The sequence below is a fragment of the Enhydra lutris genome, unplaced genomic scaffold (assembly GCF_002288905.1).
Source record: "Enhydra lutris kenyoni isolate GAN:26980312 unplaced genomic scaffold, ASM228890v2 scaffoldscaffold6, whole genome shotgun sequence".
Classification (NCBI taxonomy): domain Eukaryota; kingdom Metazoa; phylum Chordata; class Mammalia; order Carnivora; family Mustelidae; genus Enhydra; species Enhydra lutris.
In genome coordinates, this window is record NW_019154090.1 from 23,826,236 (window position 1) to 23,969,726 (window position 143,491).

Here is a 143,491-nt window from a genome sequence, read left to right on the forward strand (position 1 = left end):
CATGCTCCACTGCAAATTTATTATCAGGGCTGGTGGACACCCAGATCTTAATTCATCCAAACTCTTCATCTGATAGTGGAGAAACGGAGGCAGAGAGGTCAAGGCATCTGCTTAAAATCATACAACAGCAGAGTCATCTACTGACCCTGGTCAGGGCGGGGGGAGCTTAGTATTCTGGGATCCTGGTCTGGGCCCGAGAGCTGTGAAAAGAGGCCGTAGGCACCATTCTAGGGGTAATCCTGGAGTCTCATTTCCAATTAGAGAGTGCCACTGCTGGACAGACACGGAAGTCTGCACATACACATGAAGGCATCCACGTACAAACATACACACATGCACACACGAGCTCGCTCCCATGGAGTTAACAGATGCCCGTGCCTATCCAATCCCTGCTCAGATAGAAGCACCTGCCCGACTTCATGGGCTCCAGGACTGGAGGTCAAGAGGCCAACCTATTCCTGTCTGGGCCTGAGGCTTGCCCTCACCAAACCCTGGGGGCTCCCCAATGGCTTGGGGCCCCCCACTTCAAAAGGCAGAGATGAGTCAGCCTGGGTGTGTCCTTCACGAGAACTTGAGTGTACTTGAAGGTGTGAGTCTTCTGGAGAACCGCCTCACCTCTGGTCTCTCCCCCTTTCCCCTCTCAGGTAGAGGGCAAGGCTGAGGCAAAAACCAGTGGGTAGTTTGGAATCTGAGTCAAAACCCAGAGCCCTGATCACTCTAGAAACACAGCCTTCCCCCATCCCCCACTAGCCCCAGAACTACAGTTAAATGAAAATATTAATTGTGATACCATAGGGATTTCTATGGGCCAGGTACTATTCAAAGTCCTTACCCCTGTTGATAATTAACTTAATCCTCACAACAACCCTCTCATGTAGATAATATTATTCTTTCCATTTTACTGGTGAAGAAACAGAGACAGACAGGGGAAAAAGAATTTAATTGGTAAAGCCAGCTAGGGTAGACATAATTCCCCAATTCCCCACCAACAGACTGGCCTATACCTTAACCAGAGGCCATACCCCCAGAATTTCTATTCAGAGAGATTTGTTATTCAACTCAGAGGTGTTTAAGTTGAGGGTGTGTGTGTGTGTGTGTGTGTGTGTGTGTGTGTGTGTGTGAACACCACGAAAAAACCTTGGCCGGATTATGAGTAAATTCGAATTTCAATCCTGGGTCTATCCTGGGCTTACTGCCTGGAGCCCTGGGTGAGTCAGTTTTCCCACCTGCAGAGTGGCTGGCTCCATGCTTCCTAAAGGTTGCCTCCAGTCCCTCCCTTCAGATGGCCATTTGTGTGTGTCTGTCCTCCCTGGAGGAGGGGATAATCAGGACAGGATTCATTTCAGGAATAGGAGGCAGGTGACAGGAAGTGAAGTCCACCTGCCCAAAGTGTGAGGATGGGGTGGTGACTTTGGGGTCCCTTGGGTGTGTTTGAGTGTGGACAAATACCCAAGTAAGCTGCTCAGGTGCCCTACATGAATTCCCACATTTAGAACTTTTGAGGGAAATGGTTGCATGCCTCCAACTTTGAGGCTGGGAAGGAGAAAGTAGACAGTTGGGTTCCCTCCTGCTGAGGCAGCCTTTCTTCTAGAAGCAGATGGGCCCCCTTCAGCTCAGACCACTGCCCTTTTCTGCTCCCAACTCTTCCTTGGCTCCCTTCCATCTGGACCAAGCCATGCTCTCATGGTATCTGGTACCCAGTAAACATTCAGTAAGTACTGACTTGACGGGTGAGTACAGCTGCCCTTACCAGCTCATTTAGCCTTCTCTGTCACCACACACACAAACACACACACACACACACACACACACACACACACCCTATGCAAATGACCTACTCTGAATCACCACCAGCTTTCCTGCTTCCAGGATTTTGTTCTTGCAGTTTCCTTGGCCTAGGGACCCCTCCTTCTCCCCCAACTGAATCTCCTTGGGTCAAGACCCTCTCTATTCTTCGGGATTAATATAATTAGCAGCTTATATTTATTGAGTATTTACTGTATGCCTGTAACTCTCCAAGAGGGACACTGTTGTTATCCCCATTTTCCAGATGAGGAAATTGAGTCTCAGACTCCTGAGGCCCAAGATCCTGTTTCTGTATATGCAACTGTGTATAGAAATATTCTAAGTACATATATGTACACACAATAATAAACAGCATAAAAATTATAAAGCCTATGTGTGAAAAATAGCATTTTTTTCCCTATCATAAAATCATTTTCTTGAGTAGGAAACACTCCTGTGTTGGCCTTGAAGGAGCAAACCACCATGTTGTGGAGACGGTCACAGGACAAGGACCCAAGAGGGGCCTCTCAAAGCTGAGAGTGTCCCCTGAATAACAGATAGCAAGAAAATGGGGGTCTCGGGGCACTTGGGTGGCTCGATGGGTTAAAGCCTCTGCCTTCAGCTCAGGTCTTGATCCCAGGGTCCTGGTATCAAGCCCTGCATCAGGCTCTCTGCTCAGCAGGGAGCCTGCTTCCCTTCCTCTCTCTCTGCCTGCCTCTCTGTCTACTTGTAATCTCTGTCTGTCAAATAAATAAATAAAATCTTTAAAAAAAAAAAAAAAGAAAATGGGGTACAAGACAGTGAATTCTGGCAGCAACCTGAGGGAGCCTGGAAGCCAAGCTTTGTCTGTTTGAGCCTTCAGATAAGGACTGCCTGGACTTCTGACTTACAGAACTGTAGCTAATACATGGGTGTTGTGTTGAGGCCCTGTGTTTGTGGAGGTTCGTAACACAACTATAGAAGACTGCTACATGTCTTGAAAAGATTTTTTGCCTGAAAGTTAAAAGGTAGCTTGAGTTACTAATCTTACACTAGTACATTTTGGTTTGGTGCAAATATTTTTGCGAAACTCATAATGTTATAAATGGGGGGAAATAATTTTTTCTTTTGGGCGCCTGGGTGGCTCAGTGGGTTAAGCCTCTGCCTTCGGCTCAGGTCATGATCTCAGGGTCCTGGGATCGAGTCCTGCATCGGGCTCTCTGCTAGGCAGGGAGCCTGCTTCCTCCTCTCTCTCTCTCTCTGCCTGCCTCTCTGCCTACTTGTGATCTCTCTCTGTCAAATGAATAAATAAATTCTTTAAAAAAAATAATAATTTTTTTCTTTCTTTTTTATAAAGATTTTATTTATTTATTTATTTGATAGAGCAAGAGTAAAAGCGAGAACGAGAAAGAGAGAGAGCAAGCACAAGCAGGGGGAGCAGCAGAGGGAGAGGGAGAAGCAGCCTCCCCACTGAGCAAGAGAGCTGAACATAGGGCACATAGGGCTCGACCCCAGGACCCCAGGATCACAATCTGAGCCAAAGGCAGATTCTTAACTGACTAAGCCACCCAGTACCCAGGCACCCCTCTATCTTTTTTTTTTTTTTTTTTTGGTCAAAGTCATGTAGTTGAAATCAAGTAACTTGAATTTGTGGGACGAAACTCCAGGGTGTGTATCAGCCAAATGACACTTCTTCTATGAAGCTTTCCAAGATCTCTTTGGAAAGAAGTAACCTCTCCTTGCTCAGAACCCCCAAAACACATTGTCTGCCTGTCTCTTAGAGCATTACATACTTTCTAAATCACCACATTCAGGAATACCTAGTTAGTCTCTCTAAGTGACAGACACCTTTTCTATACTTTATACTTGAGAATCTCCTTCACTGTAAACAGAAGAGAGAGAGGGATTCAAGGAAGCCCGCTGGGAAGAGAGGGCATCTAAGGTAGGCTTTGAAGGATGAGTAGAAGCCTGCCTTGGGGCAAATGGGTTGAATGGCCTGGAATATGATTTCAAATTAGGAGCCCGGCACCCTTGTCTTGACTCTGCTTCTGACTTGCTATGTAACTTTGGGTAACTCTCTGTCCCTCTGTGGGACTCTGTACAATGGAGCTTTAATGGGGGAATTCTTTTGCCTACTCACTAGTTTTTTTTTTGCCCTGGCTTTCTAGTGAGAGTTTTATCTTGTCTGATTGCTTTCTTTTGAGATGGGATAACAGGATGACAGAGACTGGAGGGAAAGGTGGGAAGGAAAAAGAAAAGCAAGGCTTTTGGAAAGGGGAGGGGGTACAGTTTTTGATGGAAGTGACAACTTTGGTGAATGAGTGAGAGGCAGCAGTGTTCCCTGAGAGGATTAGCAAGAACACAGGGGACTCTAAAGATGTAGATGTGGATTGGAGACCCTTTGATGTCTTTAAAGAACTATAAGTAAGTATCATTTTTAAATTACTTTTGGGAGGGATGCCTGGGTGGCTCAGTTGGTTAAGCGGCTGCCTTCAGCTCAGGTCATGATGCCAACGTCCTGGGATTGAGTCCCACATCAGGCTCCTTGCTCCGTGGGGAGCCTGCTTCTCCCTCTGCCTGCCACTCTGCCTGTACTCACTCTCTCTGACAAATAACTAAAATCTTTAAAAAAATTACTTTTGGGAGTTGAACTATAGTTCTTAGACTTAATATGTTTTAATTAATTTCTGAATAGTATAAAATGCATTAAATTCAAAAGCCCAGAGAATAAAAGGATATAGGTTTCCTTCCCATTTCTGCCCCCAGCACCCTTCAATCAACTTCTGCTCTCCAGGGGTGACTGCTGTTACCAGATTCTTGTGTGAACTGTCAGATATATTCTTTACATATACGTATGTATATGTGTATACATACGTATATGTATATATGACCTCCCCATTTTGAACACAAATGATAGGGTACTGTGGATACTGTTCCGAAATGTGCCTTTTTTTTTTTTTAACTCAACAATATAATGTGGAGATCATTCCCTAGTAGTACATACAGAGCTGCCTCCTTGTTTGCTAATAGCTGCATAGTATTACATTGTAACAAAGTAGGGGTAGCTTGAAGTTGTCCATTCAGTACCCTGTAGCTGAATATTTACCTTGTTTTCAAACATTTGTCCTTTACACTGCAGTTCTTGAATATGACATTGAAGGCTAAGCCTGAGCCATGTAGGGCCCTGGGATTTATTGGGGCCATGGGGGTATTTGGGCTCAATGGTATCTTTGAAATATACTGACTCATTCTCCGCCTCAAGCTCTTCCCACCACACTTTCTCTTGGTTCTACCCACCCTACCCACTGGGCCCAGGTGGCAGCCTCAGCCCTTCACCATGACCTGCTCTCTGAAGTCCTCACAACCCCTTCCACTCCATAAAATCTTCTGGCTCGATTCCTTTGATTCTAGCCAAGAGTCGACCACCAGGAGCTTTGGGCAGAAAAGCCCGGGATAGAGACTCTAAATAGACTATAAATATTTATTAATCGATTCCTGAACTTGCCTGTGGCCTCCCTGCTTATTTTCTATCTGCTTGTCTGATTTTCTGTGAATTTTGCTCTCCCTTTCTGCCAAAGGAATTGTCTGGGTCTCTGTGGGGGTGAGAGGTGGGGCAGGACCTTACTTGTGAGCCTTAAAAAAAAAAAGAGTGCCGCCTTGTGGGAGAAGAAGCCCTTCCACCTTGAATGGAGGTGCGTGGAATGGTTATTTATTTATTATTTTAAAAAATATGGGGCGCCTGGGTGGCTCAGTGGGTTAAGTCGCTGCCTTCGGCCCAGGTCATGATCTCAGGGTCCTGGGATCGAGCCCCGCATCGGGCTCTCTGCTCAGCAGGAAGCCTGCTTCCTCCTCTCTCTCTACCTGCCTCTCTGCCTGCTTGTGATCTCTCTCTGTCAAATAAATAAATAAAATCTTTAAAAAAATATATATATATATTTTATTTATTTGACACAGAGAGGTCACAAGTAGGCAGAGAGGCAGGCAGAGAGAGAGAGGAGGAGGAAGCGGGCACCCTGCCAAGCAGAGAGTCCTATGCAGGACTCGATCCCAGGACCCTGAGATCACGACCTGAGTCAAAGGCAGAGGCTTAACCCACTGAGCCACCCAGGCACCGTGGAAGGGTTATTTAGAGATCATCTAGTGTAGTAAGTTTACAGATGAGGAAACAAGCACGGATGAGGGAGAAGTGCTTACCCCGGGTAATGGAATGAGCAAGTCGAAGGGACACAGGACAGACGCTTGAGCCTTCTTCTTCCAGTTCTTACCTCCTCACCCCCTTCTCCAAGACTTCAAACTCTGCCAACCTTTACTCTCCCAAAATCTAGTATATAAAGGTAACAGAATCGTGGTATATTGTACAATGGACGACTACTCGGCAATAGAAAGGAGTAAACTGTAACACCTGCAAAAAATACGGAAGAGCCTTGAACTAGGATGCTGAACAGTTGAAACCAGATGCCAATGAGGACATATGATTCCATTAGCACTAACTTCTAGAACTGGCAAAAGTAGTATTTTTAATATATACTGACAGAAAGCAGATCAGTAGTTACATGTGCAACTACTACATGGAAGGACTGACTGCAAGGGGGAGCAAAGGAACTTTCTGGAGTGGTAGAAGTGTGCTGCCTTTTGACTGTGGGAGTAGTTACATGGTTTCAAAATTCATTACACCTCAAGGAAGCTGGTTTGAAAAGAAAAAAAAAAGAAGTAACATTGAAACAGACTTACTCAATTTATTTAAGAAAATACAGGGGCGCCTGGGTAGCTCAGTTGGTTAAGGCAATGCTTTCAGCTCAGGTCGTGATCCTGGAGTCCCAGCATCAGGCTCCCTGCTCAGCAGGGAATCTGCTTCTCCCTCTGACCCTCTCCCCTCTCATGCTCTCTCTCTCTCTCTCTCTCAAGTAAATAAATAAAATCTTTATTTAAGAAAATACAAATGTGGGGCGCCTGGGTGGCTCAGTGGGTTAAAGCCTCTGCCTATGGCTCAGGTCATGATCTCAGGGTTCTGGGATCCAGCCCCGCATCAGGCTCTCTGCTCAGCGGGGAGCCTTCTTCCCCGCCCCCTCTGCCTGTCTCTCTGCCTACTTGTGATCTCTCTCTCTCTCTCTCTATCAAATAAATAAAATCTTTTAAAAAAGAAAATACAGGGGCGCCTGGGTGGCTCAGTGGGTTAAGCCGCTGCCTTCGGCTCAGGTCATGATCTCAGGTCCCTGGGATCGAGTCCCGCGTCGGGCTCTCTGCTCAGCAGGGAGCCTGCTTCCCTCTCTCTCCCTCCCTCTCTCTGCCTGCCTCTCCATCTACTTGTGATCTCTCTCTGTCAAATAAATAAATAAAATCTTTAAAAAAAAATAAAAAAGAAAATACAAATGTGACCGCTGACCTACATGCACAAAATCAACATTGACCAACTCATTTGAGATGGGCCAATATAGCCACTGGTAACTCTCAGGCTGGATATTTCAATCTTTGACATGAAGTTGTTACAGATTTTGGTCAGAACATCATTTTCCTTAGACTTGTGTTCAAGAACTTGTTGTCTCATAATAATCATTCTTGACTTGGGATAGATTTTATTTATTATTATTATTTTTTTAAAAGACTATTTATTTGACAGAGAGAGAAATCACAAGTAGGCAGAGAGGCAGGCAGATAGAGAGGGAGAAGCAGGATCCCTGCTGAGCAGAGAGCCCAATGCGGGGCTGGATCCCAAGACCCTGAGGTCATGACCTGAGCTGATTTAACCCACTGAGCCACCCAGGAGCCCCAAGACGTGGGATAGATTTTAAAAAGCTAGTGACTAGGGTCACCTGGGTGGCTCAGTTGGTTAAGCTGTGGCCTTGGACTCAGGTCATGATCTCTGGGGCTTGGGGTCCTGGGATCAAGCCCCAGGTTGGGCTCCCTGCTCAGCCAGGAGTCTGCTCCTCCCTCTTCCTTTGTCCCTCTGCCTCTCTCCCCCACTCATGCTCTCTCTCTCTCTCTCTCTTTCTCCCTCTTAAACAAATAAATAAAATCTTAAAAGAAAAAAGAAAAAGAAAAAGCTAGTGACTAATACCTCTTTGCTCTATATCTGGGTGATTTATTGGCTCGACAGATTTAATTTTTCTTTTCTTTTTTTAAAAAGATTTTATTTATTTATTTGACACAGAGAGAGAGATATATATATCACAAGTAGGGAGAGAGGCAGGCAGAGAGAGAGGGGGAAGCAGACTCCCTGCCGAGCAGGGAGCCTGATGCGGGGCTCAATCCCAGGACCTGAGTTGAAGGCAGAGGCTTAACCCACTGAGCCACCCGGGCGCCCCAGATTTAATTTTTTTCTTGCAGTGCCTTCAAAGCTTTTCAGTTCTGTCTTCAAGAAAGAAAAACTACTTGTACAAGTAATAACAATCATGGCTAACATTTATTGACTGTTAATGTTCCTGGTGGTAATCTAAAATTTTTTCATGTAATCTTTCTTTTATTTCTTTAAAGAAAGTCTGCATTTTATTTTATTTTTTGTTTTTTTTTATTTTAATTAATTTATTTTTTTAAGGAGGGAGGTGGGGGAAGGGGCCAAGGGAGAGGGAGACAGAGAATCTCAAGCAGATTCTCTATACAATGCTGGGCCCGTTGTGAGCCCAATACTTCCCAATCCATCCCAGGACCCTGAGATCGTAACCTGAGCTGGAATCAAGAGTCTGCTGCCCAAATGACTGAGCCACCTGGGTACCCTGAGCCTATCTAGCTCTTAAGCACTATATGGCATTGACAATCAACATGACTCAAGAGTGATAGCGAAGCCCTTTTGCCTCAGATTCCCTTCCTCACTGGTACCAGAAATGCCACCATTATCACTTCTTCCCTCACAGTTAAGCATTGCCCTCTTTAGATGCCTCCTAAAATACAACTAGTTGGGGTGCCTGGGTGGCTCAATCTGTTAAGTGTCTGGTTTTTTATCTCAGCTCAGGTCTTGATCTCAGGGTCATGAGTTCAAGCCCCACATTGGGCTCCATGCTGCACATGGAACCTACTTAAAAAAAGCAAAAAACAAAAAACCTAAAGCTAGTTAAGAGAGCAGGAACTAAATCCCTACACATCTGATCAAATCGGTTTTTCACTGCACGGTCCACTGAGTGGACTGAAAGAGAAACACAGATTGAGAGGTGGGGAATGAAGGGGCAGGACGTTGAAGGGGATGAACAGAGAGGTAAGAGGTTGGAGCCAGATGTCCCAATTTTCCCGGGCTGGCCCTGCTCGACCTCAGATCAGTGGGGCCCTCTGGAAATACAACCCTATGGCCAACTAGCTCTGGTTCTCAGCCCAGAACTCTAGAGACAGGGAGCCAAGTGGGTGAGAGGTGACAGGAGAGGCTCTTTGGAAATGATGCTGTGAGTAGCTCAGGTGCCTTCTTAAGAGCCCAGGTATCCTTAGGGAAAGGCAGGCGGGACAAAGGGCATGACATGAATCCTTTTCTGAGAAGGAGAGTCAACCTTAATCTTTGGCCTTGGGGTGGTTGTCTTCTATCCACTTGAAGTCCATTTTTTAAAATTACAATGTAGGGGCACCTGGGTGGCTCAGGGGATTAAAGCCTCTGCCTTCAGCTCAGGTCATGATCCCAGGATACTGGGGTCGAGCCCCGCATCAGGTTCTCTGCTCATCAGGGAGCCTGCTTCTGCCTCTCTCTCTGCCTGCCTCTCTGCCTACTTGTGATCTCTGTCTGTCAAATAAATAAATAAAATATATTTTTTAAAAAATAAATAAATAAATAAAATCTTAAAAAAATAAAATAAAATTACAATGTATTTTAAATGATGTAGCAAGTTACATAAATACTGTATAAAATCCAAATTTTGTAATTAAAAAAATTATAAATATAAAATTCAAACAATCAAGATAAAGTCAAGGTCCCCTGACCATCTCTTGTGTAATTCAAGAGACCTTCCACCATGCCCCTAATTTGGAGTAAAACCTTTCTTTCTCTTACACAACATGTATATATACATATAGGAAATGTTTTGTTTCATAGGGCTTGTATTACTTCTGGTTTTAGAATTATGCTTTACATTTTTTGTTTACTTACTTAATTATAGGGACATAGTTCAAAATTCCAAAGGTTCAATAGGGAATACAGTGAAAAGCAGGTGTCCTTCCTTCCCTTGTTCCCAACCATCTGGTCTCCTCCCTGGAGGCAACCACCAATTCTAGTTTCCTGTTATTCCTTCCAGAGGCACTCTATGCAGTTAAAATTCAATGCATATATATATATATATAAAAACACACACACAAGTACATATATTACATTATATATGTATTATATTACATAATGTGTATATGTGTATATATAATGTTATATATAATTGTGTGTAGACACATATATTACATTATATATTGTATATTATATTTAATATATTGATATATATACATGTATTTTTCACACAAATGGAGACACTGTTCTGCACCTTTTTTCACCTTAAAGTATATCTTGCAGGCCTTTCCTTATCAGTATGGAGAGCGGCCTCATTCTTTCTTACCCATGCATAGTATCCCATTGTATGTATACCTGATATTTCTCTAGTCCCCTATGGAAAGTAAGGTTGTTCTCAATATTTTATTATTACAAACAATGATGCAATTGATATTTTTATCCATTACTTTGCATATTTGTTTGTAAGATGAATATTCTTTTGAGAGAGAGAAAGATAGCAAGCACATAATGAGGGGAGAAGAGGGGCAGAGGGAGAGGGAGAGAATTCCAAGCAGACTCTCCATCGAGCATGGAGCCTGATGTGGGGCTCAATCTCATGACCCTGAGATCATGACCCTAGCCAAAATCAAGAGTCAGATGCCCAACCAATTTGGCCACTCAGATGCCCCGAGATGGATATCTACTACTGAGGATTAGTAAGGTGAGGTTATTTTAGAAGTTTAACTAGTACTTTAAGTGTTGATTGATATGACCAAATAGCTCCCAGGATGTACTGATTTTTACAGCTTATAGGTTTGTTTTTTCATTTCTACATAAATATATTATATACTCGGTCCTTAACACTCACATTTTTCACTCAGCAATATGATTTGGAGTTCTACCTATACAAATGCACATAGACAAATAGACCTACCTCATTAAAAAAATACTATCTTACTGTTTCCTGTTGTATGGCTTTAGATAGCTTATTTAATTGTAGATAGCTTATCGATGGATGTTTTGATGGTTTTCAGGTTTTGCTGCCACAAACAATGCTACAATGACTATTCTTGTGTGAATAAAAATGGATTCAGAGAAATGACTTGTAAGACTGATAGCTACACATATTTTGAATTTCAATAGATGCTGACAAATTTTTCTCCCAAAAATGTGCCTGTTTAGATTTCCACCAATGTTGTGTGAGAGCTTTAGATTTACATCTAGAAGTAGCCTATGTGCTTCTTCCTGAATCAAAGCTTAAAGTCCCAGTTTAAGGGTTCACTGGGATCCTAAGGGATGGTCGCTGGGATCATCCAGGCCCTGAGCTCCCCTCCACAGTATGTGAGTGGACAAGCTGAGTGTTGGGAAGGATGAACACAGACTAGGGTCAGTCTATCCCCCCATGAGCCAGCTGGTCACCCAGGTAACACAACCCTCTCCAAGGAAAAGACAAGGCTACTTTGGGAGGGAGTGAGCTCCTCATCACTAGAAGTGTCCAAGTGGAGGTTTGGTATCAACAAATGCTTTGAGAATTTATTCTGTGCCAAATTTGGGGCTGGGTGTCTTGACTCAGAGATGTGTCAGACCCATTTCCTGCCTTCCCAGAGCTTGATAATCATGGAGAAAATACACAAGTAAACCGTGATAATTCTGTCTACTAAGTATTTAGCTGGACTTCCTTTTCTGACAATATCTGGTACTTCCTGCTACATAAAACATGGAAATGCCAGAAACAAAAACAACAAACATCCTTTTAAATGCACAAGTGAACCTGCAAAAGTTCAGGTTTTAACAGATCTTTGGGGAGATGAAGACTTGGATTTACATGAAGTTTGGGTTTAGAACTGAGACACTTTGAGTGCTACACTCACAGTGAAAGATTAGACTAGAAGAAAACAAACTTCTGACTACTAGCAAAGGAGATAAAAAGATATGCGTCCATCTTGACCTGGTCTTTGGGTGGGGGAAAGAAACTATCTCTCAAGAATTTGAAACCACATGCCTGCTCTCAGTGAGTCTGGGGCTCATATTTATATCACTTGCATGGCTGGGAATCCCCAATGCTGAGAAATTAACATAAAAGGAGACCTACTCCAAAACCATCTCTCAGATATCTAATAGAAAGAAATGGAAATCCTCTTTGGATCTCTCCCACACCCAATTGCAGGCTACACAGAATTCCTATATATAAAGTCCTTCCAAATACTAGCTAATAATCCACAAGGAAGCAATCCACCATGAGTAAGATCCAGTAGACACAACAAATCAGACTGCCAAAAACTTCAGGTACCAGAATTATCAGATAGTGATTATTAAGTGCAGCTTAAAGACAGCTGTTAAGTGCTTTGGGACTATAGGAAAAGAACTGACTCCCAGATACAACCAAACTAACCAAAATGAACAGGAACACATGAGACAATTATCCTTGCCCTCAGACTGAAACCCATTTGGCACTAGCATAGATATTTGGAGTTTAAAGTGGCCTTATCTAGTTTGACACAAATGTCTGAGTATCAATAAGTAGAACCTGGGCTGGAAATAAAGATCTGAGAGTCACCAAAATATAAGTGGCAGTTAAAGCCACTTATATTTTTAGGAAAATTTTAAAAAAGATTTTACTTATATATTTTTCAGAGAGAGAGAGAACAAACAGAGGGAGAAGTAAGCTCCCATCTGAACAAGGAGCCCAATGTGGAACTCGACCCCAGGACCATGAGATGATGACCTGAACTGAAGGCGGATGCTTAACCAACTGAGCCACCCAGGTATCCCTGGTTAAGAACTTTTGATTACAGGTACCTAAAGACCCAGCTCAAATTGGATTAAACTAGAAAAGAAATTGGTTGTATTGTTTAGCTATAATTGCCTTCAGGCAAGGCTTGATCCAGTGTCTCAAATAATGGAACTAAGATCCAGTCTTTTCTGATTTTTCCAAAACACTTCCTAGGAGTTGGCTTAATTCTTGACAGGCTCTCTCTTTGTGACCACATGCTAGTGTAGGGAAATGGCTCTGCCTTGGCCCCTGGTGACCTCGCATGTATTCATTCACATAGGCCACACGGGCAAAAGTTTAAAAAGCTTATCTGAGTCTTGGCAGACTGTGACCTTCCCGGAAGATGAGAGGATGTGAGGCTTGTAAGACAGGCCATCTTCTACTTGCTTCCCTCTCTCCCCTGGAAGACTATCATGAGACAGTTTTCTCACCACTTCCCAGGTTCTGAGGAGCTATTGGAACTTTCTGCCCCACCCTACTCAGAAGGGAGCCGTAGAATATACAACTTGTTAATTGCAGTCTAGAACTGGCTCCTTGACAACAGGATGCCCACAACTTGTGTTGTAATTGCCCAGCTTCTTTTGATTCAGTGTCATCCTTTTTGGTGTGTGGAACAAAGATCATTGGGAGCTGGCTGTTCTTGCTGTGTATGTGAGTAATGAACTAGTTAAATTGAAAAGTGGCTCATTGTATCTTTACCACTAGAATTAGTTAGGCCTTGGCATTTGCCTTGGCCTTATCTTGTCTTGTCTTGTACCTATAAACTGCCAGCTGCTTCTAGGTCTGGGTGCTTCCAAGCGCAAACCTGGCAGGAAAGAAAATTCCCATTTCCCTAAAGGGCTCAATGCAAAATTTCAGAATTGAAGGGTTTTGTTGTTGATGTTGTTGTTTTGTTTGTTTGTTTGTTTGTTGTTGTTGTTGTTGTTGTTTTAGCTCTTATTGACCCGATTTGGGTCATATGCTCATCCCTGAGCCAATCACTGTGGCTAGGGATTTGGAATGTGTTGGTTAGTTCGAGCCATTGAGAGCCCAACCCTGGAAATGAGGTTGAGGTCAATCCCATTCAAACTACATGGCTGAGAATTCAGGGTCCTGTTAGGAGAGGAGAAAGGAGAGGTGGAATGGAGGCCAAGAAGCAAAGCCCGCTATCCCTGTTTGCTTTGCCAGCCCAGGGAAGTCAGGAAGGGCACAAGGGGTCTGAATGCATAGTTGTGGAGGGTATGGCTCCAGAGGCGGGAGATAGATTCTGAAACAGGAAGCTGAGCAAGAGGAAACCGATCTTTAGCCCTAAGGCTGCAGGTCTAGTTTATATCTTGGTCTTGTTTTCCTAACAGGATGGCTTTTGCAACAGTGGGCATTTGTGGGTAGGGGACAGAAAGGAAATTGAGAGAGCTGAAGACACAGAGTCCCAGAAATCTGTCTTCAGGGCATTATGAAGGCCAGATTTCTAATTCCTTTTGGGTCCTTACAACACTTGGGGGCAACGGTTGAAGACGGAGCTGGTGTGGGTCTCCTTTTAGGTCTTACCAGACATCCCATCCAGGAACAAGAGGCAGCTGGTATAGGAGACAGGCGATGAGTACCCCAGTTTCTGGACCCAGTGCCACCACCACTGACTTGCTATGTGATCCTGGGGCAGGAGCTGCTCCTCTCTGAGACTTAGTTTCTCAGTCTGTACAATGAACTAGATCAGGCCTTTCCTACTTTTTCAATCTTAAGGATGCCTTCAGTTACTTTTCCCTACATGCCACTGCCTTCCATTCACCCTATTTATGAGTTGTTATTATTCATTTTTAAGTTTTTATATAGTTTGTTTTCTGATGAAATATCTACACAAACATAAGCAAATCAGTGCTGTATCTTTAACTCTTCTTTTTGTTTTTATAACAATTCTGTTTTGTTTTTTGTTTTTTTTTTCCCACTCCATTCTTATGTGTCTTCTGCTGACTTTCCTGAGTTCTTTCCTTCTCATCCAGGGCGTATCTTGCAAATCTCTGTTTGGGTTGATTTCTCTTTGCATGATCCAAGGAATTATAAATTTAATCAAACTCTGTTTTGCTAGTGCCAAAATGGGTTTCAGTCTGAGGGCAAGGATAATTGTCTCATGTGTTCCTGTACATTTTGGTTAGTTTTTCTCGAATTTCTGGCTTAGGTAATATTTCCTTCCTAGGGTAATGGACCTCTGTGACCATTTGTTCCTGCGGGAACAGTTAAGATGTCGTGAATGTCCTTGCCTTGTTGGTTATGTCTGTCATACATAATAGTGGCTGCTCATCAGGCCACCAGGAAGGAGAAAGTCCTCAGTCATGTTTAGATATTTTATATACTTGTTGATCTGAGATTGTTGCTCTACATTTCTGTCCCTCAAATTTGTGTTAATGAAAGCCTCATTGAACTGTCCTTCAGACTTTCTCAAGAGCCAGGGTCAGAGTGCCAGGGACAAGTTAGGGAGGGATTTAGGAAATGATTGATCATTTCCTAATACCTCTTGAATCCATTATCTTCTTTTGCCTGTTGGATGGCAGCACTCTCACTGGTCTCCTTGCTACCACCTTGACTTCTTCCAATCCATTCTTCACTCAGTGGCCAGAGGGGAATTTTAATTGCGATCACATTTCAATTCTACTTGAAACCCCATATCCAACTTAGCCTCATGGTTCACAAAGGCCATTTGACCCTTGCATATTTTTCTAGTCTCACCTCTTGCTCATTTTACTCCACACTGGCCTCCTGTATTGCAAACCCAATCCCCTCCTCCCCATACACACCATTTACCATTGTCAGTTCTCTTCTCATCTTTTAGGTCTCTGCTTAAATATTACTTCCTTGAACAGGCTTTTCTTGACTACCTCATCTAGTCAATAGTAGGTCCTCTGTTACTCATTGTCATTGGTCCTCGTCTGTTGCCCTCATAGGTCTAATCATACCCTCTAATTATTTTGTCTGACTGCTTCTATTTTGTATGACTCCCTGCCAGACTATAAACTCCAATACAGGTAGGATTGTGTCTTTCTCACCACCATTTGCCTTTTTCTTCCCATTCAGCATCCAATCACCTTTTGCCTTCACTCGAATGATCTCACCCAGCTGCCTTCAGGGTGTCCTGTCCTAAGACAAACAGTAAATTCATCATCTGAATTCTCACAGATCCTTTTCTCTTGCTGTCCTACACACAGCCAAGAGGCAGGTATGGGACCTAATCTTAATCCACCTCATGTTCTTTCTAAGAACATTGAATCTTAAATGACGCAATGCAAGACCTTAAAAACTAGTTAACGTTCACTCATACCACTGGTGGTACCTAGTTGACCTGAAAGGTGTCTCCTGCTACCTGGACCCTGTGTTGTTTACCTCGGTTTGACCATTCCGAGTCTGGTTCCCTAGTCTTCTCTTTGGTCCTGTGAGCTCCCACAAAGCCTCCTAGTTAACATCGTTAGTGTTGAAGATGGCCAGAATAGTTTGCTGTTTGGAATAAAATAAATGTATTGTATAGACTGTATCTTCACAGACTAGCACAGGACCTGGCAAAGGTAGGTGTTCAATAAATGTACCCAAGTGTGTGGCTTAAAGCTGGTTGCTTAATATCACAGAGCCTCGATTTCTTCCTCCTGTCCACATATCATCTGGGATCTCTGGGCAGAAATCATCTTGCTTGCTCCTTTATTGTCTCCTTCCTTTCAAGTCTCTATCCCTCCTTCTCAGCTACAACAACAAAACAACTCAACCCAACTCAACCCAAATTCCTCTCATTTTCTCAGGAAGAGCCACTTAACCACAATGTCTGGGCCTGATATTCGGATCCTGGTTATGTTGTTTACTAGCTGTGTGACCTTAAACAAATTAATAAACTTCCTTTGCCTCAGTTTCCTCATGTGCAGGTGATGATGGGAAATTACAGTAGCTGTAATAGTACATAGAGATAATGAGATAAAACATGTGAAACACTTAAAACGATGCTTAGCACACAGTAAGCACTGAATACTTGGTAGCTATTATTAGTATTTTCCTTTTTTTAAGATTTTATTTATTTATTTGAGAGAGACAGCATGAGGAGGGGGAGGGGCTTAGGGAGAGGGGGAAACAGGCTCCGTGCTGAGCAGGAAATCCAACTCAGGGCTTGATCCTGGGACCCTAGCTGAAGGTAGATGCTTAACCAAATGAGCCACTATTTTCATCTTTTTGTTGCATAAGCGACTGGATACCTATACCTTCAGGGTAATGTGCTTTGAAGTACAGTTCCTGAACCACCAGCATCAGAATACACTGGAGAGATGAACAGTGCAGGTTCCTGGGCTCCTTCTTGGACTTAGCAAATCACAGTTTTTAGGGCCGAACTAGGAAATTTACATTTGAAAAATATATCTCCCAAATGATTGCTCATTTTAAAAAAAGATATTGAGACATAACACACATGCAATAAAATTCACCCATTTAACGTGTATGACTCAGTGGTTTTGGTATATTTATAGAATGATACAATCTGACTTTAGAACATTTTCTACATCCTGAAAAGAAATCCTGTACTCATTAGCAGTCATTTCCTATTCTCTATCCCCTCAACCACCCCAACCTTAGACAACCACTAGTCTGCTTTCTGTCTTTATAGATTTATCTATTCTGGAAATTTCACATAAATTGAATTATATAATATGTGATCTTTTGTGTTTGGCTTATTTTAGCATGTTTTCAGGGTTCATCTATGTTGTAACATGTATCAACACTTTTTTTTTTTTTTTACTAAGGTATAGTTCACTGAATAGATAGATGTTTTCGGGGTTCATCTATGTTGTAACATGTATCAACACTTTTTTTTTTTTTACTAAGGTATAGTTCATTGAATAGATAGAGCACATTTTGTTTATCCATTCATAACAAACAGAATGGATATTTGTCTTGTTTCCACTTTTTAGGTATTATGAATAATAACTATGAACAAGCAATGGACAGTCATGTACAAGTTTTTGCGTGGATATATGTTTCATTTCTCTTGGATGTTAACTAGGAGTTGAATTGCTGGGCCACATGGGAACTCTAGGTTTAACATTTTGAGGAACTACCAAACCATTTCCAAAGTGGCTACTTTTACATTCCCACCAGGAGGGTTCCAATTTCTCTGCTTCCTTATCAATACTTGTTATTATCTGCCTTTCGTTATGGCCACCCCCATGGGTAAGAAGTAATATCTCATTGTGGTTTTGATTTGTATTTCCCTGATGACTAATAATGTTGGGCATCTTTTCACATCTTTATTGGCCATTTGTGTCTCTTTTTGGAGCTATGTCTTTTCCGACCCTTTGCCTATTTTTTTAAGCTTTTATTTTGAAGTAATCTCTACACCCAACCTGGGGTTCAAACTTACAACTCTGAGGTCAAGACTCACATGCTCCACTGACCAGGCACCCCAACCTTTGCCCATTTTTAGAATTTATTTATTTATGAGAGAGGGAGAGAGTCTGTGCGCACACATGAGCAGGTGTAAGGGCAGAAGGAAAGAGAAAAATCCTCAAGCAGACTCTCCCTGAGCACAGAACCTGACTCAGGGCTCTATCCCAGGACTCTGAGATCATGACCCAAGTGGAAATCAAGAGTCAGCCACTCTGGGGCGCCTGCATGGCTCAGTGGGTTAAAGCCTCTGCCTTCTGCTCAGGTTATGATCCCTGGGATTGAGCCCTGCATCAGGCTTTCTGCTCAGCGGGGAGCCTGCTTCCCCTCCCCCTCTCCCTGCCTGCCTCTCTGCCCACTTGTGATCTCCGTGTGTCAAATAAATAAATTAATTAATTTTAAAAAAAAAGAAAGAAAGAGTCAGCCGCTCAACTAACTGAACCACGTTAAGTGTCCTCTTCCATCCATTTTTAATTGGATTCTTTATCTTCTATTATTGAGTTATAAAAGTTCTTCATATATTCTGAATGAAAGTCCCTAATCAGATATGTGATTTGGAGATATTTTCTCCCATTCTGTGGGTTGTCTTTTTACTTCTTGATGGTTTCCTTTGGAGCACAAGTTTTTAATTTTGAAGAGACCCAATTTCTTTCTTTCTTTCTTTTGTTGTCTGTGCATTTGGTGTTGAATCTAAAAAACCTTGCCCAACTCAAGGTCATGGAGATTCACTCCTGGTTTTCTTCTAGGTGTCTCAGAGTTTTAGGTCTAATATTTAAGTCTATGATCCATGCAAACTCATATTTAGGAAGCACTAGTTTGGGTCTACCTATAATGGTTTTTCCCAAACACAATCCTCACCCTAAGAAGAATTTTTAAAAAAATATTCATCATAGCTTTATTCACAATGGCTAAAACCTAGAAACTTCACAAATATCCATTAATTGGTGAATGTACAGACAGGATATATCCATACAGAGGAATACAACTTAGCAATAAAAAAGCCCGAACTGGTGATAAACGTAGTAATCTGGATAGATTTAAGAATCCTTATGCTGCACAAAGGAATGTAGGCATTAAAGAGTTCCTTTAACGTTGTTAAAAATGTTAGCCCACCTATAGTGCCGGTGGTTGCCTGGGCTGAGGGTGGAGGTAGAGAGGTACTGCAAGGGGACCCAAGGGAAGTTGTGAGATAGTGGAAATGTGCTGTGTCTTGAATGGAGCAGTAGTTTCATTTGTATGTACATCTGTGAAAATGCATTTAATTGTACAGCTTATTTTTTTTTTTTTTTCGAGAAAGCACTTAGACTGCATCCCCTCCCGCTTACTCCTCCAAAGGAGGAGAAGAATGATCATCGATGGCAATTGGTCCTTGTGGAAACAACACCTAAAGGCAGCTTCAAGCTCAGGAGAGAACACTGCACCTCCTCCTTCTCCTCATGGCCTAAGGGGAATTTTTAAGCCTTCTGTTAGGATGATGTAAACAATAATGAAACAGTTAATGAATGTATATCAAGCACATGGTATGTGCTAACCATTTTATGTTGCATAATCTTGTTCAATCTTCATTATGTAGTTTGTGTTAGAATCACCTCCACTTTTCATGATGTAATAGCTTCACTCTATGATGTAATACATGGATCTCCTTTTATGTAAAAGAGGAAGCAATCTTTAGGAAGGAAGGCGATGTGGACTAAATAAGTTCATGTGTGTTAGAAGTACAGCACAGTGTTTGGCAGAACAGGGCTCAAAGGATGAGAGCGCCTCTTCCTATTCCTTCATGATTGCCTGTCCCACTGCAGACCTACCCCTCCCATTGGTCAAGAAAGCTATCAGCTCCAAGGCTCATTTTTGTATTCTCCTAGAATCCTGATCCCCCTTTTCCTTGTCTCATTATGATTTATGATCTTACTTTTATTTGTGTTATTCTTAAGACTATCACATCTCTTCAACTACTCTTCAAGTCTCACAAAGGCAGGAGGGCAGTTTTGTCACTTCAATATTCCCCAATACCCAATATATAGCCAGGGGATATAGTGATTTTTTTTTTTTTTTTTTTTTTGAAAGAGAGACAGTGAGAGAGAGCATGAGAGGGGAGAAGGTCAGAAGGAGAAGCAGACTCCTTGTGGAGCTGGGAGCCCAATGCGGGACTCAATTCAGGGACTCTGGGATCATGACCTGAGCCAAAGGCAGCCACTTAACCAACTGAGCCACACATGCACCTGACATAGTGATCTTTTAAAAAATATACACTTGGGGCGCCTGGGTGGCTCAGTGGGTTAAGCCGCTGCCTTTGGCTCGGGTCGTGATCTCAGGGTCCTGGGATTGAGCCTCGCGTCGGGCTCTCTGCTCAGCGGGGAGCCTGCTTCCTCCTCTCTCTCTGCCTGCCTCTCTGCCTGCTTGTGATCTCTCTCTGTCAAATAAATAAATAAAATCTTTAAAAAAAAATAAAAAATAAAAAATATACACTTGACTACACCACTTTAAGCACCATTGGAAGTTTAAAATCCTCCAATGGTACGTGGATTACACTTTGAATAAAGTCGAAATTCCCAGCCATGGCAAACAGGTCCCTACCTGATTGGCGACTATCTGCTTCTCCACCCACACCTTCTACTACTCTCTCCACTTGGAACATACTTGTTTTCTTTCCCAAACACATCTTTCTGTTTCCTGAATCAGAGTCTGTTTCTTCCATTTGTCAGCTCTGATTAGTTTCTCACCCTTTGGGTCTCAGCTCAAATGTCACCTCTTCCCAGAGCCTTCCCTGACGGCCCTGTCCAGTGTTACCAACACACTTCTACCAAGTTATGCTTTTTAAAAAGATTTATTTATTTGAGAGAGTGAGTGAGCACACCAGTGGGAGGTGGGGTAGAGGGAGAGGAAGAAGCAGACTCCCCGCTGAGCAGGGAGCCCAAGATAGGGTTGCATCCCAAGACCCAAGGATCACAACCTGAAGGGAAGACAGCCACTTACCAATTGAGCCCCCCACCAAGTTATTCTTTTTTTTTATTTTTTTAAAGATTTTATTCATCTATTTGAAGGACAGAGATCACAAGTAGGCAGAGAGGCACACACAGAGGGAGAGGAAGGGAAGCAGGCTCCCTGCCAAGCAGAGAGCCTGACGTGGGGCTCGATCCCAGGACCCTGGGATCATGACCTGAGCCAAAGGCAGAGGCTTTAACCCACTGAGCCACCCAGGCGCCCCGTCCACCAAGTTATTCTTGATCATACAAACTGTTTCATCTTATTCACAGATCTGAAATTTCCTTCTATATTTTATTTTATTTTTTAAAAAGATTTTATTTATTTATTTGACACAGATAGAGAGAGATCACAAGTAGGCAGAGAGGCAGGCAGAGAGAGAGGAGAAAGCAGGCTCCCTGCTGAGCAGAGAGCCCAATGTGGGGCTCCATCCCAGGACCCTGAGATCATGACCTGAGCTGAAGGCAGAGGCTTTACCCACTGAGCCACCCAGGCGCCCCCTTCTATATTTTATTTGATATTAATTTGATATTATTATAGCTAACACTTAAGCACTCACAATAAGCACTTTTCATACATTAATTAAGTGGTGTGTTACTTAAAGCTTATCAATGATCTCTCCAAAGTCCAAAACTTTGATTTGTAGTGCTTATTAATTTCTGTGTGTAAACACTCTCCTCGGAGAGGGTTTTTAAGCTACCAACCTGAAGTTCCTGAACACCAGTTTGGGAACTAAGGGGCAGTAGCACACCATTATACAGCATGTGCCACAGTATATTACTAGTGATAAGTAACCTCAAGAGCACAAATAAAAAATGTAGTAAAATAAGAAGTAATGAGTTTTTAGTATTTATTACCTTTAGTATTGTAAGTCTATATAATTTAATTCTTGATAATTATGTTAAAAAGCAACTAGCAAAATTTCTAAGCATTCCTTAATCGGTTCTAGTGACTCCATAGGGACCCGCAGGCTAACAATCAGCATATTTTTCAGATGAAGTACCTGAGGCACAGAACACAGAAAAGTTAAGCAACTCGTTCAAGGCTGCAGAGCAAATAAACCTATCTACTCCTCCAAAATATATCTTCAGAACCCAATATAGTGCCTGGCATACAAGTGGTGTTCATTAAACAAGTGTAGAATACATAAGTGAATAAAAGGAGGGGCGCCTGGGTGGCCCAGTGGGTAATGTGTCTGTCTGCCTTCTGCTCAGGTCATGATTCCAGACTCCTGGGATCCAGCCCCATGTCCGGCTCTCTGCTCAGTGGGAGCCTGCTTCTTCCTCTCCCTGCCACTCCCCCTGCTTACTCTCTCTGTCAAATAAATAAATAAAATCTTAAAAAAAAAAAAAAAAAACAAACTTTAAAAACATAAAAGGGAAACATCCGAACATTAAAAGCATTTACACAACTGCTCGCTTCCGCAGCACATTTACTTTAAAAAAAAAAAGGCATTTCCACAAGAGTAATATTAACAACTCTTCAAAACTTGCTCATTATCTTAGGAAGATAACGCCTTCACTGGTCTACTTCCCACAGCACCCAGGGCTTTTACAGTACACCTGCGATCTTAGGAGACGTTGCCCAACCTTACGCTGGGAGCTTGAGACGCCCCGCTCTACGTCGTCCCGCCCCCATCTCGCAGCAAGGCTTCCTGGGAGCGGTAGTCCCCACTCTGGGTGTTCCAGCGGCAGCCGCAAGGCGCGCTTAGCCGCGGAACTACAGAAGGTGGCGCACAGGTCGCGAGACTTTTCCGCCTCGCGTTTCCCTCCCGCCTGCGCGCCCGCCCCAGGTATCATGGCGGCTCCCTTGGCTCTGGTGCTGGTGGTGGCCGTGACCGTGCGGGCGGCCTTGTTCCGCTCCAGTCTGGCCGAGTTCATTTCCGAACGGGTGGAGGTGGTGTCCCCACTGAGCTCTTGGAAGAGAGGTGAGGCCACTGGCTAGAGTAGGTGGCCAGGCTCCGCCTGTGCTCTCCTGGCCTCAGTGAATGGGAGGCGGGGGCAGTGGCCTCAAGCTCAAGATTCTAAGGGAACTGACCCGTTCTGGCGACGTCGGAGAGGGCGGGAGGGCGGGGCCTGAGGGCGGGGCTGCCAGAGGGAGGGGTCGTGGGACTGTGGGGCGAGCTTTGGGCCTTAGGGGCAGGCACACCTGAGCTTTGGGGAGCTGAGGGGGTGTGTCCCCCTCTGGTCCGGAGCAGAGGGGCGTGGTCTGAGGAAGGCTAGGTTTAAGAAAAGGGAATGGTCAATGGAGTGGGATTTGCCGAGGGGTTTGGGATTTGATGAGGGACCGCATGTGGTGCTCCCGGGGGTATGGTATGGTGTGTGAAGGGGGCCCCCAAGTGAGGGGAACAATCTTGCCTAAGCGAGTAGAGTGTGTGACTGTGCTTAGACTCCTGTTTTCAGTTTGGAACTTGCAGTGCAGCATTTCTTACTGTTTCTTAAGTTCTTCCTCAGGCGCAATTTTCTACGAGCGCCTCCAATGAGATAGAGTTTGTGCTGAAGGATCCACAGACTAGTAGGGGAGACAGTTGTAATCCTTTTTGAAAAATGTTCTTCCTTTGTACATCCAGTTCCTTGACTGGAGTTTCAGCTGTGAAGAAAATGCCCCTCTCCTTTTCCAGTTTCCTGAGGATGTGGGCTCTGAGCTAACTGTTGAATGTAGAATTTGGAAAGGGAGATTAGAGAAAGGAGAGTTCCAGGTAGCAGAAGGTAAACAGGATCAAGAAAATGTTGAAGAGTGTGAAATGTACAAAATGGGGTAGTAATGGGGTATGGGTTAGGGACAGAATTTAAAGATTTTTTAAAAAACTTTTTTACTGAAGTACAATATACGTACAATGCACATATAGTAAGTGTAGGGCTCAATGAATTTTTACAAACTGTGTATACTCATGTAGTCAGCATCCAGATCGAGAAACAGAACATTACAGAAGTGACAGCACCCCAGAAATACTGTTTGTGTCCTTGAGCTTTGTAGTTTAAAAAAAAATTTTTTTTTAAGATTATTTATTTATTTATTTATTTGACAGACAGAGATCACAAGTAGACAGAGAAGCAGGCAGAGAGAAAGGGAAGCAGGCTCCCTGCTGAACAGAGAGCCCGATGTGGGGCTTGATCCCAGGACTCTGAGATCATGACCTGAGCTGAAGGCAGAGGCTTATCCCATTGAGCCCCCCAGCCACCACCCCCCCCCCCCCCGCCAAATTCTTTTTAAAGATTTATTTATTTGACAGAAAGTGCTTGCAAGCAGGCACAGGGAAAGGGAGAAGCAGTCTCCCCTCTGAGCAGGGAGCCGGGTGCAGGGCTCGATTCCAGGACCCCGGAATCATGACCTGAGCTGAAGGCAGGCACTTAATGACTGAACCACTCAGGCGCTCCTTTTTAATTTTTTTTTTAAGATTTTATTTATTTATTTGAGAGTGAGTGAGAGAGAGCATGGGCAGGGGAAGGAGCAGAGAGAGAGGGAGAAGTAGACTCCCCTCTGAGCAGGGAGCCCAACTGCAGGCCATTCCAGGACTGCAGGATCATGACCTGAGCCAAAGGCAGACGCTTAATTGACTGAGCCACCCAAGCACCCATATCCTTGAACTTTAAATACTAGAGTTTTATTCCATAGACATTTTTGAATGGGGGAATGGGATAATGAATGGTTGTTTTATGAATAATTCAAACTTAGGTTTCTAAAAATACTGTATATTAAAGACTGTGGTAAGCCTCTTTTATCCTCCAGTTATTCTCTGTGTTAGATGGTGTTCTTTCCCCCATTTTACAGATGAGGAAACTGAAATTTGGAGAAGTTAAGTAATATGCCCAGGTTTTCCAGTTGACAAATGGTAATAAAGGTAGTAGTAATTCTTCTGTGTGATGGTGAGAGCTTAGATTTGATAATCCTTGAATATAATGTGTGCATATAATAATTTGTTGAACAAACTAAATTGTTTGTGTTGAAGCCACTTGGTTCCTGCTTTCTTCTAGATACCAGAAGCCCCAGGGCAATATTAGGCCCTCCTTCCTCTGTTCTCTTAGCACTTTATACATACCTCTATTGAGAGCATTTCTCACTTTTTATCGTAATTATTTGTTTATATCTGGTTTCTCCACTGTACTGTGAGTTCCTTGAGAGCCAGAACTGTTTTATTCATTCCTGAATCCTTTGTGCCTGGCATAGAATAGTTGCATCATTACTTTTGAACAAATCCTGAAGAAAAGAAAAGATAAGCTCTGGTTGCATATAGGATGGACAGGGTGAAGGGTCTCAAGATGAGGCAATGTAGTATGGTGATTAAGAGCACAGGGTCTGCAGTCTTTTTTTTTTTTTTTCTTAAGTAGGCTCCATGCCCAGTGTGGAGTCCAACACAGAGTTTGAACTCAACACCCTGAGATCAAAACCTGAGCTAAGATCAAGAGTTGGACACCTAACTACTGAGTCACCCCGGTGCCCCAGGTCTGGGATCTTTAAAAGGGTTTAAATCTTTTCTTCCTTTGCCATTTACATTGGTGTGATCCCCAACATCAGTTTTCTCATCTGGAAAACAGGAAGTTATAATATGTACCCTGTTAAATGAGATAATCCATGTTGAAGCTCTTAGCACGATCTTGAAAGCCAAAATAGCTAATTCTAGGAATTTGAATTTAAATAATAGAACAGTTGTGATATTGACTGAAATAGGTGAGTCAGAAAGGACATCAGTAAGTGTTTGATGTGTGTATGAGGTTTAGTATGATATTCAAAGGTTTAGGTCTGGAGCTTGGGGCCAGTGTCAGAGCTAGAGAGAGATTTGGTAGAAACCCATCTGAATCTGATTGGCTCAGGATAATTGTTTGTCCTGTTTTAAACAGGAATAGTGGGTAGAGGGATGGTACAACATCTGTAAGTATCACTTATCTTCAGAGTATACTTTAAGATGGGATATTTTAAAAAGCAAGTGATTGAATTTAACCCTAAAAGGCAGACATTGAAAAAATATTGATGTAGGAGCCCTTCTGGTTTCACATGACACTCATTCATTCATTTCACATGAGTTTTTTGAGTACCCAGTTGTTTGGGTGAAGGGCTGTGGATCCAAGTAGATTTTGGTTGGCAGACTGATTTTTGTTTTCCTAAGAGAAATAGAGTGCGTGCATTAGTGGAGGTGGGGAGGGGCAGAGGGAAAGGAGAGAGAGAATCTTAAGCAGGCTCCACACCTAGTGTAGAGTTGAGCTTGGGGCTTGATCTCATGACCCTGAGATCATGACCTGGCCCAAAATCAAGAGTGGGATGCTTAACTGACTGGGCCACCCAGGTGCCCCTCATGGACTGATTTTTTTTTTTTTTTAAGATTTTATTTATTTATTTGACACAAAGAGAGAGACCACAAATAGGCAGAGAGGCAGGCAGAGGGAGAGGGGGAAGCAGGCTCATTGCTGAGCAGAGAGTCTGACATGGGGCTCCATCCCAGGACCCTGAGATTATGACCTGAGCTGAAGGCAGAGGCTTAACCCACTGAGCCACCCAGGTGCCCTGATCTAAGCATTCTAGATATGTTTAAGAACTATTTTAATCACCACAATGACCCTAAGCTGTAAATGGCCCTGCATGTGAATACCCTATTTTATAGATGAGAAAATGGAAGCACAGAGAGATTAAGTCACATAGTGTTTAATGTGAATAACTTGAATAACTGGCAGTCTTTAGACATTGCTGTTCCACCAGAGTTTACTCTATACCATCTTGTATAGTAATCTGTTGGAAATACTTTTGGAACTTTTTTTTTTTTTTTTAAATCATATTTTGGTCTTTCTTCAGCCTTGACCTAGTGATTAGGAATCAGTATAGGCTTAGCCTTGTGAGTTCAGGGTAGATCCAAAGCCATTAACTCTTATTTAGAAACCTACCTCCAGTGTAGCCATGAGGGTCAGGGTCAGGGTCAGGAAGAACACTTCTGATAGCACTACTTAAAAAAAAAAAAAAAAAATCAAACCTCTATTGTTGAAATGGAGAATTAGTAAACCACACACAATAGTGTGTTACAGACTGAATTATTAGAAGGCAAACACTTTTGTACCCATCATTCAAATCAAGAATCAGAACTTTGCTACTTACTCCAAAAGCCTTCTATATGCCCCATCCCAGTCACAGCCCCCCCCTTCATTAAGTAACTGTTATCCTGACTTTTATATTATAGTCATGACATCTTTACATTCTTTTCATTTTATTGCTCAAATAAGTGTCCCTAGTTACTATAGCTTAGTCTTGCCCTGAAACAAAAATTTTTATATATGTTTTAAGTCTCCTTTAACCATTAAGGTTCCCATCCATGCCATCCTTTTCTTACCTGTTAAAGAACCCAGACTGTTTGACCTGTAGTTCCCTATAGTTTGTGTTTGACTGATTGTATATTCATGGTACAGTTTATCATGTTCTTGCATCCTCTGTATTTCCTGCAAGTTGGCAGCTGGATCCAGAGACTGGATACCGCTACTTTTTTTTTTTTTTTTTTTTAGCCTGTTACTTGAGATAATTTTAGAATTACAAAACATTTGCAAAGATAGTACAGAAAGATCCATAAACCAGCTTCCTATAATGTTTACATGCTGCATAATCATGGTACAGTGTTTAAGACTAAGAGAATAACATTGTTCTAATACCACTGAACAAGCTGTAATTGTTCAGAGTTTACCATTTTTCCTACTGTTCTTTTTTGTTCCAGCATCTGATTCAGGATGCCATATTGTCTTTAGTGTTGTGTTTCCTCATTCTTCTCCCATCGGTGAGAGTTCCTCAGCTTTTCCTTATCTTTTATGACCTTGACACTTCTGAAACATACTGGCCAGGTATTTTGTAGAATGTCCCCCAACTTGGGTTTATCTCATGTTTTCTCTTAGTTAGATTGAGATCACAGATTTTGGAGAAGAATCCCATTGAAGTGATGTGATCCTCTCAATGTATTGGATTGGGGGTATATCATATTGCAATTTCTTATTACTGGTGATGTTATCCTTAATCCCTTGATTATGATAGTATCTGCCTGATTTCTCCATTGTAAAATTACTCTCCCTTTTTAATCTGTAAATATTTGGGGGCGGTATGTAGGGGTTCTGTAAATATCTTGTTTCTCTTTAAGTTTTTGCCCACTGCTTTTTGCACTTATGGGTTGATCTGCCTGCACCAGTCATCACTGTGGTGTTCTAATGGTGACTTTTCTATTTCCCTCATTCCTTCTTCATTTATGAGTTGAAATTCTTCTGCAAGAAAGAGTTGTCCCTTCTTCCATATTTATTCAGTCATTTAGTTTATATCTGTATGGATTCATAGGTATTTATTTTATTTTCTGGATTATAATCTATATTATCTTTATTTTAATGCTCAAATTGTTCCATCTTTGGCTATTGGGACACTTTCTGCAACCACAAGATGCTTTCTTTAGGCTTAGCTTTTATTTTCCGTTGTTTAGCCATGGAATGGAATGGAATGGAATGGAATGGAATGGAATGGAATGGAAGAAGTGGAATCAACCACTTCTCCAAGAAGCCCTGGTTTCTTTTATGGGAGAATGTTACTTAGAAAGCAAGAGGTGGATGCTAGGTGTGTTCATTGCTATGGGAATGACACTGTATCTTGGACCTTCTGGACTAGAAATATAAGGATACCACTTCTTTTGAACAAGCTGAATGCATGTCCTTCTTGACATTATGGGAAGCTCAAAGACGTTTGTCTTATGCTAGATGATATGCTTTTATGATCACCCATAGGAAGAGTATATCAAGGTAACTAAGACTTTTTGCTTCATGGGATTTGTCAGTTAAGAGTTGAGACACTTTATTGGGGTGCCTGGCTGGCTCAGTCAGTAGTAGAACATGAGAACTCTTGATCTTGGGGTTGTAAGTTCAAGCCCCATGTTGGGTGTAGAGATTATTTAAAATAAAATCTTAAAAAGTTGAGACACTTCATTAAAAAAAAACAAACCCTTATATTTTAGACTGGTTGGCAATAATTAGTTTTTGTGGTCAACTATTCTGAAATATTAGTTGTTAGATAAGAATCCCATGAAGCAGAAATTTTATTCAATTTCTCTGCACTTTTCACAGGTGTTATTTTACGGGTACTTTAAGAAGAATAGCTTAAAGCTATGGGTTCTTTGTGTTGTTGTTTATTGAGTGTTTTGGTTTTTTCCCCAAACAGATATTTTATGAAACCTATTTTAAAATTTTTCCCAATAAAATATTATCAGGACTTTGTTATATATGTTAGAATTGGGGGGCCCTGGTTATTCTTTTATGCATGAGTAGGTTCACTTTTATATTCTAGAGGGTTTTATTACTCTGTAACTCAGATGTTCCCAATGTACCGTGGACCATGCCAAAGTTTTCAATTATGTGCACCAAAATAAGGACATTATGAAAAGTTTATTATAAAGATCATTGTATTCAGGTGAAAATATTTTGAGTTTATTCTCTTCCTTTAATGTTTAATTTAATGTTATAGATGGTGGTAGTAAATGGCAGGGGTTTCTTAAAAAATGTTTTTACATGAAGTTGACTCTTCCCTCGGATCAATTAAGTAATATGAGATCATATTTAATCATCAAGATAGTAGAGCTGCATTCCAAGTACTTGCCAGAGAACACATTAACAAATTTGCAGGTGTACAATATCCAGCAAAAGCATATCTGAGAGAAGTTACATTTTAGACAATTGCCTGAAAAGTATACAGTCTGTTCTTCTAGCTACATACAGAAGAATCTGTTCCCTCTGGATTAAACCAGTGGAGAGTGATGTCCCTGGATAGCATCTTGCTGGTCCTCTGTTGAGTTGCTTTTACTGCTCTGTGGTGGGATGCCTTTGGGTTAAGTGGGGATTTATCCTGTGAAGTGGCCTGATGAATCATGTCCTTGGGTCTCCAGTAAAGCTGTTAGTGAAGGGTTTAATAGTTGTGTTACACAGCAACCTCTTTATGTGGCTCCTTGGGGGAAGTTTCTTTTTGGTCCTAATATAAGGACCAGTTATAGCTGTCTTGAGCAATGGAGTTTGTTTTATTTTACAGCCCATATGAACTGTGTAACTGATTAAATTTCCTTCTAGGGAGGGTCCATAAAGTTTAAAGCCATAATTAAGGCCCACTCACTATAAATACATAGGTTTTTTGGAACAGGCTTTGTAACTTTGATTTTACCTATCATTGAATAGCTAATTCAATCACAGGTTTCAAAAATCAAAGGTGCAAAAGGCTATATGATTAAAAGGCACCTTTCCATACCACTTTTTTTTTAAAGATTTTATTTATTTATTTGACAGACAGAGATCACAAGTAGGCAGAGAGGCAGGCAGAGAGAGAGGGAGAAGCAGGCTCCCCGCTGAGCAGAGAGCCCGACATGGGGCTCGATCCCAGGACCTTGAGATCATGACCCGAGCTGAAGGCAGAGGCCCTAACCCACTGAGCCACCCAGGCGCCCCACCATATGACTTTCTTAGAACCATCCAGTTGTGTTCCCTGGAAGGACCAGTTTCTTATTATATCAGTTTCTTATGCGTACTTCTGAGATATTTTAGGCATATATAAGCTCATACATTTTGCAGGTTTTTGTGTGTCTATTTTATATTTTTTCTTATCCTTCATTCAGTTTCTTTTAAAATTAATTTTCCTATTTCTTTCTAATAATTATGAAATAATGCACATTGCTAGTGATTCAGAAAATGAAGAAAAGGTAAACCACACATCTTCTGTAATCTTATCAACAGAGATGATCGCTGTATTTTTTTTAAGATTTTATTTATTTGTCAGAGAGAAAGAGCACAAGCAGGAGGAGTGGCAGGCAGAGGGAAAGGGAGAAGCAGGCACTGAGCAAGGAGCCAGTTGTGGGACTCAACCTGATCCAAAGGTAGACGCTTAACCGACTGAGCCACTTATATTTTTAAATTTTTATTTATTTTATTTAATGTCTGAATTTATGTTTATGTGGAGGCATTTCTCACTGAATACATATTTTCTCTCAATTAAATGGGTTAATGCTTATAAATATTTAAAATAAAATTCAATCATATTGACATGCTATGTTATGTCCTGCTTTTCATTTAAGAGTATTTCATGGACATCTTTCTTTTCATAAATGAATATCTGTAAGGTACTTTTTAATTTTAACTCTTAATTTTGCGATAGTTTTAGATTTTCAAAAAGTTACAAAAATAGTACAGAGAATTCCTGTTTACCCTTCCCTTAGCTTCTTCTAATGTTAACACCCTGTATAACCATAGTACACTGACCTAAACCAGAAGATTAACATTCATGCAGTACTAATAACTAATCTATTATTAGAATTTTATTAGTTGGACTACTAATGTCTTTTTTATGGTCCAAGATTCAGTCCATGATCCCACACTGCATTCAGTTTTTATGTATCCTTAGTCTCTTCCAATCTGGGACACTTCCTCAGACTTAATATTTCCTTCCTTTCCTTTTCCTTCCTTCCTTCCTTCCTTTTTCCCTCCCTCCCTCCCCCTTTCTCTCTTTCTTTCTTCCTTTCGTTCTGATCTTTCAGTTCTTTCTTTCTTTCTAGAACACACACACACACACACACACACACACACAAGCCGAGGAGGGAGGGACAGAGAATCTCAAATAGACTCCCTGCTGAGCACAGAGTTGGCCTGGAGCTCCATCCCAGGACCCTGAGATCCTGACCTGAGCCAAAATCAAGAGACAGGCTCTCAACCGACTGAGCCACCCAGGCTCCCCTTGATATTTTTAAAGAGCACTAGCCGGTTATTTTGTCTCGATTTGGGTTTGCCTAGTGTTTTCTTATGATTAGATTGAAGTTATGCTTTTTTGGCAAGGATATTAATATTTTTGGCATAAGGACCACAGAAGTGTTTTTATCCCCATCTCAGTGAATCATTTCAGGAGCTACTTAATGTTAATAGTGTGAACTGTTCAACATATTGCTGATGGTACCAACTTTGGTCATACGATTAAGGTAGTGAAGGCTAAGTTTGTCCACATAAAATTATTTTTCCCCTTGCAAATACGGTTTCTAATCATATTTTTACTCTCTGATCTTAGTATCCCTTGACAATCTTGTCTTTCACCACTATTATTGTGGGGTCTGCCAAGTGGTGATTTTCTATTTCCGTCTTTCCTTCAACATTTGATACTTAACAGATCTCTGTGAGGAAGAGCTTTCTTTTCTCTTCCACTTATTTATTTATATGACAGTATGATTTTTAACTGTAACGTCTTTCTATCTATGTATCTACATGTACACATATATACATATCATAATTCATTTAGGTGGATATTAATGGACATTGGGATTATTTTTTAGTACTTTGAGCACTGTGATGAACATATAGTTATTTCCCTAGGCTAAATTGCTGTATGAACAATCATTTCCACGTCAAAAGACACATACTTAAAAAGTACATATTTCCCTGTAGATAAGCTAATACCTATGCCACTCAAGTAGCACTTGAGAGTGACTACCTACTTCCCCACACTAGGGACAGCATTTCTCACCAGCTTCTAATTTGTTGTCGTATTTTGGGGAATGGGGCAAGAGATACAAAAATGGAACACATTTTAGAGTGGGTGGAAATCACAAGGAAATCAGAGAAAGCTCACAGTTTAACAGAAAACCTCTTCCTGAGAGTTGCCCCACAGTGGAAAGGGTTGCTCTGTATGGAAGAAAGTTCTGAATCATCTGAAGTGTTCAAATCAAGATTTAAAGCCACTTGCTGGAGATGAGGTAAAGGGGGTTGGACAAACTGAGGCCTTTCTTGTTTCTGGGAGTATCTAACACTTTGGTCTCTGGCCATCTGCATATGTCTCTGAAGTAAGAGTGAACTTGGATGTCTTACTTTTCAGTGGTTGAAGGCCTCTCACTGTTGGACTTGGGAGTGTCTCCGTATTCTGGAGCAGTATTTCATGAAGTAAGTGTTCTTGTTTTCTTTTCTGAGTACTAAGAGTAGTTTGTAGTCTTAAATACCAAAGCCTAACCTCTGTTTTGTACAAACATTTGAACAGATCTATTTTTGAAAATCATATTTAGAAACAGACCTTTTTTAGATGTCCTCTGCATAAGAAGGAGATTTCACAATGGCAATGGAAATGATCCAGATTAAGATTGTAATTTGGGGAAGCAGATGAGACTTCTGTAGAAGATACTATTTTTATTGGCAAATAAATTGTAAACAGTTCCCAGCCCACAAATAAGTTGTATGCTAATGGTCATGTAATTGGTTCTTTGGAACATGCTTTCCCATGAAAACTATGTTAGCAATGCTGGTTTCTTAGAAAGCCCACCAAAGCCTGTTTAACCCATAACGTTGATTCTTAAAATAGTGAAATCCTTCTTAGGTCACCGTCATCCCTTGCTTGGGTTCCTGCAACCACTTCCTGACAACTCTTTCTCCATTCAGTCTTGCTCCTTTACTCTTTATTCTGCAGCCAGACTCATCTTTCTGAAATGGAAATCTGATACTGTCACTGTCCTGTTTCGAACCTTTGCTCACCACTGAACTCAGGATAAAACCCAAACACCCTACAGGGCATACAAAGCCATGTGGGCCCTGCTTACATGAACCACATTTCCTTCTGCTCTCCTCTCCCCATTACTGTTGGTTATAGCATTTTAAAGTAGAAGTCTTCTATTTGAATTCTTAACCCCTCATTTTTACAGTTGTCTCCTTCATACCTACTTCGAGAACAGTTGTTTCTTTTTCTTTCTCTTTCTTTCTTTCTTTCTTTGGTTCTTCTATCTAGTTTTTTAAAAGCATTCAGCTTGGTTCTCATGGAGATAACAACTGGCTTTTGCATTCATATTTCATTAGTTTTTATTACTATCTAGTTGAACCACAATAATAAGAATGACTAGCAGAAACAGGGACAATTTAAGACTCTTAAGAAGCACACAAACGAGTTACTGGGAACAGATGTGTGTGGGCATATAAAAGCATAGCACACTAGCCATGAGGGCTGTGTCTAGCCGTCCGTGGGCAGTATGTTTTCTAGACAGATAAGGAACCCCCTGAGAGAGTTCTCACATATTTTCATTACGCTACAACACTATATTCTCTCTTACCTATGTGTTTTTGCTCATTTTATTGTTTCTTTATGGAGGGCTATTTATGCAGGGCTGTTTTTCTCTCTTTTTGTGGTTGGCTTTACTATTTAGATATTACCTTAGATTTTACCTTCCTCTAAAAGCCATTCCTTGTCACCTTAAACCAATTAGATGTTCTTCCTGAACATCTTCTAAAGCATCTTGTGCTTATCCTTCTAATGGCTCATATAATACTCTTGAAATTTCTTCTGTACTTGTTTTACCTATTATATGTTCCTCAGAACAAGTACTGGTACCTTTTCATTAAGTATTCCTAGTGCCTAGCTCTATATCTACAAATGTATTCCAATCCCTTCCTTCCTTCTCTCTTTTAATAAAGATTTGTTAAGTACATACCAAATGCCAGCTACCCTGCTAGGTGCTTGGGATACAAAACAAGGCACAGTCCTTGGCTTCATGGTACTTATTTCTGAGAGTGACAAACAGTAAGTTAGTAAAAAGGAAGCAGATTTCGGAGCAAAGAATATTACCAGGGGTAAAGACGGTTATTTCATAGTGATAAAGGGGTTGATTCATCGAGAGAACATAACAGTCCTAATGTTTCTGCACCCAATAACAGACTTTCAGAGTACATGAAGACTGACAGACTATAAGGAGAAACAGACAAATCCATAGTTAGAGATTTCAATATCCCTCTCAAGGACTGATGTGATAAGCAGACACAAAATCAACAAGAATGTAGAAGCCATGAATAGGATGTCAACCAGCTTGATCTCATTGGCATTTATAAAATATTCTATCCAACAGCAACAAAGTACATAATCTTTTCAAGTGTATATGGAACATCTGCAAGATAGACCATATTCTGGGTCAGACAACAAGGCCCAATAAATTTAAAAGGATTGAAGTCATACAAAGTATATTCTCTGACCACAATGGAATTAAATAAAAAATTAATACCAGAAAGATGTCTGGAAAATCCCCAAATATTTGGAAACTAAGTAACATGCTCCTTAATGACTCATGGATCAAAGAAGAAATCAGAAGGGAAATTAGGCAGTATATTGAATTGAATGAAAATGAAAACACAACCTATCAAAATATGTGGGATGTCACTAAGCAGTACTTGGGGGAAATGCGTAGTCCTAAAATGCCTATATTGGAAAAGAAAAAAGCTCTCAAATCAATGACCCCTGTTTCTACCTTACGAAACTAGAAGAAGAAGATAAATTTACCTCAAGGTAAACAGAATAAAAGAAATAAGATCTGAGTGGAAACAAATTAAACAGAAAACAGAAAAACAATAGTGAAAAACACTGAAACACAGCTGGTTCTTTGGGATGAACAGTAAAATTGGTAAACATTTGGGAATGGGGATATATTCAGTATCTTGGTTGATAGTTTCATGGGTATATACATAGGTCAAAACTTATCAAATTATGTACTTTAAATATGTGAAGTTTATTTTATACTAATTATACTTCCATAAAACTAAAGTTAAGGAAAAGTGGGATTTCAGTTAAATGATAAGTAAGTACATGTAGAAAAATAAAACTGGGTAAAGGGATAAAGAGTGATGGTCATGTGTGTGTCAGTATTTTAGATAGTGTGTTCAAGGAAGGCGCTCCAAGGAAGTAAAATCTGAATAAGCGATCTAAATGAAGCTAGCAGGCCAGATAAGATGGTGCTGATTTGGGAATGTGGTTGGCGTTTGTGAGTTGGATAAATTCTGCCTTGCTAAGGCAGAATGAGCAAAGAGGAAAATATTGAAGACAAGATGTGAGAAGTTAGGAGTCAGATTATATAGCAGTTTTTATAGACATGGTTAAGAGTTCAGATTATCTATCTATCTGTCTATCTATCATTTATCTATTTTTAGTATAATTATTTTTAATGTCTAGAATTTAAAATATGAGGGCAAGAGCTTCCTCCCAGACTCAAGTTTATAAAAGCTCAATTGGCTGGTGAGGCCATTTGGGATACTTCTTATTTAATTTGGTTTCTAGGAAAACTGCATTAAAGTCCTCAGTGGTCATTTGATCAAATGGAATTATGTTCTTCATTTTCTCCAGCTCTCTTATATTCCTCAGACCTGATGAGAGACAAAAACTGAGCACGACTTTTCACATCTTTTTTCTTCAGCATCCTGGCACAGGGAACTGCAGGGCATTAAACTTCTCAAAGTCATTTGCCAAGCCAGCCTTTACCACATTGGCCTTGTGTAAGTCCAGTCAATAGCAGGTAGATTCTTAGGTAGAGTAGCTAGCTTGATGGTAAGGGCCTCTTTCCAGGACTTTAGGGAGTTAGCAGTGGCCATTTGGTCTTGGGGTATGATCTCCCAAAGGATTACTGAGTAAATGCCTTTTATTTTTATTTATTTGTTTATAATATATAATTCTATTAATAAAATTTATAATTTAAATAAAATATATTTATAATTTACTTATAATTTTTATTTATTTATAATATATATTTATAATTTATAAATATAAAAATTTATAATTTTTAAAGATTTTAAGTAATCTCTGCATCCAGTGTGGGGCTTGAACTCACAACCCCAAGATCAAGAGTCGCATGCTCTACCGAGTGAACCGCGCCCCTAAATGCCTATTAGAGCAAGTTTTTGCTCAGCCATTTTGAGATCCTTCATCAGCTCTGGTGGCCCATAGTAGCAAGTGGATTTTGTTTTTACTAAGCTGAGAAAAATGGAGACTTTTAAGCCAGGAGAGAAGTGATTATACTTATTTTACATTTAATAAATACTGCTGTGAATACTGCGAGGGGAATTGACTGTGGGGGCAAGAGGTGAAGAAGGGAAGATGATTAAGAAGGATGCTTATGCATTAGTCTAAGCAAGATGATGTTGGCTTGGAACTAGTGTGGTTAACAACAAAGATGGTGAAAAATGATTAGAATCTTTAAAAAAGTAATTAGATTCTAGTAATACTTTTAGGAGTAGACTTATTAATAGATTTGATATGAGGTATGAAGGCGAGAGAGGATTCCAAGATATGATTCAAGGATAGCAGGTTTTTAATCCTGAGCAACTGAGTGAATGGTGGTATTATTTTGTGAAATGAGTTACTGAGGGAGGAGTGGGTTTTAGTGGGGCCGGAAATAAGAGTTCAGATTTCACCATATTAAGTTTAAAGACATCCAAATGACAATGTTAAGGTAACTGGCTATACAAATGTGTAACTCAAGAAGAGAGGTTCAGGCTGGAGATATAAAATTGGGAACTGTCAGCCTATAGATGATACTTGAAAATGGGCTTGATGTGATCACCTGGTGTGATAGCCAGCCTCCAGGATGGCCCCACAAAATATCTACCTCCAGGTATTCACACTTGATGTAGTCCTCTCTCACATTGTATCAGAGTTGGCCTATGTGACCAGTAAAATATGGCAGAAATCATGGTATGTCACTTCCTAGGTTAGGTTATAAAAGACCCTGTGGCTTAATCTTGGACTTTGTCTATCTTGAAAAGTCAGAGAATAGACAACCTTTATGAGAAGTGTGGTTCTAAAGAAGGGCAGAGAAATGGTATAGTAGCTAAAAGCAGTTGTATAGTAAAGACGTATTATTTTTTCTTATTTTTTTCAAAGATTTTATTTATTTAGGAGAGAGAGAGAGCATGAGATGGGAAAGGGTCAGAGGGAGAAGCAGACTCCCTGCTGAGCAGGGAGCCCGATGCAGGACTCGATCCTTTGATGCCGGGATCATGACCTGAGCTGATGGCCATTGTTTAACCAGCGGAGCCACCCAGGTGCCCTAATTTTTTCTTATTTTTTAAAAAGATATTTATTTGAGAGAGAGCAAGAGCACATAGGAGCGGGGGGAGAAGGGGCAGAATGAGAGGGAGAAGGAGACCCTCTACTGAGCAAGGAGCCCAATATGGGGCTTGATCCCAGGACTGGGAATCATGACTCGAGCTGAAGGCAGATAGATGCCCAATTGACTGAGTCACCTAGGTGCCCTGTAAAGACGTTTTATTTTTATTTTTTTAAGATTTTTATTTATTTATTTGACACAGAGAGAGCACAAGTAGGCAGAGAGGCAGGCAGAGGAGAGGGGGGAAGTGGGCTCCCTGCCGAGCAGAGAGCCCGGTACAGGGCTTGATCCCAGGACCCCAAGATCATGACCCAAGCTGAAGGCCGAGGCTTAACACACTGAGCCACCCAGTTGCCCCCATAAAGACGTTTTAAATATAAGAATCTGCCTATATTTAACACAGCATTGTTTATAATAGCCACGATATGGGAGCAACCCAAGTATCCAGTGATAGATGAATGGATGTGTGCACACCCACACCCACACCCACACCCACCCACACATACAGTGGAATATTATTCAGCCATAAAAAAAGAGATCTTGGCATTTGAAACAACAACATGGATGGATCTAGAGAGCACTGTGCTAAGTGAAATAAGTCAGAGAAAGACCGTTACCATATGATTTCACTTATATGTGGAATCTAAAAAAACAAAGCAGGGGGTTCCTAGGTTGCTTGGTTGGTTAAGTGTCTGACTCTTGATCTCAGGGTCGTGGATTCAAGCCCTGTGTTGGGGTCCATGGTGGGTGTGGAGCCTACTTAAAATACATACATACATACATAAATACTGCTGGAGGGGAGATGGGGTAACTGGGTGATGGACATCAAGGAGGGCACATGATGTTATGAGCACTGCATGTTATATGCAACTCATGAATCACTAAATTCTGCCCCTGAAACTAATAATACACTATATGTTAGCTAAATTGAATTTAAATAAAATTTTTTTAAAAAAGAAGTAACGTGTTACAACTCTTAAAACTTAATAAAATAAAATAATAAAATAGCAAAAAAATATGAGACTCTGCATACTTGGTTGCTGTTGGGAATAATCCTGTGGATAGAGAAGTTGATGATGTAAGAAAGAGGATAATTGAATGAGCAGTGTCTTTGAGGGGGCAAGAACAAATGGGTTACGGTTCACAAGGGGAGAATTTGACTTCAGGTAAGAAGAAAGGAAGTCCATCCATTGTTAATAGGCAATAGAGAATGTAGGTACAGATACAGGAAGTTGGTTACCTGGGTAGTGGGAAAATAAGGTGATTCTCATTTAATTGCTTCTTTTCTCAGTGAAATAAGAAATGAGGTTTTCAGATGAAAGTGAGAAGCGGGAAGGAAATTTGGAGGTTAAGGATGGGAAGATGTGAAATAGTCCTTTCAGAAGGAATATGTCAAATGAATGAATGGAAGAGCCATATCTAGCCCTTTAACCATTATTTAAAATGCTTCTGTGAGGAAATGCATTCTTAGCTGCAGTGAGGGAGTCCAGAATGCATTCTTACTCCTCACCAGTGTGTGTGTGTGTGTGTGTGTGTGTGTGTGTGTGTGTGTGTGTGTGTAAGTCTCAGTGTAAGTAAAGAGGGATAATGGCAGGAGTTAGTATTTTCCAGCTACAAGAAGCCGTGGTAAGTCTCTATACCTGTGTAAGACAAACGCTTTAGGACTGAGCAGTTGCTTCCCCCAAACACAGTGGAGGTGACCTCACAGTCAGAATCCTTTGCTCCTTTCTTGCATATGGGTTAATTCGCTTTTAAGCTCAATGTTCATAAATCCAGAGCAATCTATATTTCCACACAATTTCTTTGAGAATAAAACTTAAAGAAATCAAATTATGTCAAGCCAAGTGAAAACACTTAGGAAGAGGAAGTTCATCGTTGCTTTGTATTTTTTTCTTTATAAGTCTTCAGCAGATTTTATTATCTAGTTCTTAGGGAAATGTAAAAGTGGAGAAGAAAAATCTGCACAGGAGAGAAAAAGAGAATTAGGCAACCACTTTAGATTTTATGACTACCTTCAGCAGACGTTTCTGTTTTCTTTGGTTAGCCAAGTACTGATCGTAAAATTGTGAGTTCATTCATATTTGCCCTATCCTGACTGGGAACGGTCACCCACATGGAAACATGAAGACAAATTATATTCACTGTATATTATCTATAATATTATGATACACAATTTAACTACTATGTACATGTTAGCTTATTATGGAAACCAGCCCATTTGCTGATAGGCTTTTTGAGAACTATGCGTTCTGTCATTTCTGAGACCTACTTAGTGCCATTCTAAACTATCTGAAGCATCAAAACACTTTGAAAGCAGGCCATTGGTAATATAAGTATTAAGTTACTACTTCTTACTGACAAAGATAAAAGCAAAAAAGAATCCACTAGTAGAGAGTTGTAGAAGGTTTAATTCTTTTAGAACTTTGAAAGGCAAAGTTGATGCCCTGTTTTGAAAACAGGTGGTAAAAAGTTGGTCTCAGGTAGCTAATATATTAGGATTACTGTATGTATGTTAGGCACTGTGCTAAGCACTTCGTGCCCATTACCATTTATTCCTCCCAAGAACCTTGTGAAATAGATCACTATTCTTTTTTTTTTTTTTTTAATTTTATTTATTTATTTGACAGAGTGAGAGGGACAAAGAGCAGGGGGAGTGAGAGAGGGAGAGGGAGAAGCAAGCTCTTCCGAGGACCCTGGGATCACAACCTGAGTTGAAAGCAGATGCTTAACCAACTGAGCCACCCAGGCACCCCAATAGGTCACTATTATTTTATAGCTGAGAACACTAAGGTTTAGAGAGAAAAGGTACACAGGTGGAACTGGTTTGAAATCCGAGTTTGAACCCAAAGCCTTGTTCTTTCTACCACACCAGCTTGCTGTCCCTAAAAAGCCTGTTCGTGACCTCTGCAATATTATAGAACACATTTTTGCATGTGGTTGGGAGTTGGGGAAAGGTCTCCCAAGTCACCAGCAAGGGTTCACTAAAACCAAGTCATGCACTATCTTTCTGATTCTGCTGGATTGGTGAACTGGCTTATAGTAACAAACCAACCCTCCTTCCAGGACAGCTAGGAAAGAAGGATGAATAGGAAAAAACATCTGTTTGATGGTGTTGGAAAGTATCAAGATAGCCAGGATTGAGGGATTGAGGTCCCAGAGAGGAAGGTACAATTTGAGGCTGACCATCTAAGCTGCTTTCTCCGTAATGGATTTATCAATTTTATCAATGTATTAATTTCTCTGCTGAGAGCAGAGAAAGAGAGTAGAAGTGGGCTGTTAAGAGGCTAAGGAGCTAAGCAGAGCTATTGGCAGTCTCATAGTGCTAGAGAAATACAAATTCAAGTGCATGGCCAACCAAGGTGGCAGGGCCCTGGTAAAGGTTTTGGCTTCTGGTGGGTCCTTTGAAGGACTACACTGAAGGAAGGGTAGACCACATATAGACCAGTCTTACAAAAAACTAAATTCAGCTTAATTAGCTAAACTCTAATTAGATTAAAGTGATGTAATTCTATTCTAATTGCTTTCCAGAAGTTTAAAGAAATCCTTTCTGAAAGAAAAAGAAAAAAAAAATCCTTTCTGGAGGAAAATACCTCATGCAGAACCTCTACAAATTTCCCTTTACAATGTCCACCATTCATTCAAAAGTTACCAAGCATAGTAAAAGACAGGAAAAAATAGACACTAAAGATTCACAGGTGATTCAGATATTGGAGTTATCAAACTTGGACTCTAAGATAACAGTGGTCAGTGATTAATATGCATAAAAAAATAAGTGACAAGGTCAAGAATTTCTCCAGGGAGGGTGCTTGGGTGGCTTAGTGGGTTGAGCCTCTGCCTTCAGCTCGGGTCATGATCTCAGGGTTGTGGGATCAAGGCCCACATTGGGCTCTCTGCTCAGTGGGAAGCCTGCTTCCCCTCCCCCCTCTGCCTGCCTCTCTGCCTACTTTTGATCTCTCTTTGTCAAATAAGTAAAAATAAAAATCTTTAAAAAAAAATTTCTCCAAGGAACTGGAATATATAATAATGAATCAAATGGAAATTCTAGAACTGGAAAACATAACAGCAAATTAAAAATGTAATAGGCAAATTTAACAGCAAATTAAACAAAGCTAAAGAGAGGATTTATGATCTAGAAGATAGATCTGTAGAGAATTCCTAGACTAAAGTTCGGAGACAAAAGGATAGAAAACAGGAAAAAAAAGAAGAGGTCTATGAGATATAGTAAAAAGATTTAACATACAATATAAATGAAGTTCCAGCGCACCTGGGTGGCTCAGTTGGTTGAGTTGACTGCCTTCAGCTCTGGTCATGATCCTGGAGTCCCAGGATCCAGTCATGCATCAGGCTGCCTGCTCAGCAGGGAGTCTGCTTCTCCCTCCTACCCTCCCCCCTCTCATGCTCTCCCTCTCATTCTCTCTCTCAAATAAATAAGTAAAATCTTTAAAATGAAATGAAATAAAACAAAAGAAGTTCCAGAATGGGAGAAGAGACAGAATGAGGCAGAAACAATATTTGAAGAGATTAGTTACTGAAATTTTTTTTTCAGAATTTATGAAATATATCAATTCAAGAAGCTCTATAAACCCAAGCAGGATAAATTCAAAGAAAAACATACATTTTAATAAAACTGCTCAATATCAAAGACAGATTACAGATTACAAACAGCCAAAGGGGATATTATCTCTCAGAGATGAAGGTAAAGACATTTCCAAGCAAATTAAAATTGATAGAATTTGTTGCCAGCATTTAAAAAATTATAAAAAGGCAGGATTATGGTTCTCAACAGCATCATGGAATATAAGAAGGAATAAGTAATAGTGAAAAAGGTAGATATGTGAGTAAATTAAATAAATATTAACTGTATAAAATAATAATACCTTATGGGTTTAAAATGCATGTAGAATTAAAGCTGTAGCATGAATAACAGAAAATGCTGGGAGTAGCTATATGGAATTAAAGTATTCAAAGGTCTGGGGCGCCTGGGTGGCTCAGTGGGTTAAAGCCTCTGCCTTTGGCTCAGGTCATGATCCCAGGGTCCTGGGATCGAGCCCCACATCGGGCTCTCTGCTCAGCAGGGAGCCTGCTTCCCCCTCTCTCTGTCTCTGCCTACTTGTGATCTCTGTCTGTGAAATAAATAAATAAAATCTTAAAAAAAAAAAGTATTCAAAGGTCCTTAATAATCTAGAAAGTAGTAAAAGATGTAATTTATATTATATGCTAATTAAAGTCAAAGACCTATTCCATAATTTCCATAATCACTGAAAGAATAGTAGCTAAGTGTATAACCAACAAACCAGTAGAGGAGAAAATAGAATAATAAAAAATAATGAGGAAGCAAGCAAGAAAGAGAAAAATGGGACAAATGGAAAATAGAATAGTAAGATGGTAAACTTAAACATAAATACATCATTAATTACACTAAATGTAAATAGACTATAAAGTCAACTAAAAGATAACAGTTGTCAGATTAGGTTAAAGAAAAGCAGGGTTGCCTGGGTGGGTCAGTTGGTTAAGCATCTGCCTTTGGCTCAGGTCCTCATCCCAGGGCCCTGGGATTGAGCCCCACATCGGGCTCTCTGCTGAGCAGGGATCCTGCTTCTCCCTTCCCTGCTCCCTCTGTTTGTCCCCTCTCTTTCTCTGTCAAATAAAGACTTAAACAAAAAAAATAAAAAAAAAAAAAAGTGGGGCATCTGGGTGGCTCCGTCGGTTAAGCAGCCAACTCTGGATTGCTGCTCAGGTCTGATCTTAGGGTGGTGGGATGGAGCCCTATGTCAGGCTCTGTGCTCAGCAGGGAGTAGGAGCCTGCTTGAAATTCCCTTCCTTTCTTTTTGCCCCTTCCCCTGCTTGTGTGTACACTCTGTCTCTAGAATGAATAAATACATTAAAAAAAAGAAAAGGAAAGTAATTATATGCTGCTTTTAAGAAACACATCTTACATATGAGGATGCAGAAAAAAGTAAAACCTAAAAATATAGAACAAGTTTTATTGAGCAAACATTAACACAAAGAAGCTGATGTAGCTCTACTGACATCAGAAAAAGAACACTTTAAGGCAAGAAACTGTGAAAGAAATTTAATCTATAGGGGCACCTGGGTGGCTCAGTTGGTTGAGCAACTGCCTTTGACTCAGGTCATGATCCTGGGGTCCTGGGTTTGAGTCCCACATCAGGTTCCCCCTGCTCTGTGGGGAGCCTGCTTCTCCTTCTCCCTCTGCCTGCCACTCCTCCTGCTTGTGCTTTCTCTCTCTCTGTCAAATAAATAAATAAAAATCTTAAAAAAAAATTTAATCTGTAATTAAAGTCGTCTCTTAAAGAAAACCCATGCCACGATGACTTCACAGTGAGCACATTTTCCCAAATATTTGAGGAGGCAATAACACTAATGATATAAAACATCTCAGAGGACAAAAGGCGGGAAAACATTTCCCTATTTATTTTATGATTTCAGCAATCTTAGTCCTCTGTGGCGTTCCCCTTGGCTATTCTGTATGGCTTAGAACTAAAGTTTACCTCATACCTTTAATGTGTTCCTCAACAGATATTTAGCCCATGTCATATTTTGTTCTCTTTACTCAGCTCAGATAGGCCCCATGGCAAAAAATGATCCAGTGACACTGAATTATTCTCCCCCAAATATACTGGCCAACTAGCATAGAACAGTATTCCAGAAAAGAAAGAGATTTTTGCTGAGAGATTAGCTTCTTCCCCATTCCCTACACTGGAAACTGATAACAGTAAGATTTAAGTTAATTTGTTTGTTTGCTTGTTTTTCTCCTACAGACTCCATTAATAATATACCTCTTTCATTTCCTGATTGACTATGCTGAATTGGTATTTATGGTAAGTAACCTTCCACATAAAGTCAATACATATATACCTTTAGAGTCTTTTATCTTGTTTTTAAGAAAAAATATCTTATAGGAGCTTAGGAGTTTCTGAGAGTATAAAAGCAAAGCCCTATCCTTAATTTGAATTCCATACTGTGGATAATACTGTATAATCCACAATACTGTGATACTATTATGGAAATATAGGGAGTAAGTAGTCTCTGACATTTGACCAATTCCAATTCCTTATACTTGGTTTCTGGACTGTGTATTCTCAAACTGTGTAGCGCCAAGATTCTGTGATTGGTTTTAATTGTGGTGCCAGTGTAGAGGGCATCCTGAATTTCCTAAGCATTCTACCAAGAGATTCCATGCAGTGGACATAGGCCTGATGAGACTCTCAGGGGCAGTAACCTTCAAACTTGAGATGACAGGGCTGTTTTGCGAGAAAGTAATTTGAAACACTTGCCTATGTCAGGTTGAAAATCTGGGTCAAGTAGGAGGCCCACTGAAGTCTTCCTTAATCATTATAATGACTCCTGTTTCCTGAGGATTTACTTCATGCTAGGCACTTGACAGACATCAGGCCTGCAAAGCATTGGGTGTTACTCCTGTTTTACAGAAAACTTAAGTAACTTGTAATTAAAGAACAGATGTGGTCCACCAGGCTAACATAAATCTTGGTGGGTGCCAGTCCTCAGGGATTTCCAGTCAAATCTCCCTGTAGGGCTTTACCTTTGGATAGTCAAAGTGAGAGTTGAGGTTCTGCCTGACTGTAAGAGTTCATTACCGAACAGTCCACCACTATCCCAAAGCTCTAGGCCCTGGCAGCATTCCATCCCTCCTACACTATTATTTCTCTTTCTCTTGATAGATCACTGATGCACTCACCGCCATTGCTCTGTATTTTGCAATCCAGGACTTCAATAAAGTTGTGGTAAGTAGTCAGCGGGGGAGACAGAACTGGTGTTTTTGGTAGTCTTCTGGTCTCTGTTACTACAAAGAATCAGAGGTCATGTATTTAAGGATCCAACTGTTTAAAAATACTAAGAAGTGGGAGAAGCTACTGGCCTGTGAAGCCAGCCCTGGAATGGTCAAACCCGAACCAACAAGACAGCTTTATTAATAGATACAAAAGGGTTAATTTAATCTGTGTAGCTTAATATCCACCTGTGCAAGTTTAGACTTTCTTTCTTTTTTTTTTTTTAAAGATTTTATTTATTTATTTGACAGATGGAGATTACAAGTAGGCAGAGAGGCAGGCAGAGAGAGAGAGAGGGAAGCAGGCTCCCTGCCGAGCAGAGAACCCGATGCGAGGCTCGATCCCAGGACCCTGGGATCATGACCTGAGCCGAAAGCAGAGACTCTAACTCACTGAGCCACCCAGGCGCCCAAATTCAGACTTTCTGGAGCAGAGCTAAACTACAATTATTAACGAGGATCCTTAAAAATCTTCCTTTCATGAATACAGATTTTAACTGTTATGCCTATTGGAGGTAAAATTGGATTCCCAACGTAGATTCTGTTTCCCTGCAGAGAGCAATCTTATTTGGAAAATTTATTTTTTATTTTTTATTTTTTTAAAGATTTTATTTATTTATTTGACAGAGGTCACAAGTAGGCAGAGAGGCAGGCAGAGAGAGAGAGAGAAATAGGCTCCCTGCTGAGCAGAGAGCCCGATTCGAGGCTTGATCCCAGGACCCTGAGATCATGACCTGAGCCGAAGGCAGAGGCTTTAACCCACTGAGCCACCCAGGCACTCCGTTGTTTGGAAAATTTAGCATGTAGTAAATGCCTGTAGAAAGTATTGATGTAAACTTAGTCTTAATCCCTATGCAGTAGCCAAGGGGAATGGTATATTGTGACCATTTCCATTTTCCTAGGTTCTAAAAGCGTTAACAGATTAGCCATATGCACTATCCATGTAGTTATTTTAAAAATTGGCTGCAGTCCTCCATGACTGGCTGGGAGCCACTGAGAGGATTTAGACCCGAGGGAGAGGAGGACACATCCTTTTTGTGTTGTCTGTTTATCCTTCATTTTCACTTCTGTTACTTGGTAATAGAACCAGAAGGAGCAGTTTGCCTTTCTGTGGCACTGGTCATGAGTAATAAAGCTGTTGAATTCTAGAATTATGGACCTCAAAGAGATTTATAAGATACCTAGGTTGGGAATTTTTAACTTGGGGTCCATTTATAGGCTTAATAGGCCTATAAAACCCTTGAATTGGGGCACTTGGCTGCCTTAGTTGGTAGAGCTTATGACTGTTCATATGAGGGTTGTGAGTTCAAGCCCCACAGTGGGTGTAGAAATTAGTTAAAAAAAAAACAACCCTGCATTTTAGAGAATTATCACTGAGACCCAGGGAGTGTACATCTTAAATCAGCAGAGCATTTGGGATAACATTTATAAACCTGAGAGCATTATGCTAACCGAAGTCAGACCAAGACAAATATTGTGTGATCTTATTTACATGTGGAATCTTAAAAAGTCAACTTGGGGGTGCGTGGGTGCACAGATGGTTAAGTGTCTGGCTCCTAGTTTCTGCTTAGGTCCTGATCTCAGGCTCATGAGATCAAGTTTTGTGTCAGCACATGCTCAGTTCGGAGTCTGCTAAAGACTCTCTCTTCCTATGCCCTCCCCTGCCCACTCACATGCATGTGTGCTCCCTCTCTCTCTAAAATAAATAAATAGGGCGCCTGGATGGCTCAGTGGGTTAAGCCTCTGCCTTCGGCTCAGGTCATGATCCCAGGGTCCTGGGATCGAGTCCTGCGTCGGGCTCTCTGCTCCGCAGGGAGCCTGCTTCCTCCTCTCTCTGCCTGCCTCTCTGCCTACTTGTGATCTCTGTCTGTCAAATAAATAAATAAAATCTTTAAAAAAAAAAATCTTTAAAAAAAAAAAGTCACACCAGGGAACCCGATTGGCTTGGTTGGTAAAGCATGCGACTCCTGATCTTGGGGAAGTGAGTTCAAGTCCCACATTGGGCAGGAAGCTTACTTTAAAATAAATAAATAAGTCAAACTCAAAGAAACAGACACTGTACATTGGTGGTACATTGGCGGTTGCCAGGCCGGCGGGGGGTGTGCATTTGGGAGTAGGGGATATGGGAAGATGTTGGTCAAAGGGTACAAACTTCTAGTTGTAAGATGAGTAAGTTCTAGATATCTAATGTACAGCATGGTGAATATAGTTACTATTGTATACTTGAAAGTTGCTAAAAGAGTATGTCTTGGGGGTGCCTGGGTGGCTCAAGTCAGTTAAGTGTCTGCCTTGGCTCGGGTCATGGTCTCCTCACAAGCTGAGGCATGCAGAGATAAATTAGCTCCACCCTGAAGATTTTTTTTTCTTTAGGATTTTATTTATTTGACAGAGAGAGAGAGAGAGAGACAGCAAGAGAGGGAACACAAGCAGGGGGAGGTGGGAGAGGGAGAAGCAGGCTTCCCACTTAGCAGGGAGCTTGATTCGGGGCTCAATTCCAGGCCCCTGGGATCATGACCTGAGCCCAAGGCAGACACTTAATGACTGAGCCACCCAGATGCCCCAAGATTTTTTTATTTTTAGTTTTTTTTTAGAGATTTTATTTATTTATTTGACAGAGATCACAAGCAGGCAGAGAGGCAGGCAGAGAGAGAGGAGGAAGCAGGCTCCTTGCTGAGCAGAGAGCCCGATGTGGGACTCGATCCCAGGACCCTGAGATCATGACCTGAGCCAAAGGCAGAGGCTTAACCCACTGAACCACCCAGGCACCCCAATTTTTTTTTAATTCAAAAATTTCTATTGAAATATAACATACATACACATATTGAAATATAACAAGCATCTGTGTATAAGGTGATTAATGATCACGGAGACAGTGCAGCCAGGTAATTACCTTTTAGGCCACTTTTAACCTCTCCTATGGTAGCTTTAAATCTCATCATTGTCAAGGCTGCTGAATATATCTAGAAATATTTATCTTTGGATTTTAAATTGTACTCCTTAACCTCATTTATTGTTATACTTTTAATATTTTCTTGGTGTGTGTGTGTGTGTGTTCACTTTTCCTTAGACTTTTAGCCATTTTTTGTCTCTGACTGGATCCAGGAGGGGGTTTTTTAAAAGGAATTTTTGTTATTCTTCAAGGAGCTGAGTCAATATTGGGCCTGTGAGGCCAGGCATAATGGGGGCTTTGCTGGTGAGACTGGGGGGAGACAAAAAGAGATGTAGCAGAGAATCTGGGAAATGCTGACCCGACTGCCCTCACCTGCAGACTCTCCTTTTATAAAATCTCCCTGTTTCAAACTATTTTGGAAGAGTGGGGTGACAAGGAAGTACTTTTCTTTGGTCGTTGGCACAGTGTCACCTCTGCGTAGGCTCTGCACGTGCTTGTTGAGCTGCCCCCCTCTCCTTCTGTAGTCCTGCTGACTGGCTTCCAGCTTGCGGAATAGGTCTGTCTTTCCACCTGTCCTCTGGCTGCTCCTGGGTCAACCCCTGTTTCCTCTCAGTAACCTTCTTTGTGGGTCTCGGCCCACACAGGTGGCCGCCTTTTTGCAGGAACTCTAGGACCCTTAGGTAGCTGGGCCGGGCCTCCTTCCGCAACCACTGCTGCAGCTGACCTCACTAAGTGCTTTATCTGCCAAGCCAGCCCCTCTGATAAAAAAGCACCTTACTTTATATATTGTCTTTTTAATTACACAACCCCACCTGTGAATGGTAGCCTGACTCTTACGAATGATAATTCCCTGCTGTCTAACCTGAACTCTCAGAGATGATCAAAGGAGGTTTTTGAAGTTGGTTCATGTTTTCTGATTAAGCCTCTATTTAAATCTGTGCAAGAAGTCTGGGCTTACCTGTATTCCTGTGATAACTCCTCAATTTTCTTTTGAACTGAAAGATCGATCTTTAACATTTCTAAAAAACTTTTCCATTAAAGAAAATTCTGAAATACCTAAGACATGCAAAAATAGGTAAAGAATAATACCTACTGTGAACTTATGTCAGGTTCAAAAATAAAACATTAGGGGCGCCTGGGTGGCTCAGCGGGTTAAGCCGCTGCCTTCGGCTCGGGTCATGATCTCAGGGTCCTGGGATCGAGCCCCGCATCGGGCTCTCTGCTCAGCGGGGAGCCTGCTTCCTCCTCTCTCTCTGCCTGCCTCTCTGCCTGCTTGTGATCTCTCTCTGTCAAATAAATAAATAAAATCTTAAAAAAAAAATAAAAAAAATAAAACATTACATGGAGCATGTGGGTGGCTCATTTGGTTGAGTGTCCAACTCTTGGTTTCAGCTCAGGTCATGATCTTGGGGTTGTGGGATAGAGCTCTGTGTAGGGCTCTGCGCTCAGTGGGGAGTCTGCTTGAGATTCTCTCCCTCTCCCTCTGCCCCTCCCCCACTCATGTTTGCACACTGTCTCTCAAATAAATAAATAAATAAATAAAATATTACACTTGTACTCACCTCTGCAATTTTCATCTCTTTATTCTCCCTCTCACCAGTTACCACTGTTGTGGATTTAGTGTTTATTGTTATCCCACGTGGCCTTAACTTTTGCTGTTTGTATAGATCCTAAATAACATGTAGTATTATTTTGCATGCTTTGAACCTTGTATGGATGGTACAATGCCATATGTATTCTGTACATGCCTTTTTCATTATTAAATCTTCTGTCACGCACAGAGAGTGAAGCCCTTGCTCATTTAGCTCCTCAGCAATACACTGTTTTATCATTGGTTGCAGCATTGATTTTATACTCTTGAAATAAGATTCTCTGACCATTAAATCAGCAAAGCTATCCATTTTGGGTTCAGAGGCTTTTTCCGCCTATAGTCTGACCCGTGTGTGCTTATAGGGTTGCCTAACTTTTTTTCATTCTGTAGCACACCCATGAATTTGTTGGGACACACAGGAGAAGGCAAGAGCTTTCCACCCCCATCTCACTCCCTCTAGACTCTCTAGCTGCCCAGCCACACCCAGCCCTCCTACTTCTCTTCATCCTGGCCATTCACCACTTCCTCTGTGGAAGACAAAAACTTGAAACAGGAGAGCTTAGAAGAAAACCTAGGGTACTGTGACATTCAGGGGATCATTTCATTTTGTATGAAAATATTTCACTTTGCTGATGGAATTTTGGAGTCCTTAGGCCACTCATGATAACTTTTTTTTTTTTTTTTTAAGATTTTATTGGAGAGAGAGCACAAGCAGGGGGAAGGGCAGAAGGAGAGGGAAAAGAGACTCCCTGCTGAGCAGGAGGCCTTGATCCCAGAACCCTGGGGTCTTGACTTGAGCCGAAGGCAGATGCTTCACACACTGAGCCACCCAGGAGCCCCAGTGATAACCATTCAGAATGGCCGAGAACATTGCTTTGCCACTCATTCATTCAGCCATTCAATAGATGTTTACTGTTTGCTCACTGTACCAGGTCCTGGCAAATAAACATTGTCCCTGCCCTCATGGAACTCATAGTCTAATGAGGGAGACAGATATTAGTCACATAAATAAGAAAGTTGTAACCATGAGCAGTGCTGTGAAAGAAGGTGTTATAGGGAGATTTCACTGGAGGGGGTGGTGAGTGTGCCTTCCTGAGGAAGAAATGATTTAACAGAGATTTAAAGGCGATGTGAGAGCTAAGTAGGGAAAGAGAATAGGTTGTCCCAGGTCAAATCAAAGGCCTGGGAGCACAACAGTTAAGGCATGTTCATGGTGCTGGAACCCAGGGAGTGAGAGCTGAGGGGACAGGTGGGTGTGAGGTAAGCCTGGACAGGTAGGGCCATGTGGGCCACAGAAGGACTGCTGTCTTCATTCTAAAAGCAATGGGAAGTAATATGTTTTGCCATTTCTTTTTGCCAGTTTAAAAAGCAGAAACTCCTCCTTGAATTAGACCAGTATGCTCCAGATGTGGCCGAACTCATCCGAACCCCGATGGAAATGCGTTACATCCCTCTGAAAGTGGCCCTGTTGTAAGTATTCTTTCACAAAACAGGGCTCAGTGCCAATGAACGCAAGGAAAATCTGATGAGACTTTCTCATGTTGTTTGTTGTATTTTTGGAGATTTGCAGTCTTAGTCATCAAGTACTTGCTGTGGTTCTGTTGCACAACTGGGGTCCTGGCCAGCAAAGGAGACAGAGCCATTCTGTTTCTGTTGGGACAAAGCCTCACACAGGGACATGCACAATCAACCCTTCACAAATGCTTTTTCACTCTATGCTGATCTGGGCTCCAGCCTACTTGTAACCAGTGTTTCCAAAAAAAAAAAAAAAAAAGTTCTTTAATTGTATATTTGGATTGAATAAAATTCTGATCTTTACATGGCCATTATTTTGAGCAGGTTGAGTAGTTCATGTACACTATAAGTCCCACATTTGTAGTTTAGAAAACTAGAGCCAAACAGACCCATCCCAGCTGGGAGACCAGTGTGGGAGAGTGGAACTTACCGAAGCTCTGTAAGAGATTTCTCTGAAAGTGCTCTGGGCTGCCAGTAAATTTAATTCTGTCAGGTTATTCCCGTTTATATTCTGGAGATAGGCAAATCTGAATGATTATTTAGTCAAACTAATAGTCATTGAATATTAATAATATACTGGCTTTGAGGGATACACCATAAACAAGACAGACAGGTTTCTTCATGGAAAAACCTGACCTTGGAACTTCAGAATTAGAAGGGGCCTTGTGAGGACAGTTTATTCAACCCTCTGCTTTGTGTTGAATCTCCTGTTCAGTATTCCATATAGGTGGCCAAGCAGCTGCTTCTCGAACATCCACCTGCTGTTTAGAAATGACCTTTTTCCTCCTCTCCTACCAAACAACTTACATATCTATGTATTTCAGAAATATTAGCAGGAACTGCCTAATAGAATCAGAGGTTTAGCAACATTATGAGTCCCTTATGGATTCATATATCTCTTGGGGATTCTTTTATAATAGTAGCAGCCATTTCTTTAAAGGTTGTGTAATAGGCCTATCTGTGGTTGTTGAAAAAAAACACCAACAATTTTGGGCCTTTGGCTTTAGAACTGCTAATCTTACAGCCCTGGGAGGTATTGGATTTAAGGTCTTTATTGGTGAATAATAATTATAATCTGTCCCTGAGACGCTGGTATGTTTCTTCCTATCTAACAATCAGAATTATGTAACTGGTCTCCCTTTTCACTCTGTCTGCCAGGAAACTCAGAGCCACATTTGAAGCTGATTATCACAGTGCTGTAGAAGACCCATTTGGTCTTTTTTTCCCTTGGCCCTTATTTTTTTTCTGTTTACATTTTTCCTGGTCTTGCTTTTTTATTTCTATTTTTATTTTGCTATTAGTTTTTATTATCTGTTCTTATTTGAGCTTCCTCAAATCTTTTGTGGAAGCAGGATAGAAATAAATAAAATAATCATTCATTATGACTATATAAAATTTCCCTAATCAGCATTTTAAATTCATTTCTCAGTCCATTCCTTTCCATTTCCAGCAGAGACTAGGTTTTTCAGCTTAATTCCTTCCCAGGGGAAGTTCAAGGTGTCCTGTCTTGAAGTTTTGTGGCAACCAGCTTATTGAATTCAGCAGATACTTACCCTCTCCTTGGGGCCTGACTTGGTGGATACAGCTTGACCACCAAGAGGGATAACCCCAAGCTGCTCTGACCTCTTGGTGGAAAGGGGGAGGGATAGCCTGCATCAGAGCTTAGGAGCCTGATTGAGGAAAAATTACTTCCCTGGTTTTCAAAGACAACTGTAGCCATTCCTAAAAATATATGACTCTGTGGGAATTGCTAAAATTTTATCATTTATGAGATCTGAAGTAATAAAAAGAACATAAGCTTTCGAGCCAGAAAGTCCTGATTTTGAATGTATTGATTAGCTTGTAAAACCTTGAGCAAGTTTCTTAACCACTGAGTCTCAGGTTCTCCATTGGAGGAATAATGGAGTTGCTAGCTTACTGGATCTCTATGATGATCTTCCACGTAGCACAGAATAGGCAGTGGATGTTCAATGTGTTATACTCATTGGTCCCAAGCCCATTTTATTCTCTTTTACTTAACTCATTTCTAAGAAGTTGCCTTCCCTTGAGTTCAGTTTTAGTAAATCTCTTGAATCCTGGCCTGTGGTGACCAGGACTCCCTGGTGCTCTGACTGAGATTACTAATACCAACATTGTATGTTTTTCCCCAGCTACCTCTTAAATCCCTACACGGTCTTGTCTTGTGTTGCCAAGTCTACCTGTGCTATCAACAACACCCTCATTGCTTTCTTCATTTTGACCACGATAAAAGGTAAGGCCTCAAAGGAAAGCGCAAATCTCAGTCCCTGGTTTGTGTAGGGTTTTGTAATATTACTGCTGTGGATTTTTTTTTTTTTAAACAATCCAATGTTTAAGAATTTTTTTTTAATTATACAAGTAATACGAGATTGTTATAGGAAATTTAGATAAGCTCAGAGAAAAAACTTAAAAGATGCTGAAATTCTACTACTCAGAGAGATATTGTTAACACAGATGGAAAAAATAAACAATGGGATGCCTGCTTGGCAGTCAGAAGAGCATGAGACACTTGATCTTGGGGTTGGGAGTTCAAGCCCCGAGTTGGTATAGAGATTATTTAAAAAAAAAAAAAAAAAGTTAAACAAACAAACAGAAAATCTGGGAAAAGGGTTATGAGAATAGCAGCCCTCTGACTCTCTTCCCATTCCTAGTTCAACCCGAAAGAACTACTTCTGGTGTTTGCTGGTATTTACTTCTATATATATATATATTTTTTTTTAAATATTTTATTTATTTATTTGACAGACAGAGATCACAAGTAGGCAGAGAGAGAAGAAGCAGGCTTCCTGCTGAGCAGAGAGCCCAATGCAGGGCTCGATCCCAGGACCCTGGGATCATGACCTGAGCCGAAGGCAGGGGCTTTAACCCACTGAGCCACCCAAGCGCCCTACTTCTGTATATATTTTTTTAAGATTTTATTTATTTATTTGAGAGAGAGAGATAGTGAGAGAAAGCACAAGCAGAGGGGAGGGGAAGAAGGAGAGGGAGAAGCAGGCTTCCCACTGAGCAGGAAGCCTGATGTGGGGCTCGATCCCTGTACCCTGGGATCATGACCTGCGCCAAAGGCAGACACTTACTAACTGAGCCACCCAGGCTCTCCTACTTTGATGTTTCTTTTTTTTTTTTTTTAAATAACTTTAAAATTTTTTATTAACATACAATGTATGTTAGCCCCAGGGGTACAGGTACTTTGATATTTCTAAGTAAGAGCTCATATTGCTGTTTCCTGAATTATAAATATTAGACATTATTTATTGCACTCCCCTAATGGGAGATAAAGATTCAGCTCTTTTTTATTATCATTTCCCCTTCGCCTAATTTTCTTAGAGTAGTTATATCACAGGTTTGATTAATCAGTAGTCAGTACCTATAGTTTATGATACTGTATGTATTGTTCATTGTTGGGCAAAGTAATAACTATGATTACTTTCTCTTGTATAACCTTTTCTTTTTCCGGGGGTTAATAATTAATCTTTTTTTTTTTTTTTTTTTTTTTTTTTTTTTAAAAAATTTTTTTTTTTTTTTTTTTTTTTAGTCTTTTTGTAACAATCCCCTTTCCCCCCACAGTTGTTCTGGTAAACTATCAAGTGTCGAACAGTTTTTTTTTTGTTTTTTTTTTTAATATATTTTTAAAATTTATTTATTTGACAGAGAGAGAGAGATCACAAGCAGGCAGAGAGGCAGGCAGAGAGAGAGGGAGCAGAGAGCCCAACTTGGAGCTCGATCCTAGGACCCTGGGATCATGACCTGAGCTAAGGCAGAGGCCCAACCCACTGAGCCACCCAGGCGCCCCTAGTGCCAAACAGTTTTTAAAAAAAAATGTTTAAATACATCAAAGAGTCTTTCAATTCCATTATTTTTCTGAAGACCTCTCACACATCCACCATCATGCCCCAGTCTACCCTGGTTGTTTTCTGGGCCTACTGGGATTTCCCTTTATAATTCTTTTGTATCATTTCCTTTCTTTCCTGGATTCCTTCTCTCCTTTGATTTTTTTCTCTGTTTTGCTAAGGTATTTCCTCTAGTAGTTTCCAATAAAACAGTGTATGAGGAGCGCCTGGCTGGCTCCCTCAGCAGAGCTTGCGACTCTTGATCCTGGGGTTGTAAGTTTGTCCCCCATGTTGGGTGTAGAGATGACTTAAAAATAAAAATCTTTTTAAAAAAGGGAGGGTGGTGTATGAGATACATACTTTGAGTTATTCTTTTTTTTTTCTGAAAACAGGTTTTATTCACCTCCCTACAGTAACCAATAACCACACTATGAGTTAGGTTTCTTTACTACGGTTTCCTTACTAGGTTTCTAACTATGTCACCTAAAATAAAAAACCGTTAGTAATCCAAGTTATCAGTTGTGGTCTTACTGGAAATTCTTAACCATATATTTGTCTCAACAAGTTTTGTTTCTGTTTTTTAAGTGAGGAATTGTCTTAGTCACTGCAGTTCTAAAACAAAGTAATGAAAAGCACAGCTAGTGCAAGCAAGTGTAAACCCAGTTGAAAAAAAATACTTTGGTTCTTCAGGAAAAAAATTAGCAAAGCAAAAAAAAAAAAAAAGTTTCTTTTAACAGTTCTGTTCACTTTCATAGCTGTAATCTAAAATATTCATTACAGGATAAAAATTACTCCAGAAGAACCAAACCACGTAGCAATAAATGAACATGCATGAAAGAATTTGTGAAATCAACAGATCTGGAAGAAAAACTAGAGTTAAAATGCTAAGTAGAACAAATTGGTCTTTAAAATGATCAGTTCCTTTCCTTTAAAAAAAATTACTGAGTCTACCGAGAAAATACAAAAACATAAGGCTGTAAGTAAATCATAGTTGTGTTTAGGCTCTTACAGTGCAGGTTATCCTCAAGGCCACATACATCCTGCTTCACTGCTACTTGCACTCTGCTGGGTTTTGGTCCTTCTTTGAGTCATAGTCTGGATTGTTTTCCTCATCTCCTTCTTCTTCCCCTTCCTCATCTGCTTCTTTACCTTCTTCATCATAATCATCATCTTCAGTAGCTTCTCCGGTAAAGTAAAACACTAATCTTGGGATTATACGCTCATGTAAAAAGTGACCAATTTCAAAGTCTGCAGCAAGGATAGCTTCAGCGTTATCATCCAGATCTCCGCTCTCAGGAACTTCAGGAGGGGCAAAAAAATTAAAGAAAAAGTCATTGGAAACTGTTTTGGATATAGTACGAACCGTCACAAATCCCTCGTGTTTCTGCTTCTCCTTCATGGTTTTCACAGTGACATTCATTCCTTTTTTCCAATCTATCTGACACCCTGTACAGCCCTTAATTTCTGGTCCATCAAAAGAAAAGGGATCAGAATCATCTGGTTCTGACCCCATCCTATATGTCTTTGTCAGCACTGCATTTGTGAAATATTCACTGGGTTCAAAGTGAAATTCTAAGACAAAACTCATGGGCTGGCCAGCATCTGAGAACTTCACTTTAATATCTTTCAACTGCTTCAAAATAGGTTCATCATGTTCCTGAACCATATCACTGAGCAAGTCAATGTTCTTAAACACAGTTAACCAGAATCCAGAAATTCCCTTGGGGTCTTCTTTTTCTTCATCCTTTTTCTCATCTTCAATCTTGGCTTTTTCTTTCAGCTCCTCCGAAATTTCATCCTCCTCATCTGGTTTCCATTCACATTCTTCTTTCGTAGGTTCCAAAATTGCATTAATTCTCTCAGATCACTTATCAAATAGAGGCTGAGAGAGAACAGCATACTTTCTTTCAAGATCATGAACTTCCTCATATAATTTGGCTTCTACCTGTGCACATTTAATTTGAAGATTTTTGAGAGCTTTCATTCGTCTTTTAGATACCCTAGGCAAACTTTCAATGTATCCTGTTGGTGTTTCTACCAGACCATCAAGTCTTTCTTTCTTTTTTTTTTTTTTTTTAAGATTTTATTTATCTATTTGACAGACAGAGATCACAAGTAGGCAGAGAGGCAGGCAGAGAGAGAAGGGAAGCAGGCTCCCTACTTAGCAGAGAGCCCAATGTGGGGCTCAATCCCAGGACCCTGGGATCATGACCAATCATGACCTGAGCCGAAGGCAGGGGCTTTAACCCACTGAGCCACCCAGGCGCCCCCCCACCATCAAGTCTTTCTTGAAGGGCTGCAAGAATCTGAGGATTTTGCATCATCTGAACAGTCAAGTGACATGCTTTGATTTTTGTTTCTTCACCAATTTCTTCTTCTACTTCTTCAACATCATCCAAATCTTGATCAAGTTCAGACTGTTCTTTGTTGTCAATGTCTGCTATGTTGTTAAGAACTCCAAATATCGGTGGCTAGCATGGGGAGCCAGGTGGTCCTATTTTCAGTTATTCTCTGTCTGAAAAATGTCTTTATTCTAGTTTAGCACCAAATTAATAGTTGGGGCAAGGGATAGAATTCTAGACTGGAAAACTTTTCCTTCAGAATTTTGAAGGCATCATTTCACTGTCTTCTAGTATCCTGGTTGCTATTTAAGCAGTTTGATGCCATTATGTGTAATCTAATGTTTTCTGAAAGATTTAGAATCTTCTTTTTATCCTCAGTGTTTTGAAATTTTATGATGCCATGTCTTGACATGGATCTTTTTCCATTTATTATCCTGGGCCCCTGATAGGCCCTTTCAGTTTAGACACCAGTGTCCTTTAGTTATGGAAGGTATTGTTTTACTATTTTTCAATTCTGTCCTCTCTGTTTTCTCTGTCCTCTTGTTTGGGACATCTGTTGGATATTGGCCTTTCTTGACTCATCTAATTTGCATATTTTATTTTCAGTGGACTTTATCTTTTGCTGACTTCCTCTTCCTTTTGGTGGGACACTACTATGTTTTTATCTTCCAACTCTTCTACTGAATTTTAAAAGTTTTAAAATTTTATATGTATATATATTTTAATCTGTTTTTATATTTTTACGTTTATTTTTTAAGTAAATTCTACATCCAATGTGGAGCTCAAACTCATGACCCCACAATCAAGAGTCGCATGTGCTATGGACTGAACCAGCCCTGCACCCTTGATTTTTTAATTATATTTTGAAGTTCTTTCTTCATCTCCAGTTGTTTCTTTGAAACATCCTATTATTATCTTATCACCACAATATCCTCTTTTTTTTTTTTAAGATTTATTTATCTATTTGACAGACAGAGATCACAAGTAGGCAGAGAGGCAGGTAGAGAGAGAGGGGGAAGCAGGCTCCCCGCTGAGCAGAGAGCCCAATGTGGGGCTCGATCCCAGGACCCTGGGATCATGGCCTGACTGAGTCACCCAGGCACCCCCACAATATCCTCTTTATCATTTCTACAAATAGTCCCTTTGTCTTCCTTGTCTCCCCACCACCACCTTTTTTGTTTCCTGTTTGATTTGAGGTCTGTCTTTCACATGGGAGGGGATTCTCTCTCTCTCTCTCTTTTTTTTTTTTTTTTAAGATTTTATTTATTTGACAGAGAGAGATCACAAATAGGCAGAGAAGCAGGCAGAGAGAGAGGGGGAAGCAGGCTCCCTGCTGAGCAGAGAGCCTGATGCGGGGCTCGATCCCAGGACCCTGGGATCATGACCTGAGCCGAAAGCAGGGGCTTTAACCCACTGAGCCACCCAGGCGCCCGGGTTTTCTCTTATTTATAATGACCCTTGGCTGTCTGTCTTTTATTTAAAACTGGCACTAACGTGTTGATTTGAGACGCTGTGAATGAGCAGAATCAGTCTCACTATAAGGAGATCAGGCAGTGGGCTGGCCTTTTTTCTTGGAGGTAACCCTAATTGTCATCATTTATAGGTTTTCTTTTTCTCTGAAATGATTTAGTTTTTCCAAAGAGGAATCCTCCAGCGTCTTGCCTAAGGATAACCAAGATGGAGTTTTGGCGGGGTAGGGGGCTCATGTGACCAATTGCTAGAGTTGAGAGAGCAGGAATGGGGGATGTGGCTGATTACAATAGAGTTTATGTAATCTCATTACTCTTCACCTTAGCCCATTACTGTGCTTAGTATCTTCTAGATCTGTGCCTCTTTAGTGGGTGTTCTCCAGAGCTGTAGTGTCGGGGGGTGAAGTAGTAGATGGAAAGTTGAGGTATGTAGGGATTGTCCCTTGGCTGCACATAGATGAGATATGACCTGGGGTTCTGATTGGTCTGTATATAAACTTTGAGATTGATTTTCATCGCTGTACCCCCACTTTCCATAGTACCTGATACCTTCAAGATGCTGAATTTCTTACAAACTCTAGGGGGTGAGTTGGCCTGTTTTTTAATGCTACTCCTCTCTGCAGGCCATTAAACTATAATTTCTTCCATTTTGCTCAGTCATTTATCCCTCTTCTACCTGCTTTATGTTTCCACTATTGCATTAAACCTTATTTTGCTATAATCTCCTCTGCTTTGTTGTTTAAGACAAGTTTTATTCCTTTATTATCATGTTAGTGAGGTTTTTGGAGGGAGAGAGGGTATGCCTGTGATCAGTCTGCTGGCTTTAACAGGAAATCTGTTGGCATTTGGGGTATGGATTTCCAGATTTTTTCCCCTCATTTTTCTTTAAGACTTTTAAATACTGTTATTAATCAGCCGTTGCCACAAGAATGTTATTTAACAAACTACTCTAAGACGCAGTGGCTTAAAACAATAATAAGTCTTTACTTGATTCATATATCTGTAAGTCCGCTAGGCATCAGCTGATCTCGGTTAGACTTGTCTAGGCAGTTTCTTGGTTTCACTGGAGCTCATTCATCCATCAGTGGCTGGCTATAGTTGGCTCATCTAGGCTGGGCTCTTCTCCACATGCCTGTCATCCTCCTGGACCAGGGGACTAAACTAGGCATGGTCTTCTCATAGTGATAACTGAGGCACAACGATGAATAAGACTTACCAGGATGCGCTTCTTAAGTTTCTGGTTGCATCACACATCCACCCATGGATCAAAACAACACATGGCAGAGCTTGTGGTGGAGACTTCCATCCTGTCCACCATGGGAAACGCAAAGTCATGTGACAAAGAGCCGGGAGGGTGGAGAATTGGGGTCAACAATATAATCCACACATATATCAGTAAACATCTAGCCATGTTTAATACCTGCATACTATTCATTATATGGATGAAATGTTTAGAAATTCTTTAACCAAATTCTACTGTTAAATACTTAGCTAGTTTTTCAGTTTTCAGCTATTTAAATAATACAACAATTTTCTGTTATGTAGTAATTTCCACACCCATGTGGAAATTATTTTCTTACAGAAATACAGATTATTTCTTATAGAAATATAGTTGTTTTCTTACAGTGAAATCCTAGCAATAGAATTATTGTATCACTGGGTATGTACCTTCTTCAGGATTTCTGAAATTTGTTGCTAAATTGGCTCAAGACTTTTACCAATTTATGCTCCCGTAACAAGTGTATATGAGAGTCTTTATTTTGCTACCCTGTTGCTGAATAATTTGCACACTCTGGAAATAGAAAATCAAAAGTTATACATAGGACCTTTTACTTAGAGTTTACATTTTTTACATTTTTACATTTTCCTTTCTAAGGCGGCATGGGAATGACTTCATTCCCAACAAGGTCTTCCTAACACATTGTTTAAAAAAAATCCGCTGCGAACTGGATGCTGTCGCAGCGCCTGCGGTAGCGCCACTGGTTGCTACGGTAGGCCGACGACTGGAAGCGGTGGCAGCGCTGCGGGGCCAGGCCCTTCCTCTTGGTGGTTATGGGTGGTCTTCCTGTAGGCTGTTTAATTTAACTTATTACCCGTGACTAGATACTGCATAACCTGAATTTTCTTGTTCTGGAAATTGTGGTCATCTTGTTAGAAACAACTTCGAGATAATGAGGACTCTTTGCTGTCTGTGAATACTGCCTCTCTCGGTCCCTATTTCCAGAGTGTCAGGCTCTGGTAGACCCATTCATTCATCAAGGTGGCTGGCCTTCATTAAAATAAGGACTCTATGCTGCAGCCTGGCAGAAGGGATTGAGCACCAGCCTTTGGAAATGCCACTTTGAAAATAGCCAAGGGCAGGGGCACGTGGGTGTCTCAGTTGGTTAAGAGTCCAACATTTGACTTCGGCTCAGGTCATGGTATCTAGGTCCTGGGATCGAGCCCCATGTTGGGCTCCATGCTCAGCAAGGAGTGAGCTTGAAGATTCTTTCCCTCTGCCCGTCCCCCCACGTGCACACATGCGTGCATAGGTGTGCACACTCTCTCAAATAAATAAATAAATCTTTAAAAAAAAAAATGGCCAAGTGCAAGGAAGCCTGGAACATGCAACTCTTAATCTCTGGGTCATGTTTGAGCCCCATGTTGGGTGTAGAAATTTCTAAAATAAATAAATAAATAAATAAATAAATAAGTGTTTTAAATAAATAAACTTTATAAATAAATAAGCCAAGTGCAAAGACAGAAGACATGGGCTCTGAAGGTGCATGCAATAGGAGTCTCACACAAGAATGTGAAATATGCCATTTACAAAAATGTCTTTTTTATGTTTCTTTAGATCAATGGAAAGGTTTTGTTTTGGGGGGAAACATGTAAAAAAAAAAAAAACTCTGTATCCCTTTTGTGGCCACATTGTTTTTGGTTCCACAGAATAAAACCTTTTTATTATATTGATCCAGATCTCTGTTAGATGAATGCATAGACATTTTTGTAATGTTATACACACAATTTTATTTTACTTTTCTACAAGAATATTTAAGGGCACTTGGGTGGCTTAGTTGGTTAAGCATCTGCCTTTGGCTCAGGTCATGATCCCAAGGCCCTGGGATCGAGCCCTGAGCAGGGAGCCCAATGTGGGGCTCGATCCCAAGACCCTAGCTAGGATCATAACCCGATCTGAAGGCAGACGCTTAACCAACTGAGCCACCCAGGCACTCCCATTTTGTTTTACTTTTATCACTTATTTCATGTGAATTGTGTGACATTGGTCACATGTCAGTTTCTTTAAATCTAAATTTAAGTTCTTTTTTTTTTTTTTTTTTTTTTTTACTTTTAGGAGCAGTTCATATAAGTAGTTGAAGTACTTGGTAGAATAAAAGAAATTCAAACGTGTAAAATGAGAAGTAAAAGTCTTTTATCACCCAGCCCCAGCTCCACTTCCATTCCTTGGTATATTTGTTGTGGCGTCCCAGACCTTCCCTTTTGTTGGACATTTAAGTTATTTTCCATTGTTGGCAGCTATAAACAGAGACCATCACAAATAATAATCTGTTAAAATATGTCAAAATATTTGAAGAATTCTATTTTAGTTGGGTCTCTGAACCACTCTCTTTGAGTGTGTTAATAATCTCTACCAACAGAATATACAATAAAGTTGGTTCACTTAAATCTGCGAGTCATTTTTCTACATCTAATATTTGTACCATGTAATTAAATTTTAATAACATTTATAAAGGAATAATTCACTATTTAAGGAAGAAAAACAGTTGGGGGGGGGCCTGGGTGGCTCAATGGGTTAAAGCCTCTGCCTTCGGCTCATGTCATGATCCCAGGGTCCTGGGATTGAGCCCCGCATCAGGCTCTCTGCTCAGCAGGGAGCCTGCTTCTACCTCTCTCTCTGCCTGCCTCTCTGCCTACTTGTGATCTCTGTCTGTCAAATAAATAAATAAAATCTTTAAAAAAAAAAAAACAGTTGGGGGACCCCTGGGTGGCTCAATCAGTTAAGTGTCTGTCTTCAGCTCAGGTCATGAGCTCAGGGTCCTGGGATCCAGCCCTGCGTCAGGCTCCCTGCTCAGTGGGAATCTGCTTCTCCCTCTCCCCACTACCCCCACACTACTCTGTTCTCTCTCTTTCTCAAATAAATAAAATCTTAAAAAAAAATTTTTTTAAAATAAAATCTTTAAAAAAAATCTTTTTTTTTGACAGACAGAGATCACAAGTAGGCAGAGAGAGAGGAGGAAGCAGGCTCCCTGCTGAGCAGAGACACCCCCACCCCCGTTGCAGGGCTCGATGCGGGGCTCAATCCCAGGATCCTGGGATCATGACCTGAGTTGAAGGCAGAGGCTTTAATCCACTGAGCCACCCAGGCGCCCCTTTAAAACATTTTTTAAAAAGAAACAATTGGGAGAATTCACACAGAAGGGATATAAATGACTAAAAAATATGGGAACATATTCATCTCCATAGATAATCAATAAAAGCAAATTAGAATAACACAGGAGCGGCTTATCTTATTTTTTTCCCCTTCAATTTGGCAAAGATTTTAGAAGATAATTCTCAGTGCTGACAAAGGTGCTGTCAAATAGGCATTCTCCTACATGGGGAGTTGACTTAGAAATTAGTACAGGCCTCTTGGGAAACAGTTTGGCAGTAGTCTTAAGATGTTTGTACTTTTGATTTATTGATTCTACTTTTGAGAACTTACCCAAAAGCAGTGCAGAAATATAGACAAAGCTTTATGATACAAAGCCATTAACTGCAGGATTATTTATGACTAGAAAAAAATGGAAAATACTTCAAAACAGAGAGAGGCCCCTCTGCCCTTCCCCCCCACTTGCATATGCCTGCATGTGAGTGAGAGTACTCTCTCTCTTACTCTTTCTCTCTCTCTCTCCCTGAAAAAAACAAATCTCAAAATAGAGGAATGGCTACATAAAGCACGGTTTGCCCGTATGATTAAAAATAATTGTAGGGGTGCCCACGTGGCTCAGTTGGTTAAGCAGCTGGCTCTTGATTTGGACTCAGGTCACAATCTCAGGGTCCTGGGATTGTGCCCTGGGTCAGGCTCCACCCTCAGCAGGGAATCTGCTTGAGGATTCTCTCTCTCCTTCTCCCTCTGCCCCTCCCCCGCTCATACTCTCTCTCAAATAAATAAATCTTAAAAAAAAAACTAATTGCAAACTATGTGAGGATACTTACTTTTTAAGGCAGAATACAAGATTGTATATTTAAATAAAATATAATCTCAACTATGTTAAAACAACAAAAATAGATAGAAAATAGATTCCTAAAGCATAATACTTGTTTCTGTAGAGTAAGCTCATGTTTCTGTTTCCTTTTCATATCTTTTTTTCCCAAAATTTGTTCAATGAGCACATAATTAAAAACAAATTTACTTGATTGATAAGAAGTTAGGGATAGTAGAAGTAAACTTGGCAACTCTCTCCCCAGATTTTCATGGAGCTAGTGTCCGACAGAACAGAGTGTCCTCATTGGCTCTGTCCTTGCTCTCCCATGGCCTCCTTTGTGGCAGTCCAGGGTTGCCTGGGACACATCAAGAGCTACAGGCCAGGACAAGGCCAACGCCATTGTATTGTGATGTCCTTTTTGTGGAGTTGGCCAGCAAACAGGTCTAAGGTCAGGGTTGATGTTATTTTAGTGGAGCAGTTTGGGTTTCACTTCAAAGGTTGGGGCTTTTGGTCAAGGGGTAGTCTGCCTTTCAGTGGCTAATTAAAATATTCCATCCCTGTGAAATAATCTTCATTAGGCTTTAAAAAAGAAAACAAACAGATGTTAATGGGTAGTCTTTCTTGTTCACTGTTGGTGTTTGTCAATAATGAGATGTCCCGAACTAGGAATTCTTGAGGTTTGCCACCTAAGGACCCTTCCAACTCTCCTTGTTCCACCAAGAGGGTGTGTGTGTGTGTGTGTGTGTGTGTGTGTGTGTGTGTGTGTGTCTGTCTGTCTGTCTGACAGGACTTGCTTTTCAAAGATTAAGAGCTCAGGCTACTCTGATGTGGCACAGATCTGGTAGCTAATCCCAGCTCCTCCATTTCCGGGCTGTATCACCTTGACCAAGTCACTTAACTGTTCTGGTCCTTAGTTTCCTTAGGTATAACATGGGGATTGAAACAGTCCCTACTGTGCAGAGCACAGATGAAGAACAAGTAAGATGGTGCGTGTAAAACACAGCATAGTGTGGGGGATGTACTAAGAGCTCAGTGAACAGTGATGCTGGTTATTACTCTTAAAAATGCCCTCTTTTTTTAAAAGATCCCCTAGGATTGATAGGGGCTCCCTGAGCCTTTTGGGGAGGACTTGGAGATAAAAATGAGAGGGTCTCTTTCTGGAGCTCAGCCCTGGCAGAGCAATGGCAGAACAACCCATCCTTTGGCCTGAGCCCACCACTTCCATGTAGGACTCCTCTCGGGAAAGCCCCACCCATGAGGAAAGTCACAGAGGACCCTATGATAAAGCAGCCTGAGGTTTGGTCAGATTACCCCAGCTTCAAAACCTGCTAGTTGCTAGTTACCAGCTCTGTAGCCCTGGGCAAATCACAAAGCCTCTGGAGTTTCTGTATGAGATAATGTCTGCCTCATATATTTAGTGGAAGAATAAATAAGAAATATAAACTGCTTAGCACGCTTCCTTAGCAGAACCCATTCAAGAAACAGTTGCTCTGCATATTGCCATTTTTATGGATCGAGATCAAGAAGGTAGCATAGTGATGTAGTTAAAGAGTGTGGGATTTAGAACGAGACTGTTTGGATTCAAATCCTCTTATTAGTATTCATGAGTTTTGTGACCCTGGGCAAACCAACCTTTCTGTCCTTCAGTTTTCTTTTCTGTAAAATGGGAGTAGTAATAGTACCCACTTCATGGAGTTATTGGAAGGACTTAATACATGTAAAGTGCTTACAGCTATGTCAGAACAGAGTATGTGCTCAATAAATGATCATCATCACTGATATGGAAGGACTTACTCCCAGAGTGCCTGCCCTGTTAACAGAGCACTTGGCCAGGAATGTAGTCCTTGGGCCCGCCCCCAGCATCAGTTCCTCTTTCCCAGGGATCTTACTTGTTGCTCAGGTTCTAGTGCGACTTCCTCTTCTGAGTATCCTGTGGGATCTCAGCCCTTCCCATCACGTTCCAGTCTGTCCCACTGCCTGTCCTAGTACAGGTCACTGTCTGGGATCCCTCTCTGCTTATTCCATTTGTAGACCTGATCATGAACGAGGCTCCAGAGCCTCACCTCAGCTGCATTCCTCCTCTGTCCTGTAGCTCCACCACCTCCCCGGGCCCATATGGCTTCAAGGTGGAGTCCCTGGAGGCATTGTTACTCCAGGTCTTGCCACGGCTTGTTTTGGCCCCCACCCTGATACAAACAGAGGTTTGGAAAACATACTCAAAGCTAGATGAGTAGATAATGAAATTCCTAGTATAGCCAGGGCACATACATGTGTGACTGATTTCCTTTAATAGTCCCATCATAAGGCCGAAGACTAGGGCTTGGCCAGAAAACCTAGTATCCAAGTATCTGGGTCATCCTAGCAAATAAATAGTAGGTTATCTTGTTTTGGTAAAAGTCCCTGTCCTCTTGGCGTAGCTCCTCCTGGTTAGATGAGTGGGATACCCTAGCTCTGGTCGAGATGAAGCTGCAGTTTTAGGCATTATTTGACACGTCATGTCTAGGTCCTGCCGGTCAATGCTTTGGGATGATTGTGCAATCTCCCGCCTGACCCCTACCTGTCTGCATGCTAAGACATCGTAGATTACAGCTTTTCATTTGAAGTGTATCTAAGATATATACAGAAAGTACACAAATTGCTAGTGTTCAGTTCCATGAATTTTCACAAAACGATGAGTAATCAGCATTCAGATTAAGGAACAGAATGTTACCAACATCCACAAGAGTCTCTTTTGTGCCTTTTCCCAGTCATTCCTCCCTACTCTTGCCCTGTTTTTGCCCATCAAGCTAATTATAGCCCCCCTCCTCCCTCTGCACTCACTGTTCCCTAGGACTGCTGGGCCTCGCCTATCATTGTTCAAAACTTAGGTGTCAGCTTCCCCTGATGGGCTAGCTTCGTCCTTACCTCCCTCCATATTTTGCCCTTGGTTACTGGGTGTTCCCTGAGGCTGAAGCTATCTCAGTTACCAGTCTTCCTGGCACCCAGCACAGGCTTGGCATAGAGCAGGCACTCCAGACAGGTTTGCACATTGCACAGTTTATCTAAAATATTTGAAGTCACCTTTTACTTTTCTCCCTCTTTTATTTTTTTTTCTTTAAGTAGGCTTCACGCCCAGCATGGGGCTTGAACTCACGACCCTGAGATTAAGGGTCGCTTGCTCTACCAACTGAGCCAGGCAGGTGCCCTGCCTTTTACTTTTCTCTGTCTTTCTTGACCTTGCTGCAAGCACGTATCATCATCCCTTTGCCTTCCTAATCCATTCATCCTGACCCTTCTAGCTTTTTTCAAAACAATATGAGCCCTGTCTGAGTCTCTTGTGCGTCTCCATACGCCCCCTCACTTTGTGCACACACACCATCCACACTGGTCCCAGCATCCCACAACCAGGCTCCTGCCTGTCGGAGAACCGCATTTCTGCTGCTGGACCGCAGGCCTCTGCCCTCCAGTAGGTTACCCCACAGAGAGCCTTCTCTGGTCCCAGCCCCCTGCCACAAGTCCTCAGCTTCTAGTCAGCAGGCTCAGTTGTGTTCAAGAGTCAGATTTCTTTTGTGCTTTGCCCATGTTTCATTACCTGGTTTTTTTTTTGTTTTTGTTTTTTTTAAGATTTTACTTATTTATTTGACAGAGATCACAAGTAGGCAGACAGGTAGGCAGAGAGAGAGGGGAGGAAACAGGCTCTCTGCTGAGCAGAGAGCCCGATGCGGGGCTCGATCCCGGGACCCTGGGATCATGACCTGAGCCGAAGGCTGAGGCTTTAACCCATTGAGCCACCCAAGTGCCCCCATTACCTGTGTTTTAACACTTGCTAAGTTTTCCTTCCTCAAGAATTTGGTTTCAACTAGACTGATGGTGGTGCTCATTTAGCAATATACACAAGTATCAAATCATTATGCTGTGCACCTGAAACTAATACGATATTATATGTCAGTTATATCTCAGTAAAAAAGAAACACCGGTTTTCTTTAACGTGCCAGGATTTGTCAAAGGGATTTATTCATATGTATCAGTGAATGATACTCATTCATTCATCAGGTTTGCCAGGCACTGTGCTAGGTGCTGGAGGTTTAGAGTGAAGAGAGATTTATTGCCCTGGAGAAAGTTACAAACAGATGGGGAGAGAGAGCACCATTAGCAAATTATTATGAGACAATCTCAGCATTGAATGAGGGTATTGAATAAAGTAAGAGAATGGGCACTGGAATCATGAGTGATTCCATTACTTAAGACGATACATTATTTAACCTTCTGTTTCTGTACCTTGGTTTCTTTACCTGTAAAATGGGTAGAATAAAAATGGGTAGAAAAATAGAGCTTTCACAAGGTGCTTGTGACATTTACTGAGGGCTTTTTTTTTTTTTTTTTTTTTTAGTCCAGCATTGTTCTGGATGTAGAGGATAGGCACCTGGCCTATCCTATAAGTGACCACCATTAGCTATAGTCACTATTGTTATCCTCTCTGCCTAGGCTTCATAGGGGAAGTGACAATTCAATTGGCCACTGGAGGATGGGTCTCCATCAGAGGGGCAAGGAAGGACAACTTGGGCAGAAGGAATAGGCTGAGAACAGAATGAAACAGACACAGGAATGAAAGGGCATGGTGTTTTCAGAAGCTAGGGAAAGGGCCAGAGTAGCTGGAGGATGGGATGAGTGTAGGAGAGCAGTGAGAGGCGAAGCTGGAGAATTAACACCCAGAGACCGAAGCCTTGTTTGCGGCCAGAATTTGGACTTAATCCACTAGATGAAATGGAAGCATCAGAAGCATTTAAAGAGGGGTTTGTCACAATGTAATCTATGTTTTAGAAGGATCCTTCTGGTACTTCTCTGGAGGACTAGATGAGAGGAGATGGGGAGAGCACTGAGGAAAGAAGCAACAGGAGATGAGAGCAGGGACTGCCTCGGTGGGTGTTCCAGAGGTCCATCAGCAGGCTGTGATGACTGCTGGAGGGAGTGTGGGGGCCAGGGCAACGTTGATGCCACTTACAGTAGAGAATGGCAGAAGGAACAGGTTTTTCCTTCCAGATGATTTCATCTAAAGAAGGAAGACTGTTTCTTCCCGACCTTGGGAGGAGTTGTTCTGAAACTCACAAGTCCGTTCTATGATGCTATGAGCCGTTTCTTCTCTCTTGGGCCTTATAGATAGTCAGCTGCTCCAGACAATAATTACTGATCTGAGGCAATTAAGGTGGCTGTGTTTTTTTGGCTCCCTGGTGTCTCCCGGGAGAGAGAGGGGTGAAAGTCACGTGTTTGTTTTCCGTACATTTGTAAGAATGGATGGAGTTGGACCGTTAGCCTCCCTCCTCTGCTAAAGGGCCTCTTCTCTCTCCCATCCCAGTCTCTGCAGAAAGTCATGCTAAATTGAAAAGTTCCCTCCCTTAGCTGGGTTTCCTACAAAATATCATTCAGATTTTTGGCCAAATCAGGGAACCCTGAACCCACCATAGCTGTTAAACTCCAGAACAGTACCTTCCCCACCACTTCCATCTCCCTGGCTCAGAATTGACCTGGTCCTGGTTCTAGGCATCTGCAGCTCCACAGGGATGTGGGGGCCTCCGCTGGTGGGCCTGCTTGGCTGGGTGTGATCGTGCCCCCCGTTCACGTGTGTTTACGGGGACTCTGCATACAGGGAATCATGCCTGGCACTGATAAACATGGCGAAACAGCCCACCCCATAGAATTCTGTCCCTGGTCTTTTACTTCCAGCTTTTGCTCCTTTTCCTGCCAGCCTTCCCTTTTCCTTCAACCAGGAATTGTTCTCAGTGGGTGGCTGCTGAGTTCCCGTGGTTTGAGGGGTAGAATCCTCAAAGTTCTTTTCTCTCCACTCAGTCTCCTATAAAGTAGTCACATTTGTAACCCTCCTCTTCCAAGGTGACTCTCAGGTGTTTCAAGGGCAAAGACTACTTTGGTCAGCAAAAATCCCAGGGGATCATTTCCTTCTATTTGTTTCTGTAGCTGAGTTGGGAGAGGGTCAAACCCTTCAGGCTGAGTGGAGTGACTAGTCCCTCCTTTAATGAAATACCATTGAGAGGCTATCTGTTATTCCCAGTGAACAGTTAACCCCACACTAATGGGAGTGACCATGAGTCCTGTCATTTTATGAAACATAATCATTGCAAGAGACCAGCCTTGGACCATCAATCACACCCTCTTGATTTCTGGGCCACTTTGAAACCTCTGTTGCAAATTTGGGTTCTCTAGCCTTGGTTTTAGGGTCCTGTGTGGTCTAAAACCATCTGAAAGAGAATAGTTATTTAGTTTTTTAGAAAAGAAATCCATTTTGGCCTGCTTGGGTGGCTTAGTCGGTTGAGCACCTGACTCTTGGTTTCTGCTTAGGTTGTGGTCTCGGTATCATGAGATCAAGCCTGGTGTCGCCCAGGCTCCAAGCTCAGTGGGGAGTCCGCTTAAGAGTCTCTCTCTCCCTCTACCCCTTTCCCTGTTTTCCCACCCCGACTTGTGCAGGCATGCACGTGCGCTCTCTCAGTCTCTCTCTAAAGTAAATAAGCCTTTTGAAAAAGATTTTATTTATTTATTTGACAGAGAGAGCACAAGCTGGGGGAGCTTCCCCAGGAGAGGGAGAACCAGGCTCCCACTGAGCAGGGAGACCCATGTGGGGCTTAATCCTAGGACCCTGGGATTATGACCTAAGTCAGACGCTTAACCAACTGAGCCACCCAGGCACCCCAATATATGAGCCTTTAGAAAAAAGGAAATCCGTTTTTTCTTATGATGGAAACAAAACGTGCATTATAGAAAGTTTAGAAAACATAGAGAAGCAAAAATTTTTTTAAAAAATCTGTAACTCAACCACCTAGAGAAAATCACTGTGAACTTTGGGCCTAGTCTCTTAGTCTTTTTTAAAAAGTATTTACTATGGACATTGGGGAGAGTATGTGATGTGGTGAGTGCTGTGAAGTGTGTAAACCTGGCGATTCACAGACCTGTACCCCTGGGGATAAAAATATATTATATGTTTATAGAAAATAAAATTAAAAAAAATAATAATAAACACATGCTCTGAAGCTATTACATAAGGAAAGGGTATTATAAAATAGGGATGGGTTTCTTAGCTCTGAATCTCTTAAACAGTAATTATGGTCTTCATTGGTAAGTTAGACAGGACATAGCTGTTAATAGACTTGATCCCTTTATTCATCTTTAGGCCAAAGTTTTTTTGTTTTTTCTTTTAAAGATTTTATTTACTTATTTGACAGACAGAGATCACAAGTAGGCAGAGAGGCAGGTGGGGTGGGGTGGGAGGAGTAGGCTCCCCGCCGAGCAGAGACCCCCAATGCGGGGCTCGATCCCAGGACCCTGGGATCATGACCTGAGCCGAAGGCAGAGGCTTTAACCCACTGAGCCACCCAGGTGCTCCTAGGCCAAAGTTTTGTGAAATCTTTCTTGGCCTGAAAATTTAAAGGAAACATAATTGAGGTGTCTTAGGTTGCTAAAGGTGAATAGTTTTGACTTCCTCAGATTCCTTTCATGGGAAATCAAACAGAGAAGCTCTCAATGTGTGAGTTTGCATAGTGTCTTGTACACAAGGAGACACATGACAAGAACTTATTTGACCAGTTACGGAAAGTTTCTCGTTTGGGGGACTTGCCAAGTCTAATCCTGATTGCTAAGGCTGAATTATTGCCTATATCTATTTCTTTTTACAGGTAGTGCCTTCCTCAGTGCTATTTTTCTTGCATTAGCAACATACCAGTCTCTATACCCACTCACCTTGTTCGTTCCAGGACTCCTCTATCTCCTCCAGGTAAGCATTTGCTGGTCAGAAGTCAGCACTCAGCTGACATTTAATACCTCCCCTGGTCACTGCCTGCGGGAAGGAAGGGCATGGCTCAGTTAAAGCAGTGGGACTGCGTCCCTATCTCACATTTACTTGCTTCTACTTGAAAACATGAACAAAGATACTTGACTAACTTGAAACAAAACAGGCCTCGTGACCATTAAGTTCCAATTATGCATATCATTGCCAAGGTCTGAGCGTATTTCATTTTACATGTTTGTAGTTGGGATCTACCAACCATCTTGCATTCTCCTTCTCTCCTCTAATATTTATAGACCCCTCTCTGAGCTCATTTTTTTTTAATTAACATAAAAGGTATTATTTGCCCCAGGGGGACATGTCCACGAATCATCAGTCTTACACAATTCATGGTGCTCACCATAGCCCATGCCCTCCCCAATGTCCATCACCCAGCCACTCCATCCCTCACCCCCCACCCCCCAGCAACCCTCATGAGATCTTTTTGTTTGTTTATTTGTTTGTTTTAAACTTCTGTATAACAACACTCACCTTGTAAGGTTTTTCTAGGGATTAAATGTAGTGGGTGTCCCTCATGCAGTGCTAATAAGACCATGGTGGGTGATCAGTACATAGTAATTAAAGAATACAGGTTGCTGACGTTTACTGAGAACCCACTGTGTCTGGTACTGTACTGAGCACTCTGCAGGCATCATTTCATTTCAGCCTCATAAGAACTTTACGGGGCAGGTCATATTATTAGGTCTGCGTTCATCTAATATTAGCCATATTAGACGCATGAATTGCAACTGAAGTGTTGGGCAATGTAGTCACTTGCCTAAGGTGACATGGCTGGCAAGTGACAGTGCTGAGATATGAACTCGGACAGCCCGATGCAAGAGCCTGCCATCGGTCTCTCTTATCCAAACCACTGAGAACACACGCGTCTCCTCAAGAGCAAGTGACCACTTGCAGGTCCTGTGTGGTCCAAGTTCATTCTTTTTTTTTTTTTTTAACTTTTTTTTTTTTTAAGATTTTATTTATCTATTTGAGAGAGAGAGAGAGATCACAAGTAGACAGAGAGGCAGACAGAGAGAGAGGAGAGAGAGGGGGAAGCAGGCTCCCCGCTGAGCAGAGAGCCCGATGCGGGGCTGGATCCCACGACCTTGGGATCATGACCCAAGCCGAAGGCAGAGGCTTTAACCCACTGAGCCACCCAGGTGCCCCCCAAGTTCATTCTTAAAAGAGAAACATTTCGTGAAAGTATACAGGGGCCAGTGCCGTGATTCAAACCAAGAAATGTCTGATTTCAGAGCCTTTGTTCTTTTTTTTTTTTAAGATTTTATTTATTTATTTGACAGACAGAGATCACAAGTAGGCAGAGAGGCCCGCAGAGAGAGAGGAGGAAGTAGGCTCCCTGCTGAGCAGGGAGTCCTATACCAGGACCCTGGGATCATGACCTGAGCCGAAGGCAGAGGCTTTAACCCATTGAGCCACCCAGGTGCCCCCTTTTTTTTCCTGAAGATTTTATTTATTTATTTGACAGAGACAGAGATCACAAGTAGGCAGAGAGGCAGGCAGAGAGAGAGCAGGGCAGAGCCTTTGTTCTTAATTACAAACACGGTTGCTAAAACTGAGTATATACCTTCATTTATTGAAATAGGCTATCTACTTGTCATTTTAAGTGACATATAATATGTTTTTGTGTTGATGTACACAGTGATACATGATTAGCTTGTTCTTTGTCCTGGTTTGGGAATTTGAGATGTGCCCTGGTTGTCACTGGTATTAATAGTATGGTAATTTGGTTTTCTTTAAGTTATTTCCTTAAGGTGTATCCTCTAGCTGACTCATTGGACCCAAAAGTGTGAGAAGTTTCATAGTCCTTATTACATAAGATTGGAATGTTCGCCAGAAAGCCTGAGCCAATCTGTAGTGCCACCATCAGCGTCTAGAGTGCAGTGAATCAGGGGCGCCTGCCTGGTACAGTCGGTAGGGTGTGACTCTTGATCTCTGGGTTGTAAGTTCAAGCCCCATGTTGGGTGTAGAGATTACTTAAAAATAAAATCTTAAAAAAAATGAAATGAAATGCAGTGAACCATTTCCTCTCAGGTTGCCAGCACTGGCTTTTCAAATTTGACTTATGATTGCTAGTCTACTAGATTTATCATTGCACTGTGAAGTTTTGCTCTGTTCTCTTTCTTGATTCTGTTGAATCCAAGAATTTTTCCACATAACAATATGCTGTTTGCATTTCCTTTATTCATATTTACAATTCATTCTTTACAAAGTCTGAGCCCTAAGAGGAATGCATATAACCAGAATTTTTGTGCCACTATTTATCAAATAAATACTATTAAAATTATATTTATTTGTATGCATGAACTGACTAAAAATTTAAAAAAAATTTTTTTTAAGATTTTATTTATTTATTTGACACAGACAGAGAGACAACAAAAGAGGGAACACAAGTAGGGGGAGTAGGAGAGGGAGAAGCAGGCTTCCTGACAATCAGGGAGCCCGATGCAGGGCTCGATCCCAGGACCCTGGGATCATGACCTGAGCCGAAGGCAGACACTTAACGACTGAGCCACCCAGGTGCCCCTTAAAATGGTTTGTTAAGCCAATTTCTAAATATTGCCTTTTGTAAAATCATTTTTGCTTAAAACTCATATTTCCTCCTGACATCAATAGTCAGTACAGCTGAGTCATGGAATTGAGTCAGTCACCTTATTCAGTCCCTTCTCTGTGCCTCAGAATGGGGATAATATAATACTAGTTACTGCAGAGGGTTAACACGTCAAGTAGTAAAACATACTGGTCATCAGTCTGAGGGTATGTGGGGTGATGAGGGAGGGAAAGAAAATAATTCATTTTCTAGAGTCAAAGGAACTATAAAAACTAGTTTGTACTTCTTCCTTTGATACTATAAACCTACCTCCATTCTTCTGGTGGAAATCTCTAGAGGGTACAGAAGGCAGGTTGCAGACAAGCTAATGTCTGATCAGTGCCAGAGGCAAAGTTGTTTTTCTCTTCCCAGGAAGAGACCCAGGAAGGCTTCAGGGTCAAAGGCAGGGGATGCTACATCCGGATCCCTGGTGGGTCACTTATGAGAATGGTAGTTTAAGCTCATCTCATCCCCTACCCCCAACTTTATTTCTGACCTTGGCTTATGGCCCAGTTTCAAAATGGAGAGAAGCTAAACTGTTATGATTTGATAGCATTCAGAATAAAATAGAGAGTCACTTTAGGGCACATCACCTAGAGGCTACAGTGAAGGATATGCCAAATGCATAGGACCTCCAGGCTGAAGCTATGGGGCTGGCAGAGGGAGGCTGAGGTGCAGTCGGGAAGTTTCTCGTTCCTTCCTTCCTTTTGCTTGGGATTCCTAAGTCTTGGCCCCCCCCCTTCAATGGCTTGAGTTTCTTACTTTGTTTGAAAGAAAGTAATAGAAACCAGGAGGAAATACCTCGTGAGTGTTCTTATGGTTTGTGCTTTAACCCAATCTGACCTTCTTTTGTCTGAACTGTGTCAGAAGTCCTGTAGATTTCTATACTTTCTGGAGCCTGGAGCAGCAGGTCACATGATATTAACTTGCACCAAAGGAGCCAGACCCAACCAGGACTTCTTTTCTTTTCTCTTCCGTCCTTTCTTTTCCTTTCTTTCCTTTTTTTCTTTTCTTTTCTTTCTTTCCTTCCTTCTTTCTTTTTTTCTTGGTTCCTTTCTTTTCTCTCTCTCTCTCCCTCTCTCTTTTAATGTTTTGTTTATTTACCTGAGGGACAGAGTGTGGGTGTGCACTGGAGCACAGGCAGGAGGAGGTAAGGAGGTGGGAAGAGAGGGGCCAAGGGAGAGAGAGAATCCCAAGTAGACTCCACGCTGTGAGCTGAGCCGAATGCAGAACCCCATCCCATGATCCTGAGATCACAACCTGAGCCGGAACCAAGAACCAGACGCCCAACTGGCTGAGCCACCTGGGTGCCCCCCAACCAGCTCTTTCTTGATAACTGTGTCCTTCCCCAAGCCTTCTTTGGGACCTTATCTGGAATTTTCACATCTTACTCTCTTTCCCCAGCAACATCCTGTTGTCTCTGCTGCTTCGAGGAGGGGCCAAGGCAAAGGTGGCAGTGCTGTTAGCTTCCTTTCTCTTTAGAACAAATGACAATGAGTGTGCGTGCATGACCATGCAATTGCAATGAACTTTTCCACCAGCTTTGTTGCCTCTAATATACCTATCATGTAAAATACATCTCTTGGGTCTCCTCCTTTTAGTCCAAGAACTTAGGTATAAAAACTTTGGTTAGGTTTCAACCTCCTTAAGAGTTTTGAATTTTTTTTCCTGCTAACTGACCTTTTGCCTTTTCACCATATCTGAGAAAGAAATGGTTTCTGTATAGAAAATGCTTTTCTTTTTTCTTTTTTTTTTTTTTTTTTTAAGATTTATTACTTATTTGAGAGAGAGCATGAACAGGAGAGGTAGGGGGAGAGGAAGAAAGAATCTGAAACAGACTAGGCATAGAGCACAGAGCCCGATGCAAGGCTGGATCTCACGACCCATGAGATCACAACCTGAGCCGAAACCAAGAGTCGGATGTTCAACCAGTTGCACCACCCAGGGACCCCTAGATAGTGCTTTTCTTCCTAGTGCCTTAGAGAGTTGGGGGAGGGAGATAATTACACATTTCTCCCCTTTCTTGTTATAGTTAGGCTTTTCTTAAGCAGTCTGAGAACTCTCTTACTTCCCTAAATTTCTTTATACATTAGCAAACATAAAACCTCTGGGACATAACTACAGGTTATATTTTTCAGGTTGAGAGGATACAGACTATGGACCCCATCTGGCCCACAGAGGTGTTTTATTTGACCATGCTGTTTAATTATTTAAATTAGTTGTCAGCATTTTTAAAATTCATGTTAAAAATTTATATTTCTGGCTTCTTTTAGAAAATTGGGAGATCTGTCTCCTTTAGAAAAGGTATGCCCTCTTCACAGTTAGGCATAGGCCCTATGCTTCATTTCTATTACCCTTCACTCGTTTGTTACCTGCATGGCTCCTTTAGGAGTTTGAATATGTGTGTGTGTGTGTGTGTGTGTGTGTGTTTGAATGTGTGTGTGTGTGTGTGTGTGTGTGTTTATGTCCTCTAAAAGGTTTAGAAACAATGACCAACCCAGTATCAATGAGTATCCTTGGGGTTCAGATTGTGACCTTACAATATCATTTTACCCATTATAAGAAATGAGTTTCTCAGAGAAATGGCTGATTCTGTGTTAGGGCAGGAAATGTACAGGATAATCCTAGACCATTGTAAGACCAGATAATAAGGAAGCTGTGAAAGGCTGCTGGGGTCATCTCAAAAGAACTCAGGATCCAGCTTGAAGAGGCTCCCGCTGATCAAAGATGGACAGTTTGAGTTTCATTAGGATTAGAAGTGCAGTGGATTGAAATCCATAATTATACTTAAATCCAGATATTCATAGTGATATTAAAAAGGTCAATTGGCAATTGGTCAAATTAGGAGAATTGATAGAGAACCAATTCATTACCTTTCTGAAAACTGAAATGAAAAGGAAAAAATTAAGCATTTATCCTGTCTTTTCCTATACCATTAGGCAACCATATAGTAGGTGAGCTACTATATATTTCGGAGCTTGCAAATGAAGACAGATTGATAGGATAGCATCATTTTCCAACACCAGTGGATCTAGGCATTGAGTGTTAATAGCTACTATCATGAAAAACAAACAAAAATCAGGCCTCCCGAGAAAAGAACTCACCACCACCAGGGTTTTGCCAAGGGGATAAAATCTGAAATTGATCATGCCTCAGGATCCAGCTGCCAATTTGCAAGAAATACTGAAGACAAAGTATGTAATTAGCAAAAACCAGACTGTGGGAAGTTCTACAGGTTAAATGTAGGTTAAATACAGGTTCTTCAACCTATGAATTGTAGAGGGGCATGAGTGGAATGAGTTGGAGGACCTGTAAATTAAGAGACTTAAAAGTTGGGACACCTGGGTGGCTCCGTCGGTTAAGTGGCTGTCTTCGGCTCGGGTCATGATCCCAGGGTCCTGGGATCAAGTCCCACATTGGGCTCCTTGCTCAGCGGGGAGCCTGCTTCTCCCTCTGCCTCTGCCTGCCACTCTGCCTGCTTGTGCTCTCTCTTTCTGACAAATAAATAAATTAAAAAAAGAGAGAGAGACTTAAAAAGTTGTATTAAATTTTTAAAAAATAGACAAGGGATGCACATTTTGATAGAAAACCATTAAGAAATGCAAGGAAGTGAGTACTCTACAAGCCAGGATCAGTCGTGACTTTGGAGGAAGGAAGAGACTATGTTTGGGACGGGGCACCAGAGCGAGAGTTGGAGAGTGGCGGGATAGTTCTTTGTTGTAACGGTATGGATGTTTGTCTCATTCACTAGGTTATGTATTTGTTTTACGTGGTTTTCTGTATTTTGTATTTTATTTTACAATGAAACGATTTTAAAAAATTGATCCAAATGTTTAAGGCACCATTCTCCCAACTCTTCAACTTACTCATTTCATTTTAAGTCAGCATTTGCTATTGAGAAAAAGAGGTGGGGAAAATGAATGCTTATCTACTCACTGGGAAATGTGCAATGTGGACTTCTAGATTAAGTTTGGCTCCAGGGTTTATAAATAACAAGCCATCAAAGGAAGGATCACTTGAGTTTCTTTTTTAAGCATTTCAGGCGTGCCTCACTTGGTGTAATGGGAGTGGTCCTGAAAGATTACTTAATCTTTAATCAGACCCAGGTTTTATAAGTAGATTCGGGAAACATTCCACATGACATTATATTCTCTGTCTCATAAAGCAAACCTGACCCATAGACCAAGTCTTAACAAAAATTATACCTAAAATTTAATGCCTAAAATATGTGAAATGTAAAAATTATAAATTTAATTTGTCCATCACAGATTTGCCGGGAAAAAAAATCGTTTTCCACTCAAGCATCGACAGTAACACTTTAGGTCCAATAAAGCCCTGAGAACATGGCAGCAAACCAAAATTTGGGGGCTGCTAATGGATTTGTGAAAAGTGAAACCTTGTCTTCTGGGTCTGTGCTTAGGACTCTCCTCAGAGAGTGGCTTTTAACAGTCTACCTGATCAGCTAGCTCTTCATGGCTGTCTTTTTCACTTCCCACCTCCCTTCTTCTTAAATACCATTTAGCAGGGAAGAAGGGGGAAACAAACCAAAAGAACATTTTCACTTTTATTTTTATTTATTTATTTATTTATTTTTTAAAGATTTTATTTATTATTTATTTGACAGAGAGAGATCACAAGTAGACAGAGAGGCAGGCAGAGAGAGAGAGGGAAGCAGGCTCCCTGTAGAGCAGAGAGCCTGATGCGGGACTCGATCCCAGGACCCCGAGATCATGACCCGAGCCGAAGGCAGCGGCCCAACCCACCGAGCCACCCAGGTGCCCAATTTATTTATTTATTTTTAAAGATTTTATTTATTTATTTGACAGACAGAGATTACAAGTAGGCAGAGAGGCAGGCAGAGAGAGAGGGGGAAGCAGGCTCCCTGCCGAGCAGAGAGCCTGATGCGGGGCTTGATCCCAGGACCCTGAGATCATGACCTGAGCCGAAGGCAGAGGCTTTAACTGACTGAGCCACCCAGGCACCCTGAACATCTTCACTTTTGAGGGTTTTTTTTTCCCCTCCATCTCTGGGCTGTGGTTTCCTCCCTCCCTCTCTTCTTCCCTTCCCTCTATGCTAGATGGCAGTATTTTTCAGGAAGAAAGGATGAGGATGATCCCCTCTACAGGGAACTCAGAACCTTAAGTGCCTTCTTTGACTTTATCTGTGGATGCCTCCCCTTTGTGGAATCATTTTCCATCCCCAGAAATACAATATTCTCTTGAAATTTTGCTGTTTTAGAGCAGCATTGTCAATAGAACTTCTTGGGATGCTGGAAATGTTCTGTATCTGTATATTGTCAATTGTCAAAATATAAATAAACTTTAAAAAAAGAAGTAGGTGCAGTTGAAGTATTCAAAAGAAATGGAATTGAGGGGCGCCTGGGTGGCTCAGTGGGTTAAGCCTCTTCCTCCGGCTCAGGTCATGATCTCAGGGACCTGGGATCGAGCCCCGCATCGGCATCGGGCTCTCTGCTCAGCAGGGAGCCTGCCCTTCTCTCTCTGCCTGCCTCTGCTTGCTTGTGATCTCTCTATGTCAAAGAAATAAATAAAATCTTTTTAAAAAAAGAAATGGAATTGATTGAACTATTTTTTTTTAAGATTTTATTTTGGCGCCTCTGATTAAACTATTTTAGAGATGCTTATTGTACTTGCACGAAAGGGGTATAAGAATCTAGGAAGGCCTATAACTTCTTCCCTTGGACATGGTGCCCGAGGCTTCATTCCTAATCCATCCTCTAACCTTGGGAGGATTTCTGGTTGCCTGGTGTGACTCCAAGGACAACAGATCCTCGCCTCTGGGATGTTATCATACTGTCATTTCTGCCTTGAGTGAAGCTTTTTTTTTTTAAGTTTATTATTATTAATTTTAGTCATCTCTACACCCAGCAAGGGGCTGTACACCCAACGTGGGGTTCACAACCCCCAGATCAAGAGTCACATGTTCTTCCAGCTGAGCCAGACTGGCACCCCAAATGAAGCTTTTTTACAGTAGGTAACTGAAACAGCTAAAAGGGGAGAGAGCTGGGACTTAATGGACCTTCTAGAATGATTTATGTGAAGTGCTTTGTGCCTACTTGCTGATGAATATTTGTTTAATAAATGTTAAGTATACCAGAGTCTGGTCTAGAACTTGCTTTCTTTGCAGCCAGAGTGTAGAGCGGGAGCTAACCCTCATCCACCTCAAACTTATTTCATGGCAACCGTTAAAGCAACTGAACTGCATACTTCCAAATACTTAAATGTATGTTGTGTGACTTTGACCCCCCCAAAAAAATCCAGTACTAATATTAGCCCATTGCTCACAGTTTTCTGGCTTTGACTTAGAAAAAGGGGCTTCTTTAAATCAGTTCTTGTTGGGTGCCTGGGTAGCTCAGTGGGTTAAGCCTCTGCCTTCGGCTTAGGTAGTGAACTCAGGGTCCTGGGATCGAGTTCCGCATTGGGCTCTCTGCTCGGTGAGAGCTTCCTCCTCCTCTCTCTCTCTCCCTGCCTCTCTGCCTACTTGTGATCTCTCTCTGTCAAATAAATTAATAAAATCTTAAAAAAAATAATAAATCAGCTCTTGTGTTCTTTTGACAAGCCTCGTCTTTTTTTTTTTTTTTTAATTTTTATTTATTCATTTGACAGAGATCACAAGTAGGCAGAGAGGCAGGCAGAGAGAGAGAGGAGGAAGCAGGCTCCCTGCCGAGCAGAGAGCCCTATGTGGGGCTCGATCCCAGGACCCTGAGATCATGACCTGAGCCAAAGGCAGAGGCTTAACCCACTGGGCCACCCAGGTGCCCCAAGCCTTGTCTTTTTGAGCCTTTCCTTCCTTTCTTTCTGGTACCACAAGACATCCTAGGCTCATCTTGTATTTTCCCTGCCCCAGCCTTGGAATCAACTACTTCTTCAGGGACTCCTGGTTCCTTTTATTGGTGGATGCTACTTAGAAACCCAAGGTTTATAGGTATACTTCTGGCAGACAGAGCTATGAAATACATGCATGTACACTAACTGTCCCCCCAACATGTCTGTAATTCTTTATCTCTCTGTCTCTTTGTACCACTATCTGTTTATACTGATACGTGTGATTCTGTCCAACACCACAGGGTTCACTTTAGTGTCTTCCTTTTCCTTGTGTATAATTTCTTTCTCTAATGCTTAAAAGCCCAACTTTCATTATTTGCAGTTCATTTGCTAGTATGTTCAGTTCTAGAACACATGCAAAGTTGTTATAGAATTGCTGTGAGAAATACCCATATCAGAGATATATCTCCTGACTTGATTATAACAAGTACATATGGTCCTTTCTGTCGTTAGCATGACAGTGTTCTGTCAGGTTACTATTTCTCAAAGTCACTCACTAGGGTTAGTTGTTTTCTTCTCCTGTGTGGTCCTTCAGCATAGTTATCTAATTTGTGATATAGTTAAGCTCATGTATTACTGTTTGTATGATTTTGTATTTCCCCTACACCTTGGTTAGTTTTAATTTTTTATTATGAGGTATGTGAAAGGACTAAGAAATTGCTATAGTTCTAAGAATCAACTACACAAAAAACATATTCAGAGAAATATCACCCTATTTTCATCCCTGCTATCTTGTTCTTTTCTTTTTCCTTCTTTCTCTGTCACCCTAAGTAACTGTTTTTAGTTTCTGGTTTATCCTTCCTGTGTTTCTTTTGCACAAATGATCAGGTATATATGTGTATTTCCTTCTTTTAAGAAGGCTAGAATACTATAGAGACTCTAGAAAACATACTCTAGAAAACATACCCTTTTGTGCTTTGCTTTTTTTGCTCTTATTTCCTGAAAGTCACTGCAGATTGATACATAGAGATCTTCATTCTTTTTTACAGCAGCGTAATACTCCATTGTATGGACATACCTTAGTTTGTTCAGCTTTTTCCCTTTGGGAATTTAGATTGTTTCTACTATTTTACAATCACAGTTAATGCTTTATTTTTATTATTTTTTTACAATTAATGCTTTAATGAGTAACCCTGTGTGTATGTATTTTCATATTGTCAGAAAGGTGTCTTCAAGGTAGATTTCTAGAAGTAGAATTACTGATCCATAGGTAAGTATATATGTAGGGTTTTTTTAGGTGTTTTCACATTTCCGTCCACAGGGGTAGTACAAATTTTTTATTCCCACCAATAATGTGGGATAGTGCCTATTTTTCCACAGCATTGCTAATAGAATGTGTTGTCACATTACAAAATTTTTGCCATCTGATTATGAGAAATGGTATCTCAGTGTTGTTTTAATTTGCATTTCTCTAAATAGGAATAAGTTGGAACATTTTATCATGTTTGTGGGTTATCTCTTCTTTTTTTTTCTCATTTTTCTGTTGGATTTAAGTCTGTTTTCCCTCAATTTTTAAGAATCCTTTATATATTATAACCCTTTGTCTGCAAATATTTTCTTCCAGTTTCTCATTTGTCTTTTTACTTATCTATGGTGTTTTTCTTTTAACAGCTTTTATTTTTATCAAGATACAATTTACATAGCATACAACTTACCTACTTTAAATATATAATTCAGTGATTTCTGGATAGTCACAAAGTTGTGCAGCCATTACCACAATCAGTTCTAGAACATTTTTATCACCCAAAAAGAAACCTCATGCCCATTAAGCAGTCACTCTGTTTTTCCCCAATGCCTCTTCCCCCTCTAGCCGTAAGCAATCAATATTCTGTTTTTTTTGTCTTTATAGGAAATTTCATATAAAAGGAATCATACAATATGTGGTCTTTTTTACTGATTTCTTTCACTTAGCATGAGGTTTTCAAGGTTCATCCCTGTTATAACGTGTATTAGTACTTCATTCCTTGCATGTTTGTATTTCTATATGAACTTTAATCTTGTATAATTCCATAAATAGCTTGTCAACATTTTTATTGGTATTGCATTATTACATTGAATTTATAAACTAAATTTGGAAGAACTGCCCTCTTTATAATATTAAGTCATCCTAAACAAGGACAGGGAATATCTGTCCATCTGTTTAAGTCCACCTTAGTGTCTTTCAGTAGTGTTTTAAAATTTTCCACGAATCGGTTTTACACATTTCCTGTTAAGCTTAATTCTAAGTTCTCTTTTCCTTGGTGTTATTGTAAATGTGGTTTTCCTTATCATTGTGTCCTCTAATTGTTTATTATTAGTGCAGATAAAGGTTATTTGTATGTTAATTTTGTACTCTGCTCCTTCACTGAATTCTTTCATTGCTTGTTATTTTTGTCATAAGTTGTTGTTGCATATATCTAGACAGTGATATGATTTCTTATTTTTAACCAGTTTGTGTTACATATATTAATAGCTTTTCTTATGTTGAATTAACCCTGAGTTTTTGGAATAAATCCTGGTCATAACCCAACTTTATCATGTTTTGCTGAATTGTGTTAGATAATATTTCATTTAGCATTTTTGTATTTGTGTTGATAAAGGGTTTTGGTATAAAGCTTATGATATTTGCTGTGAAAGAGTTAATGTAAGATTAGGATAACCTGCTTCTTGAATGTTGGTAGAACTTTCCTGTAAAACTGGCTGGGCCTGCTCTTTTCTTTATGGGAGAATTTTTCATTACTAATTCAATTCCTTAAATGTTTATAGGACCATTCTAATTTTCTGTTTCTTGAATTAGTTTTTCCATAATCTTTTATTTCATGCTTTAGAAAAGTTAAAAACTAATATAATGAGTTCCTTTTATTTAGATGACCCAGTTGCCATTTTGCCACGTTTTCTTTATGTAGATATATAGACTTTTTTTCTTTTTTTCTTTACTGACTCATTTTCAGGGAAGTTACAAATTTATTAAAAATGTGCTATTCATATTTCCTACTTGGTTACTGATTTTTTCTGATCTACCAATTACCTACTGATGATGGTTATGTCTATTTTTCCTTTGAAGACCTGTCCATGTTTGTTTTATTTATTTTTAGATGTGTTATTAGGTACATACAAGTTTAGAGCTGTTACATCTTTCTGATGAAACTTTTATCACTATGGAACATCTTTATTTTTGCAGTTCTTTATACATTAAAGTTTGTTTTATCTGGTAACAGTATAACTAGACTAGTTTTCTTTTGGTTAGTATTTACCTAGCATAAGTAAATCCTTTTCAGTCCTTTTTTTTTTTTTTAAAGATTTTTTTATTTATTTGTTTAACAGAGAGAGAGAGAGACAGTGAGAGAGGGAATACAAGCAGGGAGAGAGGGAGAGGGAGAAGCAGGCTTCCCGCTGAACAAGGAGCCCGTTGCATGGCTTGACCCCAGAATCCTGGGAGCATGACCTGAGCTGAAGGCAGATGCTTAATGACTGAGCCACCCAGGCACCTCCCTTTTCAGTCCTTTGATTTTCACAATTTTTCTGTGTCCTGTGCTTTGCAGAAGGGATCTTGAAGTTTAAGCTGATACTTTCCTTCTGCCCTTGACATCCCTAAATAGACCATTTTGCCTTCTCTCCTAGCGGCAGTACATACCTGTGAAAGTGAAGAGCAAAGCCTTCTGGATCTTCTCTTGGGAATATGCCATGATGTACGTGGGAAGTCTAGTGGTAATCATTTGCCTCTCCTTCTTCCTTCTCAGCTCCTGGGATTTCATCCCTGCAGTCTACGGCTTCATGTAAGTAATGACTTCATTAGAAAACTCTAGAAGCTAGTTTGTTTTTCTCAGCTCCAGCTGGAGTCAGAGGGTGAGCAACCACAGGGAGCATCTCAACACAGTGGTCCTCGGACTTCAGCGTGCACTGGAATCACCTGCAGGGCTTCTTAACTCCAGATTTCTGAGCCCAAACTCTAGAGGTTCTGATTAAGTAAATTTGGGATAGGAACCAAGAATTTACATTTCTGACTAGTTTTCAGGTGATGCTAATGCTGGAACACACTTCGAGAACCACCTTCAATCTAGTGAGATTAAAGATCACTCTCTAGCCACATCTGAAGCCACGACCAGCCTCTGCCTGGAAGGTTTTGGTTCAGTCCCCAACAGGAATGGATGTATTCCTCTCCTGCAAGAGGGTCTCTTAACGGTTTTAAAATAAAGCCACCTCCCATATACCAAACTTGTAGAGAAAATCAGAATGAAGTATGAATTCTGCAGCCATTTCCCAGTGCTCTCTGTATGGTATGCTGAAGAGGATGGTCGCTGCCCAGACCTCAGGGAACTCACAGCCCAGTGAGGTGTTAGACAGTTAAACCTGTCAGGGTGCGGAAGGGATATGGAGTGGCAGACTCTGCTTTGGGATTCTGGACTGCTAATTTGTGTTAAATCCTGGCTGAGCATGACTGTTAGCTCTCCATGCTATTCCTTAGATAGGAATTTGTATTGCTGGCAAAAAGCTTTCCCTGGTTTTTTGCTGACCCATAAACGGTGTTCTTTTTTTTTTGGACTGTATTCTTTATTTCATTTTATAGAAAAGGAAATGTAGTCACAGCAGGAGGCAAAGACTTGCCTTGGCTGGAGGCCTTGGGGTCAGTGAACTCTGACCGTGAGCCAGGGCATATTTCTCCCTTCTCTGTGCTCCATTTGTTGCCCTTTTAAAATTGTGAATTAACCTCAGTTTCAGCTCTGTTTTTTAAAATAAAACATATCATGTAAATTTTTAGAAGAGCCAGAATGGCATCCAGTCTTTATCTGATATAACTAGACAAAAAGTTTTCCAGTGAAACCCTTATTTCTCAAATGAGATCTGGGATCCTAGCTGGAACCTGCTGACGCTTCTGCAAGGCCCCAGAAGTCACTGCGGTGTCAGGCCCTCGGTTTCTGGCTCCTGCCATGCGGCTGCAGAGCAAAAATGGGGAGCATCAGGGTCTTGAGCTTGCTCCTGTAGGGAAGTCTCTGGAATGCCCCCAAATAGAGATTGTTTGCTTAAAACCCATTCCTCTTTTGTTACAGTCCTGAATATCTCCTAAATTTAAACATATGTATTTTAGGCCCTAAAAGGAGGACTGGTCTTTTGAGTTCTAGCCTGAATGCTGCCTCATTTCAGATCTTTGATGCACACCAGAGTTTGGTTCAGCTGATATTTGTTAAGGGTTATCATTTTATGTTTCTCTGCCTCTTGTTTTTATTAATTACCTATATCCAGGGTGCCTAAAGAGCCCCTCACATCCTGATCTCAGTGGGGACAGAGTCATCCTTGGCTGCCCAGTGGTGACCAAAATCTTTAGGAGAAGACCAGGTCAAAGCAAACCGTTTACAATTTGGCTCTCTTTTTTTCTCTCCCTTTGTTTTCTTCATTCCAGACTTTCTGTTCCAGATCTCACTCCAAACATTGGTCTTTTTTGGTACTTCTTTGCGGAGATGTTTGAGCACTTCAGCCTCTTCTTTGTATGTGTGTTCCAGATCAACGTCTTCTTCTACACCATCCCCTTAGCCATAAAGCTAAAGTAAGTGGTCGGACCTGCTGCTGCTTTGTCCATGAGCCATTGGTAGTCTTTTTTTTTTTTTTTTTTAAAATTTTTTTTTTTTTTTTTTTTGCCAGAGAGAGATCACAAGTAGACAGAGAGGCAGGCAGAGAGAGAGAGAGAGAGAGGGAAGCAGGCTCCCTGTCGAGCAGAGAGCCCGATGCGGGACTCGATCCCAGGACCCTGAGATCATGACCTGAGCCGAAGGCAGTGGCTTAACCCACTGAGCCACCCAGGCGCCCGAGCCATTGGTAGTCTTACCAGTGCCTTTCTAACCGGGAACATCTGCTGTCAGGTTTATGCCATCTCTGCCCAGGGAACCCTGCCCTTAATGGGCCCTGGTTCCCGTAGCCATAGCCAGCAGTAGAGCCACACACAAGTGCAGGCCGCAGGAAGGATGCCTCGTAGCACCCTGGTGTTTCCCCGGGCTTCACTCTGAGCCCACATGCTACTGAGCCCACTCCTTATTTTGGATAAGAGGAAGGGTTTGGTGTTGGCAGGTGTCTTTGGAAAACATGGATCTTGTTGGGTGTCCTCCATCGGTATCCCAGGGACAGTGGGGACTCAGGATGTATTACCTGCAGTTCTGTTTAATCTTCTGATCAATGTCCTTCAAAAGGCTTGTCTGTGGAGCTCTCTTCTGTAGTGTAAGAAAGCTAACATGTACTGAGCCTGGCTCCAGCCCAGCCCTTTTTAGGCTTTTTTTTTTTTTTTTGAAGGTTTTTATTTATTTGACACAGAGATAAAGAGTACAAGTACAAGTGCAAAAGCAGCAGGCAGAGGGAGAGAGAGAAGCAGGCTCTCCGCTGAGCAGGGAGCCCAATGCGGGGCTCCATCCCAGGACCCTGGGAGCACGACCTGAGCTGAAGGCAGTGGCCCAAGCGACTAAGCCACCCAGGCGCCCCCTTTTTAGGCTTTCTGAAAAGTGTTCATACCTCACCCTTCCAGCATTTCTTGGAAGTAGGCATCATTTTATTATCATCACTTCCATTTTATAGTTGAGAAATGGACATTCAGAGAAGTGGAACAATTTTCCCAGAGTCACACTGCTAGTAAGTAGTGGAGCTGGGATTCAGACCTACGTTTGTTTATCTCCAAACTCTATACTCATCCCCCTGCACCATGCCAGACTCCTGAAGAGATCACTTAGCATCTGGAAATTGCTCTATTTTTTTTTTTTTTTAAGATTTTTATTTATTTGACAGAGATCACAAGTAGGCAGAGAAGCAGACAGAGAGAGAGAGGAGGATGCAGGCTCCCCGCTAAGCAGAGAGCCTGACGTGGGGCTTGATCCCAGGACCCTGGGATCATGACCCGAGCCGAAGGCAGAGGCTTTAACCCACCGAGCCACCGAGCCACCCAGGCGCCCCTGGAAATTGCTCTATTATCCTGGCTTCAGAGAAGGGAAAACAGGCGTTGACACATGGTCCAGATGATGGTCCTGGGTGCCTGAAGAGCCCCTCACATCTGATCTCAGTTGGGGCAGTCATCCTTGGCTCCTGGTCCAGGGAACCTGGAAGAGAATTTGGTTTAGAGTTCAAGAGCCTGAGTTCTCTGTTCTAACCTTCCTGCCAGTCTTCTTGGCCAGAGTACCAATGCACATGGCTCCCATTCTATAAAACCTCAGAGCTCATGCCTCCTTCCTGTAACATAGCCTTGGCCTGGCATCTGACAGAAAACCTTCCTTGGCCTTGCAGTTTCCAGAACTCTGGCAGCCTTGCCGAGCCAAGCTCGCCAGCCGTCTGTTGTCCCCAGTCCCTGCCTTTGTTTTGGTCAGGCCTAGCCACTGGGCTGAGAGAAGCAAGGAGCCCGGAGCACTTCTCCTCACTCTCTGTAGCCCGTTTCATTGTCTGCATGTGAAAGCCACAGGTGGCTCCTGGGTAGACAACCGGACCACTGGCATGTGACCCCCACCCCAACCCGCCCCTGGCCAGGGCTTCAAGGGTGTAGGGACAGACAGAAGGTATGAAGTGACCTCCCCTGTTGTCGCCCTCCTGAGCCTGGATCAGAAGCTCCACTAACTCTCCAGTCCCCTGTGGTAGTTGCTTCCAGTGCCAGCCTTGGGGAGCAGACCCCTTCTGGCCGCCTCTCTCCAGACAATCCTGCAGGAGGTTTGGGTCTCCGTATTTCTTGTCACTGTATTTTTACAGGCCCTTTCATAGAAATGTTGCAGTTCTTTCTTACCAGCTATCTAAAAAGTCCACAGCCAGTGATTTGGCTTATCTTTAGGAAGATGGACCCTTCTAGAGCCTAGCGGACTGTGAGACTTCGCCAAGCTGAGTCTGAGGCATTTGCTGTGTGAAACTGCTCAAGTGTTTAGGGTGTGTACATGTTTGTCTCCACATCTCAGACTGACACCCACTGAGTCACCCTGACCTTTGACCTGCAAGACAAGAATACCATTAATCTCTGAAGAAAACCTTAATGAGCTGGATGCCCAGGTACTGTGCAGAAGCAGGCCATATGCAGGTTGTTCAGGTACAGCTGAGGAGGGTATAGATCTGGCCTCTTCTGTTGGCTTCCTGTTAGCACTTGGTCAGCTCTCGGAGGAACATTGGAGATGGAGCTCTGTCCCCACCCTTCCTGTCGAGAGCTGTGATTGGCTAGGCACTCAGGAGAACAGTACTGGTGATGCTTAAGAGCTCTGGAGATAGGGGCGCCTGGGTGGCTCAGTGGGTTAAAGCCTCTGCCTTCGGCTCAGGTCATGATCCCAGGGTCCTGGGATCGAGCCCCACATCGGGCTCTCTGCTCAGCAGGGAACCTGCTTCCTCCTCTCTCTCTCTCTGCCTGTCTCGCTGCCTACCTGTGATCTCTATCTGTCAAATAAATAAATAAAAATCTTAAAAAAAAAAAAAAAGGAGTTCTGGAGATAAACAGCCCCACTGCTTACTAACTCCCCTATTCGCGGAACTTCCGTTTCCTCGTCTGCCAAGTGTGGGTGATGGTACTGCCTACTTCGAGGAGTAGCAGATGCACAATAGGGATCACACGTGATGGCACAAGCGAAGGGCTCCCGGGACAGGACTTGGCAGAGTGAGGGTTTAGGAAATGGTGGCCATTTTTGTTAGCTTAAGGTAACAAGATCTTCCGGCACCTAAGGGCTGAAAAGCTGCCTGCAGCAATCAGTTCTCTTTCTGGAAGGGAGTTCTTCGTAGCTAAGGGTCTGGAGACTAGACTGACAGTACTGTCAGAGGAGAAGAGCGTCAGCAAGGAGGCACATCCTGCCCTGGGTCCGGTTGTCAGAGAAGCCTGTGGCGAGGGAGGCTGCTGGATGACTCTGACAAGCAGCCATTAGAGCCTAGTAATGAAGCTGACTTCATTTGTTTTCTTCCTCAGTGGCTCCTGGGGGAAGGCCCGGAGCTGGGATGGGGGTTGGAGGATGATGGGCTGTTTCTCTAGTGTTTGCTGGGCCCTCCTCACCCCCACCTCTGGACATCTCTGGGTCCCCACGGTTTTCTGCTGTACTACTCAGTCTGGCCTCCATATCTTGTGGGCAGCAGAGCCAGCCCCAGCCTGAAGTTCCCTAGAGAGTATTTTTGGGTTCAAGGGATAGGGTTACGAGTCCCTGGGGTGGACCTGGTCCCTGACTGATCTCTCCCTCTCTCTCTGCCTGCCCTGCCCCTCCCCAGGGAGCACCCTATCTTCTTCATGTTCATCCAGATTGCTATCATCTCCATCTTCAAGTCCTACCCAACGGTGGGGGACGTGGCCCTCTACATGGCCTTCTTCCCCGTGTGGAACCATCTCTACAGATGTGAGTACTCCCACCTCCAAACCTCTGGTGGCAGATTTGTGTCAGCCTGGTCCCTGGATGAAACGGCCAGGGAAAAAGAAATTGATAGGCATTTGCTTAGTATCTGCTGTGCTAGCAATCCCGGGAGAGAGAAAGTGACCTGAGTGTCTGCCTGCTAGGTACGATAGACTAGTGTTGGTAATAATAGTAAGCAGCATTTCGGGGGTGCCTGAGTGGCTCAGTCAGTTAACAGCTGCTTTCAGCTCAGGTCAGGTCATGATCTCCAGGCCCTGGGATTGGCCAGGTCAGCTCCCTGCTCAGCAGAGAGTCTGCTTCTCTCCCTCTGCCCCTCGACCCTCTGCTCGTGCTCACTCATGCTCACTCTCTCTCTCTCAAATAAATAAATCCTTTTTATTTATTTTTTTTAAATTTTTAAAAAGATTTTATTTATTAGACAGAGATCACAAGTAGGCAGACAGGCAGACAGGCAGGCAGAGAGAGAGAGAGGAGGAAGCAGGCTCCCTGCTGAGCTGAGAGCCCAATGCGGGGCTCAATCCCAGGACCCTGAGATCATGACCTGAGCCGAAGGCAGAGGCTTTAACCCACTGAGCCACCCAGGCACCCCTCTCAAATAAATAAATCCTTTTAAAAATGCTGCTTATTTTATTTCTAAAAATATTAATTTGAGAAAGAGAGAGAGCGGGGCGGGGGGAGAGGCAGAGGGAGAGAATCTTAAGCAGACTCCATGCTGAGTACAGAGCCTGTCAAAGACTGGGGGGCTCTATCCCACAACCTATAAGATCATGATTTGAGCGGAAGAGCTGAAACCAAGAGTCCAATGTTTAACTGACTGAGCCAGCCAGGCACCCCAAAATAACCACCATTTTTTGAGCACTTACTCGGTACCTAGCTGGCCACTGTGGTTCTAAGAGTGTTACGTGCATTAGGTCAATTCATCTTCACACCAGCCTTGGCGGGAAAATATCGTCACTTGTTCAAGGGTACGTGATAGGTAAGTGGAAGGGCTGGCTATGAGCCTCTAGCTAGTGCTGTCCAGTAGGACTTTCTGTGATGATGGAAACGTCCTGTATCTGCACAGTCCAATAGAACAGCCACTGGTGTGACTCAGAAACCCAATTTTTTTTTTTTTAAAGATTTTATTCAGAAACCCAATTTTTAATTGAAATTTATTTAAATTTAAGAAGTCACACATGGCTGGTAGCTACTGTATTGGATAGTGGAACACTAGATCTTGGGCTTTGAACCATTTCCCAGCACTGCATCTAAACGTCCACAAAAGACAATGGCAACACTACCCATCTGCCTGCTCTGAAGACCTGTTTGACTCTAGCCATCCCCTCCCCCAAAGAGGGCGTGCAGTGAGCTACTCCTGCTCCCTAGACCCCAAGTATTTTCCTCATTTGGACTCTTTTTTTTTTTTTTTAAGATTTTATTTATTTATTTAACAGAGAGACACAGTGAGAGAGGGAGCACAGACAGGGGGAGTGGGAGAGGGAGAGGGAGAAGCTGGCTTCCCGCTGAGCAGGGAACCTGATGCAGGGCTCGATGCCAGGACCCTGGGATCATGATCTGAGCCAAAGGCAGACGCTTAATGACTGAGCCACCCAGGTGCTTCCCGCAGTTGGATTCTTAGACCTCTGAGAGGGTTCTTTTCAGTGTAATGAGCTTCCTGAGGGTAGGCTTATGATTCACTCTACTCTGTGTCCCCAGCCCCCGGGATCAGACCTGACCCACACAGCTCAGCAGGTGTATCTGGATGGGTTTTTAGGCCCCCCCTAATAAAGAAGCAGTATCAGTGGCCCAACGCCACTTGATTCTCTAAACTAAAATGGGAGGGGAACTGTGGGATTTTCCTTGCCTATAGTGGGTACACAGCAAGATGTCAAGAATGAACTTGGGGAGGGCTGGCTTCAGAGGAAGTAAATCTTCCTTGTTATTTGGGGCTGTCTCGGTGTCAACCAGGAAGTGAAACCAACCAACTGCTAGAAAGAAACCGACCTGTAAGTCGGGGCCTCTGCGCGAAGGTAAACAGCAGAGTGGGCGGGCTAAGCCTGGGCTGCCCTTGCAGGTGGTGATCTGTGGGGCAGTGACCAGTCTGGACTGACCGGGAGAAGGAAGTGGCATCTTCTGCCTGTGACATCCTCATTGCACAGATAAGAATCATCTAGTCCAGTGGGCTCAGAGTCAGCCTGGTGCCCCTCAGCAGAGTGGCCAGTGACAAGTCATGAGGCCACCAAACATGTCAACATGCCCCAGATTGTGACACGGTGGGTCTTGGGTACATTGATCCTCTTTCCCCAAAAGTAGAGTCCTTGTTTTCTTAGCTGTCTGTCCCACACGGGACACTTCTTGCCCTTGGTTAATCCTTCGTTCCTTATTCCTGAACACAGCCTGGAGCCAGAAAGACTTGAATCTGGATCCCGGTTTTCGCATTACTAGCTCTCTGTTTTTAGGAAAATCACCTAACCTTTCTGAGTCTCTTGGTTTTTTTATCTGTCAGATAGGGAGAATATCTTCCATGGGTGTTTTAAGTTTGAGAAAGGATATATGTACAGAGCACTCCGGTTATCTCCGGTAATAATCATGCAGGGGCCCCCCACGTAGTTCCATGATCAAAGCTTCGAGCTAAGTAGTCAGAGTCATTCCGAGTCATTGGAATAAACATATTTTTTCAAAACTTGAAATAAGCTATTTTATGCCCCTCGGGGTTGAGGCAGAGAAAATAAGGATGAGGTTTCTAGAAACCTAGATGATCTAATCACTGCTGTAGCTGGGTGGTTGGGCAAGCAGTCTACAGTTAGCTTGATAGAAGGTCCTGCACAGAGCACTGGCTGCTCGCCTCGATGGCTGGCCCATGTGGCAGGGAAAACTTGTGCTCAGGGTATCCGTGTGGGGCAGGACGGCCATGTGCCTTGCATTCAGCCCGGAGCACCGCCAGCGGAGTCCTCCAGACCTGTGTGCAGAGACTCGGAGCAGTCTGTAAGTCTAGGCTGGATATATTCAGACTTGCAGTGTGGTTAAAATTCAGTTTAAACATTAGTTGCCAGTGCTAACATGCCTGCTCACACATACAACTTTTTGTTTTCGTATCCCAGCCAGTGGGAGGAGAAGAGGTGTGTGGGCCCTGCCTGGAATGGAGGCCCCAGAGGCTGGGACTCTGGTGCTTGGGGCAAGGATGAGTCATATGGACACACAATCGTGGTGTCAGGGAGCAGCCTGCTGGCAGAGCCCATGCTGGCCTGCAATGGTCCGGCTCAAAGAGCCGGTTACCAGAGCTTGCATGTATGTGTGTGTGTGTGTGTGTGTTTTGTTTTGTTTTTATTAACTTTTGTATAAAGATAAAAGAATATGGATAAAAAAACATACAAATCTAGAGAATAATAATACAATAAGCACCTTTGAAGCTCCCAGGTCCCTTCTGTGCTCCTCCCAGTGGGATTGGATTCAAGTGGAATTTTTTTTGTTAGAAGATTTTATTTATTTATTTATTTATTTATTTATTTGAGAGAGGAGAGAGAGAATGAGTGAGCACTATCGGGGGAGCAGTGGTGTGTCGTAGGTAGAGGGAGAGGGAGAAGCAGACTCCCTGCTGAGTCTGACAAGGGCCTCCATCCGAGGACCCTAAGATCATGACCTAAGCCGAAGGCAGCCGCTTAACCCACTGAGCCCTAGAATTTTATTCCGGAACGCCTGAGGCTCAGAGAGGGAAGGGGACTTGCCTGAAGTTTCAGTTTGCCAGTACCAGAGGCAGAGACTGGATAAGCCGCCCTGCAAGTGTGGTGAGGACTCAGATTCCATCTGACCCCGTAAGTCCAATGAAGGGTGAGCCTTCCATCTCATTAGGCCCAGGTCATCTCTGACCTCTCTGACACCTTGTGCCTGGAACAAGCTGTCCTGTGCCCCAGGCCCCCAGCACTGTGTGCTCTGGCGTATGGCTTTAATCCTCTGGCCCGTCAGCCAGCAGGAGTGAGTAGCAGCTCCCTGTTCCTGCAAAGGTCACCACAGGGCAGAAGCCAGCTGGATGCTGGTGACAGTTCCTCCAGGCACATGGGAATGTATCTTTGCAGCTGTCTGTAATTGCAGCCAGGAGCTGCATGGGAGCCTCTCCCAGACTCTGTGCACTTTGTCACCTTCTCGTTGCCCTGTCTGAAATCCTGAGTGGCTAGAGGCAAGGAATGATGACCTACCTGGGCTGTCAGGCCACAGGAGTTTTGTTTGAGGAGTAATATATATCTTTTTCAGCAAACTAATTTCCAGGGGGTCAGAAAGAACCGATGAAAGGGGCATCTGACTCTTGGTTTCAGCTCAGGTTGTGATCTCAGGGTTGTGGGATCAAGCCCTGCCTTGGGCTCCACACTCATAACGGAGTCTGCTTAAGACTCTCTGCCAGGCACTTGGGTGGCTCAGTTGGTTAAGCATCTGCCTTCAGCTCGGGGCTTGATCCTGGGATCCTAGGATGGGCTCTCTGCTCTGCAGGGGCCCTTCTTCCTCTCCCTCAGCCTGCTTGTGTACTCTCTGTCAAATAAATAAAATCATTAAAAAAAAAAAAAACCCAAAAACCAAAAAACCTCTGCCTCTTAGCCCTCTCCCCTAAAATAAATAAATAAATCTTAAAAAAAAAAAAATAAGAACCTCTAAGAACTGTACATAGTGATGTGGGAGTAGGGGAATGGCAAAAAGGTTTGTTCTCCTTTCTTGAGGTTGTAATGTGTTTACTAATAGTAATTCTCAATGCAAGTATCCCTTTTCCCAGACTTCCCGATGGGAGCAAATAAGTCTCAGGAAGGCTTGAGTCAGGGCTTTACCCTCTCAGCTTTGAAAACCCAGAATCATGGAAATTTAAGGGCAGAGAAGAGGACCCCACAAGCCCTCCAGGCCAGTGTTTTCAAATTGTGGGAGTTCACAGACCACTAATACTTCTTTTAAAAACTCTGGTGACAGGGGCGCCTGGGTGGCTCAGTGGGTTAGGGGCCTCTGCCTTCGGCTCGGGTCGTGATTCCGGGGTGCTGGGATCGAGCCCCGCATCGGGCTCTCTGCCCAGCGGTGAGCCTGCTTCCCCCGCTCTCTCTGCCTGCCTCTCTGCCTACTTGTGATCTCTCTCTGTCAGGTAGATAAATAAAATCTTTTAAAAAAAAACAAAAAACAACTCTGGTGACAGAGTTGCCAACTTCTTATTTTGCTGAAGACATTAAAATAGTCAACTGCCAGCCATTCATCCCCATTTCACAAAAGAAAGACTTTTTCCACAACAACAACAACCAGCAACAAAGAATTACCTGTCACTTCTCATGAATCTTGAGTTCGAAACATTCACCTTTAACAAGAACTCTGAACTACTTAGTTCTGGTTATCATCACCATGACACAGACCAGTGAAATCTCTGTTGCAGACTGGTCTGGGCCTCTTACTTGCCAAGGGTCTGCAGCTGTAATCCCGGGGTTTGAAGCCTTGGCTGCATATTGGAATCACCAGGGAAGCTGTTACAAAGGACTATGGATGCCCAGGCCCCACCCCTAGAGACTCTGATTGACTCAGACCAGGTGGGGCTCCCCCGTGATCTTATTTTGCAGCCAGAATTGAGCCTTGCCTGTGTAATCCAGTCCCCCTTCCGATGCATGAACCCCTGGTATAGCAATTCTACCAAGTGTCTGTACAACCAAGACAAACAACCTAAATGTTCTGGGAGGTTCCCCATCTCTGAAATCTCCCCAAACTCTGATTTGGAAGAAGGGATTTCCTGAAGGTCAGGATCAGAGAGGGGAAGGGAACTTCTGTACATTAAGTGCCTGCTGGGATACAGATCCATTGGTAAGTTTGTATTTGTTTGTTTTAAAGGCATTCTTTTGGTTAGTTTAAGTAACACTAGTTTCTTTAAAAATACAATAACGTGTAAAGAAAAAGATAAACAGGGGCACCTGGGTGGCTCAGTGGGTTGGGGCCTCTGCCTTCGGCTCGGGTCATGATCTCAGAGTCCTGGAGCAGGGAGCCTGCTTCCTCCTCTCTCTGCCTGCCTCTCTCTGCCTACTTGTAATCTCTGTCTGTCAAATAAATAAATAAAATATAAAAAAAAAAAGAAAAAGATAAACATAGCATATAATCCTACTGTTAGATTCCCCTTAATGAGTTAAAGGGGGGAGAACCCAGCGCGACAGGCAGATTAATGCTCCCCTCCCCACAAAGATATCCACATCGTCCCCAGAACCTGTGAATATATTACTTTATGTGGCAAAAGGATTTAAAGTTAAGGATGTTCAGATGGGGAGATTAGCCTGGAGGCTTATCTGCAGGGAGGCCCAGTGTAATCCATAAGGGCCCTTAAAAAGTAGAAGGGCTTGGAGGCAGGGGGCACGTGGTGGGGATCTCTTCCACAGTTTTGCTGTGAACCTAAAACTGCTCCAAAAACTAAAGTCTATTTTCCAAAAAAAAAAAAAAAAAGTGGAAGAGGGAAGCAAAAGAGGTCATCATGCTGTGGCAGAGGAAGGACTGACTCGGGCCTTGCTGGGTGAAGCGGGAACGGGGTTGTGAGGCTAGAATGCAGGCGGCCCCTCCTCGCTGCGCAGGCCCGCGGATGGCTTCTCCCCTGGAGCCTCCAAGAGGGCCCAGGGCCCTGCGGGTGCCTTGAATTTAGCCTGTGAGACCCATCTTGGACTTCTGACCTCCAGAACTGTAAGATAAACTATACAGTGTTTTTTTTTTTTTAATTTTTTAATAATCTCTGTACTGAACGTGGGGCTCAAACTCAACCCCAACTGTATACTGTTTAAGCCACTTAGGTCGTGGTGATTTGTTACAGCAGCCATAGAAAATACTCAAGAATACATCTGCGCCAGGTTTTCCGCACATCTTGTTCAGTCTCTGTAAGCCACTGAGGGTAGGCGTTTTAGCCCTACTCTGGAGATGGGGAAACTGAGGCTCAGAGAGGCTTGGTGTCCGAGCAAGGATTTTAACCAAGGTCTTTGTCTTTCTAAGGCCAAGTTCGGGCATGCTGCCCTGCTCCTTCGCCTCCACCTGCGGGTACCAGCGGGAGGGTCAGTCCTCCCTGGGGCCTCTCAGACAGCTTCCTCCCTGCTGGGAATTCTGTAATCCCTCTGGGGGTGTGGGGGGACCAAGTCAGACAGAGAGGGTGTCAGAAGAGTTTTTCAAATCATGTAAGGAAAAGTGAAGGACATTTGAAGAGAATAGCAGGGAACCTAAGACGTGAATTAAGGAAAATGGAAAAATGTGTTCCTAAGACCCAGGGCTGTGGCACCGTAGAGACGCTCCGGGAGGCGGCGAGGTGCTCTAATTTCCATGCGTTCCCGCTGCTGTTTCGTCTGTGATCCCATAAGGACAGACAGCACCCTGCTTCGGTGGAGGGAAGCAATTACCCTTGGACTCCCAGAGTGGGGGGGTAGAGGGCATTGTCGCGCTGAAATGCCCCAGTTGAGGTCTCCAGACGCCTTCACAGACTAACGGACTCTAGCCATCCAGGCCCATCTAGCCCTCTGCACCAGGAGAAGGTGCAGAGACCAAACCTAGGACTTCCTACCGGCTTTGGGCCTGGGAAGCCATTGACTCAAGGGTCTAAAGCTTGCCTCTTGGCACCCCGGAGCCTCTGAGTCTGGGCGGGGGAGCGGGGGGGTTGGAGAGATTTCTGCCTCTGAGCTACACCAGGCTCTGCCTGGGGCCTCTCTGTCCTGTGGGGCCATCCCCCCAAGAAAGGGTGCCAAGAAGAATCAGCATTGGGCTAACTGTGACTGTCTGTCTTTGCAGTCCTGAGAAACATCTTTGTCCTTGCCTGCATCATTATCGTCTGCTCCCTGCTCTTCCCTGTCCTGTGGCACCTCTGGATTTATGCAGGAAGTGCCAACTCTAATTTCTTTTATGCCATCACGCTGACCTTCAACGTTGGGCAGGTAAGAGAGTCCAGCGCTGCATGGGGACAGGGATTCATTTTGTAGCTTCAGACATACAACAAAGGCTGTGGGTTCTGCAAACTAGGCATTTGGACGTGAGCGAGAGGACCCTTCTTCCCCTGAATTAGCTCCTGGTCCAGTAGAGAAGATTAAAGAGGAGAGCAGTAGGGGGCGCCTGGGTGGCTCATTCGATTAAGAGTCTGCCTTCAGCTCAGGTCATGATCCCAGGATTCTGGGATGGAACACCCAGTTGTCAGGCTCCCTGCTCGGCTTCTCCCTCTCCCTCTGCCCCTCCCCCTGCTTGTGTGCATGCTCTCTCTGTCTCTCACTCTCTATCAAATAACTGAAATCTTAAAAGAAAAAAAAAGAGAACAGAAAAGCTGAATTCAGCCAGCATTTATTGGGCCCCGTGCTGAGCCATCACCCCTGTGAATTCTCCCAGCAAACCTGTGAGATAGTGTTATCACAACTTTACAAACAGCAACCTAGGCTCACTCACACAGGTTGTCTCTTGCCCAAGGTCGTTGGAGGAGTCAAGAACCAAATTTAGGGAAGTGTCCATTTATGAGGCTACCCTCTTTCTGTAATCACACCTGAGCTGCGTGGCACTGTAGGGGGAGTGCGCTGGGAGGGGAAGGGGGAGGAGGAGGAGAGACTTTCCAGACTGGGACAGCAGGAGCAAAGGCAGGGAGACGAGAACTAGTTCGGCCTAGCTGTTGGGTCAGAGCACAAATCGTGGGGCTGGGAGTAGTGGGTGAGGAGGCAGCAGGTGTCAGAGAAGGAGAGGTACCAACTAGGAGCTCCGATTTTCCTCTAACCCAGGGGCTTCCTCCCTGGGGACCACAGAGCAGTGGTTCTGAGCATCAGGGTGAAGGGGAAGTTGTTAAGAGTGCAGATGCCCTGGGTGCCTGGGTGGCTCAGTGGGTTGAGCTGCTGCCTTCGGCTCAGGTCATGATCTCAGGGTCCTGGGATCGAGTCCCACATCAGCAGAGAGCCTGCTTCCCTCTCTCTCTCTCTCTGTCTGCCTCTCTGCCTACTTGTGATCTCTGTCTGTCAAATAAAAAAAAAAAAAAAAAAAAGAGTGCAGATGCCCTGTTAATGTTTAAATCCTGTAGTTAGGTTGTAACTATCACAGTTATGTGGCTTTGTCCAAAAAAACCAGCCAACTAACCAGATTCCCTGACCCCCATCCCAAGAATGTTGAGCCAACAGATATGGAGAACAGGGTCAGGAGTTTGTTTTAATAAGTTTCCACGGTGATTCTGCTACAGGTGGCCCAGCAAATTTCCCTGAAGTCCCCTTAGGTCAGCTCCATATTCCATGTGGGGTCTTATGAGAATCAGTTGTACCATTTACCATTTCAATTGCCATTGGCACAGCGAGGCATTTCCTGTGCTTGATGGACCGGATGGGAAGCCAGGCGAGCTGGAGAGACTAATGATGCCAGTGACTGGTCCCCAGGGAGAGCCTTGCCTCCAAGGTTAGAGGCTGGGAAAGAAGAGGGGAGGAGTTTGGGCTGTTGCAGTGAGTGATGGGTCTGGTATTTCCTGCACAGACCTTTCTGGACAATTAATGTTCAGCCTGGCTATTTATCCTGGTTTGTGAACAGCAGGAAGGGAGATGGGGGGCCCTGTACCCTGGGAGGGACTGTCCTAGAGGGTCCATCCTATCTGTCACACACAGATTATTCGTGGTGGACGCTCAGCTCCTCCTGTGTCCTGTGGAAACGGAAATGCGCAGGATTCAACTTAATACTCGAGGAAATCCAAAAAGTTGTTCTCGCCCTTCCTTCTTGCTGAAATATCTTTAATTATCCTTGGAAAGTGATGGCTGGCATGTGAGGGCATCGGTCCTGCCCTGGGCCCCTATGGGGTATGGCAAAAGCTCCCCTGAAATGGTTCACAGCTTGTCGTCAGGTCTTGAGTGTCAGGTGTGGGTCAGGGATACAGCTGCAGTGATTCTGAGGTATTCCTGGAACTTGCCAGATAACAGCTGCTTTCCCTGTGGCTGCGTGTGTGAGGGAAGGGTCTCCATCGATGGGAGGGGAGACGTTTGCAAGTGCTCAGGGGCCGTCGGAGGGACGAGAGACTGGGCTGTTGGAAAACAGGGCTGGGGGTGGGAACGAAAGGCCAGCTAGATGGAGTGTGCTAGTTGGTGGCTGAGCTGTGGAGGAAAACCAGGCTGAGTCCTTGGCGTTGTCTTTTTACCTTTTAGTCTCTTTTTAAAATGTACTTTTAATCAGACAAGTAATAAACGAATTCATTATTGCTAGGAAAAGAAATCAAACAACATAAAAGCGTACGGAATGAAAAGGGCTACCAGGGTGCCCGTCTCTTCCCACCCCAGGGCAGACGTCATGACTGGGATCAATGTGGGGTGTCTTTGCAGATGTTGTCTGTGCATTTACCATGGCTGTCAGTGCGCATGCATGCACCCCAAGCTTGCGCGTATAGATGGAGAAATGGCCTCCTACTCTGGCCACTGCTCTGGGACTCGCAGTGTTTCCTTGACGATCTCCTCTTGCTGCTGGTTCTGAGAGCCTGTGGCAGGAGGAACTTGATTGATTGGACTAGGTAGGCCCCCACTGATGGACACTGAGGCTGCTTCTGGCGGTTCTGCTGTAAGAGGAAGAGCCCCGGGTGTCCCTCTGCGTAACCTCGTACACACAGGCCAGCGTTTTCTCAGGACAGACTCCTGGTGGGGAGATTGACTGGGTCAGAGGACATGGCCTTGTGCATTTTGGCAGCAATATTATTGCCACATCGCCCTTTAGGCAGGTCCTACCAACCTCCAGGTCTCCCAGCTGTGGCCCAAGTGCCTGTCAGCTGATGCAGACATCACACACCTGTGTCATCGGCCGCCTCGTGTCTGGACTCGAGTCAGACAGCTTTGGCGGGTCAGATGTTTTTGGGGACTGCTGGCTTTGTTTGGGTTCTGTGGTGGCTGCTGCCAGATTACTGAAGGGATATGTCACACTGGGTCACTTACTCACCAAGGCAATCGCTCAGGCCCTGTCACTGTCCCAGAGCGTTGACTGAGGCAGAAGCGCACCCGTCATGACGTTAGACACGCCTGCCTCAGGCAGTTGTGAGCCAGGGTGCGAATATGAGATAGTTCGAATTTTGGTAACTGCTAAGTGTCCCCTCCCTAAAAAGGCCTTCCATGAGGTTCCCTGCTCCCCTGTCTCCTCCTTAGCCGGTTTGTTTCCCTCCTAGCACTCACCCAGTTTGTAACTTTATATTATTGTTTCTTTCTCTGCCTCCCCCACTAGCCTGGGCACTTCATGCCAGCAGAGATCGGCCCGTCCTTCCCACTGCGGGGGCCCCAGCTACCAGCTTTGTGCTTGGCATAGGGCAGTTGTACAGTTGCTGAATGAATGAAGGAACCAGAGATGGCCAGGGAGAACATGGTGTGATGAAGGGCCCAGTGTGCAGAGTAACCACTGGAAGAATCTAGCGGGAACGAGATGGCCTTTCCTGTTGTGAGTGGTCAGGGAAAGCCCTGGGGAGCAAGGAGGAGCATCTGGGCCTTCCAAACTTGGAGAACGAGAGGTCGGGGGGGTGGGCAGGTGGGGGCCCAAGTTGCCCCCTCCGGCCGAGGTTAGTGGGTCACAGCTCTCTCCCTAACCCTTCTCTGGCTTCTGTCAGAGCCTGGTCTCTGTAGCTCCACAGAGTGTCCTCCCCAGATCAAGCCAGCCGCTGCCTCCATCTGACCTGCAGTCAGTGCTCCCATGGCGATGTGTGGCATTTGGGGACCTGTCTTCAGTCCCACGGCTGGCTTTTCCCAGCTCTTTTAGCTGGGACAATACCCCAGTACCCCAGTACTCCTTCTGCCCTCTGTGAGCAGGACAGACCAGAGCTGTCCTGGGGACCAGATGAGCATGGATTTGCAGGAGGCCTCCAAAGCCTGGTCTGTCGCTGTGAGCACGGAACTGAGCATGGAGAACATCTTGATCCACAGATTTTAAGTCCTGCTCTGAGTCAGTCAGTGCCGCACTCTGTGAAAGGACAAACTACTGATAAAGTCTTAGACAAACTATTGATAAAGTCTTAGTCGTACTGGCAGGTAAACCAGTGACTTATACCCCATCCTTTCCCCCGGGGCCACTAAGTAGTTTGCTGCTTGTGGCGTGGATCATTTGTTAATTATAATTGTGCCTCAGAGTCAGGAACCAGGAAATGACAACAGTAAAACATCCATGGGTGTGTGTGTGTGCGCACACGTGCATGCATGTGCACTGAAAGGCTGGGAAGAAGGAGGGATTGTTATAGATTGGTTAGTTGAGGTCCTTTTTTACTTCCTCTCTATGTGACCTTCAGCAAGTGACTTCTCTGAGTTGCAATTTTCTTAAAACCAGGCTTGATAACCCTCCCTGGGTGTTGAAAGAACTGGGCATGTGTGGGTCCTGTTGCTATTACCCAGATGTTGCTATGAAAAGTAGTGCCAGTGACCTGCTCTTCAGATAGCCAGAGCAAATCCGCAGGGAAACATTCAGACCGATCAGCGGAAGGAAGGAGATCAAACTTCTTCCTTTTTTAAAACTCTTTTCTCCTGCAAGTCAGTGACCAGCAGAAGAAAAATAGTCTTTAAGGATTACATATAAACCAAAAGTAATATGTTGAGGGGCACGTAGGTGGCTCAGTTGGTTAAGCCTCTGACTCTTGATCTCAGCTCAGGTCTTGATCTTAGGGTTGTGAGTTCCGGCCCCATGTTGGGCTTCATGCTGGGTGTGGAGCCGACTTTAACAAACAAACAAAAAAGTAAGGTTGTTTAAATTGAGCTTTTTTAAAAGAGTAAGATCCAACATCCCACTCACTCCCCTTTATCTTAAAAATAGGGAACACGAGGAAATCTCTTCCTAAAATTATAATTAATAGTGGCTCATGTTTACAGAGTGCCTGCTAGGGGCCAGGCCCATATGATCCCTTTAATCTTCTAGATCATGTGCTTGTGTGGCCTTCTGAACCTTTCCCTGTGCGTTCGTGTGTACTTGTATGCTCCTGGAAAACAGGTTTATTTGTGTGTGTTTTATTATTGGCATCATGATGAGAATAGGACTTTTTCCGTTTAATAAAACATCTGGGTGATCTTTCCCTGTTTGTGTAAGGAGGCTCCTCACCACAGTTGACGCAGCTGCCCCCTCCTGAGGGCCCTATAAGCTTCTTCCCTTGTTTTTATCACAAGGAATTCACTTAGTCCTTTTAACAGCCCTTTGAAGGAGGCACTAGTATTCTCCTCTCCCGGTACCAATGAGGAAGCGGAGGCATGGACGTCCCCAAGCTCTGAGGGGGTGTTTTTTCATGCGCTTGTTTCTCATGTCCTCTTACTAGATGGCGGGCTCCATGAGAGCAGCCCCGGGTCTCTCATGCTCAGGACTGTATCCCCAGCACCAAGAACGTTCAGTGATTGTTCATTGATGAATAATGGAATGAGCTGGGATCCAGAGCTGCATTTTGTGACCTGTGATCCCATATAATCCTGTGTACCCTAACCTCCCAGTTCTAGCATCTGTTAGGACAGCGCTGTGCCCGTGCCAGGTCCTGCTGGATTCCTAGGGGGTCAGAGCCAGAGCCCTCTTCCCGTCTTCCCCTGTGGCTGACCCTGAGAGCCCCACTCCTATTCTATGTCTGTGTCTAAAATAGATTCCATACTGTCCAAAACAGTGTCCCAGCTGTGTCTGGAACATTCCATGAGTTGCTACCTCCTCACCGGGAGGTGCCAGCTCTGATCCCTTCTCCTTGTAGGGCAGATCCTGTAGATCCAAGCTGGCCTTGCTTTGGCCATTCTGCTTTCGGTCTCCAGGGAGCCCTGGAGCCCTGGGGTCTGGGCGCCAGCCTCTCGAGTTGGGTCCTGCTCAGGACTTGCTAATTTACTCCACACATGAATGCATAGTCCTATCTCCTGAAATTGCCTTCCAGTTGGTCTGATAGGTCATTCTGGGGAATGGGACACTGAGGAAGTAAATGTATGGGGACATGTGGGGCAGATCATCAATGGTGAGGGGTTGCGTATCCACCGTTTCTGGATAGCCAGGGCGCATTTCAAGCTTAATGCCATGTGGGAAGAGGTGTGCGCCGGCGGCCCAGGCTGGAGCCCTTGCCCACGTCCAGCTGCCTGGGCTCTGCCTTCCGCACTGGTGGCATTTGGCCAGGTCTTCATTCATTCCTTTGTCCCTCCTATCCTCAGACTTTGAGCTCGGTACTCAGCATCCCAAGCGTGGCTCTCACGGGCTCTTCCCTGCCTGCAATCAGAGTGACAGGAGAAGCCTGAGCTAAATATAGGGAGGCAAGGCCAGCAGAAAGCCTGGGCTTTGGAGGCCCGGGCTCCATCTCTCCCAGCCCCATCTCTCCTAGCTCACTGGTCTTAGGCAAGTCTCCTAACTCCTTGGGCCTAATTGATTTATTTACAGTATTGGGCGCTTGCTGATGTGCCAGGCACTCTGCTAGCAGTGAAGGAGAAACAGCCCTGCTTCCTAGGAGCCCATGGTCTGAGGGAGAGAAAGGAAAGGAACCCGGCAGGGCCAGGGCAGCCCGGGGGTGCTGTGAATGGGGTAATAAGGCTGGGGCGCTCGGAGTTGCCGTGGGTAAGGACAACTTGCCTTTGTGGGGAGGCAGCCCGTACACAGGGTGCCTCGGGGCCGGGGGAGCTGACTGGGCTCTCTGGGGTGACACCTGTGGGGAGGAAAGCGGGAGCGAGTGGGTGCGGAGGCCGTCCCACAGGCCTGCCATGTGCCGCTGGAGAGCAGGAGCCCTGTCACGCTGAGGACAAGACTGAGGATAACTGTGATCCCATTCCTGCTTGGAAAACCTCCTCATGCCAGGAGGGGAAAAGGTGAGGGGTATGAGCCAGAATCTGGAGCACAGGAAGGCTGTTGGAAGCTGGCGAGAGGTGCTGGTGGCTTCTGTTTCCTCCGCTTCGAAGGATGGTTGTGAGGACTCAGTAAGGAGTTGGGGGGACAAAGCGTCTGTGAATTGAAAAGTGCTACATAGGTGACAGTTACCATCAAACCGACCTGGATCTTACATTGTGACCTCCAGACCCTGAGAGGAGGTCCAGTGATTGTCCCACTGTTTTGTGTCTTTAGAGCTAGAGGGTGGAGCTCGGTTTCTCCGCCATCACCTCCCACAGGCACCATTCAGGCCGGAGCTGGGTCACGCCAAAGCCGGTCACGCTCCACAGGTCGGCCATCAGCCCCTCCTGCTCCCATATTCCGAGATCCGAGGCGGGCAGAGGGTGCTGTGCTCTGCTTTCTCATGGTGACGACCACGTGAGCTCCGCCAAGTGCAGCTGTGCTGTCGAGGGTCCGCATCTCCAGCCCCAGCAAGAGACCTGGGAACGGGGGCACGCCTACGGAGAGAGCACCTGCTTCTCTGGGAGGCTGCAGCCCAGGGGCCTGTGTCGGCTGTGGCTGCTGTTCTGAGACCCCCAGCTTCTAGACACACTGAATTAGCAGCCTACGTTGGCTCGGAGGTCTCTGATGCTTATTTTGCCTTTTCCCAAAAAAACTCAGTCTTCTTGGCTAAGTGACAGGGCTGTCGTTGTGGGCCGCGGGTTAGCATGGGCCCATAACAGGACCCACATGTGTGGGTGCAGTCCTTTCACCCCCTCCCAGAATCCTTAACTGGGGGTGGGGGCTGTGTGGGCGATGGAGAACTCAGGTTTGGGCCTCAGGCAGGACTAGCATTGCAGCCTAAAGCTTCCCTTACCCGCCCCCCACCGTGACCCTGAGCAAGACCCTTGATCTTGAAGTTCGCTCATCTTCATCTGTAAGTGGGGCTTGTAACCCACACCCCAGAATGTTGTGAAGATTCAGCGATACACTTTTTTTTTTTTAATTGAGGTATAGTTGACACACAGGGTCACGTTGGTTTCAGGTGTGCAGTGTGACAGGCCGGATCTGTTGTGCTGTGCCCACTACCAGGTCATCTGGCATCTGTCCGTGCACAGTGCTCCTGCAGTACCACCAGTGGGGGTGGGGGGGTGGCGACCCTTCATGACCTGCTCCCAGCGGGAGGCCTGTGCCTGCCCCCTCCCCTACACCTGTTCTGTCCATCCCTTATCCCCCTCATGATGTTTTTTTGCTAAAGGGCCAGGCCAGGGCAGCTACCCAGAAGTTGTTGCTTTCCCAGTCTCTCCGTTTTTCCAGCCCCTGATGGAGCACGTTCTGGCCCTTTTACTCCATGTGTGAAGCAGCCCTCCCTGTCCCTGACCGTCCTTTTATCTGCTGCCTCATTACATCTTCATTGTGGCCCAGAAAGTAGTCCTGCAACCCTCACGGCCGCCAGTGAGAGGAGGGCGGTCTGCTCAGCCCCTACTGGGGTCACGCCGAGGGCGTGGGGACCCTCAGTCCACTCCCAGAGCGCCAGCCCTTGGCCGGGTCCGGGGTCCCAGAGCTGGAGCAGGTGCCGCCCCATCTGGACGTGAGGCCAGCAGGAAGTGACTTCATCCCACACATGGCATGACTGAGCATGGGATGAGGGAAGACTGGGGCAGGAGACGCAGAGGATCCCTCTCCAGGGATAAGCAGGAGCTCTGGTGGGAGGGGCTGAGCGGGGGCAGAGGCGGTGAGGCTGGCCCTGCGCGGTCTGCGGGCCAGGCTGTCAGGCTCCTGGGGCGTGTGGGGGGCGTGCAGGGCAGCGTGTGGCAGTGGAGGCTTCTGAGCAGTCAAGTGAAGGGTTCATGTGCGTGTGTGTGTGTGTGTGTGTGTGTGTGAGAGAGAGAGAGAGAGAGAGAGAGAGAGAGAGACGTAAGAGACTCCCAGAGAGAGACCAAGAGATTGAGAGAGACAGACACTGAGAGGTCAAGAGAAGCCAGGGTGGTGAGGGGGCCTTCAAGCGAGAGCTGGCAGTGGGAAGGAGACGAGGAGGCAGAGTTGGAAGTCTGAGGAAGGGGATTGGCAGGACTCGGTGATTGATGGCAGGAGAGTGGCTGAGGAGTCCAGTCATAGTTCTTGGGGGGCAGCTTAAAGAATGCACTGCCTGGGGCGCCTGGGGGGCTCAGTTGGTGAAGGGGCTCTGTGTCCACACCTGTTGTGTTGCCTGAATCTCAGGGCCTCTGGGAAACCCCTTCTCCTCAGCCCAGATGGAAAGCCTCTAGGTCAGAAGAGGTTGTCTCGGCCAGCCTGCTACCAGCTTGGGGGCATCTCTCTGAAAGGGCCAAGCCTCCAGGCCAACCTGGTGTCCACAGGATGCCTTCCCTGTGGGGGCAGGGCACCCAGTCAGGTCTAGTGACTTTGGTTCCACACAGACCAAGCCCCACACAGGGCATAGGGCTCTTTCCCTCCATGCCACCCTCCCCAACACTTCATCATGAAAATTTTCACAGACAGCAAAGTGGAAAGACTGAACATTGAACACAAACATACCTACCACCTAGACTCTACCATTAACATTGTACTATACTTTGGTAATCATAAATTATCCATCCCTCAGTCCATCTTATTTTTAAAATATATTTCAAAGTGAAGTACAGGTATCACTACGTTTCCTACTAAACATCTCAGCATGTATATCATTAACCGTGTTCAATATTTACTTATATTTTTCTTATGAAATTTACATACAGTGCAACACGACTCTTAACATGTCCATTTTCTAAAGCTGCCTTTCATTCAGCAACATATTTTTTGAGGTTCATTTATATCATTGCAAATAACAATAGTAGATTGTTTTTTTTAATTTTCTTTTTTTTTTTTTTAAAGTAGACTCCATGCCCAGAGTGGACCCCAGTGTGGGGCTTGAACTCGCAACCCTGAGATGAAGACCTGAACTGAGATCAAGAGTTAAATGTTGGGTGCCTGGGTGGCTCAGTCAGTTGGGCCGCTGCCTTCGGCTCAGGTCATGATCTCAGGGTCCTGGGATCGAGTCCTGCATTGGGCTCTCTGCTCAGCAGGGAGCCTGCTTCCCTTCCTCTCTCTCTGCCTGCCTCTCTGCCTGCTTGTGATCTCTGTCTGTCAAATAAATAAATAAAATCTTTAAAAAAAAAAAAAGAGTTAAATGTTTAACCGACTGAGCCACCCAAGCACTCTAGTACCCTGCTTTTTAAAAATAAACTTTTAAAAAAAGATTTTATTGGGCAGAGAGCACAAACTGGGGGCTGGGGGTAGGCAGAGGGAGAGGGAGAAGCAGACTCCCCCTGAGCAGGGAGCCCAGTGAGGGGCTTGATCCCAGGACCCCAGGATCATGACCTGAGCTGAAGGCAGACGCTTAACTGACTGAGCCACCCAGGTGCCCCTTAAATAAACTTCTAAATTTCAGAATAACTTTAGATACAGAAAGTTCCTATGTGCCCCACACCCAGGATCCAAGCCAGGGGACCATATTAAAGTGTCCTGTCTCCCATGTCCTCTGCCCACTTGTTTACTCTGTCGTAATTTCTCATGACCTGGATAATCTTGAGTAGCACCAGCCAAGTAGCCCGTAGAGTGTCCCCACTTTGGGTTTGCCGAATGCTTTTCCCATCATAAGACTGGGGTTAAGATTTTTGGAATGCTCAGGCAGTATATGCTAGCCACCTGATCTCATACGGATGTTACCCTTCGTCATTTGCTCAAGACAGTGTTTGCGGGGCTTCTGCAGTGTAAATTACTATTCTCTCTTTCCCTGCACTGTTCTTTGGAAGTGACATACTGCATCTGGCCCACCCACCAGGGTGCGGGGCGTGCGGTGGAGGGGGGGGAGACAGGCAAGAATTAAGCTCCAACTCTTGGAGGAGGGAAAGTCTGTGTATGTTATTTGGAATTATTCTGTAAGGATTCCAAAAGGAATTCCTCATTTATTTATTTACTCATTTATTGGCTGGTTTTTAAAAATTGATATTTTAATCAATAGAATACATATACATACTTTACAATGTTAAGGATTATAACGAACAAGAATAGCTCCCTAAGGCCTTAGAGTTATTTGTTCTGGTTCTTCTAAATACCACGTGTACTCTACTATTTGTATTTGATTTTTTTTTTCCATTTTATATTAGATTGAACTGTATGAAATTTTCAGTATTCAGCTGTTTTTGATCTGCAGAAATGGCCATTTCATAGGGTTTGACCTAATACCTAGTATTTTGATTTTCTAATCCTTAACGCAGGTGACCATGACATTGGAGTTGGTTCCTTTTATTTTATTGTGAATTGTGATTTTATATTTGATCCTCATCAGACCTGGGTTGGGTGTCAGCCCCCACCGGCTCAGCCACAGAACCAGGCTCTCCATCCCCAGGCCGGGCACCTTGGGCCTGTGTGAGAAAGGGGCTGCACAATGTGAGATCAGCCTTTGCTCTGGTGACTGCCCCCAACCTGTGGCTGTGGGGCAAGGCCTCCGGGGCTCCCTGCGCTGTCTGCTCCACTGATACCCTCAGCTGCAAGTTCTGTGTCCCATGGCAGACTGGGCCCCAGGGGCGTCGCCTTGCAGGGCCATGGCCACTAGGCCAGCTCTCCTGGTGTAGCCTTAGGCTGTTAAACCCTTTGTGCCTCAGTTTCCTTATTTATAAGATGGAGACCATCAGCCTTCCAGATGGAGTCTTCCAGATGGTGATAAAATGGCAGGACCTTGTCCTGAGGCTAGCCTCGGTATTGGTCCTCAGCTCTTCCTTCAGGCCCCTCCGTGTTCTTCCTGCCCACAGTATGAGGCTGCCCAGGACAGGGGTCTCTGAGGGTCAAAGGTCAAGATCTCAGAATCAGCTCAGCCACTCATCTGCTCTGTAGACCCTAGCCCGGTGCTCCCCCTCCTCTGGGCTTCCATCTTCTCATCTGTGCCAACAAGTGGTTGGTGCTGATGGTCTAATAGGCCTCTAAGTGCCTGAGACCTGGGGTTATGACCCCCTCTGCCCTCCTCCTGCCCTTCCTGTCCTGGGTCGTGGGAGTCTTGGGAGGTAATGGGATTACTATAAGGCGGTGCAAGTCCTTGTTCCTCTCTGGGCCTTCGTGAGGGGGAAGGTAGCCTGAGCTTCTAGGGCCCTTTTGATTTTGTGGCCCATACAGGAAAGGCAGACTGAGCTGGGCATGGGTACCAGGGTGATAGAACCCCTTGGGGACCCTTCCCAGCCCAGGGGAGGAAGCCACAGTCACCAGGCAGTCACACAGATGAAAAACTAATTTGGATGAATTTATGTTAAGAAATAGAGGTTAATTGGGGGCCAAGACCCAACCTGGGGGAGCTTCTCTAAGGAAGTGATCCTTCCTGAGACCTGAAGGGGTAAGGAGATGTTGACTATCAGGTGAAAGGGAAGAGAAAATTTCAGGCAGAGGGTACTGCAAAGACCCTGCAGCAGGAGGAAGGAAGCCAGTGTGGCTGGAGCTGAGTGAGGTGGAGCAGGAGAGACGGTGAGGCACGCCCATGTGCAGGGACCAGGCGCAAGGCCTTGGAGCTCCAAAGTTTGATCTTCACCTAAGAGCCCTAGGAAGCCTTTAGAGGACCTTTCGGGTGGGAAGTAACAGGACCAGATTTGTTCTGAAAAGCAAACTCTGGCTGCTAGGGAGAATGGGCCGGGAGGGTGCGGGGGTGTGGGAGGGTTGCAGCGGGGCTGGAGCCTTTGGACCAGGGAGCCTGAAGAGGAGACTGCTGTTGTTTAGGTGACATTGGCTGTGTCCAGGGTGGCAGCTCTAAGGACAAGCAGACATGGGTGGATCCGAGAGAGTCTGGGAGAGAGAACCGCCAGGACTTAGCCGCCTGTGTGGCAGGCTAAGTATCGGGTGATTCTTTGGCCTCAGCACCCGGAAGGAAGATGGGGGACATGGGCTCCCAGTGGGGGCGGCAGCTTTGATGGAGGCTCGGCTGTACCGTGGAGGCGCCGGAGGGCACCCAAGCGGTGAGGCGGAGGAGAGGCCTCTGGCTGCAAAAGGACCAGGTTCTGGGGTTCTGAGTCCAGAGCTTGGGAGGAGGACAGAAAGCCAAGGGGTGGGGGGGAGGGGATGGAACAGTCCAGACAGCTTCTGAAGTGCAAGACCTTGCAGGGGCTCCCCCACACCTGCCTAGCCCCTCAGCGACCCAGGACTCGGGGCGGTTCCTCAGCACTGCTCACCCCTCTGTCTCCCCACAGATCCTGCTCATCTCGGATTACTTCTATGCCTTCCTGCGGCGGGAGTACTACCTCACCCATGGGCTCTACTTGACTGCCAAGGACGGCACAGAGGCCATGCTCGTGCTCAAGTAGGCCAGGCTGGGCACAGGGCTGCATGGACTTCAGGGGATGCAAGGGCCGGAAGCTGGGCCCAGCCCTCTAGCCAGAGCTGCCAGCAGAGGAGTCCTCAGGCAAACGAGGTTCAAGTCCAGGGTTACGAATCCCTGGCACCAGAGGGGAACCATGGCTGGCAGCAAGTCCTGTGGGGAATAGCCAGGAGCACCTCCCCCTGGACCCCCACTTTTTGGCTCTGCATACCAGGGAGCCCCCTCCAATGATGGAGAGGGGAAGAAGCAGGGGAGCAGGATTTGTTAAGCTGTGGTTACTTAATAAATGTTTTTTGTTACGAAGAAATCGGTCCTGGGCGCACACTGAACTCCTAGAAAGGGTGGGCTTGGCCTCAGACATCCTCCCCCCGCCACACACCTCACCCCGGGTATACTACACACTGCTGTGGGTTTCCAGAATGAGCACAGGTCCACAGCACGCAAATCTGTTCCCTGGTGAGCTGAGACGTGTGAGACAGCCCCACCGGCAGCCCTCCCCATGCCCAAGTAGCTGGAGGCAAAGGGCCAGGCAGGCCTGAGCAATCTTTATTCTGCAGAGAGACAAGGACCACAGATCCATACACCATGTCAAGACCAGGTGAGCCAGGGGCCAGTCCTTCAGGGGTGGGCAGGTCCAGGCAGGGGGGGGCAGCGCCTCAGGTGAGGGAGGGGCAGATGGGCAGGGGCCTAAAAAAAAGACAAATCACAGGGAGCAGGGGTGGGGGGGGCTGTCCCCCCCCCCCCCCCACCCCACCCAGCCCCCGGGGGGGGGGGGGCAACCCTAACAATGGCTGGCACGCATCCACCCAGGGGCAGAGTAGGCGTGGTTGGTGCCCCCTGACTAGGGGGGTGGCCTCCCTGCCTAGCCTATCCTGGGCAGAGGCAGTTCAGTCCAGGAGCCAGGAGCTCCCTGGGCATAGCCTGACAGGGCCCCCCCACTCCCAGGCCAACCCCCCCCTACTGCTGGCTCAGAAGCCGAAGGTTTCCTGGGAGGCGTAGACCATGTAGAGGAAGCCATCGTCGTCCTTCTCCTGCTCATAGATGTCCGCAATGGGTGTGGACACGCTCACCATGCTGTGCTGGTTCACCAGCAGGAAGAAGGCCTGAGTGGGGTTCAGCTGCAGGCGGCGCCTGGGTGGGCAGAAGAGCAAGCTGATGGTGAGGGGGCCTGGCTGCTGGGTGGGTGGAGCCCTGACCCCCACCTACCGCTCTCCAAAAGGATTCTGAGGCCGCTTTACACCTATCCCAGACCCTCCTAGAAGGCCTCACCTCTGACCTGACACCGACCCCAGCCCTGACCTTGACTTTTCCCAGCCTCCCCAGAACAGGGATTCAGCCCAGCCTGGCAAAGGCCCCACCCTCCCCAAACGGACCCAAGTCCCCTCTGCTGCTGCCCACGCACCGGATGATCTTGACCAACTCGCTCATGTTGACATGGTCTGGGACCAGGAACTTGGTCTTGTCCAGGACCGGCAGCTGTTTCTCACCCTTGTAGCGCTCGATGATCACCTAGGGGTGGGGTGGGGGGGGGGGCGAATGCGTGAGTGGTGCGGGGCCTGGGGCCGCGGGGATGGGAGGGGGCGGCGGGACTCACCGGGATCTTGCTGGGGTGCTGGTCGCGGATCTGCTGCACCTCCTTACAGCGATCGGCTGCGGACAGCGGGCGGGCAGTGAGGCCAAGAGAGGTCCCGCTCGGCGTTCGCCCCGCCTGTCCCCGGCCCCGCCCCCCCGAGCCCCCGCCCCCAGGGCCATCAGGCCCCAGGGCCTGGCACCTACCGGGCTGGGAGGCGAGGCCCCGGCCCAGGCCTGAACCTGCCTCCCGGACCGGGGGTCTAGCCCGAGTCTGACGTCACGGGGCTGACGTGGCCTGCGGCAGTCAGGGTCAGTCGCAGCGTCCCCACCCCGCGCCCGCTGACCGCCCGCCGGGCCTCACCGAAGGTCCGCCGCTGCTTGAAAGGCCGGTCCGAGGGCATCGCGCGGGCCCGGCGGGGCGCGCAGGCCGGGGCTCCGGGGCGCGCGGCTTGGGGCTCTGTCTGAGGTTCGGGGGCTCCGCGCCTCGCGCTCAAGGGCTCCGGGGCTGTGAGCTGAGCCTGGCGGCGGTGGCTCGGGGAGGTAACTCGCCCGGGTGACGTCAGGTCACAACATTCCTTAAAGGGGAGGCCGGCTCGCCGCTCCCATTGGGCCGACGCAAAACCCGCCCGCCCGAACCCGTGACGTCACGGCGCAGAGAGCTGGATTCCGAGCCAACGCCACGAAGGGGCGGGGCTTCCCGGCGCGTCACAGTCCTGTGACGTCACGGGCCGCCCGTCCCTCTCCTCGAGGTCGGGGCTGAGAGACTGGCAGGCCTGCAGGCAGTTGAGCGGGCCGAATCGCTGCGCGTGGGCCAGTGCCGGGCTCAGCATCTTTCTGTTCCCACTGGTGCTGTCATCCCACAGCACACTCGGAGTCTGTTCCTTTCCAGCGATGGTGCGAGGCACTGGGTCGTCGGGGGGGGGGCGGGTAATGTGACAGCAGTGAACCTAAAGACCTCCTCACCTTCGTGGAGCTTATGGTTAGAGGGGGAAGAAGGCTGGGGGCGGGGATCAAAACGTGAGAGAGCAAGAAGCTAAAAAGGAACACGGGTTTTGAAAGGAATTCTAGAAGAAAAAACATTGAAATTCAGGTCTCAAAGGATGAGACAAAGTAGATTAGACACAGCAGAAGATAAGTCACTGACCTGGAGGAAAGATCAGAAGCAGCTCACCAGAGAAACAAGGTGATGGATAATGTACAAGGGGAAGGGACAAGACTGGTGAAGAGAGAGGAATTACAGGTTCAGTCAGAATTCCAGAAGGAGAGGAAAAAAGTGGGAGAAGCAGTTCCTGAAGAAGAGCTTCCAAACTTGATTAAAGACCAGGATCCTCACATAAAATGCAGAGCAGTATAAAAATAGCATCTTGGCACATTGTAAAAAATTTGCAGAACTCTAAAGAGAAGATAAGAAAATGGTGACCAGTGCAACTGGTAAATGTGTTAGTAGATCTAAAACAGGCAGAACATGAACAATGATCAATTTGTGAAGTACAAAACAAGGAGGAGAGAACACAGCAACATGTCAGGCTGAAGAGGGTAATCATTTCAAGTGCTCCGAGGCTTGACATACTTAAGGGCAGCAGGATAAAGATACTGGTAATTGTCCAGCTTTGTAAATCCAAGTATGTATTTCAGACACTTACAAGGGATCATTAAAAGAATGGAAAGTGAACCTGCCAATGCAGAAAAGGAGAAAATGGTAGTAAAAAGAATGGTGTATGATACAAAACCAGAGGTAAAAAAGGTTTTACCTTAACCTATTAAAACAGATGATCAGACTGGCCAAGAACAACAAAATGCAGCTCTACATCCTGTTTACAAGAGGACATTTACAATGTAAGTGCACCAACAGTAAAATGATGGGGAAAGGTCTACTAGAGAAAACTGAACCAGAAGGTGTATCTATAGCAAAATCAGACAAAATAAGCTTAAAGCCAGAAGACATTATTAGAGATAAAGAGGGTGACCACAAAATGATGAAAAGTACAACTTTTAAGAAGATATAACATTTCTTATAAAACATATAAGTTAGAGGTTTAAAAGGCTGAAAATGTATAAAACAAAAGGGATAAGATACAATGAGAAATTGCCCAATCTGCCATCATAGTGAGAGACGAAAGACCTCTTTCAATAGCTGATATGCCCAACAGCCCAAAAAAGGGGGTATCGAAGATATTAATAAATGAAACTGATAGAACCCTGAACCCAATATTGTTACTTTAAACCACACAAGAAACATTTACCAAAAGATGACCTGAAAAATGGTGAATCTCAAAGGTATCAAGTAGTCCATCCATTTAATACAGACCATATTTCTGTGACCAGATCCAAGTAAACTCCAAATGCTTGGATGTTTAAACATCTAAAGAGCTTTTTACTTAAAGATGAAATTCTATAGAAATGAAAACTATTTAGATCAAAAAATGAAATATATAAAAAAACACATGATAGGGGAAAGGCAACTAAAGCAGCATTTGGCAGATTTATAGTCTTATTAGAGTAGGCAAGCAATACAGAAAATTTACAAGCAGAGATTAAGGAATTTTGTTTTAAAGATTTTATTTATTTGACAGAGATCACAAGTAGGCAGAGAGGCAGAGAGCAGGAAGCAGGCTCCCCACTGAGCAGAGAGCCCGATGCGGGGCTCGATCCCAGGACCCTGAGATCATGACCTGAGCCGAAGGCAGAGGCTTTAACCCACTGAGCCACCCAGGTGCCCCTTAAGGAATTTTTAAAAAAAGATTTATTTATTAGGGGCACCTGGGGCACTCAGCCGGTTAAGTGTTCAACTCTTGATTTCAGCTCAGGTCATGATCTTGGGGTCATGGGATTGAGCCCTACGTCGAGTCCACACTGGGTGCAGTCTGCTTGTGATTCTCTGTCCCTCTGACCATCCCCCTGCTCGCACACTCTCTCAAATGAATAAAATCTTAAAAAAAAAAAAAAAGATTTATTTATTAGAGGGGCATCTGGGTGGCTGAGTGGGTTAAGCAGCTGACTATCGGTTTCAGCTCAGGCCGTCCTGCTATCTCAGGGTCCTGCTACTGGGCCCTGTGTTGGGCTCTGTGCACAGCAGGGAGTCTGCTGGAGATTCATATTCTCTCTCCCCCTCCCTTTTTTCCTCTCCCCTCTTCCTCCATCTGCTCCTCCCCCTGCTCATGCACACACACACACACACACACAGTCTCAAATAAATCAAAAGATGTATTTATTAGAGGTGGAGTGTAGGGGCGGGGAGGGAAATAGAGAATCTCCAGCTGACTCCCAGCTGAGCACAGAGCCTGACGAGAGCTGATCTCATGACCCTGAAAGCATGACCTGAGCTGAAATCAAGACTCAGATGCTTCATGGACTGAGCCACACGAGGCCCCAGGAGCACCAGGAGTAGGGTGCCCCTAAATAATTTTTAAAAGGAGTAATAGTGTCAACCCAAAGAGAGTGGAAAGAAGATAATAATGATGAGCAGAAATTGAAATAGAACACAAAAGCACTAGGATGAACCACAAAACAAAGTGGGATCTTTGAAGAGACCAATAAAATGAACATTAATGTGCAAAAGGAACGTAACTATTGTTTCTAGCAGAAATGATAAAAATAAGAATGTTACAAACTTTATGCCAATTTAAAACTTAGATGAAATGGACAATTTCCTAGAAAAAGGTAACTTGCCAAGACTAATTCAAAAAGAAATAGACAAAATGAGTAGCCATGATCTTCAAAAATCTAATCCAGATGGTTTTCTCCCCCACCCCACACTCACACACAAAACACCCTGCAGCAAACATCATACTTAATGTTTGTACTTAGATACTATATGGTAAAGTGTTAAGCATTATTCCCTTTAAAGCCAGGAACAAAATTCTGAATTTTTTCATTGAATACATAGCAACATTGTATCAAGGTCCCAGCCAGAGCCCCAGGCCAAGAAAAAGAAAGGAGAAACATAACGATCACTCATAGCCAGAAGATTTAGAGGAATCCATTAACGATAGAAGACTGGTAACTCATATGAACTAATATCATACCATGTCTTAGAAGAAGATGGGGAAATAGGAACTCTCCACACTGCTGATGGGAGTGTAAATCTTTTCAGCCACACTAAAAAGCAATTTGGCAAAATCTACTGAAATGGAAGATGCCTGTGTCCTCTAGACCAGGAATGCCACTTGCGTGTACCATATGAACTCAAGGGAACATAGCTAAATATGTTTATTGGAGCATTTTCACAATAGCAGAAAATTGGGACCATCTAACTGTCCTACTGAACGTCTTGGGTATTCCTTTAACAGAGCAACGCACGGTGAGAAAGAAGGGGTCAGCAAACTTCCTCTTGAGCGGCCAGATAGATAGGTGTGGCTTTGCAGGCCATTTGATTCCCAGCAGCTGCTCAATTCTGTTGGAGTGTGGAAACAGCCTTAGGCCCTGAATGGGCAAGGTTGTGTCCCAATAAAACTTTGTTAAAGTAGATCTGGCCTCAGGCCTTAGTTCACTGACTCTTGATCTACAGCAGTGTCAAAATGGACACTTCTCACCAAGTTACAGGATAGTTGGTCAGAACTACTAAGTGCGGCTCAAAGAACTAGGTTGGCCATGGCCTTGGGGAAATGGTTACACCTCTCTTTCGTCTGACTAGCCCTAGATTGAGGCTACAGTTGGGGAGGTGCCCATCCCCCAAATCCCAGGATCTGTGCTCCCTCTTCCTCTTACCTGACCTGTCAGCAGGACGGACGCTCCCTCCTCTGGTGCTCTGGTTTTTCTCCCCAGGACGTCATCCTCTCCCCCATCTCCCTCGAATCCAAAGGTCTGGCCTACCCCATGTCTCTACTTGAAAGCCCAGCAGACATCTCAAATTTAACCTCCCCTAAATGAACCTATGTTCTTCCTCTAAAATGTGTTCCCCTTGTAATCGTCCCTGTCTCCATCTGTCATCTTTGTCTCCTTCCTTTCTTTCACTACCCACACACCCAACCCACACCCAAACCCTGCTGTCCAACATTTCAAAATAGCTCCGGAATCTGACCACTTCTCACCACTTCCACCACAACCCTCAGGCCAGAGCCGCCATCTTCGCTTGCCTGACCGTCGCTGACAGCTCCCCTCTGGTCTCCTGTCTTTGGTTTTGCGAGCCCCCGTTTGGTCTCCATACAGGGACAGCAGCTTTCCTGCGTGCACAGGACTGGGGTCAGTGGTTTGTGGACCCCACTCATTCAGAGCAAAAGTCAAAGCCGAACAGTGCCCCACGAGGCCCATGGGACCTCCCTTCCTGCTACTCCTGGGGCCTCATCTACCCTCACCCTCACCCCTTGGCTTTGGCTACACTGGCCACCTCGCTGTTCCGGGAGGCCCAGACATACTTGCACCCCTGGGCTTTTCTGTACTTGCTGTTCCCTTTGCCCAGAACATTCTTCCCCAGGATTTCTGCATCTCACTCATTTCCCAGGACTCCTCAGGGAGGATTTCCTGAATGACTTTATTTAATGTTGCAGCCCCCACCCCAGTCACTCCCTATACTCCCTCCAAATGCCTTGCTTAATATTTTGCCAGAACAGTCGTCACCTTCTAATAGGCTACGGAATTTTTCTAAGCATTGTGAAAGCTTTCAGGTACACGGAACACCTGAAGTCATTGTCCAGCGATCACTGATATACCCACCAGTTACATTCTACGCTTAATGCTAGTTCTGTTTGCCTTATCTGTACATCCATCCATCTACCCAATCCTTTTTATGCATTTCAGAGTAAGCTGCGATCCAACATCCATTTATGATAAACACACTCAACAAAGTGGTTATAGGGGAAACATATCTCAACATAATAAAGGCTACATTTATGACAAGCTAACACCTAACATACTCAACAGTAAAAAGTTGAAAGCTTCTTCAAGATCAGGAACAAGACAAAGATGCCCACTCTTGCCACCTTTATTCAACACCATCTTGGAAGTTCTAGCCAGAGCAATTAGGCAAGAAATAAAAGGCATCTAAATCAGAAAGGAAGACATAAAACTGTCACTATTTATAGATGACAGGATATTATTTGTCAGGATTTTATATATTTGACAGAGAGCACAAGCAGGGGGAGCAGCAAGCAGAGGGAGAGGGAGAAGCAGGCTCCCCATTAAGAAGGGAGCCGGATGCAGGGCTCGATCCCAGGACCCTGGGATCATGACCTGAGCCAAAGGCAGATGCTTAACTGACTGAGCCACCCAGGTGCCCCTGATGATAGGATATCATATATAGAGAAAGTCCTGAAGACTCTACCCAAAAACTGTTAGAACCCATACATTCAGTCAAGTCACAAGATACAAAATCAATATATAAAAAATCTGTTGCAAAATGTCCACAATAGCCAAGCTATGGAAAGAATCTAGATGTCCATCAACAGATGAATGGACAAAGAAGATGTGGTATATATACACAATGGAATACTATGCAGCCATCAAAAGAAATGAAGTCCTGCCATTTGTGATGATGTGGATGGAACTAGAGGGTGTTATGCTGAGCGAAATAAGGCAATCAGAGAAAGATAGTTATCATATGATCTCCCTGATATGAGGAAGTTGAGAGGCAACATGGGGGGCCTGGTGGGTAGGAAAGGAATAAATGAAACAAAATGGGATTGGGAGAGAGACAAACCATAAAAGACTCTCAATCTCACAAAACAAACTGAGGGTTGCTGGGGGGAGGGCGGTAAGGAGAGGGTGGTTGGGTTATGGACAATGGGGAAGGTATGTGCTATGGTGAGTGCTGTGAAGTGGGTAAACCTGGTGATTTACAGACCTGTACCCCTGGGGCTAATAATACATTATATGTTAATAAAAAAATAAAAAATTTAAAAAAAATCTGTTGTCTCTATATGCTAATAATGAACTATCAGAAAGAGAAATTAAGAAAAAATCCCATTTAAAATTGCATCAAAAAGAATAAAATACCTAGGAATAAATTTAACAAAGGAGGTGAAAGACTTGTATACTAAAAACCATAGAACATTGATGAAAGAAATCAAAGACATGAATAAATGGATATTCTGTACTCACTGATTAGAAAAATATTAAAATGTCTATACTGAAAGCAACCTGCAGATTTAATGCAATCCTTATTAAAATTCCAATGGCATTTTTCACAGAAATAGAACAAACAATCCTAAAATTTTTATGGAACCACAAAAGATCCTGAATGGCCAAAGCAGTCTTGGAAAAGAACAACAAAGCTGGAGACCTCACACTTCCTGATTTCAAACTATATTACAAAGCTACAGTAATCAAAACAGTATGGTATTGGCATTCAAAACACATAAATCAGTGGAGTAGAACAGAGATCCCAGAAATAAGCCCATGCATATATGATCAATGAAATTATAAGAAGCCAAGAATGCACATGGAGGAAAGGACAGTCTCTTTAGTAAATGAGGGGAAAACTGGACCACTACTTGCACTACGATGACCACTAATTCAAAATGAATTAAAGACTTGAATGTAAAACCTGAAACCATAAAACTATAAGAAAGCATAGGTGGTAAGCTCCTTGACACTGGTCTTGGTGACGATTTTGGGATTTGATACCAAAAGCAAAGGCAACAACAGCAAAAATAAGTGGGACTACATCAAACTAAAAAGCTTCTGCACAACAAAGGAAACCATCAACACAATAAAAAGACAATCTACTACTGAACGGAAAACATTTGCAGGACCCCTGGTTGCCTCAGTCGGTTAAGCATCTGCCTTCGGCTCAGGTCATGGTCCCAGGGTCCTGGGATCGAGTCCTGCATCAGGCTCCTTGCAGAGGAAGCCTACTTCTCCCTCTGCCTGCTGCTCCCCCTGCTTGTATTCTGACAAATAAAATCTTAAAGAAGAAGAAGAAGAAAAGAAAAGAAATATTTTCAAGTCATATATTTGATAAGGGTTTAAAATCCCAAGTATATAAAGAACTCACACAAGTCAATAGCAAACAAAACAAAACAAACAGAAAAAAAACCAATCTGATTTAAAAATCATTAGAGGACCTGAATAGACACTTTTCCAAAGAAGATATGCAGAAGGCCAATAGACACATGAAAAGATGTTCAATATCACTGATCAGCAGGGAAATGCAAATCAAAACCACAATGAGATACCACCTCACGCTTGACTACCTACCATGAACATGCCAAGAAACAACAAATATTGGCAAGGATATGGAGAAAAGGGGACACTTGTGCACTGTTGGTGGGAAGGTAAATTTGTGCAGTCACTGTGGAAAACAGTATGGAATTTCCTCAAAAAATTAAAAATAAGAATCTAGCAATTCCACCTCTGAGTGTTTATCTGAAGGAAAATGAAAATCTCCAGAAAAGATACATGTATGTATCCCTATGTTTATTGCAGCATTATTTACAATAGCCAAAATAGGGAAACAACCTGAGTGTCCATTGACAGATGAATGGATAAAGAAAATGTGGCGCACACACAAGAATATTATTACTCCATAAAAAAGAATGAAATCTTGCCATTTATGACAACATTGATGGACCGTGGTCTCACTGATATGTGGAATCTTAAAAAAGGAACAAGTTCATAGATGCAGAGAATAGATTGATGGTTGCTGGGGCGCCTGGGTGGCTCAGTGGGTTAAGCCTCTGCCTTCGGCTTGGGTCATGCTCTCAGAGTCCTGGGATCGAGCCCTGCGTCAGGCTCTCTCCTCAGCGGGGAGCCTGCTTCCCCCTCTCTCTCTGCCTGCTTCTCTGCCTACTTGTGATCTCTCTCTCTCTCTCTGTGTCAAATAAATAAATAAAATCTTAAAGAAAAAAAAAGATTCTCTTCTAAAAAAAATAGATTGATCGTTGTCATAGGCTAGAGAGTGGGGGGCGTGCAAAATGAGTGAAAGGAGTCAAAGACACACACTTTCAGTTATTAATAAGTCAAGGGGGGCCACCTGGGTGGCTCAGTTGGTTGGGGGTCCAATTCTTTTTTTTTTAAAGATTTTATTTATTTATGACAGAGAGATCACAAGAAGGCAGAGAGGCAGGCAGAGGTGGGGTGGGGAGGCAGGCTCCCTGCTGAGCAGAGACCCCTATGCGGGGCTCGATGTGGGGCTCGATCCCAGGACCCTGAGATCATGACCTGAGCCGAAGGCAGAGGCTTAACCCACTGAGCCGCCCAGGTGCCCCAGGGGGTCTGATTCTTGATCTCAGCTCAGGTCATGATCTCAGGGTCATGAGATCGAGCCACAAATATGCAGTGGGGGCAGGCGGGGTGGGGAGGCAAGGGGATGTAATGTACAGCATGGTGACTGTGGTTAGTAATGTATATTTGTGTGTATCTGAAAGTTGCTAAAGAATAGGTCTTAAAAGTTCCCATCACAAGAAAAAAAATTATTGTAACTATGTATGCTAATAGTTGTTAACCAAACTTACTGTGGTGATCATTTCACAATATACACAAATATTGAATCATTTTGTTGTTCACCAGAAAGTAATAGAAATGTTATATGTCAATTATGTCTCAATAGAGAAAAGGAAAAACCCCAGTAAATTACAGTTCAGCTCACTTTATCCCTAAACCCTTCACATCCATATCAATGTGTGGTTTTGTTTTGTTTTTGTTTTTGTTTTCATTACAGGGATAAAATTTACATACAACTAAGCACAGATTTTAAGTGTGTGTTTGGGGAGTTTTGGCCCTGTACCACCCAAACTCCTGCAGAGACATAACACTACCATCACCTCTTTAGAAAAGATTAGTCTGGGCTGATCTAGAACTTCACATGAACAGAACCACACAGTGCAAGCTTCTGTATCTGGCTTCTTTACCTCAGTAGAAACATTTGGAGGTTCCTGTCGCCGCAGACACCAGTAGACCATGTCTTTATATTGCAGTGTAGTTTCCATCGTATGGATGCACCTGGTTTGGTTATCCATTCTCCTACCGATGGACACCCGGACTGTCCAGCTTCTGGCGATCGTAATAAAGATGCTACGAACATTCCTGTAAGAGTCTCTGCATGGACATACTCATTTTATTTCATTTGGACAAAGATCTGGGAGTGGAATTGCTGGCTTATGGGGTAGGCGTGTGTTTATAAGAAGTTACCAGATCTTTTTCTAAAGCTGTGGTTCCACCTTAGATTCCTATCCACATGGTATGGGAATTCTAGCAGCTCTGCATCCTCGCCAACACTCGGTGTGGCCAGTTGTGTTAAGTCTAGCCACGCTGGTGGGTGTGCAGCGGTATCTCATTGTGGGTTTAAGTTTAATATGGCGTAAAATTATCACAAAAATTACTTTATTTCTCCCTCCCACTAACATTCAAGTCCCTTAAGGGTAGCACTTTCTGTGTGTTTGGTTCCTGCTCTATTCCAGCACCCACACAGAGCGTAGCACGTAGAAGGGTGAGGACTGGGTGAGGACCTCTCCTCTGGGCCTTCACATGCCATTTCTCCAGGTCTGGGGGTCTGTCTCCCCTCGAGACCACATGCAGGGACGGGATCTGGGCCAAGCTCTGCTGTTGGGTGCAGAGGAGATGCGAAAGGACTGTTTGGGGTGGTTGGGGAAACGGTCAGCTCAGGGTCAGTGTCTCACCCGTAGTGAGGCTCACGTTCCCCACTGCCCCGGCTTCCTGCTGTTTTGATGCTTCTGCCCAGGACTCCTGGGCCTGAGAAAAGGCAGAGTGGCTGACCGCGGCCGGCCCATCCCACGGGAGGGGAGCAGCCCAGCCGGTGGCCACCAGTTCCTGTGTGAGCAGGCACATTTGTCTTGGAGCTTCTGTCTGCTCCTTTACAGGAGAGACATGGGTCCAAAGTAGCCTTGCCTCTTACTTGAGCACATTCGTTCCCCCTGGAGCCTCAATTTCTTCCCCTGGAGACGCTAACAGAACGTACCTCTGAGGCCAAGGGGCAGTACTCGTGAGTGAGCAGGAGGGCGCGGAGCTCTGGGGAAACAGGGCGGGGAGTCAGCTGGACCGACTTCCGCACCCACTGCCGTGTTAGCTTATTCAAGGCGATGAACTCACTTATAAAATGGGCCTCAATTTGGGAGGACCCAGGAGGACGGAGGTCTGTGAGTCAGAGTCGTTATCTCTGAGCGAGGATTGGCTGCTCCTGTTTATAGACTCCAAGTGGAATTTTCCAGAGATTGGAGGGAATGAAACCTGCCCAGGAGTGCCCAGGCTGGGGCTGTGCTACCCTCACTCCTCGAAGTCTCTCTGGCCTCACTGGGAAGTAGAGGCCATGACCACCAGTCCCACTGCCCACATGGGACCTCGTTCTCTATGTCCCCCCATTTCCCTCCAGCCAGGGGCACACTCAGCCCTCACCCTCCCTCCCTGAATGACAGGGGCTGGGTTGCAGCTCTTATCCTCCCGTCCTATGTCCTCACAGTCCCTGTCCTCCCCACACACTGGCCTCCAGAGCTGGCCAGTCCCCTGGTGAGCTTTCCTCCGCTTGGCCTTTCTGCACCTAAGAGATCGCATCTGCGGTGGCCCTCATCTCTCCTCAGCCCGCCCAAGTCATCTTGGGACCCCTTCCATTCACAACCGCCAGTGCCTTCAACGTGACAATGACGCCCAGATCCCTACTCCCAGCCCTGACTTTCCCTCAGAGCCTCAGATCTGGGGCCTGCCTCCTGAGCAAAGGTTGTCTCAGAAGGTTTGGGCTTCTCAAGGTCAACACATCCTAGTGAAGCCACGATCTTCCCCAACATCCACGCTTCCCGCTTGTCCCCACTTGCCCTCCCCTCCCATCGCCCCAGCCTGACCCGGGTCTCAGCTGGGCTCTCCCCTTCAGTCACCAATCCAGTCACTCTCGAATCCTCTCAGACCCGTCTTGTCCCCCCCCAACCCTCCCCAGTGTCACTCCACCAGTCAGCTTGGGCCCCCATTTCCCAGGTCTCAGCCAAGACCACACACTTCACCACCGGCCTCCGAACAGACAAGATGAATCTACTTCACCTCTACCCCTCACTTCCCTCCCTGCCTCCACTTTCTCTCGCCGGACACACGTTCCACAGCCCGTCCCGCTTGTTATTTCCCAAAGCCCGGAAGTCCCCCAGTCTGCCGAGTTACCCAGCAACACCCTGGTCCTGGCCGGCGCCCCAGAGAGCTTGTCGCACAGCCGCGCCCCTGGCGGCAGCAGATGAGGCACAGTTGTTGACTGCGGCACCACTCAGCGGGGCGGTGAGTTCGAGTCCTCCTCCCCCTGCAGCTCCAGCCCTCCTGCTGGCACCCCCTTTCCACAGAGACCTCCCGGCCCTCTGTGCCCTCGCCCTGCCTCCCCTCAGGTGCAGTGGCCTAGCTGTCCCTGTTCTTGCCTAGGCCAGCCCTTCCCCCTGGGACCCCGGGTCATCCTTCTCTTGGAGGCCCCTCTCCGTCTCTCACCTGCAAACAGACTTGTTCCCGGAACGCACACACCCCTCGGCTCCCCTCCCAACCACTGTCAGGACCACTTTCTCCTTGAGGTTCTTTCTTCTCTTGGCTTCTACGGCGGAGAGGGCAGACCGTTCCCCCTCCACAATTCTGCTGCTACCCTCCCCCCTTGGAACAGATCCCCGGACGTCTCTTAGGCAGCCGCACGCCCAGCTTGAGTTCCCAGCTTCCTCTGCAGTTAAGAGTGACAAGATGACAAAACTTTGTCCATAAAACACAAGTGTTGCGGAATAAGATCATCCTACTGGACATGGGCATGGTGGGCGTCTATAAGAGCAGGACCCTCGACCAGGTGGGAATCATCCCAAGATGATCAGTCACCACCTATAATCCTGTGAAGCAAGTCGGCCTAGCCTTGGGGCCACCCCCCTCCTCCGCTTCAAACCCCTCAAGTAGCCTGCTTGGTTGTTATGAAAGCATAGAGTGCTCTTAGGGAGAAAAAAAAAAAAATGGAAAGTGCTATGTGGGGCTTCTGGGAAATCTCCTTAAAGGGAAAGAGTACATCCTTCTGTACCCTGACTTCCGTCAGCTGCCTGAAACTTGAGTGTGATGGCTGGCGCTCTAGCAGCTACCTTGGATCATAAGGACAAAGGCTATACCCTGGGGATAGTGGAGCTAAAAGCTGAAAAGAGCCTGGGTCCCTGATGATTTTGTGGAATCACCATTCCGATCCTGGCCTGCTGACTAGATAAACTTTTATCTTGTTTAAGCCACAGTTATTTTGAGTTTTCTGCAGCTGAACTAAATTCTAATTGAAACAGCTTTTGTCTCAATTGACTCTCCTAGCCTCCCTCCTTCTCATTCTCTGCCGGTGCCTGCTCCTGGAGCAGACCTCCAGAGCAGAAGTAGCCCTGCTGATGCCTTCAGAAGGGTCCTTTTCCCTTTCGTTCCCTCTTTCACTCTAGTGAATTCATGTAAAGCTCTTGGTTTTAATCACAGGCTATGGTCCCAAGTTGGATGTCTAGCACAGAATTGTGTATTCAACGGTGTGTTCAACATATCAGACACACTGCTGTCTAGCAGGCCCAGATTAAGCAGGCCATTTCAAAATTATTGGTCTCGTCCTCTCCAAAATTGCTCGTCTCAATGAGGGGCAGCATCTGGTTGCTCGGCAAGCACCTAGGAGTCCCCGTGACGTCTCATTCCTTCCCTCCCACCAGTTAAGCAAATTCTGATGGTTTCCTTGGAACCCCCTCCTACACCCACCCCCCAGAAAGGACCCCAACTTAATCCTCACCCAGGCCACCTTCAGTGCTCACCTGGCTGACTGGGCTCTTGATTGCACTCAGGTCCTGCTTCTCCACAAAGCCACCAGAATGCAAAATGTGTGTAAACTTTTAAAAACAGTAGGAGACGGGCTGCCTGGGTGGCTCAGTGGGTTAAGCCTCTGCCTTTAGCTCAGGTCATGATCTCAGGGTCCTGGGATCAAGTCACGCATCGGGCTCTCTGCTAGGCAGGGAGCCTGCTTCCTCCTCCTCCTCTCTCTCTCTCTCTACTTGTGATCTCTCTGTCAAATAAATAAAATCTTAAAAAAAAACAGTAGGAGACTTAAAAGATAATTTATGCTTGGAACAGATTCTTTTTGATTTACCCCTCCAGATTCCCCCTGGAGTTCTAGAAAACTCTCCTGATTCTTCAGTTATTTCACTGGAAAAGGGCTAGAAGCACTAACATATTATAAGCATAGCTTTAGCTTAGGACAAACTCTCAAAAATTTAACTTTGACCCAAATAATACTGGGAATATACAAAAGTCAAATAAAAATTTAACTACTTATTGCTGTTTCTTTTAATTAACATATAATGTATTATTAGCCCCAGTGGTACCCGTCTGTGAATCGCCAGGTTTACACACTTCACAGCACTCACCATAGCACATACCCTCCCCAATGTCCATAACCCCACCACCCTCTCCCCGCCCCCCCCCCCCCCCCCCCCCCCCCAGCAACCCTGCTGTTTTTTGATATTAACCTTCATGCTTTTTTCTGAAAGAGAGAGAATCTTAAGCAGACTCCATGCCCAGCACAGAGCCCCAGACTGTTTGAGGTCACAACACTGAGATCATGACCTGAGCTGAAATCAAGAGTCAGATGCTTACCCAACTGAGCTTACCTGCGTGTTTCTAAGCACTGTAGTTCTCATTTCTTTAGTCCTTACGTTGGAAGGGGATTTGACCCTTGGCCATCATCACCCTTCCCATCCCCAGCAGCTGTAGCACCATTCAGGGTTTATAGTATTTTGCCTCCATAACTATGCACAGCTGAGCCACATGATATGTCCTAGATTTGCTTTGTATTGTACAGTTTTGTATTTCCTGGAATTTGGGTTTACTTTTTCTTTTTGTTTTGTTTTGTTTTGTTTTCCATGCCCCAATATTAAATTATCCTTAAATTTGTTGCAGAACTAAGAATCTCTCTGAAACGATTCAAATACATCAAATAATCTATCAGCTTTTTCTTCTTGGGAACATCCCTGTTCCCTGTTTAGGACTTTTCTCTAGGTTTACTGCCCTGGGCCCTTCGCCATCATCCTGAGCTGTTCCTCTTGTCTCTCTTGTGTTGGAGTCTCACATTGCCTGAACCCCACGTCTTAATTTTCTTGGCTTCATGCCCTAATTTTGATGTATATTCTTCACTAGCTTCCTGAAAACGATTCAGGGCAGATAAATACATTGATCTCATATGCCTGAAAATATTTACTTTACTCTCACACTTAACTAATAGTTTGGAAGGGAACAGAATGCTGGCTTGTAAATAATTTTTCAATCAGAATTTTGAGGGCATCGCGCGCGCCACTCTCTTTGTTTCTAGTGATGCCGTTGGTCTAATGTTGTTGTCATTTCTAATCCTTGGCACCTGTTTTCCTTTCTCCCCCTGGATTATGTCTGTTCAGTGTTCTGAGATGTCGTGATGATGGGACCTGGTGTGGGTCATTTTAATTTAATTTAATTTTATTTTATTTTATTTTATTTTTTTAAAGATTTTTTATTTATTTATTTGTCAGAGAGAGAGAGAGGGAGAGAGAGCGAGCACAGGCAGACAGAATGGCAGGCAGAGGCAGAGGGAGAAGCAGGCTCCCTGCTGAGCAAGGAGCCCGATGTGGGACTCGATCCCAGGACACTGGGATCATGACCTGAGCCGAAGGCAGCTGCTTAACCAACTGAGCCACCCAGGCGTCCCTTTAATTTTATTTTTAAAAAATTAAATTCAATTTAGTTAACATATGCTGTATTATTTCAGTTATTGGGGTAGAATTTAGTGATTCATCAGTTGCTGTTGGATGTTAACCCAGTGCTCCTACATCTAGTGCCCTCCTTAATGGCCATTGCCCAGTTACCCCATCCCCCCACCCACCTTCCCTCCAACAGCCCTCAGTTTGCTTCCTAGAGTTCAGCGTCTCTTATGGTTTGTCTCTGTATTTTCATCTTAATTTATTTTTCCTTCCCTTCCCATATGTTCATCTGTCTTGTTTCTTAAATTCCACACATGAGTGAAATCATATGGTATGTCTTTCTTAAACTTATGTCACTTAGCATAATACCCTCTAGTTCCATCCACATCCTGGCAAATGGCAAGATTTCATTCTTTTTTTTATGGCTGAGTAACATTCCATTGTATATACGTACCACATCATCTTTATCCATTCATCTGTCGATGGACATCTGGGCTCTTTCCATATCTTGGCTATTGTGGACACTGCTCCTATAAACATTGGGGTGCCATGGGTCTTTTAAAAATTATTTGCTCTGGTCACTCAGTTGTTTTGATCTGGAAACTTAGTTCTGGAAAATTTCTCGTAGTCTCTTGATAATTTTCTACCCTCCGTTTTCTCTTCCTGGAACTTCTGCTAATCAGATGTTGAATATCCCAGATGGATCCCTCAATTTTCTTAACTTTTCCATTTTTCTCTTCCTTTTTTTCCACTTGGGGAGATTTTCTCAACATTATCTTGCAGTTCATCTGATGAAATTATTCCCTTCATATTTAAAAAAAAATTTTTAAGATTTAATTTATTTATTTGACAGAGAGAGAAATCACAAGTAGTCACAGAGGCAGGCAGACAGAGGCAGAAGCAGGCTCCCCGCTGAGCAGAGAGCCCGATGCGGGGCTCGATCCCAGGACCTGAGATCATGACCTGAGCCGAAGGCAGAGGCTCAGCCCACTGAGCCACCCAGGCACCCCTCCCTTCATATTTTTAATCTTTCAAGAGTTTTTATCTCTGAATATTGTTTAGTCTCTTACACTCACAACCATGGCAAGTGTGTAAGGCTTTATTGGTGCCCATGGTTCTCAACTCTAGGTGCATGTCACAAAAACCTGGGAAACTTTTACAAACTAATGATGCTCAAGGATTATGATTTAATTGGTCCAAGATGGGCCCCAAGCATAGTTTTATTTTTCTTAACTGTTGTCTCATCTCCATTAGAAATAAGCTCGTGTTCCCATTCCTTTATGTCCAGACATGGGCCTGGTGCGTAGTTAGGCAGGCACTAAGTAACTGTTGAACGAATCAATAAACAAAGCACTGCTTTGTAAAGATTGAGCAAGTTACAGGCACTACGTCTCTTTTATCCATGTTTTCTCTAAATATATTTGAAAACTTAATAGTACCTGAAAGTCAAACAAGTCTTGTATGTCAAAAAAGTATTTAAAACCCAGATTTTTTTTTTTTTTTTTATCATGAGCTCCTATTTCATCTTGCCTTTAAGGCAAGTTTTTAACAACATATGTCTTGCGAACTAGGAAGTTAAAGTCTAGTAATTTTCATTCCAGTTTCTGCAGAAGCTCCAAGGCAGGAGTGGCCGCATGCTGAGAGGAGCGGGAGGAACGCAGGACTGCACCACAAGGTGGCCCAAAGCAAGTCCAGACTTCTGCCTGCTCACTAGCCCGTACAAGAGGTGGAAGCTAGAGGATGAGATCGTTAGAAGCTGTTGATACGCTTTGAGTCTCCACCCAGGGAGGGAAGTGGTGGATGATTCTGTTTCTCCTCAAATTGACAGAAGCAGAGCGTGTAGAGGCCAAACGGAATTTGAGACAGAGCATGAGCACCGGAGGCCAAAAGGCAAGTTGTCAGGGGCCAGCAGGGAGCCTGCAGCATCCAAAGTAAGGGAGTGGCAGGGGGGGCAGCAGACAGGTCTGGAAAACATTCATGAAAGATGGACCAGAAGGACAAGTTCCAGTTTTAAACATGTCGGGCTTAGAGAGCCAGAACCAAGTTCACAACAGCCATCAGTGAAGTATGCACTTTCCTCTCCATCTCACTCCCCTCTTAGCAACACTGGGAGGCGAAGAGGTGGCAGCACAGTAGGAAACAGGGCCAAGCACTTGCTGCCTACCCTGCGTCCCCCACCACACAGGGCAGGGCTGGCAGTGGGCTGAAGGTGGGTAAGGGGCAGTCTCCGTCTCTAAATCCAGTTAAAGGTTTTGTTGTTACACTGGACTGGACACATCACCTGCCAATGGGAGGGCCTTTGGTACCCAAAGGTGATGGGAGAAGGCTTAGGACTCGTCAGACCTTCTATCCAGGGGCAGGGGAACAAGCCTCAGAGAATAAATTGAAAAACTGTGGGAAACTATAATAAAGTTGACTTTTGATCACATCGAGCTTGTTTAACACAACAGTTGAACTAGCACTTTGCATCCTGTTTTCCTTTGCCACTGAATGCAATTTTTCAGCTTAAGTTCATTGATATTGGATTATGGCTCTACTGATTTGAGGTGTGGGCAAATTCATAATTTCTACCTGCTGCAATACGTCTACGGGATCTCCATTTCTTTTTCCTCCTGGTAATTCACCAGAACCTGAATTTGGTGTGGAAAGATGGGATTCTGAATGAAAAAAATGTACAGAATTATAGTTGGTTTGAGTCAAACATACACAAAAGGAGAAAGCCTATAATTCCTGCAGTGGGTTTTTTTTTTTTTTTTTTAAGATATAATTTATTCGAGAGCAGAGAGAGTGACATGAGGGGGAGGATGGGCAGAGTGAGAGGGAGAAACAGACTCCCCCATGGGCAGGGAGTCTGATGCAGGGCTCAAACCCAGGACCCTGGGACATGACCTGAGCTTAAGGCAGACGCTTAACAGATTTGAGCCACCCAGATGCCCCCCTCCCCCGCAGTGTTTTAAAGATTTATTTTTTTGGAGAGAGAGAACACGTGCAGGAACATGAGCAAGAGCAAGGGGAGGGGCAGAAATCTTAGGCAGACCCTGCTGAGCACAGAGTCTAACCAGGGCTCAATTCCAGGACTCTGCTGATCATGACCTGAGTTGAAATCAAGAGTTGGACGCTTAACCGACTGAGTCACCCAGGCGCCCCTGTAATTCCTGCAGTTTTAAAAACACGTTTTTGGAGAAAGGCAGTACCAGCTCACAGAGGAACAGAATTCCCAGACACACTGGCAAGTGCTGACGTGGATGCTTGAATGATGGAGCTGCACTTTGGAGGGAATCTAAACAAGGGCTGTCTTTGGTGGGTGGTGGGGTGGGGTGGATACTGGCTGGGAAGCAGAATTTTCTGGGGTGATGTGATCTTGAAAGGAGACTCAGTTGGCTGGCTGTAAGCACTTGTCACCTAAGTGGCACACTTAAGATTTGTGCATTCACTGTACATAAATTTCATCCACCCTCCAAAAAAGGTAAACTAGCTCATAACATGCCTGTTGAAGTGTTTAGGAGTGTGTACTGTCTGCAACTGTCCTTCAAAATGTATCAAAACCAGGATGGATGAAGGAACGGTTAGTAGCATGATAAAGAAATGTAGCAGAATGTTAACTATAGAATTAAATGGAGGATATGTAAATATTTTAACTTCTCTGTAAACATTCACAATGCTGGCAACCTTATATGATATTGGCAAATGTACTTCTGAAACCCAGAAGCCATGCCCTTCCCTCCATGCCCAGGACAGTTGTCAGCTTCTAACTTTAGTGGGTACTAACTATATTGCCATATACTTGCTACTTTTAAGTACAGAGACCCTAGGGTATTTGCAGGTGTTCTACCATCATTTAAACTTTTAAATGTAAAAAAAATATAAAAAAAACCCCGAGTTTTTACATCTTTTTTTTTTTTTTTTAAGTTTTTACACCTTAAGATGACTCCAGCCAGTTTTACACATTGTATTACCAACTGGAATGCATCCAAAGTGGGCTTCCCATGTGTGAAGAAATCCCATAGCCCAGGGGACTTGGAGGCAGAATATATGTTCAGCAGTCATCTTGTTTTCCCCAAAGCCAGACTAAGCCTAAACCCTTACTTAGGACCTGGAAGGAAAGTTTTAGGAATTTTAAGGCAAACGAGGGCGTTGGAGGACTAAGGGAAGAAAGGAGGGTGAGGTCTTCAAGCTCTTGCTCTGGAGCCAGACCACCTCCTTTCCTAGGGACAGAGCCCCTCTCCTCCTTTAGAAACCCGACTTTGCAACCAGGTAATTTATGTTGACCAGACCTTCTTTCCCCATTATCCCTCTTGGAGGAACTCAAGCCAGAAGGACACAGGAACCTCAGACTTAGATCCCGGCTTCCAGAAGCCTCTGAGAGCAAAGAAGATGCCAGTGGCCATATCTCACTTTCTTTTAAAACTGAATCTCTGAGATCATTACTGATCCAGGGTCATTTGGCTCTGGTCCTCCAATCCCTCCTTCCTCAGCTATGCTTCCTGAGCCCACTGGGACAGGGAAAACCTGCAATGTTTTCCCAGAGAATCAGTTTTCCTTGGTGATTTGGGGAAAATTATTTGAAAGTATTACTGCTATATTAAAACAAGCATGGATATATTATGGAGTGGAAAATCCCTATTATCTTCCACTAAAAAGGGAGATTCTGAAAAGATTTTGCTCAGCCCTTATAAACTACACCCCCACGCTCCCAAGGGTGCATCTTTTACTCCCCTGATACCATTAAGGAAACTTCACTGGAAAATTTCAAGAAGTATTTTTGCTAGATGGAAGAACTCACTGTAGACAAAGGTTACTTCTGGCGAATGAAGGATAATGAAGTTTTGAATCTTTTTCCCTCTATAACAAGAAACAAAAGACAAAAAGAAAAACCTAATACAAAAAATAAATACATATGGTTCCTGGGAGAAAAATCCCAGAGTGCTACGGGATGACAGGTGGCCTACAGCCTCACAGAGTAGCAGTTATGTTCTAGGACCACCTACCTTGAGTCTAAGGGAAGGAAGGCACATGTTTACCTGTTTATGAGCTCACTCATAAAGGGGACCATCGGGGAATTCTGAGAAGAAGGTGCAGAAAAAAAGAGCTTCTGGAATCACAGACTGCCACAGTTGTGAAACTCTGGGCAAGTCATTCTCTAGACCTGTTTCCTCATCTTTAATATGGCTTTAGCACTGTCTTCAGGGTACTGTGAGGATGATATGAGTCAAGGTATATAACACGCTGGTGTATTCTGGGTACTCAACAAATATCACTCCTTTCCTATCCCTTGTGCAGTGTAGCAGAGAAAAAAAAAATCTTTCAAAACATTGGTGGGAGTGGGAAACAATAAGAGCGGTGGCTAGGGACTAGAGGCCCAGAAACCAGGATACCGATTATAAACCGGACTCTGCTCCGCAAGTGTGGCCACAGGTGCAGTAGGAAGCAGGCCTCTCTGAACCGCAAATACAATCTGCCATGGGGGCTGGAGGCAGCAGCGGGGCTCAGCCTTTAGACCACGTGATTACACAGGAAGAGAGGGAGGCAGAGAGGCCTTTTCAACCTAGTATTTAAAGACACACAGCAGGGTAAGCATTTCAGTTATTTTTAGTTAAACAAAAACAGCCTTTTCCAAGGGTGATAAAGTGAACCGAAGGTCAGAAGGAAGCAGGGTGTGGGCTGCTCAAAGCTCTTGCTCCAAAATCTGGACGAGAGGAAAGAAGGCCCTCCCAAGAATTCAAGGGTGACTGGCCAGCAGAGGGATGACTTTGATGACTGGTCACTGGAGCATCCTCTAAGGAGGCCCTAAGGTGATTTCCACCTGCCAGTCGGTTGACATGATTAACATTATTATTCTTGGGGACTATTAAATTAAGGAATGACGCAGGAAGCCAAGAGAGTGGCTTATTCAGTTGGATTCTGAATCACAATCAGGAAATAGTCTTTATCTGCAAAAGAGAAAAATGAAAAAATAAACCATTAAATCATTAAAATTAAAATTAAAATTAAAATTAAAATTACCAACCATAAAAGGGGAGAGGAACATAAAAAGCACCGATGCTCAGGCTACTTCCAACTGTTGGGAAAACAGAAGATGAACTTGCATGCTTCCCAAGGTGGCTTCTGCCGTGTGGTTGCCGGGAAAGCGAAGCCCCTCCCACCCAGCAGCCATGGCCTGCAGCACAAACCCTTTTCTAATATTCATGCTACTATATGAACAGGGAGGTAGGAGTATCACGCCTGTTTCCTGGGTAGGAAAACTCAGATTCAGAGAATTTATTTATTTATTTATTTTTTTAAAAAGATTTTATTTATTTGTGAGAGAGAGAGAGAGAGAGAGAGAGAGAGCGCATGAGCACAGGCAGACAGAGTGGTAGGCAGAGGCAGAGGGAGAAGCAGGCTCCCCGCCGAGCAAGGAGCCCCATGTGGGACTCGATCCCAGGACGCTGGGATCATGACCTGAGCCGAAGGCAGCTGCTTAACCAACTGAGCCACCCAGGCATCCCAGATTCAGAGAATTTAAATGAATGGCCTACGGCAGTGATTCTCAAACTAGAGAGCACATGAATTTCCTGGAGGTCTGGGCTCAAAACAAACACTACTGGGCCCCGCCCCTTGCCCTTTGGATTCAGTAGGTCTGGAGTACAGTGGAAGAAATTGTATTTTTTTTTTAAATTAAGTTTTTATTTTTAAATTTGTATTTACTTTTTTAAAGTTTTGTTTATTTATTTATTTACTTACATATTTCTCGATACAGCCAATGTGGGGCTCAAACTCACCGCCCCAAGATCAAGAGTCACATGCTCCTCTTATTAAGCCAACCAGGCATCCCCTAAACAAGTTTTTAGTTTTAATTACAGTATAGTTAAAAGAATTTACTTTTTTCAAAAAAGATTTTATTTATTTATTTGACAGACAGAGATAGTAGGCAGAGAGGCAGGCAGAGGCGAGGGGGGGGTGGCGGAGACGGAAAGCAGGCTCCCTGCTGAGCAGAGGGCCCCATGCAAGCCTTGATCCCAGGACCCTGGGATCATGACCCGAGCTGAAGGCAGAGGCTTTAACCCACTGAGCCACCCAGGCGCCCCAAGAATTTACATTTTTAACAAGTTCCCAGGTAATGCTGATGCTGCAGGTTCTGGGACAGCCACTAAGTTAAGGTTGCTTTTCATTTTATTTTAGTAGAGATTGGAGAAGCAGAGCATTTCAAACTTGGCCCACTTAAACTACATTTATCAAGGCTCCCATGTGCCCAGTCCTGGGCCAATCGCTTCTCATTTGGTACCTCAATAAATCACTCCATGAGACAGACACTAGTGTTTTCCACCTCACTGAAGCTCAGAGAGGTAAGTGACTTGCCCAAGCCAAAGCAAAAACGCAGGGTTGGGCAGCTAGCTGTGTTTGACCCAGATGCTCTGCACACCTATGGTCTGCCCTCTGCTGAAGAGGGGAGAAATGGTAGGACCTTGGCCTTGTCTGCTTTGTGTGTGCTGATTCAAACCCAAAGTTTGCTTCTTCCCATGATGACAGGCTGTTGCAGATAGGAAGAAACAGATTTTATATGACTAAGAGTTTCATGGCTAAGCAATCTGTATAAGTTAAAATCACTTACAAATAAAAGTAGAAATAATTAACAAGCCACCAATAAAACAGACACAATTAGCAATACTAGTGTCTTTTCTTCCAAGTATCAAGCTCTAAATTCAATAACATCACTCCAAGTGCTTTGTGGGAAGCAGAGTGTTAAAGCTTGATCATGCTGTATTAACTTGGCTTTGTATTAGTGAGGTTAACAAATGAAAATCAAAAGTCTGTCTTAAAACATCTTTTCGCACAGGCTGTTCTGGGCCAGGACGGGGTGAAAACTGGCACACATACGGCAGACCAAACTGTCTGAAACTACCTGTTGCTATTTGTGGTCAGGGAAGCAGCTTCTCACTTTGATCAACCAGAAAGATTAGGTGGGAAGAAAGGGATACTGGACTTCCTTCCTGGGCAGGGCTCTTCCAAGTTGTTCCCATGGTGTGGGATGCTAATTATAGTACCATAAAGACCCACCTCAACATGCAGCAACTAGGCCTGTTCTATGCTGGGGGCCATCCCCGTGGGACTTGAGCTCTATGGAAATCCCAAGGCCATCTAGTCCTAATGCTTCAGAGGCTCTGGACAGTGGCTCCTGCCCACAAGAGTTCTGGCACCAAAATCCAGAAACTGTGAGCCCCTGTGACTGGGTCAATGGTTCTCCCCTTTGTATCCTTCTAAGCAGCCAGGAAGGTCAGAACAAGCCTGAGCAGAGAACCACCACTGCCCTGCTACTGGGGTGGGTGACCCATCAAATGACCCCAGAATTCTGCAGCCAGCTTCCTCTTCATCTGTGTTGCCAAGTCCAAGGACACTCAGCATCCACAGCCTCCCTATTTCCCTCCTTCATCTGGGCCCCAAAGACAATCATATTGCCTCCTGGCTTAAAAACTGTCACAGGGTCAAGTCCATACAGCTAAGTTTGGTGTCTGATGCCTCTTCAATAACGGACCAAACATCTCACCCCTCATTCCTTCCCACACGTATTCTGATGGGCTAGACGAGCTGTGCTGCAGCCTACCTGTGTCATCACAGGCACACTGAACTTTGTGGCCCAGCCAAAAAAAGAGAGGGGGAGGAGCAGAAGTAATAATATAAAAATAGTCCTGGACAATTAATCTGTCCACCACTCACTCCAGTCTGTGAGTGAGGTAATCCAGGCCACGACAGGTGGCCCTGATGTTCCCTTCTGTGGCCCAGTCCTTCCAGGCTCCTCCCAGGAGGCGCATTTCATCATCCTGCGAATGATCCTAAGACCTAAATACAGGTATAGTTCGTACTACACAGATTCCCCACCACCCCAAGATTTTATTTATTTGACAGAGAGAGATCACAAGTAGGCAGAGAGGCAGGTGGGTGGGGGGGGGAGCAGGCTCCCTGCTGAGCACAGAGCCCGATGCAGGGCTCGATCCCAGGACCTTGAGATCGTGACCTGAGCTGAAGGCAGAGAGGCTTAACCCACTGAACCACCCAGACACCCCCTACACAGCTCTTAAACACAGGCCAAGCATTGCATGAGAAGAAACAAAAGCAGCAATTTGTTCCAACACCGGAGGAAAAGCTGGCCATACAGGGCCCAGAGAGACAGGACAACACTTTAGAAGTAGGCAATTTAATATTTTTTCAAGGATAAAATGACCATATATTTTTGTCTTGTGCTTTGGTTTCAAATCACCGAATTCTTTTTCTTTCAAACATCACTTTCCCATCCCTCCAACTTGGTTACACTCTTTCCTGTGCCTTCTAGATTCAGCTCAAATGTCCCCTTTTCTGAGAAGACCTAACCACACCTTCCTCTATGTTCCATGAGACCACGATTCCCCTCTGTGGCCTAGACTCTAATAGAGGGTCTGGCCTAGAGTCACAGTGCATAAGTATGTGTTGGGGATGCCAGCCAGAGACTAGCTAGGCAGTGAGGCAATCAACTCTGTACCTTCTATTCTTCAGGCTCGCAATGGCAACTATGGGGACACCAATGTGCCAAGTTGTCCTGATAAGCTACCCACAATATGCTGTGACAGTCTGCTCCCAAGTGGGAATGTGGAAGACCTCTTACCTGGTGCAACCATAATTTCATTTTTCTTGGAGCGAATTCGAAGGAAGGTGAGGTCATTTTGGGGGTCAATTTCACGCACGGTGCTCCGGGCCTTCAAGATGAAGTTGTGCATGAGGTTGGCATACTGTGTGGTGGTGGGATTGTCCATGGTGCTCTTGATGGGAATGCCTGAGGGGAGAGCAGGGAATGAGTAGGAAGCTGGAGCCCCATTCTGCCCAGTTCCCAACCCCACACCCTTAAGTCAAGAGTACTGGACCAGCAATTAATAACCAATGCCACTATTTACTGAGGGCTTGGCAGGCACAGTGCTGAGCACTTTAAGCACGGCAGCACCAGTCCCTGGAATGACTCTGGCAGTGGAATCACCATCTTCACTTGCCAATGAGGCAACAGAAGCGCTGAGCCTTCACACAGCACAGAAGCAGTGGGGCTAGGATTCAAATGCAGGCCTGTTGGCTCCACTGCTGGGCTCCTTCCACAGGGCTGCACTGTCTTGACTGGCTTCCAGCAATAAAAGGAGAGACTATCATTCAGAATACTTAGAACCTGAATAAAGAGGACAGCTCTTTTGTATTTATTTGTAAATACTGAAAAGTAGGAAGAAGAAAAAAAGGTCGCCTGTGTCAAGACACTACCATCACTAGGTGCTTTTGCTCCAGTTTCCACCAAGGGAGGCTTAGGGCCCAGTTATAAACACATGTCTACACACATGATTGTGTCCCTCAAATTAAAGTGTGTTTCTCTGTCCGCGTATAGACTTGTAAACAGCATTGCTATTGCTTTCAAATAGCCCACAACTGGCCATTCCACAGAATTAATCATTCCTTTATTGCTGGTACATAGGCTGGATTTTTTTTTTTTTTTTTTTACTTAATTACTATGCCGTGAACACCATTGTGAACCAAGCCTTTTCTGTTTTGAAGATTGTTTCCTTTCAATGAACTATTAAAAGGACCTCCCTTACTAGTCAGTGCCTATCATCATGGAGGTGAAAAATGGGGCTCAGCTGGAGCCAACTCAGGACACAACTTAATCATCAGGTGTCTATGAATCACCGTGACCTATCAGCAGAAGGTTCCACGGAGGAAGCCTTAAGCTGACAGGCATTTGTGATGAATGTGGCACAAATGACTCCTCACACATAAGTGGCCAGATACGGGTGCCCATGACCCTGCTGGTCTGGCCCACAAGTGACCAGCTTAAGGACTGGCCAAAGGCAATTACCCTCAGGCCTACTCACAGGTGGCAAGAAACTGGCCCAATCTTGTCTTCTTAGGGCACAGGAACATGAGTGTGGGCAAAAGAGGACATAATAGCAAGAGAAGCAGCTAAGTCAGAGGCTGTTCTGAGCCAAGTGAAGTCATGAAGACAGACTGTAGTGATCATTTGCCTTTAAGCAACAAGACAACTAGGTAACTAGGGCTGCTACTGGGTCCTGGATGGCAACAATGTGCCCACCAGGGCCCCCTGAGGCTTCACTCCATAGCAGAATCTTCCTAAGGATGGCAGTAGGAGCAGCTGCGGTGATGACTGAGTAGGAACCCTGAAATCTGATGACCTGGACTTACACCCTAGCTCTACCCCTTGGGGTGGCTATGTGGCCTTACACAAGTGAGTTAACCTCTCAAGCCTCTGTTTCTTCATCTGTAAAATAATGCTTGTGCTGTGAGGATTAAATACAGCTAATCCATTTAAGAATGTTTAGCAAGAGTACAAACGTAATGTTGGCTTGTTACCAACATCAGTACAAAATAAATTCCATCCCCCAGGTAACTTGAGGGGCCAATGTCAAGGCCTGGCGAAGTCTGGATGATCAAAACTCTTAACCTTCTCTTCTTATATACCACAAGGCCATCTTCTCTCAGGTCCCTCTGCCTGGAACTTTCCTTCCTTCCCCATTCTCTCATAATTCCCACTGGTCCCTCAGATGTCCATTTTCTGGTGGATCTACCCACCTCCAGATGTGGTCAATGCCCCCATTCTACCACCCACCCACACAATTTTCCTTCAGAGCTGTTTCCTCTGGAGTTTGATATCACACCATTATGGAAGTGACCAGGACCAGGTCTGATTTGCTCACCATTGTCCTTAAAGAGACTTCACTAAGCATTTATTGCAGATGATAAATAAGTGCTCTCAAGGGTTCCTTCAGCAGTTCAAATACTGTCATGAGTCTGATCACATTTCTACCAAGTGACAGGTGTACAAATGAGACAAGAAGCTAAACACTTGTTGGCTCACTTTAAAAAGCAAAAGAAAACACTGAGGTAGTGAGGAGGTGGGACAGGGACCAAAACCGGAGAGCATTTCAAATAAGGACAAGATATCAAGTCCAGATTCACAGGATGTCAGAGCTGGGGACACCACACAGAGAGCCGAACAATTAGGTCACCTCCTCCAAGCTTGTGCCTTCACAAATGCGGACTGTGAAGCCTGCAGAAGTAGCTGGTTACTAGGGAGCATGATTTCTAACTTGGGGCTTAGATCCATCAAGACCAAGGTTGTACAGCCAGGTCCTCCCACCAAACCCAGATTCATCAATCAACAGTAAAAAACATTAACAATATTTAACAGAGGCAGTAATCCCCTGCGTTATCTGTGGTTTCACTTTCCATGGTTTCAGTTACCTGCATCAACTCTGGTGTAGAAGCAGATGATTCTCCTGATCAGGTCCATAGTAGCCTACTGTTGCCTCACAATGCCTAGGTCATTCACCTGACTTCATTTCATCACACAGGAAATTTTAGGATCGCACGTCATTACAAGAAGGGTGAATACCATATAATAAGGTATTTTGAGAGACCACATTCACATAACTTTTATTATAGTATATTGTCATAATTTTTTTTTTAAGATTTTATTTATTTATTTGACAGAGAGAGATCACAAGTAGATGGAGACGCAGGCAGAGAGAGAGAGAGAGAGGGAAGCAGGATCTCCGCTGAGCAGAGAACCCGATGCGGGACTCGATCCCAGGACCCTGAGATCATGACCTGAGCCGAAGGCAGCGGCTCAACCCACTGAGCCACCCAGGCGCCCTCATAATTGTTTTATTATTAGTTTTGTTCTTAATCTCTTCTTGTGCTTTATTTATAAATTTAACTTTATCATAAGTATGTACATATAGGAAAAACCATAGTACACATAGGGTTGAGCACTATCCTGTTTTCAGGCATTCACTGGGGGTTTTGGAATGTACCCCCCATGGATAAGGGGGGACTACTGTATTTGTTAAGCACCTACTACGTGTCAACATTGTTCTAGGTGCTAGGGATACAGCAGTGAACACAAGAGGCAAATCTCTGCCCTCGAAGCTTATAAGTTGAGTCTTTTATGTTGCCCTCTGTGGGGAGCAGCACAAGATGGAAGGGGGTCTGAAGAGGTACAAATGGAATGGAATATTCCTTAAGTTCTTGGTAATTCCCCTTAAAATTCACATTTTTACTATGAAACATCATTTAAATTTGGCCAAGGCAAAGATGTCAAAAGGCGGTGACAGGTGGTTGGTAAGTGACTGGGATAAGGGTATGTCATTAGTTCAGGAGCAAAAGCAGTCACTCGGGGCTGGAGTGGTTAGGAAATGCATCCTGCAGGAAAAGGCAGCTGAGCTGAATCATTTGGGTATGAAAGCCCTAGAGGGAGTAATAGGAATCCCTAACTAATCATCCTTCATGGAAGCTTCCAGAGAGCTTAAAGGCACTATAGAGCAATGAGTTCTGACGACCGACAGCCAGAAGTGGGTGACCTTGAACATGTCACCTAATTTCTCTCAGCCCTGGGTTTCTCATCGTAAAATGGGCAGTGCTCGCTTCAGCGGCACATATACTAAAATTGAAAAATGGGCAATACTCCTGCCTTGCAGGGTCATGGTGTGAAATGTAAATGAGAGACTGAAGCGGGAGCTCTGTAGTGGGATACAAATTAAAAATAAATCCTTGCAATAATTTTAGCATTTATATGGCAGTTACATCAGGTACTGTTCTAAAAGCTTTCCTTAAAAGGAAACTGGAACAGAGAGGTTAAGTGACCAGCCTAAGATCACACAGCTGATAAAAATTAAGTAGAGCCAGGATTCAAAACTAGACAGTCTGGTTCCACATTCTATGTTCTTACCCACTGGGCAATACTGCCACATTAGTGTATAAAAAAGAAGTGCCCATCAGTATCCAAAAGGTAAGCAGTTGGTGCTATATTCTAATGAAAAAGCTCAAGTTTGGGGGCAGATTTAAAGCAAAACTGAAGCCTGTGACTTGCAAATACTGATGGAGGCCTAATCCTCCCCCATTTGCGGTGAAAAAATGCCCAGTCTGAGAAGATAGTCTCTCCAGGAGATATACAAATAGTCTTTCAGATCCTGGAGTAAGAAGCAGCTAAAAGAGATTACCCAAATCAATCACTCCACTTATGGCAGCTGAGGTCTGAAGAAGGGAAGAGGAAGCCCCAGGCCCTCCAGCTGAGCAGTGGCAGACACGAGCTGGAACTTGCTCCTGCCTCCACAGTGTCCTGAGGACCCCAAACCTGCTGCCTGCTTTGACCACCTGGCCTAATTAGAGTT

The 143,491-nt window shown here is 44.1% G+C and overlaps 4 protein-coding genes across 8 annotated transcripts in view; 1 reads left to right on the forward strand and 3 right to left on the reverse strand.

Annotated features, from left to right (window-relative positions):
* Positions 1-22,859: 22,859 nt before the first annotated feature.
* Positions 22,860-112,492, forward strand: LOC111141699 (phosphatidylinositol glycan anchor biosynthesis class U). The gene is made up of 12 exons (XM_022494466.1): positions 22,860-22,992; positions 32,901-32,965; positions 44,709-44,768; positions 45,630-45,692; positions 51,578-51,687; positions 53,883-53,983; positions 72,236-72,333; positions 85,435-85,589; positions 87,212-87,355; positions 91,003-91,127; positions 98,880-99,022; positions 112,058-112,492. The coding sequence occupies exons 1-12, from the start codon at positions 22,863-22,865 to the stop codon at positions 112,169-112,171; spliced, it is 1,308 nt and encodes a 435-aa protein (XP_022350174.1). The 5' UTR covers positions 22,860-22,862; the 3' UTR covers positions 112,172-112,492.
* Positions 56,445-57,908, reverse strand: LOC111141700 (nucleosome assembly protein 1-like 1). Its single transcript, XM_022494468.1, is given in 2 exon segments — positions 56,445-57,623; positions 57,856-57,908. Coding segments are annotated over 2 exon segments (1,041 nt in total). The 5' UTR covers positions 57,905-57,908; the 3' UTR covers positions 56,445-56,631.
* A 217-nt stretch (positions 112,493-112,709) lies between the features above and the next one.
* Positions 112,710-114,392, reverse strand: LOC111141551 (microtubule associated protein 1 light chain 3 alpha). Of its 2 annotated transcripts, XM_022494171.1 has the most exons (5): positions 114,119-114,392; positions 113,780-113,835; positions 113,588-113,694; positions 113,147-113,316; positions 112,710-112,872 (listed from the first exon to the last, which is right to left on the reverse strand). In XM_022494171.1, the coding sequence occupies exons 1-4, from the start codon at positions 114,156-114,158 to the stop codon at positions 113,154-113,156; spliced, it is 366 nt and encodes a 121-aa protein (XP_022349879.1). In that variant the 5' UTR covers positions 114,159-114,392; the 3' UTR covers positions 112,710-112,872; positions 113,147-113,153. The 2 variants fall into 2 exon arrangements, with proteins under 2 accessions (XP_022349879.1, XP_022349878.1); XM_022494170.1 differs by having other exon boundaries at positions 112,710-113,316.
* A 20,499-nt stretch (positions 114,393-134,891) lies between these two features.
* The window catches only part of LOC111141673 (dynein light chain roadblock-type 1), a 19,123-nt gene continuing 10,523 nt past the window's right edge, over positions 134,892-143,491 (reverse strand). For all 4 annotated transcript variants that reach the window (XM_022494413.1, XM_022494417.1, XM_022494414.1 and 1 more), the window contains 2 exons: positions 138,937-139,104; positions 134,892-135,250 (listed from right to left, as the gene is read on the reverse strand). In XM_022494413.1, the coding sequence (XP_022350121.1) occupies positions 135,207-135,250; positions 138,937-139,104 (212 nt within the window). In that variant the 3' untranslated portion in view covers positions 134,892-135,206. The remainder of the gene's footprint in view (positions 135,251-138,936; positions 139,105-143,491) is intronic.

Bases quoted from the DNA above. Each gene is read 5' to 3' on its own strand.
- LOC111141699 (XM_022494466.1), top strand. From the start codon at position 22,863: ATGGCGGCTCCCTTGGCTCTGGTGCTGGTGGTGGCCGTGACCGTGCGG. The intron at 44,769-45,629 runs GTAAGTAACCTT...TTCTCTTGATAG, and splicing joins ATGCTGAATTGGTATTTATG to ATCACTGATGCACTCACCGC. The intron at 45,693-51,577 runs GTAAGTAGTCAG...TCTTTTTGCCAG, and splicing joins AGGACTTCAATAAAGTTGTG to TTTAAAAAGCAGAAACTCCT.
- LOC111141551 (XM_022494171.1), bottom strand. From the start codon at position 114,158: ATGCCCTCGGACCGGCCTTTCAAGCAGCGGCGGACCTTCG. The intron at 113,836-114,118 runs GTGAGGCCCGGC...CGCTGTCCGCAG, and splicing joins CAAGCAGCGGCGGACCTTCG to CCGATCGCTGTAAGGAGGTG. The intron at 113,695-113,779 runs GTGAGTCCCGCC...CCCCACCCCTAG, and splicing joins AGCACCCCAGCAAGATCCCG to GTGATCATCGAGCGCTACAA.